Consider the following 144179-nt stretch of genomic DNA (forward strand, 5'->3'; position numbering starts at 1 on the left):
AATGCATATATCCAAATGGGTAAAGAATGAGGTACACTGCAAAAGCAAAAAAATGCAACGTATAATAGAAAATAATAAAATATATAATATCGCATAATAATATAATAAAGAAATATTTTACAAGTATTACGACATCAATTCCTTCAAATTAAATACCAATCCATCCAATAAAATCTGAAAAATGAATCAAATATTCACTTAACCAGTCAACATGAAGCCTGAAGTGTAATCTGAATCAGCGTCTGCATTCGGTTCGGTTGAAAATTACAGTAGGTCCATCGGCTCGAGAGCCACCGCCAATCCGTAAGAGAAAGTGCACCGCAGGGGTGCGTTCGTTCCCACCGGTCGTTGCGGGGCATCTCGGAAGACAGCGTCACGAAATTAATTGGATGAGCGTTAAATCCGACAGTACGCTCGTCCGACTTTCGCACCGTGCCTTCCTTATCTCGCGCTCATTTATACGTTTCAATAAGATGACGACGCTTAAAGCGGGGAAATACATTGGCCGGCGTATAAACGCCGCGTATAACGACGTTTTTCATTGAGGCGTTGTTAGATCCGATTGGCGTCCAATTAATACCGAACAACGGTAGTAACGGAGATGATCTCCTTTAAATTGGCGAGAGGCCACGAGAGACAATCAATTATAAACCGATAGGCTGTTATATTGTAACATGACAGCTCTGAGCGATAAAAAGACGGACAAAAAGAATTATAAAGGAGTCTCACTTTGGGAAAATTTAGATTGTTAAAACGAAATATTTAACGAGCTCGACTTCGTTGATAATTATATTATCAATTAAGTCGGACTCGTTAAATATTCCGGCTTATCAGTCTACCGTGTACCATAAAATTCTCAAGTGTGCAATAGAGAACAGGTACAAAAGGCAAATAGAGGAGGAGAGGAAGCGGTACCAGGTGCCCGTGCGTTTGTTAAGCGTCCGATCGGCCACACAGAGACAGGGGCCCGGGGGCGCAAAAAGATGCGTGTGGCATCCGCGGTGGCTCATTAACCGAGCTGCCTCTAAATTGGCCTCGTGGCAGCTCCGCCGCTACTTCTTAGGCAACCCGGTGGAATATTTATGCTCGCCGCGTGGCGAGGACGAACCGACCGTCCGTCCGTCCGTCCGTCCGTTCGATCCGTCCGGATGGACTCTACTCGAAAGAACGACTCTGAAATCCTTATCGGCAATGATTTACGCAGTCACACCCGCCGAAATTGCCCGCGCCGTATGGCGCGATTTATTCCGCGCGACTGACCCACTTTCGCGCGATATTATCAACTCAGTTGGCTGATTTACGGATACGAAAACGTAATAAATTCTCCCCGAGAGCAAGAGAGAACTTGACCTCGAAATGATGTGATGTTTCTAAGTAATATTTCATTAGTCGTTTTATTAAAATCGAATGGACATGATTTTACACGCCTTTTTCTCATTCTCTGAAGCGTTCATAAATCTTTTCCATATGTAAATATTTTGCATTGCCGCAATTTTTCCTAAATGAACCTCGAAATGCCGAGAGAGAAAGAGAAAGAAGGGGCGTGTACGCAAAAACGTGTGCTTTACTGCGTTTTCGAGTAAATCGTAAAGATCGGCTTTCTCTCTCTCTCTCTCTCTCTCTCTCTCTCTCTCTCTCTCTCTCTCTCTCTCTCTCTCTCTCTCTTTCTCTCTCTCTCTCGCTCTCTCTCGCTATGCGCAGGATCGGATAGGCCGCGACATAAGTTACCACCGCCATCGTCGTAGGTAAACTTATCGGCGAGATGGCGAGTGACTTTTTCCGCCGCGGCTCGTGTTCCTGATTTACAGACCACGAGTTCAACGTGGCGGGTATAAGCAAGAGAATACGTAGGAGAAGCTACGCGTGTACACGTACGAATATACGTATGTAGAGAACGCACGCTTACTTAGATACATAACGTAACGCTTTTACGCGGCTTTTAACGGTATATATACACCGTCACAGCGAGACGGTACGTACGTACGTACGTAATGACGCCCCTCCCGTAAATTGCTTAAGATCGGCCCTTATCTCGATTCGAGTGTAACCAATCTCGATATCGCTCGACAACGACGTTAACGGGCGTCTTCGGGCGGAGGCGAAATTGGAATACCGCGATATAGCGGCAGATAATCGATCGAAAAAATATAGAAATGACAGGTATAGCGCAAATATTCTCATATCGATCGTAATGAAATTCGATAAAACTTAATGAAATGGCGTTTGATAAATGTTACGAGATAAAAGAAAAACCTCAGAAATATGCATGCTAATGCTTAGGATAATAATATCGGGTGTACGAGAGATTTCGAAGGTCTAAAAAACACAAACGTGTAAGGAATATCGTGATTTTTAGAAATCCTTACAACGCGTTAATAAAAACGATCATAATCTTGCTTGCAGTTTGGCAGTTAAAATCGCATGTTACGTCGCCGCACGAAAGTGCCTGCCGAGCAACAGGACACGAAATGTTAATGTAATCGCCGGGAGAAGGGTCTCGCGATCCTGATGTCCTCAATTGATATCGTCGTTTTAACGATCTACTTATACAAGGTGTTGTATTTCGCGGTATTTTCCGCAACTTCTACATCTCATATATCTTAACCACTATGGAGGAAACCGAAAGGTAATTATAATTCCGCGCCGGATTACAATGTCCGCAATGTGTGTACGGAGCGGCGGGACGGGATGTACACACGGGTGGACACACACACACGGGTTTGCGACACGTAATAGTGCGATATAGCAAGCGTGCTGTAAGCAAACGGCATCATTACGATCGTGCCATTGCGAGAGGAAAGGGTTCGAGTGGTGCAGCTGCCAGTTATCACTGCAGCCGAATGCAACCTATAGGCTAGCGGCTCGACGAAATGGGGGTAATAACGACGCAGATGTATATTTAATATCTCACTCTTACGTAGTTTGGAAGAATTTATAATAATACGCGCGTGTAATTCTGTGCGCCGACGCGTGTTTTTGAGAAAGCGTTAAAAATTAAGATGAGAAGCTTAAACAGCTGTAAGGTTTGGACGTAACACAATGCGGAGAGCATATTTCAAGATCGCTTTTCTTCAGACAATTTTTAACGGGAGTTGCGTTTCTGTTTACTTGTTAGCGATCCCGTCCCTGGCGCCAGTTTCCCATCGCGGATATATATTTTCTCCGGGTGTGATTAGTTAAACGTCGTTAGGATGTGACGGCAGTTCCCGTGGAGCAAGCGCCAAAACCTGGAAGCGATTTATAAGGCATACCACCACCACTACGGTGCAGCGTCGAGTCGGAGTTTCTCGAATTGAGTAAGAAGACACCAGCCCCATTTCGGCCGCGTTTCTTTCTCTCGCGTTTCTTCTTCTCCGCCCCCGCTAGCGCGTGACTGAAAATATTTCCCGACGAATCACTCGTCGTTCGTGGCCTAATTGGCCCCGTACAAAACTACGATGTCGAGAAGAAACGTGCCTGCCTTACGTTCGTAATATCTCGTGAACCTTAAAAATCGCATCAAAATTCTGGTTCGCGTGACGTATAAAAATAACAAAAATAGAAATAACAAAAATAGAAATCATATTGATTAAAAAGGGAAACCAGTTTTGTGTCTCCGAACGAGTAGCATTCATAATCCTACGTCGCAGAATACATGATTTTAAATTTTAAATTTTAGTAATCGTCATAATTTATTCGCTGCCACGGGCGTTAATGAGCACTCGCGATAGGAAATATAGACGGGCTAATCAATTCAACCGCGAGTCTTCTCGCGAGAAAGATGCGTACCCCACGGAAGTACCAAATTTCCCGCTACAGAAGACACAGGATGGTGAGTGAACCGACGCCAGCCAGTCGTCGAGGCGTTGCTGCTGATCAATCACGAAAAGTCGTTGATCCGGAGCCTCTTCGGCTTCGTACCCTCGGGCTCCCTACGCGGCAGAAATAAATGACGAGTAGTTGGCGGCGTCGCGCGTGGTCCTTGAGAGGCTGCTTCTCACGTATCTCATGAGAGAGGAGCGATCCGGAGTAACGTAACACCAACAGATCGCGGCCGGGGTGGCTCGACGATTGCGATAGGTGGTCAACGTTTAGCCCCGACAGCGTGTCTCCTTCCAATCGTGATCTCTTTTGTTGCACGCCGATGCGACCCTGTCAACGTCCTCCAGTGGCTTCGGCTCGCTCGTAAACAGCCGACCGGTAAACAGCAACGCGGCTTTGCGGAAACATGCGTGCAGCACGTGTTGCAACGCGTTTTCACATGCCGTCGCGTGACTACTTGAGATTCACCAGATACCAGTCCGCCGATCGAGTTTCTCGAATGCACTTAGTCCACGCGAAATGTGATGGATCTCTTGCTCCTTTGAGCTTCGGACAAGCCGAAGAGGAACTTGATTTAGTTTACGCTTGTAGGAACACGAACGTTTTTTTCTTCACATTTTAATGAGAAAGTAGCATTCCGGTATGCGGAAACACGCTCGTGGACTCGGGGCTGATGAAGCACTCGAGAGAACTCGAGATGTCTCCGTCTCGCTAACCTACTGGAATTCAGGGCGGCGTCGAGTAAACGTTAACAGAGTCGCCAGATTCTAGTCCGGATATAACTGTCACCCGAGACGGCGTTGTACGTTATGCTAATAATTAGGAGACTCACGCCCATACCGTTCTCACTTCCTGAAACTATGTAGTTGCCGAGTGTGAATCTCCCGAGGTTCGGAGATTCTCTTCACAAACTGCGATCAAATGCATTTTAAAGCGTAAAAAGAAAAATATAGACAAAAAGAAAGAATATACCGACTTATATCGAAATAAAGACAGTCTATTTATTTTAATTTCGAATAAAGATAGATGCCTTTCACAAAGCATTACTGAGACGTGCTCCATTTTTTTATATAGAATATTTGATTATAATTTATGGGATATTTCGGATAGTTTATCGCGTTTCGCGGCAAAAGTATCGTCAACGTCAAGCTTTCCCTTTCCTTCCCTCTCTTCTGCGATCGTTGATAGGAACTGCAGTGCTTTCGCTAGGTGTAAATTACGAGGCAGACTCGTGGCTTCATTTAGGGCGACATTTCGAGGAAGGGAGGCGTTACCGTGTCCTGTAGACGGAATCGAGTAACTAATGTAAGAACGAGAAACCCGGGGACGATTCAGGCAACGGAAATGTCTCCAGTAAACTACTAATCACCATAAACCACCGGGCTACACGTGTTACGAATTCTCGGCGCAGAGGAATCACCGCGCCTCTCTGTACCTCCCTCGCGTTTGTCGTCCCCTCGGGGAAACCTCAGACGTTTACCTCCGCGCTTCTCTCGACTTCTTGGCACTGCCCTCTCCTGCTGCTATAATATTCCTCTGGCAAGCCACGCATCCCCTTTACGATGTCTGCGACTGGCGACGGTACATCCTCTGCAGACGCGAGACGATTGCGCGTATACTGATGTCAAACTTTTATGTGACGGTCATTGACACAGAATAGCGCATTAAAAATGTAAATTAAGAACTATGACGTAAGTGAAAGTGATCGCGTGCAGACTTGTTTCTGATTTACGTAGCCTCTTTAATTTATAAATATAAATATCAAAAAAATAAATCTGCTTTGTGATTTATCAACGCGCCTCGCGAAACACCGACGAAATAACGTACTCTTCACCGAGTACGATCTAATACGTCATGCATCGGTGAAATATATATTCCTCTTTCTTGTTGGCGTATGCGATCGCCCGACGATTCGCACGGTGATAATTCTAGCTAATCTATCGCAGCGTGTCGATGGGCAATCGATTCCATGCTGAGGCGCGGAGGGATGCGGGGAGATGGGCGAAGCAGACGAAGCACCGGGTGCAACTGCACAGCCATCCCACTGCGGAGATTTTAGCCGAACAAACACGCCCACGGGGTAAACGCATCCTCCTAAGTCGTCGACATAGCGTACGAAGACACAAGATACTCTCCCCCCCCATCTCTCTCTTTCTCTCTCTCTCTCTCTCTCTCTCTCTCTCTCTCTCTCTCTCTCTCTCTCTCTCTCTCTCTCTCTCTCTCTCTCTCTCTCTTTCGCAGGTGAGAGAACGCGAAGGGGGAAAAGGGAGAGACATTCGTCTCACATTAGCATATACACGACGAACGAGAGAGAGGAGCGACACAAGGAAGACAAAGAAGACGTAGAGAGAAGAGGGAAAGGTTGTCTTAGTTCAAAGGGTGAAGCTCTTATTCGTCTTCTTTCTTTCACCAAGTTGCCACATTAATGAAAATTATTTTTCATTAATGTCAAATTCAGTGTCAAATTAAAGGAACGCCAAATTATTCTATTTCTCGCTTACAATGTAAGCCCATAAAGGATCTAGCTTTTTTACGTCGTAATTCTTCATTAATTTTAATACACAATAAAATGATAATAAAGCTTTGACTATCGTGCGCCAAGATCGTTTAAACAGTGGGTTCAGCAGACATATTTTTTTTCGGTTCGGTTCTTCGGAAAGAAGTGTCGCAGAACACATCCGACAGCGTAAAACAGATATAGTGTAATAAAAGTCGGCGTTTTTTCTCGGAGCATTTACGAGCAAAAAACCTTACGCCATTATGCTTTCGGTGCCACGTGCGACGTAAGTTCAACCAAAGTGTTGGTTCCCCGATTCTTCCCTATTTGTAAGAAACTGTCGGAAAGCTCGACTCGAGAGACTCGACTCATTATCGCGTCAATAATGTTTACATCCGGGGGACAGTCGTTGACGAGATAAACGCTTTAAATGACACGATAAGTTCGGTAATCCCTTTCTTCCCAATTTTTCTCTCTCTCTCTCTCTCTCTTTTTCTTCTTTTTTTTAATTAACATCCTTCGTATGCATTGAGATAAGGTACAGGTAAAGCGGATAAGGTTACATTCCTAAACTTGTGATACGATTCCGAGCAAGTGCTTTACCGCTATTTCGACTCAATAATATGCGAAAACGTAATCGTAAAATACATTTTAAAAGATATAGAGAGAGGCCCTATCGTAATCTCTCTGGGCTGACCGCTATCACCTGCCCCTACTTATACCGCCCATCCCAATGCTCGCGACGCCATTAACTTACGCCGGTCGAATAATCAGGTGTCACGGTCGATATTTATTAATTATATCATATTAATCCTCTCGACCGGAGAGGCGAGCGATTACGGGACGAGCGCGTCTCGATAAAACAAGCTCACCGCGCCCGCGCCTCTCGTCCGAGGATGGTATCCTTCACGACGAGTGGATATGATAAACCATCGGATAAGAATCGGAGGAGAGTGGCTCTCGTAAAGAACAGGGAGATCGAGAGAAGGCGAGACAGAGAAAGAGAGAAAGAGAAAGAGAGAAACGATCGACGGAGGGAAGGAGGAAGAAGGGGGTGAAACGAGAACGTGAAACGAGAACGCCGTAGTCGCCCAAATTAAATCCTCGGACGTCGAAGCTGTAGCGGACCGTTTGCTCTGTGGAAGAGGATCGAGGGCCAAAAAGATCGAGAAAAAATTTTACGAGGGTCTAACGGGTGGGTTGGGTCGCCTCACGATGTATACGAGGAGGTATATCCCGCCGCATCCGGACCCATAGACCGTCCGTCCGACGATGTACAACGTCCGAACGTTCCTGCGGTGTTCACGGGACCCCGGGCCGGAGGTTCTGGCGCCGCGTTAGGCACAAAGTCACCGTGGATCTCGTTCGCCTTATCCGTCCCTCCCGCTCGCATATCGCTAGCGCGTCCCGCGCCAGCGGCTTCCTCTTCTCCCGCGTTCCAACGCGGGCGCGTATAGGGGAGAGTTGTTAAAGTTATATTGCCGGGCGTTAAAGCGACGCGAACGTCGCAAAAACAATATGACTTTATTGCCATCTCCGGCCGAAAAGACGAAAGGGGAAGCCGAAGTGGTCGTAGCACCGGTCTCTCGTAGTATTTAGAGAAGCAAGCGCCTGGTGTCTGTCAAGGAAACTCGCGTGACAGTTTCCTAAACTAGAACCTCGGTCGCGGAAAAGGCAAGTTAAGTTCTATAGAATTAAAAGTGAGCCCTTTCATGTTCCCGATTACTATTATTTTCGCCACGACGAAGGCTAAGAGCTAAAGAGGATTGGATACGAATGCAAATTAAGGATTCTTTCTTACGACTAAACGACAAACGACGGCGGTGCTACGTCGGTGCTGCGAGAGCTGTGTCTTTCCGCTCGTTCCTCGCGCCCACGTGCGCATTCTCCACTGTAGCAGGTTTCGAAATATATGACCCACTAGTCGACGGAACCGTCGAACCGGTACGCGAGCCCGCCGTTTTTGACAACAATTTCCACTTAGTGCCTCCGCGCGAGACATTCGAGACTCGGGGATTCTTGGGGAATCGTAAGCTCTCGAATGTTGTACCGGACGTGATGCGGACAAATCTTGCGTCACTAGGTTCGATGACGAGTCGTTGATTGTTTTTCTCTCTCTAGAGATCTTTGAAAAAATATTCTGACATAACACATGCATTCTAAAACATGCGAGGTTCACATTCGTTTAAAATTAGCGTCGAACTTTCCAAAGTTCTCCTTTTCTCGCTTACAAAACAGACGCTAATTTAATTTTTTCGACAAATCGTTAAACATGAACTCGGTACAGAAAAATTGGAGGAATAGAAAATCAATTCGGTGGTGATCTCTCTGATCTCTGCTCTAGCTTCCTACCTTCCCCTCAATCACATCGTCGCGGTCATTGAGAGTGTGAATAGGAGCCTCCTCGCGACGAATTATGCGAGGAGCGGCTAAGATGTTTATCATCCGAATGAATTCAGGAGCGCAAAGCCAGAGGAAGGTGTGGCGAAGGGAGACACGAGGGGCCAGAACGCTGACGGTTAGGGTGGTGGTGGGAATGTTCGTCCAAGGTGTTGACACAACGGGAGCGCCGCGAGTGGAGGCGTCGCTACAAGCAAGCCTCATTCACACCTCCGCCTCTCTCGTTTCTTCTCCTCATCACGATCCCTTTAACGTCGCCGAAGGCCTAGCGTTGTTCTTTTCGAATGGCGATGCCTGGCTTCCTCTGTTACGCTGTTACGTCAAATCGCGGTTTGTTACAATCCTCCCGAATAAAATGGAATTAAAATTGTACCTTTTACGTAAAGCTAATAATTGTTCGTTAAATAATAATTTTTGCATGTGAGGAATATCAATTCAAAAACTACTACATGTTTGTTTATCAATATGTAATTATAATCGTTCCTTAACTTCTCGTATATTCCATTTTTTTCACGTCGTCAACAAAAAGCGGACGGGATTAAAGCAGCAGGATTAGCAAACAAATGTCCGATTGTTCACATAATGCGCTTACTTTCGTGGGCCACATCCGGTCGGAACCCGAAAAGACGGCCCCTCGATGAGGGCGCTCGTCGGGGAGAAAGAAGGCGGATTACAAAGTTTAAAGAGCGTTTAAAAAAGAGAAATCATATTTGTGTCTCCGCGAGATAATCGAGCAGCTCCGAGACCAGCCTTTGAGACATCGGCCGATTATTGATCGTCAAGATCGTTCGGGGGTCCCGATCGGTGAAATTAGTCGTATTTGTATGCTCGTCCAGGCGGCGAAAGGTGTGGACCGCGCGAGGGGCTGAAGGGTGAGTAGGTGGAGCGGAGCGGGACCACCCAGCCCGTGTCGGGCGGCGCGAATGTTAGCATAACGCGTGGGCGCCATTCTTTCCTTTTTATCCTCTTTCTTTACCCTCCTCTTACACCCTATATTCCAGATCAGCACAAGTCGTGAGCGCAAGTCGTTGCGACATTAAGATCGACCTTTTCGAAAATCGCAATCAATAGAAAACTCGAGATTATCTTCAGCTTGTAAGATTAATATCGTATGTTTCGTCGCATTAAAATTGTACAGCGATATTTCTTGAGCAATTTCTTCATCTTTTCAAGCTGCATAAAACCTAAAAGTCACTGAAAGAATATACGAAATGAATAGTTTTGCTGGCAGATCTAAAAATTTTTATAGCATTATTATTATGTTTATCTTGATAGTGCAACAAAATTATTTCCAGATCAAAATCTGGCCAAATTTTTAGATCCGCCAAAATTCGTAAAAATGTTCTTTCCATGTGCAGAAATCCAAATGACTGTTAATGATGAATTTTCCGGAGGAAACACTAATAAACAGTCAAATCATAATGTTACCGATTCGGGATTGTCTCATTGGATAAATAAATTAAATTCTTTCGTCGAGCAGACGACGGATTTATGAAGACAAAAAATATTTCCGCGTGATGTCATGGTGAACTAGCTCACCGACGACTGCTTTTCATCTACTATTTCTTCCGCCGGGAAGAACAGGTGGTACCTTTCAGAGCGCGAAAGATCTCATGAATAATTCCGTAAGCCGCGAAGAATAATCGATAACTTTCTGAAGAAATGCGTCGCAGCCGGTGTCAAAGAACGTGGCGTTTTCCCGCTACGGAGTTGTCACTCGCCGGCGAGGAAAACTTCGCGATTACATTTCCACAACAAGATGGATAAACGGATAGGTAAACGGATAGCGAGAAAGTTGAATATTCGTGACTTGATTTAATTTAGAAGTTACTAAACGTAAGCGCATCGATTCTTACGCTGTCACAAATGCTCAAGTATTTCCGATCTCGCTTCACAAGTCTCGGTAAAATGTTCTGTCGCAAAATTATTCCGCGCTACTCCAGTGCCGACGTTGACTTCTCACCGTCGTTTGTTGTCGATAAATTACGCGTCCCAATTACGCGGGACACTTTTATAAAATTAATAACACCGTTCAAAGGACTCGTCGGCACGAGTCGATATTAAAATCGCGAGGTTAGAATAATGCGATGGCAGGTGATAAACTCGGCGTAAACTCGTAATGAGAAACTCGTGACGGGCGCGATTTCATACGCGGGTTGTCTCGGTCGGTGAGATTCGTAGGAGGATCATCTTAACGACCATCTAGATAGGTGACGGTGAAATGATCTGTAAGAAAACCGGTGGCGAGTGATATCCTCGGGCGGCCATTAATCAAAGGACAGGAGCGCTAATGAACCTGCTGGAAATCACAGGTCGGAGAACTGTTCGGTTCCAGCTGCGCCCTTCCCCCCGTTCGCACCGCGCGCGTGTCTTCGTCTTTGAATCCGTGAAAACCCCCGGAGGGCGAACAAATCAGCGGCCAAATAAATGAAGGCGAAGTGAGCATCGAAATGATTGAGGAGTTTACGGAAAGTTATATTTGCTCCTGAAGGACGCAGCCGTAATCATATGCTGTCGGCGAGAGAAAGAGAGAGAGAGAGAGAGAGAGAGAGAGAGAGAGAGAGAGAGATCATAGGTGCGAGTGAAAATATTGCGCTTTCCATCAAATTGTCCTGAGAAAATTATAAAAGCTTTTTATAAGCGGATGGATTGAGAGATGGTTAATTTTACATTTGTAGAGGGGCTTTGATTTTTTTATCTTTTTTCTTTTTCTTATTGGATACATTTAATTTGCAATTTGCAAAGGCCGACCAATGTAGTTTTAATAAATAGCAAGCCTTCATTATACGCGGAGGCTAAATATCGCGGTCGATTCAAAATCGCATAGAAGGCCGTTCGTTCGACACGCGCGCCAATTATCCATACGATAGATACGATAAGTCGCGACTGCAATTTGCTTTGTATTATTTGCAGTATTGTTTTCTCCGAAATCCCTTTCTCTCTCTCCCGCCTTCATCCCAATTACTCCATGCCCCCGGGGCAACCGATCTCCACCATTATCGGATGACACGACCCGACGCTTTTATGTTTAATTGATATTTTTCGTAACTCCCCCAAAATCCAATAAAGAGGCGTCCCGGCAAACAGATATAATTCCAAGCTCGACATCGCTCTCGTTAAAATATTTCTGATGGAAAATATCGCGCGCGGATCGATCGATTCAGATTTAAAAACCGTTTGCCCGCCGAGAAACGAAATCCTTCGATTAATTCAACGCGGAAGTTCCATTACAAATATTTTAGCACGGATCATCTCCTGAAGCGTTCCCATTGCAATTAATAAAAATACCTTATTCTCATGCTATATATATATATATATATATATATATGGAAATATATAATACATATTTTTTGCTGTACACATTTTTTCATCGCTAAGAGAAGAAAGAGCTGTTGTAAATTGGACATAATAAACTCTTGTTCTCTACCTTTTATTTCGTTTCCTGATTTGTTCTATATTTCTCTCTTTCGTGCTGTCGTAAAAAAAAAAATTTGGAAACCAGATAACATCTAGAAAAAGCATAAAACCGTAACCCACTTGAAATGAAACCGCTCGTCCCTTTTCTGTTTTCATGCCGAATAATGTTTCCCTCGCGAAAGAAAGCTCGAATGCATTTTTTTCTATTCTCCCCTTCCGCTTCATTCTCGATTTATTGGAACGTGCTGTCCGGGGTTACAACCGAGCCCCACCGCGGCGCCGAAAATGTTCAGCAAAATTAAATGAACAATTCGTTACGGGAAGTAACGACCTCGCGCATCGCAATGGCCTCTCTTTCTCCCTCGTGACCGCAAACGGTAGAATTCGTAACGCAACTGTATTAATTAATCACTATCTATCTATCCCCTGAGATGCATTTTAGCTTTTCTTAAACGTTATTGGCAGATCCATGTGCATGCATGCAAATTATATGAATAATTTATTGCATCAAATATAGAATATAAAGAAAAAGAATGTATGTAAAAGCGGCAAAATAGATCGGATTTCTTTCTAGAAAAATAACAGACAAATTTTTCCTGGAAATAAAAGCTGTCACTTCACAACCGTTGATGTTTTGCGTAAATCGCCACGAATATTTTATGAAATCGAAACCTAAGAGGAGGGGACGGTTAGAAAGGTCCAAAGAAAGATACGATCTCGTCTTAACGATCGTTTAACGACGACCGTGCGGTTCTCGAGTGGCGCCAGGCTTGCGTTTTGCTGCAGCGCAACGAACGCAATCCGAGGACAGGACAGGAAAGGACCGATAAATTTCCCAAAGTCAGTACAGAGCTATATATTCCAAGTGTTTTAACTCTAATGCGTCTGTAAAGCGAAAAAATATTAGCAGTAAATTTCCCGTAGGAACTGTTGCGCGCCGTGCGAAATTTTTTTCGGAGACCTGGCCGCGGCATTTTGAAAATTCTCTCTTATTAACGCCGCCATATATATTTTTATATGTAGCATAATTTAGCAGAAAAAAAGCGGAAGTACTCCACGTGTCTGCCGTGTAATGTATGTGGTTTTGAAATGAAAAGTGTCCCGGGAATTGCCGTACTTTGTTTCAACTACAAATTATTACGTAAATATGGAACGTATTTTTTATTAGAAAATTCGATGAAAAGAAATAGTTTTCTAGAGATCTACGTATTTGTAGAAATAAATTTAAAAAGTCATATTTTATATATTTTATGCGACAAGTCAAAAATTACATTTTAAGTAGTCCATGCGAGAGTATAAATCATAGTCATTTCTAAAAATAATTCGTAATTAGCCTCAAAATAACCTATGTATGCTATGGATATGATAATTCGCTTCTTCTGATACTTCTGGTGAATATTGTGTTGGCGTCACTTACAAATTAACAGCAAACAAGCTTACGCCGCAAGATTTACGACGGCGTCGCCACGTTTTCGACCCTTGAGACATAAATCCGCTCGTAGCAGCGTAAAAAAAAGAGAACGGATTCATTATTCATATCTAGCTGTGCGTATATATCGTGAAATATCGCGCGTTCATACCTGCGTGAACGTTTCCCCATTCGGAAGCCTAAGAAGCGAAAGAGGGCGAGTCGAGTCGGAGCAAAACGGGAGAAATGATTCCGGACAGGCTAGAGCTGTAGCCAGCTCGTTAAGGCAAGACAACCGACCCGATAGCGATCGGCTAATCTTCGCCGAGTTCGCTTAGGTCACATTTTTCTATATTTTCGAGAAAGAGACAAACGTGAGTGAAATATTTGTTTCCGGCCTCTTCTCAAAGTAGCGAATGCGCCAGAGTAATTAAAACTTGACGGAACCTGCTGTGCTGCGTCTAATTATTTCCTATGCGAAATAACATAATACTTTTTTGTGGATCGTATTTCATTCTGTTTTTCATTCTAAATTTTATATATCACGCATTATTATCGTTATTACATAGAATAAAACGATGTATATAATAAAACGGTACTTTGTTTCAGTTATATTATAATTTGAAAAATTATATATAGTTACATATCTCGGTTCTCCGTTCGAAAAATTCGATAGTCAAATGCGAAGATATAAATATAAAAAAGAGCCAAATGGGAAGGATCCTACGCGAGTAATGGCCAAGATAGACCTGTTTACACTCGTGACGTCGATATCAAACGATATATATACGAAATATCGAACGATCAACGCCAATGGCGTCGTTAACGCCAAGTTGAAGAGATAACGCAGGTAGACGAGGAAACAAACGAGAGAGGATTAAGAGGGTGCCGTTTAATTCGAGGGTTCGCTTTCATAACGGCGATCCCGAAGGAAGCGTCCGGTCTGTGTGGGAGGAGTCGCGGAGCTGTCGACTTGGTGCGAATGCGCCCAACACGTGTGCGTATATATACGTATATACGTGAATATAATAGCCGAGGCGACGGACCACGAGCGCGGTCGTTAACGAGCATTCGTAGCCGCATTAAAACGAAACCTGGATCCTTATCTGTGCAGCGTGACACGATACGCGCGGCTCATGCTCTCCCCTCCTGTACATATACGGTGTGTCCCGGGGTACACGCACCTTCCTCACCGATTCTAGATTCTCGCGTGAATTTTTCCTCACTGCCCTCGAGCTAATTTTTCCACACATCCACTTTTCGCAATTTTTATACATAGATTAGATTAATGAAATCTCAAATCATCAAGCTTTCCATTCTCGGCGTTTATCTTAAGATCAAGATAAAAAGTTTCAGAGTGAAATAAAGAGCGCGATGTCTTTATTTATTTGTTTATTCAGGCTAAGTACGCTACAAGTTAATTAATTGTCTAATTTCCTGTTGTTTGTGATCTAAGATTCAGGATTTTTTTGAAAGGATCAATGTGTTTTGTGTTGAGTGATAAAATCCAGTAACGTTTGTACGTGTCTTCAAAGGGAATTGTGCGATACGTGGAACACCCAGTATACGACGGCTACGAAACGACGCGACCGTCGTCGTGTAATTAGAGCCTAAACTCGATTTAGCTTAGCGACGCACCGGCGTACACAGCGTTCCGAAGCTCGCCGCTACAAATGACAAAAACCACCGACCCTGACACTGAAATATCAACGACGTCTCACGAATTCATCAGATCGTGCCGCCACTACTCCTCCACACGCCGACGAAGCACAGACTGCGACTTATCGTCGTGAAAAGGAAAAAAGATGCAATAAAAAAAGAAGGAAAAAAAAAAGTAGCTGAATGCGTAGGTAGAGGTAAGGAAGTTCCACAAGCTCGTGACTCGTACGTTATGAAGGCCGAAGAATTTGCGAAATAGCAGGGTAATATCAAGTGCGAGAGTCTAGGAAAAGTCTAGGAAATTCTGCAAGCGATGGGAAAATACGCTCGTTAGGATCTCGCGAAGAAAGAAATTCCGGATTGACTCTTTGCAATGAGAATGATACGAAACGAACGTAAAGTCAAAAGTGGTGGGCTCGACAGGATGGAGGTCGGAGGTCGACGGATTTCGACAGGGCGCCTCGCATCCCCGATCGGCGTGAACGCCGGTTTGCGGCGCGGCCGGTCAGCTCAGACGGGCGTAGCGTGTATGTACTACAAACAATGGCTTTGTTTCCACGCGCAAAACGTGATACAACTGTAAAGTAACAAATATCTCGGCGTAGATCGACACGCGATCCGTCGGTCGCGTTTAGAGCAGGTTCTCATACAGGGAAGCATATGCGTGCGCGACGTTTGCGCGTATGTGTATGTGTTGTGTGTGTGTGTGTGTGTGTGTGTGTGTGTGTGTGTGTGTACGCGCGCGCGCGGGTATTATATTGCGCGTTTATAGGAACGCCAGAGGCTCCTCTCTTAGCGACTGTCATTATATGCGGGTTGTCTGCCTCTAGCAATTCCGTGGCTCTTTACGAATTCAAAGCGGGCAGAAAAAGAGAAAAAGAGAGCGGAGATCTGAGAGAAAGGGACAACGAGACCTGTATTAAGTATTTAGTTACGCGAGGAATCTCCATAATGAGCTCCGCTTACTAATTGCACGACGTTCGAGTGTGTACTTACGTATGCGTATATGCTGTATGCTCTGTGTGTGTGTGTGTGTGTGTGTGTGTGTGTGTGTGTGTGTGTGTGTGTGTGTGTGTGTGTGTGTGTGTGTGTGTTCGGTATTGCTATGATCTCTTCCATCATGTACAACGCGGTCGAGTCGAAAGTGGCGCGGCGCCATTACAGGGGCCGCCGATTTCATGCAGATTAATTCTAGGCAAGACTCCAAATTCAATGAGGTGCCAGCAGCGACTCCTACGGCTAATGATTCCGCGTTTTGATCACTTATGCATCGGCGATGATGCATGGACTCGTAACGAAATCAAAGTCGGGGCGCGATTTGTATTCTCGCGATGCACCTGTGATGTATGTAGCGATAAAACGCTTACACGTATAAATGCTGTTTAATTATACGTATATACATTCCTTTAAATATACACTACTCATATATAGCACACCATTAATCATACACGCTGCATTAAACCTGTGTCATTACACCATCGTGTATCAGATAGACATTCTTTGTATTGTAATGCAACTATATATATAAAGAGTTTACGTTTATTAGATTACACCTGTTCACAAACCCCATGAAACGATACGTAACAACGAAAGCATGGATAAGCATCTTTACTGTTTTTTTTCTCCTTCGATATCTATGATCTCGAGTTATAAAACCGTTTCTAACATAAGGAAACGATATAAACGCATGAAAATAAAAAAAAAAAAAATTAATCATCCAATCTTACTAAGAAGCTCATAATTCATCTAGATAGAGTTAACGACAGTGGAATAAATGCGTATTCTTGACTAACGAAGATAATAAAACCGAGTGCAAGAAGCGAAGATGTCAACGGCAAATCGTCATCATCACCACCATCCTCGTCGTCGTCGTCGTCGTCACGAATCCGTGGAAGAACTTGAATTCCGAACGGAAAAGGCATACCGGATGTTTGAGCTCGCCACTTTAAGGACATGCGGCTGGACAGATAGTCATCGGTCTTAAAGCTAATTAGCGACGCGCAGCGCGAACAAGCAGGACAGCCGGGTACTCGACGCATCAAGAAGAGAGAGTGTGCGGATATATAAGCACGAAAGAAGAGCGGCGGTGATCCCCCTGCCTGGTGAACGCCCTGCCGCGTCTTTCTCTCCTCTCTCACCTCCTCTCTCTCTCTCACGTCTCCTCTTTCACTCCTTTGGACGCGCCGGGCACCACCGGGCACCAGGCTACGCCGGGCACGATCGACGAGCGCACGTCACGAACGATTTCGCGGGTAGATACCGTCCCGGCCGACGGTTTCGTCGTTCCTCGTTATTACGCGCATAATTTCTCGGAACCTCGCTCAAGGCGCGGTAAAATTATGCGCGAATGCGGATCACAGCCCTGCCGTGCGTGCCGAGGCCCTGCCTGACACGAGTATACGCGTTACAATGTATCGGTACACCTGTACTACGACATTAATCACGTGGTACGGGACATTCCTGTCACGATGTATACCAGACATTATTCGCGCGCGAGCGAGGCGAAACGGAAAGGCGCCGGGATTATTCGAGAAATATTTAAATTAGACTCGCTTATCGCGTGTCGGCTTATATAGCCTCTACCTTGATTCCCGATCCCTCTGCGCCCGTTTGCTAAAGCGTACGAGGAGTCCCGAGGATCCTCCTCGCACGATCGTGCGATCGTGCCCTTATCGGCAGAACGAGCGATATTAATATTGGCATATCGGCTGTATCAATCCGTTAATTCATCAGCCGGAACGAGTCGAGCTTGCGACACTTGTTATCGGGATATCGTGGCGAGCGGCGATGATGAGAGGTGAGTTTTATAATCAGTGACAGGCAAAAACAATTATAGCGACACACCTTAGCGAGTTGTCCTCGTAGATATAAAAAGAGTACGAACAAAGTATTTTATCTTTCGTCAAGAAGATAAATCGACGGTCAAATGTCAACTTCGATGAGTATCGTTAGAAACTTTCAAAGAAACAAAAAGAAAGAAATAGTAACGTTACTATCTTATCAATAATATCGCGATTTACTTTGTAATTTTCATTTTTTTAAGAGGAAGGGGCGGGGAGGGTAAAACCGCGCGGTGTCCAGAAAACCGAGTGTATCGTTGTAAAGCGGCGAACAAACAAAGCGATTGGTCCGTGAACGACGGGGCTAGGAACGAAATGAAACTCTAGAGGGATCCCGTGTGCCGAAAGGAGAGCAGCCGAGAAACGGAGACTCGTAAAAAGGGTACTAACGCCACGCAAGACGATCCCACGTCGAGATGACGACATCCTGGCGCCCTGATCCCCGACACCTCCGAACGCGCCCCATAAAAATCTATTCTCATCTGAAATATTTCCAGACGGGCTGCCGCTCTGACTTTTTTACCTGCGCGAATCGAGAGGAAACTAGTCCCTCCTGCAGTTGTAATATTGCAGGCGATAACATCCCGATGCGATTCCGAGACCATTACAAACGAGATTCAATTATCGAAATCATAAATTCGCTTCGATACATCGCGTATCAAAATGTAACACTAATGCAACCTTACAAAGAGAACATTTCAATATTACGATCTGATAAGTCCGAAGTGTATTCACCAGGAAGGGGAGGGGGAGATCTCGCCGAGGGTAATGTTTCAGTATCGCCTAATGATCCTTAATCATTCTAAAACCATCTTTGACACACGCGAGATAAATTTAATAGTGACCATTAAAGATGCGAACGGGAATATATCTCAGCCGTGTATATTCTACACTTCAAAGCACGCACGATCCATAGAAAGGCGGGACAGGTCGTTTGGTGAGTCGTCGCGAGAATAAATGATCTCCGTAGGTCGAATCCGAGTCGCGGATGAAAGCGCAACCGTTCCCTCTTCTCTCGTCGGACTTGACCGAGCGTTCGTTCGTCGGAGAAATACGTCGAATGGTAAGAATGCAATTACGAAATTAAACGATTTAACTCTGATAAATACGCGTCGGGACAACGGCAAGAATGGCGCCGGGAAAAAGAGCGGAAAGAGGAAGAAAGGAGGAGGGAGAGAGGGAGGGAGAGAGAGAGAGAAAAAAAGATTGCTGCGAAACATGCGGGGCAAAGGGAGGCGGAAGAAGGAACGGTTAATTTGTTGTGCATCAGCAGCACCAGCAGCTACGAAGACAAGCTACAGAGAGAGGTACCGGGGCCATACTAAGAAAATAACTAGAGATAATTACGCGCATAAATCAGAGTGTTAATATTCGGGGGCGTAGGTAGGAGGCGCAGGTAGATATATTCGCCTATAGGTAGGTAGGCAGGACCCGTGGATATATACGGGTGGAAAAGGAGAAAGGGGACGAGAGGTCGGACGAGAGGAGAGACAGCGAGACGGAGAGGGTAAGAGAAGAGAGCGGAATAATGCCAACTTCGGATCGGTAGATCATTCGTGGCCGTTGGATACGCCTCCTTGTTAGTCTGGGTTTACTTAGTCCTTCGACGCTCCTACGACGTGCGTTACGCCCGCTAATAGCCCACCGGTAACGAACTACCGTCGACCTTTTTTGAGGACCTTTTAAGCGAAAACGCGTTTCTCTCCTCTCGCGCTGCCTCTTATCGATCATGGCCGTCATCGCGAGAAAGGATCGCTCGGTGGAGTCGCCTCTGAAAGCGAATTCCTTCCCACGTTTGCCGCGCGTTGCTCCGACCGAAGGGATATACGCCACTTAAGGAGCAGGGCGATATTTGTAATTTATCGGTCGCAAATGGAGGGATTCGCGCGAGTAATTCGTTTGGGAGTAGTCTGTACGCGCGAATTATTTCCAGTCGTCATCGTCGTGATGCCCGTGCTCGTAATCGCTCGACATTCTCGACAGGTTCGTGCGATATCGAAAAATTTTTTTCTCATCGACGAGGGTATACCAACGTATACCAACGGTGGCGAAGCGAAACAAAACGGGGAAGAGAAAAAAAGGAGAAAGGGTGCACAGTGGCGTTGAAACACTCATAACAGGTGGACCGATACTCGGCACGAAGATACATCTTCAAGGTGGGCGGTCCCACACTCCTTAAATCAGCCCGCAGCCACTATAACATTAAGCCCACCTCCTCTCTTACGGCACGTCTCATCTCCCGCCGTTTATTTGTTTGCTTAGAGCGAGTAATTAGAATCCGATACAAATGGTTATTATTTATCGGCACGGAGAGGCGAGCGGAGTCGACGAGAGCCCCTCGTCCCCGATACCGAATGCACGGAACGGACGGACGGGGCATACCTCCTGATTGCCTGGCGTTATTAAACCGGGAGATACCACGAGATAAATACACGGAGGCCAAACTCGCCAAACACCGGCCACTATATAACGTTACCGGCGATCCTTACTAACAGCTTTCATTCGCGAATGGTGCAGAACTCAATTATTATTTACAGCGATGTCCTCGGCGAACGCGCTATTAATAATTCGTAGCGTTTTATAAAACATCTAACATCATTTGATAAAATCAGAATCAGCTCCTCCAACTTTATTCGATGCTCGCCGGCGTATCGTCCTCTGCGGGTATTCAAAATCGATATTTCAAAAACCGTTCGATTCTTTCCGAGGAATGAGAGATGCGAGCGCGAGCGAGATAAAAAGTTTCACAAGCGCAATCGGCGACAGTTGCAGCTGTCGAGCTGCATAGAAGCGGGTTCATGGAAATAAACGTAATGGGGTTCCCGATCGAACACAGGGGCCAGCCGCGCGTCACGTTAGACCGATGCAGCCGTCCTGCATTTCCGAGGAACGCGACTTACAGAGGCGAATCTATCGCGATGCCAGACGCGTCCGTTAATAAAGTATAATGGGCACACAGCGCCCCGATGACGATGACGTACACCTGATCCACGGAATAGCCGTCCACATCGAATCACGTAAGTCACAGTATACAAACAGATCTCTCTTTGTGTAAAAAAAAAAAACAAAAAAAGGAAATGTAGATATTGCGGCTAATAGATTACAGACAGCAATAAAAGATGTTAAAATAAAAATATCCGATATTTCTTGCTTTAATTTTTAAGATTCGCCGACGTTTATGATTTATCAAATTTGCAATTAAATTCGAATTTTTGTTTTCTCTTTGAGATCACAATTATTTGATGCTATTAATTGTTTGTTACACCAACAAAATCCTCGCGGATGATATCATTAATCAAATATCCAATAATCGTCCGATTTATTTATTCCGACGAAGGAACCCACGGGGGATACGCCGGGGGTAACGTTGATTAGCTCCGCTGTTGATTTAATTATCGGGAGAGTAATTGGCATGCCTACTGACGATCCCCTTCCCTCTCCCTCCTGATGCAGACATCCTCTGTCGCTTACTTCACTCGCTCTCCAGCACCCTATCGCCTCACACCCTCACCAGCCCAAACTGTTGCATATTCATCGATGATAGATTATTATATGTCTACGTGTCAAAGACTCGCGCAGCCGGGAACAATCGGTCTTGGACAATATCTACTCGATACACCCGACACATATCTCAAATTAAAATTTATACGATCGACGCAACAAATTGGCGACACTCGCTTTGTGTTCATTGAAATTGGCCATAAGTCTCTTCGAAAAATTGTCGATGCTCGAGTTTGTTTTTTTTTTTTGCCACTCGCTTTCCAAGTATCGTAAATTGGTTCGTTCGCCTGGTTTATCGTACGTGTTTCGTAGAGAATATACGCGAATAAAATAAAATAAAAAAAAAAAAAAGAATAGCCGGAAAAACAAACAACGACAGAGCAGTTCGTTGCCAATTTCCGTGAGTCCGAGACACGTCGCAAAAAGGGCACCGCGAACGGTTAGGTTCGTACGGCAGCGGTTATAGGCGAGCGTATATCGCGGCGATGTTATCCGCAAACACGCGGGTTCGGCCAATTTATCCCAAGGGATGAGGCCGACGTGGCACGGCGATGGTGGGTGTGGGGCAACCTTGTCCAGCGGAATGAATTCAGCACGCAGCCCCTGTGCGGTCGAGCCACCTCTACCCCTTTCGCTCACCATCTCCAACCACCGTGCAACGTCCCCACCTTTTGATCACTTCACCCTCTCGTCCGTCCCTTCCCCGTTTCTCGTTTACCCGATGGCGCGCGTTAAGGTCGCTTCAGAACATCCAGATAGAATAGAAAGGAAAAATATAAAATATTGCGATATGAGAACAATTACTAAATTAAAGCAACAAAATTGAATTCGCAATCGATCGATTGAAAATATCGGTCTGCAAATCTTCTTATTAATTGTATCGCGAGATACATCGTGATTAATTATCATTAATGCAAAACGTATCGGATACTTTCTACCTTAATGTCAGCGGTGCTTCCATCGAAGGGGCAACCGCATGCCGCATTCGTAGTGGTCGAACCATTTGACAGGCGACGATTTATAATCGATACAAGTGGTGTGAATAGCCCTTAACCCGCTACCATCCGCCACTCCTGATCCGCTCCACATATCGCTAGCACGGTATACAACGGCCGCCTGATTGCCACGGGGGCTCTTAGATTTATTGACCTGTCAATGGCGGCGCGCGAAAACGGCGAATTTACAACGCCGCAGGTGTTAAGTTCTGCCGTGCGTGTAATAACGGCCTGATCCCCAGGCCTACGGTAAGCCACACCGTAATTATATTTCCGAACCTCCCGCCCGCTACCTTTGTCATTATCACCCGAGGTGGCGTAGCCGTAATTCAATGAGATCCATCGCGCGACCGCGCGTGTGTACGTGAGGCGATAAAGGCCCGATAAACGGCGCGCGAGTCTAGGAAATTTTAGCATGCGATGTAGCCGCTGCCGTTCCACGAATCGTATATCCCTTACACACAATGTTCCAAGATTGTTGCATTTATTGTGTACGCGTACAAGAATTAAAGGTCTAGGAAATAAGATAAGCGAGCGAATACGTACGAATTCAAAAGGAAAGAGCGAGATAATAATTATTCGTACGCGAAAAAATAAAAGTAAATTCAGTAGAACGTTCACGGGATTGATTTATGATTTAAATCTCGCGCAGGACGGAATAAAATGATATAGTTTATCCTACCTTGAGCCTGGTGAGACGAGGTTCCTCGGCAGCGAGCTTCGCCAGCGCCTGGTAGTCCCCCTGTGCCGCTCTGACCAGCCACTCCCGCGATTTTCCATCCAGTTGCTTCGGGAAAGCATCGATTGTGGCGATTATTAGCGATTAATGGCGCGAGGGATCGCAGGGATCGATCAGCAGTACGCGGAAGATCGAGCGGGCCCGTTCGATCGAGAGCGAGCGAATTTTAATTAAGATCCCCGGCCACGATCACGGCCGTGCATTTATCAGGGGCTGGGGCGATGCCACGTCCGACCGGGGAAGAAAATTACGGCCCGCGTGCTGCTGCGTCGCTCTCGTCAGATTGGCGCGCGCAATAATCGCGATCTGCGGTGGGTGATGAACTTACCGAGGCAACGGAAGCGCTGTCATCCTCGTCGGCGCCCTGCGGAGAAAAGAAGAGAGAGAGGAGTGGAGTTAGAGTTGATCCCTCGAAAAATCAACATTACGCGCCACGTCACGCGGACGCCCCGCTCGCGGGGCATGCGGCCGCAAGTCCGCGGCGAAAACCGGTCCGCTATATATGGCATTGGCGCGTCGGTGCGCTCTTCTCGCAGAGAGAAAGGGAAAGAGAGAGAGAGTGCACTCTCTCTCTCCCTGTACCGCGTGTGCGTGCCACGATGGCGAGCATACGAAGTGCGGCGGGGCAGGCGGACCGCAGGGGAGAGATGAAAATGCGTGAGCGCAGCGGGAGACCGCCGAGAGCGGGACGCGCGCGCTTCGGCCATCAGATTGATATACGGATCCAATAATTGATTCCCCGGCGCAAAGGCCTTGGGAGGCTGGCTGGCTGGGCCGCACGCACTTACGCAACCCCTGGCCGTCGCCCGTCGTCCAAGACGTCCCATTTCGGAAACCGCCATCCCCCGTCCCCCTCACCCCCCCCCCTCTCCCCGGACACACGGGCAAATGTCGACGAACGATCCACGATCGCGATTATCGAAGCGGATGGAGCATAAAAGCACACTTAAGATACTTTCGATAAAACTCTTGTCGCGCACGGTGCTTCGTATCGCTTACAAAATTCTGCTTTTAACAGGGAATTCCCTATATGATTACGTAATTTTATTTGTACGTGTTTTCAAATTCACATATTCCGCGCTGCGATAAATCCTAATCTTAATAATATCCTTAACTAGATCTTGATAATATTCTTAAATCTCACACAAACATATGCACAACATATACACGTGAATAACGCTTTAACGAGAAACTCGCCGTTTAATCGCGCTCGGATACGGCGCCGATCGTTGGTGCAACGTTCCACGTTATACGTTACGTATATATGCACGTGGTACGGTAGGATGACGCGACGAAGGAGGTGGCGGCGAGGGAGGGAGGAGGTTCTCTCCTGATCTCAGGAACGTTAAACGACTACTCATCCCTGTTAAACTGTTTGTATTTTCACTCGTCACGGCCACGTCGGTTGTTCGAGGTGCTCATATCGACACTCGACCCCGAATCAATCGTGACTCTTCATAAATTACTTCCACGGGCCGGCCGGGAGACGCGGGAGATGCGCGTTTGCACTTTGGCCGAGTCATCATTATCCGGCCACGATATATCTTTATCCATCGACAACATCGCGCGTGTCCTTAAGTGAAATCACGATTTGAAGGACGCGCGTCGGTACAAACGCGGGACGAGAGGGTGTCCGATATTCCAATATTAGTCTAATTCCCCTTTGTCAAAAAGGAGAATACGTCACGTCGCGCGCGAGAGCCTTTCGATTTCGGAGATCGGAATCCTCTCTCGGAAATTCCGTCGCCCCCCCCCCCCTCGCCCCGAGATCGGCCGCGGAATGATAGCCACTGACCCCCCGTCGCGTCAGATGGTGCATCGAGGTGCGTTCCCAGCTTTCGTGCGCGCTACGTGTGCTCTCGCAAACACGTCTGTACGCGTGCGAATGCACAGATGCATGCTGATAGCACGGACTTTGTTATATGTATGTATCACAGAGGCCATGCCTCATCAGCGATGCAACAATTGTACTTGTGATAAAAAGACATTATTGCTTGACGGCGGTAAACGGATGCGGATGAATTAATTCTTAATTTAACCTTTTCATAATCGCGACTGTCTTATTATCATTAATAATCGGTACGCGCCTAAGTAAAAAAATATCTTCCTTTCTCCCTTGAGCGAAATACCTAAGAAACACCTGGTAAGAGAATGCATAAGTATCCCTGATTATTAAAAAAGTATATAGGAATATGTAATAATCCGATTTTCTCAAAAAAAAATCCTCCCCCATATATTTCAAGATTAATATGCAAATTGTCGCGAAATTATGCAAGCGACGGAGAACCCGAGACCGCAGCCCAGAGAGAGGACTCGTTGGAATTTTCGGCAGCCGGCAGCCTTCGACAAAAGATTTCGAAGAGAGAAATTCGAAAGCGTTACTCGAGAAAATGTTCTGATCTTGATATTGAGAATCACGAGATGTTCGCGATCGTATAATATTCTACTGTTCGAGACGCGCGCGTTGCTGATTGATTTTTAAACAATCACGCGATACGACTGGATTGATCTTCGATAAGATTCATCGAGGGCAAGGGACACTTGTTCGCTCGTATCTCGGACCTGGAGATATGCAAATATTCTCTCTCTCTCTCTCTCTCTCTCTCTCTCTCTCTCTCTCTCTCTCTCTCTCTCTCTCTCTCTCTCTCTCTCTCTCTCTCTCTCTCTCTCTCTCGTGGCACGAGGTCTCCACGAGAACGATCAGACAAACGGACCAGTCAGCGACAGCGCAGTCACAGTGTGCCATGAGCCATAACGGCGTGGTTATCAGATAAGCTTATAAGACCGGAGTAATCGTAATAGCATCGCAATGGCGGTTTCTCCGGCTCCATCGCGGACGATAAATGGAGGCGGGGAAGCGGCGGGTAAACGACGAGCGAAGATGAGAAGAGAAGCGAGTCGCCGAGCCTCCATTCCCCATCAGCGAGTCATTGTTCCATCCTAATTAATATTTTAATTGAGATCAGCGGGAATTAATTAACGCAACAGTCCTGTTAAAGTCATTCGCCTGAACCGATCAATCGCGATCCTGACGCACTTGTCAGGATCAGGATTCAATCCATTTTCTTTATTCGTAATATCTCTATCAGGCGCGCGGGACGTGAGCCTGATAAGAGATTCGTGAAAAAAGAGAAAAATAATGAGCGAGTAAATTGATTTCTGACGCAGCGGGAAAAAGGTAAAAACCCGTTCGTTTAATTCGTTCGTTACAAATTATTAACAAATCTGTATCCGAGGGCCATACGTTCGGATGATAATCCAGAGTGGCCAAGTATTCTGTCGTATAATAACGGACATATGCAGATGCATGGATGCTTGTATATCGCATTCGTAATCGGATAAAAAGCTAACGACGCGACGCATACAAGCCGCATAATCAGTTAGGACGTGATCCTAGCACGAGCGAGCGCCGAGCTGAGTATCATAGAAATGGATACAAAGGGGCCATCAGCAGCCACGGTAACGAGCCAGCCGACCTGCCCACCCCATCGTATCCCCCCATTGTTATCGCTCTTCGTGGCGCATCAGCGCCGACTCAAAAACACGCTCTCCCAGCAGTTAAGCCGTGCACATTCGCGCGTCTAATTCCGCGAATGTGGCCAGCGGCAGGTACTCAACTACTCAGCAGGCATGCACGTGCTTACTCGTGCCCTCCTGTCTCTCTCTTTCTCTCTCTATCCGTCTCTCTTTGTCTCCCTTTTGGACTTTCCGCGTCTCTCCCACGTCTCGAACAATAAAAGGAATATGCGGTGTAAAGCGGATAGCAAACGCGCGCTCACTCTCTTCAGGGTGGAAACGTTTTAATAAGCAGACGTGCGCTGGCCTCTCCGAGGGGGCGTATAAATATATTCGGTGCTCTAGCGAGAGAGAGAGAGAGAGAGAGAACGAGAGAGCGAGAGAGACTACTCTCACATCGCGAAAGAGTGAGAGGGGAGACTATGGGAGACGGGGTTGTGTACTCACCGGGGGCGGATATATCGGTGAGACGACGAAGGGTAGAGCGGAGGACGGCGGGCGTGGTAGAACGAGAGGCAAAACATGTTGCGGCACGAGCTGCCTCGAGAGCTCCGCGGAATTAGCTTTATTATAACCTGGGGGCCATCCATACATGCCTAACAGCGCACGAACATTCGCCGGCCAATAAGCCAAATGCTAACCAAACATTTTCGCGACTCGGCGCATCCTACAATTCATCCCCTCCTCGCGTTTCCTCCGTAGCGCCGAGAGGTCCAGCAAGTAGGGTCGATCCTGATTAAAGCGAGATATGTATTTAACGTGACGATCAACTGACGATGCAAGCGTGACGACCATTCGTATCATGCTTAATGCCTCGTGATTTATATTTTAGACAAACACAGCATATCTAGATCTGAAATCATAAAAAAAAAAAAAAAAAAAAAAAAAAAACATAATTCCATATTTTTATCGCGGTCACGTGAGATTCAATGAAAACAAAGTACGCGGTTTATTAATCGCGATTCCACTTGAGACACTGTTCCACCGAGCTAATACAAGACGCATCGAATAGTCAGACATATCTTTATTGCAGTTGCAAAGAACTTCTCCTATCCAGCCTCTAACGACTCTCCCTCCTTCCAGGAGGAACTTTTCTGGCCGCGGCAGCGCCGTGAAACGATTAGGCCCGGATTAGTCGAGCGCGCGAGATCGATTATGCGATCCTGCGGATAACATTGGCCTGATTTATTCCCCTAATGGGCGTTCGCGCATTCATTTCGAGACCGTGCGAGGCAATTCCACGGGGCTTCGTCGGATGGCGGTGCCCGTCCTGCCGCTGACAGGAAAACTCTCGCTGGGTGATTCAGCGTTCGGTTCGGCGACGCCTCCCAACGACCACCATAATGCCTACCTACCTCGGGTACCCACCTACCTAACGCGCCATTTCTATCGTCGGGGATCATAATCCAAGATTCAATCGCGAGTCGAGTAAAATCGCATCGAAATACGACAACAAGATGCCAGGGCTAAGCAGCCGCATAGCTCGAAGTACAAACTCTCTCTCTCTCTCTCTCTCTCTTTCTCTAATCGCTCGCCGAACCTGCCGTTTGTTCAGTTTAAATTGACTCAGTCAAGTAAATGGATTTAATAAAAAAAAAGTTAATTATGAGTGTTTGGTAATTAATGGAGAGTACATAGAATATTTTGCCGGAATAACAAAATCTTTCATTCATGCAGAACGCAACGTTCAGACGTGAGACTTATAAAATTGACAAAGCCCGTAATGCGATAGAGTAGATAAATGCATTTTTTCAAAATCAGACTTTATGACTAGTGTAGACTCCGGCTTGGAATCAGCTGCGCTGAATTAATTTTGCGTCGGCGGGATACAAGCGTCGGGCATATACAAGCGAAATTCGACAAGTCGGCGCGGAACAATTACACGATGGCGGGGAAATTAGCGATCGCGGACGATTATTATCTCGCGCGGTGGCAGAGGATGATTCATAACCCGCGTCTCGTATTTTCGCGGACGGCACACGTCGAATTTGGTCCGGATGGGAAACACGGGCAGCATCGACACCGCACGCTCGCTCAACCGACCCTCTTCTCTGCCACCCCTCATCCCTTCGTTGACATTATATTCGTACGTACCCATCGTGTTCCTCGGTGTACCTCGGTCCCGCAATACGCGTCGCACGATCATATTCCCGTCAGCTAATAAATTTAGCGCGGTGCTCGAGTACACGACTGTCGCCACGCGATTGTCGTCGCGCGATTGTTCTGCCGGCAATGCCACAATTTCGAGAGGTTCCAACGACAAAGCGTTCTCCCTTTCCAAACGAAATGGCCTATTAATTCTGAATATATACTTCGACAGATACGATCTTAAAAAAAAAAAAATAAATCTTATATCGTACGTGATACAAAGTATCGATAACATCGCAAGAAACGTGGAATTGAATAAAATGTAATATCGCGAACAAAGTCGAGACGAGTTCGCTGATAAACGAATCTGTGAAAAGGCCTTAGGTCGATTAGGCGCTGACTAAAATACGCTAGGAAACTGCCAGGCGGAAGAAATCTTAATAGCCGATGCGTCGACGCGATAGAGTCTTCGTGAAATTAACTCCTCGAAAAGAGTACCGTTTTCACGAAATGACTGGGCGTAACGAACGCGTGTTAATCTACGTTGGTGTTGTGCAATAGCGCCAAGAACGATTATATCGTAGACATATATTCGATATCGTATGACCGATGAGAAAATTTAAATACGTACATTCATATCGGAATATATCACTTACCAGCATTGTAAACAATAGCTTTAGAAATATTCTAAATATCAACCGAAAATATGAAGAGAGAGAGACCTGTCCAAGACTGTGCTTATTCACCGAGAGCCGAAACTTCGCGACATTCGACCAGTGAAGCGAGGAAGAAGCGGTTAGCCCTTGGAATAGTCCGTGATGTACAACGACGAAGCTTAGCCGCCCGCGCGATTTTCGTCTCCTAACGAGTTTATCGCATCCTCTTTAACATTATTAACACGGGCTAACGAACTGGAAGTGCCGAGTCACCCAGGTCCTATACCGAATCACGTCGGAGCCACGGTGGTTCCGCCAGGTATATATACACACACACACACACACACACACACACACACACACACACCTGTACATGCGTGTCTGATCTTTACGTGGGTGTGAGCGTGCACGGGGACGTGTGTACGTGCGTACGTGTGTATGTACGCGGACTTGTAAGTACAGGGCGAGAGACGGGCGTCCGACGGTGCGAGTTACGTGTATAAGGTGGGATAAAGGTACGTATAGATACACTGCCTGGCCTGTCTGTGCGGCCCTGATACCCGGGTCTCTGGGCTAATTCCGAGGTGTAATCTACGGGTACCATCTCAATGGATTAGCATATAGATAGCGAGGTAGACTGACCGCATATATGCGCACCTAGACCACGCCACGGGGGGAGGACGCGGGCATGTCCGTTTTGGTCCCGTGTCCTACGTACGTAAGGGGGTCAGATGGTGTTTCAACGTGACGTTCTCGCGCGATTGCTAGAAATAAACTCTGGACACATCTCTCCGTGTGTCCGCATTAATAAAGCCAATTAAGGCCCCTGCAATCAATGGATGACAAAAGATAACAAGAGATAACGAAAGATCTCTCGCCAGTCGAGAGTATTTTTTTTTTCCGTTTCAAACATCACACATTGATAGAAAGCAAATATATAAGAAGATCGAAAGCAATACTGTAGATTACAGTACTATATATTAATATTAATCTTAAAAAGTAGCTTATCAAGTTCAAGTTGGATTATTTTCGAGATTTCTTATTCGCGCTATTCGGCCAATCCAATCCTATCTGCCACATCGACGTGGCCACAGAAAGACATGCCATCTTTCTCTGTGGGGACTTCCGTCTCGGAGATCATTGGGGGATAAGAGGCGTCATCGACGCTGATGGCAATGGACGCTGGGTTACCAGAGGGGGCGGACGGGCCGCGGACTCGGGGCATTTCACCCGAGGTGATTCGGTCGCGAGGTAATTTGTGCTCACAGCGGGGCTGAGCAAACACGCGCGGCGGGGGTGCCTCGAAAAATTAAATAACTCGATGACTGGTCACATTCTCGAATGTGCGCGGCACATATAGCTCTCGGGATTGAACGAACGCGCATACGTACATGTGTACGTCGACAGTCCCGAGTTGTCCGCGAAGAAGGGCGGCCTCTCGGCTGAATGACGTGGCCCTCTATTGTCCCTCCTGCCTCTCTTTCTTTTCCTATCTTCCAGCATTGCGAACGGTGCCCTCGGACGTACGTCCCGGGGGAACACCGTGGGGCCTTGTGCAGCCTAGGATGATCCCAGGACTGTGCCCAGGGAGCGAGCGCCGGCCTCCCGCAGACTTATGAATACAAATAGCCGCTCACTGCGCGACTCAGATCCCTGATAAGGTACGGTCCTGGCTTACTGCACCGTCGCATAAAGTACAGGCTTAGGGCCTTGCAGGGCCCGTTCGATGTAGAATCGTTTAAAAGGTAGATTATCCTCGCGCCAAAGAAAGATTCGGATCAATCAGAAAGATTTCGGAATATTGCAAATCGCGTCCGGAGGAATTGAAAAACAAATCATTTACAGAATTTAAATTAAATCAAACGGTCTAAATAAAATGCATAAATCAGAATGTGTGTTTATAGAAATATAATTATAATACGCAATCAATCATCTAGTATGATATAACATAACTAAATACAAATCGATCTCTAAAGAAAATCATCGGACTTTCTTTTTTATTATATCACGATACCATTGGTTCAAGTTATTTAATTTTTGCGGCATTGGAATAAAAAATCATCAGGAACAATAACACAAAAATTTCGGTCCCACGAATTTCGGACCACCAAGAAAGGCCCCACGACCCCGGAAGGGCGGCGCCCTGTCCGCCGCTGTCATGACAGTCACAATCAGTCAGTTTTCGGTACAGTCCTCGGACTGTCACTCCGGGAGACGAGACTCCCGCGGGTGAATACCGGAGTCTGCCATTCACCAGGGGAATGCCAGGGAACGGAGAAGGCAATCAACGAGGCTGATTTAATATACGCGCGCGTCAGGAGAGGGAAAAAGAAATCTTGTTATCCGCCTCGTGATCTTTTTTTCCAGGAGAAGATGCGGCGGTTGATAGATTAGTGTAAGACCAGAAGCCTAAGTTGGTATGGAAACGTGATGGACGATAGGAATTATGAGAAGACAACAAGCGACTCATTGTAAAAACCGCTTACCGCTTTCCCTGCTTATGTACCCTTTCGCGTAGGCATCTCTGTTCTACCTATTACCACATAAAGACCCAAAGAATTCTCGCGGAAACGAAGCGAGGCGCGGCGAGGCGAGGCGAAGCTAAGCGAGGCGTCATCACTGTTTGAGCTAACAAATTTAATGCGCGTGCATAACGACACCAATTTAAATGATAACGCGCGATGTGTGTGCTTTCAAGATTAACTCGTAATAGGCCGGAATAAATGTCGGCGGACCTGTTAGAGGTGTATCTAGTCGCCCGTTACACGGAAACAGTGGGTGCTAACTACTCCTGTAGACAAGCTTGTTTATATTGGTGCGCGTTGCGCGGCACGAAAACTGTGCGTAAATCCTCACGCACGCATCTGGCGGTAGTGCCAAGAAAATTGGGTCGTCGCGGATCACGTCTGCTAGATCTCTCTCAACGTCGTTATTAACGCGACCGCGGTGAGTTATCGTCGGGCGAGCATCGCGCTAGCGTCCGTGGAACCCCGTAATTATCCGACCGGTTATTAAATTTAGCTGCTAATATTTAATTATCGTCCGACGAAGTGTTGCCGCGCGTACTAAGCGCTGTGCCATAATTTACTCGATTACGTGTAGAATGTTCGATAGCCAATAATCATATTCAGCGCTACAAGAGGTACGCGCTACCCATCTTCTTGTGAACGGCACTTGAGCCATTTTCCATTTGTTATACACGCGAACGCGTATTATACGTGATGGGGGAAAAAATTTACAGGGGGGGGGGGAGCAATATCTCGCACATTTATCCATTCATTCATCAATAAATCCCGATGGTAATGAGTGATCTTATCTTGAAAGACCGCTTATCAACTGATCACGTTCCTGCCCGATAGATTTGCCTAATTAAAGAAACAAGATGTAAACGATTTTATTTCCATTACAATTCGCGCTATCTGCGTATCTGTCGACCACTTGGAACAAATAAATGACTTTCTCCGTATCTACATTCTTCCTCTCTTTCCCTCTTCTCAGAAACCGAGCAACACACTTAAACCATCACGAACCAGGTGCACCTGTCAAGTGCTCTATGCTGTTAGTTTGATTAATGATAGAAATATTTCTTGAATAAACAACGGGGCGAGTCTTAAGCTTGGTGAACAGATTGACATTTAGATATACTTAGAAGCGGCAACAATTTAGATTTAAAAGATAACCAATGACTACAGAGAATCGCACGGTAAAAAGATAGTCTCGAGTTAACCTTCGTTGATCTTATGTTAACTTCGTTGATTTTATGTTAACATTTCGAATCTGAACTACTACGAGGAGAAACTTTTATTCTCATGCATTATAAATATATAAAAACGATCTTCTACTCATCTAAATTTTTTAGATGGAACATTACATTAATGTTACAACGAAATACGTTATATTCTATCTAAAATTTAAAAATCTAACTTAAATGTTATATCAACGTTTAAATTAGAAAATCTTACTTTATTTTTAAACTTAAATTTAAATTTGAAAAACAAAAATTAGAAGTATTAAAGTTAATTAGAGGGAATAATCAACCTCGATCAAGAGTCGATGGTCTTCCGAAGTAAGCTGCACGAAGCACGAAGTAAGTTTGCCCGAGGAGGTGTCTTGTCGAGATTGTCGCGGGTAGAATCATGTGCAAGCTGTGCCCTCGCTTCCTCACCTTGCCTCGCCTCGCCACACCGTTGAACCTCTTTGCATATACATTCTGTAAGATTACTTTGTGCGGTTTACACCCAACCTCTTCCCCTCCCCTCCCCACCTCCCCCCCCTCCCAAGCGTGTTCCCTCGGTCGTCCCTCAGCAGCACGCTGCGCTTCACTTCAACCCTCGCCTGCTTTCCGTTGCCGAGAGGCAAACTACCCTCCAAGTTTCACCCAAGGTCCCTAATGTATGCGGAACTATACGGCAGAAATTCCAAGTTCGGCATGGCCGTGTTAGGCGCCTTTACGATGAGTTTCCGCCCCCCGTCGTTCTCTCTTTGCCGCGCTCGCGCGAGGAAAGGGACGAGGCTCGCCCGACAAGACTCGCCCTCCGCATAAGAGGGCGAACACGCGTGATCCTAATTAGAACGCGTCCTCGAGGTGCCGAAGTAAAAGCGAGCTTCTTGTTGGGCTTTCCAACGACGGCGCCGACGACACTCGCGCGCGCATATATGCGATCGTACAAGCGACGTGCACTCCCGAGGTAAGAGGATACCTCCGCTCCTTCTCACTTCGCGAACATTTCGAAACGAACATTGCTAAAATCTTCATTTTGCGCAACAATCGAAACGGTAATTCGGTGAAATCGTTTGACGTGAGAACTGAACTGATGAAACGAGGCGTCGCTGAAAAGATAACGGATTCGAAACTTTACGCACAGGGAGGTATAACAACTCGTTATTATTCTCGGGTCATAGAGAAGCGTTTCACACAAAGTAAAAAGCTGAAGTAGCCGCGAGAATTCTCACAGGAGGGTATGACAGGTAAAGTATCTCGCCACCCGCGCTCGTATTTACATAAAAAAGAAGCTCCGCTGTTGGAAAAGCATAATGCTTACAAATGGCCGCATTAGTCGCGTATTACATTAATGTAATACATTGTGTTTCGATGATTAAACGTGTCTAAGAAAGTTTTTATTTAATACTAGAGATCAAATAAAGCATCTTATTATACGAACAAATATTTAATTAAAATAAAAAAATGCATTTGCAAATAATTAAAAAATCCTAAACATGTAAATGACTCAAATACGAATAAATAAGAATAAAAAACTAATATAACAAACAATAAAAATGTCAATTATCAAGATACATATATATATATATTTATTTATTTATTTAATGTACTTTATTAATATATTTTGGTAACATTTGATTATTGTTCGTTATATTGGCTTCTTTTACGCTTATTTATTTATAAAAAATTCTTATCAATTAAAACATTATTACATTAACACCGAAATTCTCTTGCAAACATTTTCGCAGTTAATTTCCTACGTTTATTTGTCATGAGCTTTCATCGTGACGAACCTGTCGCGCGTTCAGTGACTCGTAATCAGCCGTTCGAAGAAAATAGATTTGATAGAAAACTATGCGAAATGTCATTGACGCGACAATTGGCCGGCGAACAGGCGCGGCACGCGACACCACGCTAGACGAAACAGTCATTAGGGATGCAAAGGGCGGAATCGCGCGGCTACGTTGCATGATAATTACCGTAAAGAAAGGCCGACGAGCTCTATCCACGGGCTTCCCAGGAGATTACAGGATGTCCGGAGGCGAGAGGATTCTCCCCGCATGACCCGAAAACCCTTTCCGCGCTTACAAGCAATAAAAATTAACGGCCGGCTCAGTCAAATCGTATATGAAAGGCGGCCCGCCAGGGCCGGATTGTGGCATCTAAGTAATACATAATTATCACGGACCATTCAACTTATACACGCGGCAATAAACAGTTCCCTTTGTAACGAAACCGTCATATAGGGAAGAATGTGTCAAAATCTTTCAGCAGCTGTTAACATTTTATCCAAATTTCCGAAAAGAAAATCTAGCTTGACTAAAACCCAACGATTACAGATAATTTAATTAATTTCTAATAAAATAATAAGAAAGAGTTTTAAAGAGTTGTAAGTCCAAAATCATAATTGACAAACGATGAGATCATAGCGGATAATTAATTATTATTTTAAGCTTCTCTTTTGTAAATCGATGGAATGAGTATGAGATTTTTCAGTTCTTTTCTAAAAAGGCCAAACAAATTACGCCACGCGCGAGGGGCGAGCCAAGAGCACGATCCGGTCATAATCGGTCGAAGGAAGCGTGAAACGACCGCTTCCTTCCTCCTTTGCGGAGCATTTTAACCGGTCGGCGCCTTTAATCGTGAGATCCGATAAGTATATTAAAATTATGATGGAAGATCGGCCGCATACAAGCAATACATCCTGCGATGCTTCGTCTAACTTTGTTGGTCGCGACAGAAAGGAGCTTACCCCCTGCTCTCCTCCCGATACCTCGAGACTCCGTCTCCTCCACTTTTAATTTTCAGACGCAGCTAATTATGATTTACGGCAACATCGGCGCAACATCCTGATCGCTACGCGAGATACTGCCCGCAGGATATTCAAATGCAATGAATATCGTTCGTCGCGATAAACGCGGCGCACGAACGATGAGATAAACGAAGAGAAGTTTCGCGAGAAAGAGAAGGAGAAAATGCAAGAAGGGGAGAACCGTCGCGCGAGCGCGTGTAAAGGATACGGAGAAAGGATTCCTAGTAGCCTACTCGGTATGCAGGATGAGCAGTCAGCCTTGTACACACCGCATCCTTCCTCTCGCCCTTTAAAGGATGTATAAATATTCGCGCGCGTGGATTGTTCCATACCGAATCGCATTCGCCCGTAATATTTAAAGCCGCGCCAAGATAATTCAATATAAACTCTGAACATTTTGTGTCCTCGCCATACGTTCAAAGAAAGATAAGCTGCCCGATGATGTCACAACAAAGTGAGCGTCGTGATTTAACTCTTATTAAAAAGTGTCGAGATGTGACAAATGCCTTTACCCAAGAGATAGCATATGATAGACTTCAAAAATAACCACTCAAGTACAATAAGTTCTGATCTTTTTCATAAGAGATTTTTGCGTTCTTTTCTCATAACTTTATATTATTATTACAAATTATAGTTATTCATATCAAGAAATTTTCAAAATGTTTTTTACTTTTCTCCAAAATTTACTCTGTTTGCAACTTTTTTGACATTTACAGCATTCTTCAATTGTAAAATTTAAAAATATCCTAAAGTATACAACTCACTTTGTCTGTCCGTTTTCTAGCAGGTACAGTTGTATCGTTAGGTCGTGCATGAAGATCGGTTTCACTAGCCATCCGATTGAAACGTTGCATTCGTTCGCGAAAGCTGAGTTGCTCCGCCGAAGAAGGATTTGTAGTCGTTGGTCCCTCATCTTCCTGTAATCGAACAATTTCGATTTCCGAATTTAACATAGTACAAGCGCGATCAATGACAGATGACGAATCAATCAAGTCCGAAATAACAAATTAAAATCAAAGCTTTTTAAGAGATATAAATGAACGATAAACAGAATGATTGTGACATTGTTATAATCTTGATAATCTTGATAATTATAACATCTGTAGATATACTAATAATAAAGTACAAGAAGCCGTCTGTAAAATCTTAAAAAATATATACGACGTAATAATTAATATGGATAATTATACATATATTATGCAAAGAGAAGAGAAAGTTTTTCTTATTTAAAATCTAATAGTTTATCAATTACAAATAATTATTGTATAAAAATCATGATTTTTATAATATTCAATTATTCACATATTTCATTAAAAGATTATCACAATGATACGATATCATATACGATTTCACAGAAAAAATAATCATGCCTCGTCCCACATGATACGTCACTTCCGAGTTGCGCGATAAGTCGCGCAAATATGACGACATCGCGATAACAGCAACAGGCACACTTTCAAGAGAATATAAGATGCGTATACATAAGACAAGGAAGAACCTACCTTTATGACGGCTTCTGAGGAGCTGTTCCTGTTTCTGTCGACGTTTTCCTTGTTCTCCACTTTGAGCTTGTCCTGACTTTTGCGACGCGGTGGAACAGGCGGTGACGACACCGACGCGATCGATTCCGGATCGTCATTTTTTTCACGCACGGAGATTGACGTCGCACCATCTTCGAGACTCGCATGAAAATTACTTGAAGATGGACTGAGGGGTGCAGGAGGAGGTGGCCGATAAGGCGGAGGTTCTCGCAGAGGAGAAACTGGAGTAACTAAATCGGGAGTGGCGAGAGGAGATGCCACTTGCTTAGGAGACGAAAGGTCTAAGAAGGGTTGCCGGTATTTCTTCTTGAGTACCAAGTACTTTTCACCCTGTTAAGGAACGTTCACTTTAAGAGTATTCCGCATGGGTGATTCGACAAGAGTGACACACTTTCACTCGTGTATTATTAACTTCATTTCGTAATTAATTATCAAAAAAATGATTACGATATTCAAATTTCCAAAAATAAATAAATATTTTCCAATTTTTATTACACATTTCCTTATATTTTTCTCACGGAAAAAGCAAGTAAAAATTGTTTTCAATATAATTAATATCTCGAAAAATATCTTGAAAAATAACAGCTTATCTCTTTTGTTAATTAAATTCTGTCAATACATTTCAATTCGATTCTAAATAAATCTACTTTAAATATACAAAATTTAATTTAAATTTAATCGTTTCTTCGATTCATGAGCGAAATTGAGTCTGTCCTTTTACTATTTTTCTTTCCTCATTACTCTAAATAATCAATTTTTATTTCGAAAATATATAAACTGCAGTAGCACATATTTTCGTACGCTCTGTACAGCTACAACATTAATACTCCATTCGAAAATGCGATCGAGAAAAAAAAATATCTTTTAAAGGACACGATGCCCGGCATAGAATTTTTCAGCTGATCGAGTGCCTTCAGCTGATCGCTGGGGCACCGGCAACGTCGCGTCAGGCGCGCAACAAGTCGTTCCTGTCAGAGAGGGAAGGGAATCGCGGAAGAGAGAAAGAGAGAGAGAAAGACAGACAGAGAGGATCCGTATTAACCTACCTCCTCGTTCTTTATGGTGGCCAGAGTATTGACGTACTCCTTGAAACGGTTCCTCGCTTCGACTATAACACAAAAATCGCACGTTGCATCACGCTGAGCTCCGATAGCGACTCCGATCGTTCGCTATCTACATGTTTACATCGCGTACGCGAACGCGGGGTCACGCCTCACGAGGAGACAGCCGCGAACGCGGCCACGGCGACGCGGATGCAACCCACCTCGCGTCTCCGGGTCCGTCAGGAACCGCTTGAAATGCTTCACCAGGTCGTGATTGCGCGCCGTGCCCCCGTTTTCCAGCAGGTAGTTGCGAATCTCTTCGAGGGACAGCTCACTGGGGGTCGCCATCTTGGACAAACTGACATCGCAGCTGCGAACGGCCGTCTCCACGACGCGAACTCGCTCTGTTGATAACAATGGTCGCGGCAGTTATCACCGAGGAACAGACGCGCGAGCGGACTTCGATTATCTGAATCTTTTTATCTCGATTCTCTTTTTATAGAAGCGTGTGAATATATAACTTGGATGTTGTGAAACAACCTCCAAGTAGTTATAATTACAATTAAGTAATGAATTATAAATATAAATGCATCTCCAATGAATTTAGATTTTATGTATATATTTGTTTATACATATATAACTTCTATTTTAATTTTAAAATACTCTGCATTCGATAAACGACGGTTCAGCTGATCTAAAAATTTGATCAAATGTATATCGATCTGAAAATGATTTTATTGGATCATTAAAATAAGTATAAGACGTTGAAGCACGATAATAATGCTAAAACAACTTTTGATATTACGGCAGTCGAATTAAATATGTAACATAATTATTTTAATGATCCAATAAAATTTTTAGATCTGTATTTAACCAAATTTTTAGATACTTCAGTAAAACTGTTCTTTTCATATATTCTCTAAAATTGCTAAATATACAGAACGTTATATAAATTTAATAGCCGCGAAAGTATCTATCCGTGTTAACGCATTCGTTCGCGATATATTATTCACCTACGTCCAAATAGACGATTCTCAAAAGCCTTTTAGTGGAACGTTATTTCGCGGAATTCGAACGGCGATCCTCCACCCTCCCACCGGCCCTGTCGACCGGATTAAATACCGTATTTTAAACGCTCCGGCACATATTAATGGAGGCGGTGCATTCGTCAGAGTGCATTTAACGTTTTCCCGCTATAAGCTCTTTACGATCGGATAGAATCAAAACGCGCGACACGCGCGCCTCATGCGAAATCTTTTTTTACGCAGACGTTCAGGCGAAATCGTAATCTGTCCCTGCCAACGTTGGCGCGGGGCACCGTCCGGAACACGCGCCTCTATATTTATTCAACGACCAATTAGTAACCGACGCGATAAATTCTACCTTAATTTATGATCGACCATAATTTTCCATGTACTTTTAAAACTGCCCCATAAGAGAGGAAATAAGAGACCCGCCGTATCTCTCGTGACAGAAACGTTCGCTTCCCTCCAAGGTTCTCGTTTGAGCGCATACTTGATCGCTCGTCGTTGAATACTGAATAAAAGAATGAAGTGAGGAACGCGAGCATGTGAAATATTTAATCTTCATTTGTATATCGCAACTTTTTCTCTTTTCGTGAAATTTTAATATATGCTTTACGTTACGCAAACACATTGTTATGTGTCGTTATTGTATTATGCGCATATATTACGCGCGTGATGTGTATGGATGGTATAAAATTAAGGAATATGTATTCACTTCCTGTTCCCCCATCTCTCTCACTCTCTCTCTCCCCCCCCCTCTCTCTCTCTCCAAAGGGGTTAAAAACTACTACGGCGCATCGTGTGTACACCACGGGCTCTCGTTAGCTGTACAATCACGCGCCCGTAATAGCGGCGATTCTTATTAACAGTGCCTCGTAATTAAGAAAACGACCTTACTAATCACCTTCGATGTGTAGAAATACACCAAGAGAGAGAGAGAGAGAGAGAGAGAGGGGGCCAAGAGTGCCAGAGGGACGGCTATACATGCGTGCGACACGCAGGGCCCTGCACGCGTATATGTATCCGAACGGAAGCGAGGCGGTACCTTTGTAATTAAACTCCCTTTATCGGCGATATTCTAATGAAATGACGAGTAATGATCGAGCGTGGTCGAACGAACGTCGCACGAACGTTCTTCCTTCTGACTTTGGCATAAACGTCGTTGTTTCAGCTTAATTTAATCATCCCGCGTAAATCAATAATTCGCGGACTAATTGTAATTGCGACTAAATTCTAAATTATATTATATTTTTTTATCTCTCGCAAGATATTAAAAAAAAATAGAAAATTATAGAAGAAACATATGTAAACGCAGTAATGCGCGAATATCAAAGATAAAAACATTAAGATAAAAAAGTCTTTAATAATCATCTGATATTTTATGTTACGGTTACCATTAAAAATTATTATTATTAACATATTATGTATTTTCCTTGTTTGTTTTCTAACTTATTAGCTTCTTATTCAAGAATATGGATATAAATTTAACCACTAATTTCTGAAAAAAGAGTAAGTAAAAACAGAAAAAAAAATATAAAACCGAATAAGCAAAGTGAAATGAGCTTCTTTTCTTCGCTGCTAGGGTATAAAAATCATCCCAATAACTATCCTCTGGTAAAATAATAAACAGACATTGCGATTGAAAATCGCCGCAGAGGCGGTATTTCTTTTCTCAACAAACACGCACGTGCGTAACCTTTTGTCGCGAACCCACGTGTGTACCTTGGCCTCGCCAACGACGCGGTAGCTCGCGCATCGGGTCAGCACTCGGTACAATTTTACGGACTCGGTGGCATTGATGCACGAGATTGGGAACAGGTAGGATAGGGTATTTCTGCAAAACGCGCGCCATCGAGATCGAGGGCCTCAGGGGGGCGAGATGACCGGACCGCGACCGGAGGGAAACAAGCGGCCCGAGAACGAGGACAAAGGATGGCGTCGATACCCCGCCAGCCCCCCTCCCCCCCGTAGGTGCATCTACGATATCATCTACCCGTGTTTCTTCTCCGCGTTATGCTTATGTCCGTGCATACGTAAGAGCCGGGCTTTATCCGCGCGTCCGGCGCGCAAACTGCGCGAGCCGGAGACCGCTGCGTGATCTACCGTCCCGAGATTCCAAGGAAAGAACCGCGACAATCCACTTACCAGCTTAACCCGGCGTTGATTATCTGCCCGCCGTCGCCGTCGCCGTCGTGTTTGCGTTTTACGCGAGGACTAACGGGAGTACGGGACGCATTCCGTAGGGCCGGAGATCGAGGTCGCTAGGAATCCGCGCGACGCGTCCTGCTGGACACGCGAGAGAGATATTTGCATATTTAAGAGATAATATAAGAGATATTTACATTCGTGCGACGCGATGATCGATACGCGAGGTATGCGTTTCCGTACATGCACTTTGTAATCCGTCGAAATTAGTCGTGCCTTGATTACAGGTATATCTGCATAAAAAGGCCAGTTTTGCTGTAGGATATCTAAAAATTTCGCCAGATACAAATTCAAAAAATGATTTCATCGAATCATTTTTAAATTTGTAAAATAAAAATTTCTTACAATTTTTGTACAGTTTTCTTTAAATAATTATATAGGACTCATTTAAATAACACTGTAAAAACTTTGATATTTTAACGATCAATTTGAACATTCATTCTACATGATTATTTTGATGACCTAATAAAATTATTTTCAAATTTAATCAAATTTTTAAATATTACCAAACAGTCAAACATAGTTTGTTTAACAAAAAAATATTCGAACGCATGGCATCACATGAAAAGGAATATTGTTTCACGATTACATACGGAATATGGATATTTATTTTTTGCTCCGTGTCTCTCCTAAACAAACGTAAACAGAATTTTTTTTTGCACGAAACGTCAAGTTCTTGCCTGACAACTCGGTCCGTAAATGCCGATTATAACTACATAATATGACTTACAAATATATATGCGCACATGATATAATACGATTTACAAATATATATAAACATTATAGAAATAATTCAATTAATGCGAAAACATACACTGTCTTAAATATAAACTAGATTTTCAATCAAGAAAATTTCACATTTTCTCGATCAGTGATGATTTCTTAAAATTGGACTGGAGAGAAAATGCGCATTGTCGTTTCATTCAGTGCGGACAGTGAGAGTAACGTTAGCGTTAACACAAACAATGTATCCATGCTGGAATCCAATGCCGAAGATAGCGCCTTCTTTTGCCATATAAAGCTACGATAGGGTCGCAAGGGCAATATATACGTCCGGCAGAAGGGACGTATATATTCGCCCGTAATTGGAGCGCGTCGCTCGGCGAATCGGCCACGATATAAAACGAACCGTATAAAGACCGTACTTTGGTCAGTTTTTGCACGCGGTTTTTAGCCGTCGTACCTATGGTGGTCTCGTTAGACCGGACGATGGGAGGTCCGGAAGAGATCCGCAGCCTCCGCGGCTGTATTATCGCATCTGTATTTACTCCACATATCGGAACGCATAAAATTCCTAGAGCGAGCTTTCATCGTGGAAATGCCGTGTAAAAGTATCGGTAAACGGATGTTTTACAACTGTGAGCTATATTTAGATCTTCATTTGCACTTCGATTCGACATATATGTGTCAATACTTTCCTGCTTGAAGATAGTTATTTCTGTCACACATATAATCACACACATAATCACATCAAAAGACCGTATTCATATTTTGTTCTTATTTTAATACCGCCTTAAGTAATATCTTACGATGCTAATTTTAAGTATGTATCTTAATTATGAGAATGGGGATTATGAAATGTTAATCTAAGCATTCGTACAAAAAACAATTTTAAAATAACTAAACATAATATTTATTTTGAAAGCTTTTTGCTTTTATTATGAATTTTTAGATTTATCAAATACTTTTTTCTAATGACCTAAAATTTTACAATATGACTAATAAAATATATTGTCGGACTTAATAGTCGTGATGTGCGAATACTTATATGGAAAGGACAGTTTTGCTGTAATATTTAAAAATTTAGCCACATATAGATTTGAAAATAATTTAGTTGAAACATCAAAATTAATATGTAGGACGTTTAATAATAATAATATTATAAAAGATTTTTATATTTATAGCAATTAGTTTGAATGTCCTATATAAATATTTTGGTGGTTCGATAAAATTATTTTCAGATTTGTATCTGGCTAATAAATTTTTAGACACTTTAGCAAAAATATTTGTTTCCGTGTAAATGCGATGCATTTGCCTTAGAAATAATTAGATGTTCAAAAGATTAGATATTCAAAACGACGTATTCAACGAAGCAACAACAAGTCAACAAGGCTATCATTATCATTAACAAAGTTTATTGGGACCATTACCGTATTTTTCTTACACATTCGAGTGCCGCCTTTATTCTAATATCATATATTCACATCTCGACAAATATATTTTCAATTTTGCTCTTTATATTTTGATGCACGATACAGGATGTCGCCGGGTGGAGTACCCAGAAGCCCATTAATTATGTTAAACAAGAGGGGACCCGCACATGGGACACAGCTGAAGACGCAAATAATATCGGAAACGTAAAATATTTTATCGGGCAAAGTTATAAGTTACGCCTAATGAATCGAAGGAGTCTAAAAAACGCGGAGTCTCTCGCTCGTTGTGGTGAAGGAAGCGAGCGCGGAAGCTATCAGACCCCACGATCTAGCCTACCGTTTACCAGCCAGGGTATTAGAAGTTGTCACAGGTGCTCGCCCGTATACCACGCACGCACGCACGCACGCACGCACGCACGCACGCACGCACGCACGCACGCACGCACGCACGCACGCTAAGAAAACGGGTGAAGACTCTGTCAAAGGGAGCCCGTGTGTATGTTTGGCTTTCCCACAGTTTTGCGCGCGACTTTTGCTATCCCGCGGCCGGCCTCGCGCCGGCGTTTGCCGACGGGCAGACGGAAGCCATCGCGAACTTCAAAGATTCGCGATCGGGATGCCTCGAGTGGTATAGGCAATGCATATTATCACGGTGCCCACCTATAGCCAACATGTCCTCATCCGTGCCGGCGTTCTCGGCAGCGCGTGCACACAAAGTCGAGGACTCGGCCAACACTCCAACGGCAGCGCGTTTACCGTCCAAGACCGACGGTCCGGACAAAGTGCACCTTGCCGATGTGGCTAATGGCAATCTTGTTTTATGCCTGGCGGTTCGGCGCGCGACAAAAATCACATTTGCACGTGAGCCAGATTACTTATTACCCGGAGACGTGTGTCAACTTTGGCCGGACCGGCGACGTTCGAGGCCTCCGATTTCCTCGTCGTGCCGTCGTTCGGAAAACTCCGAACTCCGCCATAAAGTGACTTATGTCCACGATGCATTGTGTGTTTTGAATAATTCGGCCAATTGACTAATGCGATTGGTCAATTCTCCTTCCGTCTGAGATCTCGGATCTATTTCAAGCATCGTGGACACAAGGTCGTTAAGAGCCAAAGAGTGATAATTTTCGCACGCTTCGCAGCTATCGATCTTTTTTGGAAAACCACTTCGCATTCATGCGAGGGACTCGGACTCGTTGGAATTAATTCCCAGCACGAGTCCACGATGACATTTATTGACTGACGTTTATTAAAAGCAAATTTCGACAATGCGGCGCATTACAGGTAGCGCTTCTCGTTCCGCGGTAATCCCGTGATATATCCAATAATTGCCGCGCAGCGGTCGTTTAAGATTCAATCGCCGAGTAAAGTATCGATACGCGAGAGCGTTCAAACCGGATTGGTAAATTACAAACGTTTATATACGACTCCATCAATCATCGGCTCCGACGCGGGCAAGCCGTGCGTTGCATGGAACTGCGCCACGCGATGATAACGACTGACAAGTGTCGAGAATTAGTAACGTTTTAAGCGTGCGTCAGTCATCGTTGGAGTAACGAGGAATTAAAATGCGAGCGAGAAGTAAAAAAAAAAAAAAAAGAAAAAAGCGCGGTAGTCGAACAATCGTCGAGTTCAAAACTCGATGGAAGGGCTCGGGCGATGCAAGAGAGGGATCCGAAGTACGATCGAACGAATCGTGTCGCTGTCAGTAACGATGCATTAACGTTCATATCGCATTCCAACCCTTCGTCCGCTCGATTACATCGCGCTCATACCGTCCTGTACGCGTACACACGTATGTTGTCCTCTTCCCTGTAAACGTAAATCGATACACTTTTTCTTCGTTACTCACGTCGCTTCGAGACTTCCGTGTAAACCGTATAAAAATATTTCGCGGTCGAAACAGACACGATCGGAGCAGCGTACCGGTCATTATATCATGAAAAGGTACTTTCTTTCTAAATTGATGCAACGTTACCCTTTTATTACACCCGCATTTCGCTGATTAAACTTCATTCTACTTCGCGGTCCGCTCCAATTATTGTCGATCGATATATCGCAAGTTGAATTCAATTCTTCAGACAACATTCCTGTAATTGTAAAAGAAGTGAATCGCGCATATTCCCGTACTTCGAGAAGAGCTATCAAGGAAGATAACTTCGCCGTGATTCCAATATCCTCCTCAACCTCGGACTTCGGCATCTCGTCGAATTCCCGCGGTCGGCTCGGCTAGCACGAAGGGATTCGAGGAGGAGGGAACGCGAGGTTAAGCGGGTCGGGATAAGTGAAATCGCAATAATTACCGGCGGCACGGATCACAAATCCCGCAATACGGTAGTTGGTAGGCGGGATGGTCTACCAACAGGCGCATACAGGTATTATACGCAAGCTCTTTGTCGGGGGGAGCTCCGGAGGAGGGGTACGGTTTATATTGGCGCCACCTCCTGCACGGTTAAGCGAGCGACTAGGGCAGACTTACGCCTTACACCTCTCTCTCTCTCTTCATCTCTCTCTCTTTCCCTCCCTTTCTCCGTCTCTCTTTTCGTCCCCCCCCCCTCTCTCTCTCTCTCTCTCTCTCTCTCTCTCTCTCTCTCTCTCTCTCTCTCTCTCTCTCTCTCTCTCTCTCTCTCTCTCTCTCTCTCTCTCTCTCTCTCTCTCTCTCTCTCTCTCTCTCTCTCTCCGCACCCCACCCGCCGACGTTTTCACCCTCTCGTTCCTCTCTCTCTCTCGCTTTCTCTTTCTCTATCTCCCGCTCCCTCTACTCTCCTCTCCCCCCTCTCACTCACCGGCAACGACCCTCTCTCGTCTCTCTCGCCGCGCGCGCTCTGATGCTGCACAACTCCCGCTCGCTGGCTAACCCAACCTAACCCGCGGGCGAACTTCATTCCACGCCGACTGACCACCACCGACGGCCGTCGTCGTGTCCTCGACGCCGCCGCCGTCGTCGTCGCCGCCGTCGTTGTCGTTGTCGTCAGAGAACGCGGTCACGCGACACGTCGACTCCGTCGTCGGCGAATCGTTAGTGTATTACGTAGTACGTACATACGTGAATCTCTTCTTCTTCTCTTTTCTCTTCCCGGCGGTGGTGCACCGGCCGTCCGGTGTGTCACGCCGATATCATCATTGTGACTGGAATACGTGACTGGATTTTTTTGAAAGTGACTGTGTCTAATAGTAATCTTCCCTCTCGATAGATCGTACCTCGCACGTACGCGGTTGTGTATCGAGAAAAATTCAGAGGACGTGTTATAAAAAGAGGGGGACACAGGAAGTTTGGCTCACCCCGTTCTGCGCGGGGGAGGACCTGTGCGCAAAGCGAAGGGACGGAGGAAGGACTGATCATGGACATGCCTGAGGACTGTTGGGAGCACGTGGGACTACTCCAAGAGGTCTCCGCTGCGGATCCACCCCCGCCACCGTCCGCCCCCGACTTCTTAATGCACCATCAAGAGGTAAGTTTTTTTTTTCTCTTTTCATCAATCAATTGTAATTTTAATGCATCTTATAATGTGCAAGACGCGGGCTCAAGAGGATCCGTCGAACGGATTTGCAAGATCGAAAAGCGCGGGAAGAGCAAAGAAATATAATATCTACTCCATAAAACTACTGCAATTTGATACACGACGTTACGTGTCAGACTGGAAATAAGACTGCGTGGTTGACAAAACGTCAAAAAAAATTTTTCATTTAAGCGAAATCGAAATAGCATTCGTCGTATGCGAAAATCGATGACGCTTCATCATAAATGAACATTCGTTCTGATTTTTTATTTTAGCGATACGCGGTTAATTAATTCGCATAATATAAGCGTACATTGAGTTAAACCGAAGAGAGTTTGGGCCAAATTCTCTGTTCCATATGAACAGGGTACATAATCGTACCCTCTTTTACTTAAGCACACGAGCCTCTACAATTTCGATATTTGTACAGTCTGTTATTTTACGCGCGAACTTGTTTTATTGGCGCAAACGTCCTAAAGAACCCATTTACCCGGCATGGCCAGAGGGCTGCGCGCATTTACGCCGCTAGCTCTTTTTAATAAAACGTGCGGCAACGTCGTGGGGGATTCCGGTGTGGAAATCATTATCATAATGATACGGCGAGGCGCGCTGATTTCATTCCGTGAAAACGATCGCAGCACGTACGTCACATACAAGGATCGAGGAACGTATATTTAATTACGCCGCTCATGGCGATCGTCCCCGCAATTTAACTTACTTAACACGTCAGTTGTAATACATCATTATTATCGGGCGCCATTTTGATTTACTTCAATGAAGGATCTTTAGGATTCCGACTATCATCGTCACGATCGTATGGCTTAATGATTTAATAGCAGACAAATGACTATAAATTTGTATTTTTTCCAATATTTTCATCATTCAAATGTAAAAGTAAATGTAATATACATATATGAGAAGAATAGTTTTGCTGGTAAATCTAAATCTTTGGCCAGATATAAATCTGAAAATAATTTTGTTGAGTTTTCATAATTATTGTGTTTCAAATTGCAGACGATCAAAAATTTTTGCAGTATTATTATCATATTTAAATATCATAATAATTTTGATGGCCCAACAAAATTATTTTCAGATCTATATCAGATCAAATTTTTAGGTTTTTATAGCAAAATTGTTTTCTTCATGTAATTCAAGAATAGACAAGAATCGGAGATGGTTTTTGAAGTTTTCTTCTTTTGCAATCACGCTTAGCATTTTGTCATTCCGTTAGACGAGTGTGAAGACGAGTGTGTGATACACTCTTAAATTTGCGAACTGTATTTCGAACATCCTATATATCGAAACCGTAATTAAGAACACTGAATTGAATCTGTCACGAAGATCCGAAACGGTCGAACCGCATTACAATCGGCAGCAATACAATATACAGGCTGAAATATAGAGAGCACCTGGATAGTCGTGGCAATTTCTCTGTTTGCTTAAGTCTACAAAAAATTAGTAATAATCACGCAAGACCACCTGTCATCGGTCCGATTGGGATCCGGGGGAGCAGGGGGAGGAAGGGATTTATATGTCATTACGTATATATGTTACCTGTGCGAAAGGTTCTGGTGCGGGGAGAGAACCGTCCTCAAACGATCGACGAACCGAGGGATCCAGGCTCGTTCCGTTTCAATTTCGTCGGGCCCCCTTGCATAACGAGCTCTTTCCCTTTCTCTCTTTCTCGATGAGGCAGCATGAGTCCACGGGGCGTTGGTTACGGTGCCCTGTAATCATATCCAAAATTATAGGCATTTAGTTGGGCATGAATGAGCGGATAGGAAAGTTTAAGAAGAAGATATCGGTGGCATCGGCGCGTCAGAGGCGCGTGCAGGGCCCCGGTCTTTGCTTCCTTTACGCATCTCCCTCCCCTCGTCCCTACCGTTTGTTCGTCGTCGGTTTCTAGAGGCACCTGCACCTGCGCTGCCCCGATCGGGGAGCTCAGATTCACCTCCGATACAGGTCGCCCTTCCTGGCATCCTTCCTTCCGCCGCCACGCATGTGTGCGTGCGTGTGTGCGAGCGTGAATTCCGAGACACGACGATATCGACTATAATCCGTCATGCGCAATAACAATAATAACTGTCATAAGGTGTATATCGCACATTGTAGCGCTTACAGCCAGTATTTCATGAAAGTCTCGTTGCTCGAAATCTTCGAAATGCATTACAAAAATATAATTTTCGAATTTGATACCGATATATATCTTAATTAATTTACACTCTCTTCTCTTTCTCTTTTCTAATGGCATTTTAATAAAATGGCATTTTAATAAAAACATCAAGTCCTTTTGTTTTCTAAATTAAAATTGATTCCATTGCCGATGGAAATGCCTTTTCATTTTTAGATCTAAAAGAAACTACAAGCACTTGGCTTTTCGTTATGATGATATAACTCTATCATGTCAACAAAATTAGATAGCAATAAGAAATTAATGGTTGTTATTTCAAAATACTATTAAATATGGACGGTGGAGAACATGAAACGCGTCGCGCTAATCTCATAATCAAGAGTGCTTTCCGCCTGGCAGTACTTCTGGCTGCGACACGATCGCGCACGGTCGGCGACTCTGACCGGTGTCTCGTTAAAACGGGACACGAAAACGCGATGGCGTCTTCGCGCCAAAAAGGATTAAAGTAAACGATCGGTCCAATTAAAATACGGCGGGGGACCATCCCTCGCATCGTGTCCAACACGTGACAAATGCGCGCACGGCGCGTCCCAGCTGCGGCGCTGAAAAATATCGGCGCGCCGAAATATAGGCTGCTAATCGAATCGCACCTGCGTCGCGAAAGCTTCAGAGCTTTCATCTCGAAAGCTCTGGTTTCGCGATGCGGATATCACGAATCACGTATGAGTTTCCCACGACGGGCGGCCAGGCCCAGCTTGTGGCCCGTGTAGAAATATCTGGTCTTATTACGTAGTGGTCTTATTACATAGGGAACGGGCATTCGAGTGTTGATCGACCATCGACTTTCGTATTCCTTCGACGTATACGTTCACTGCCACCTATCTTCCTCTCTTTCTTTCTCTCTCTCTCTCTCTCTCTCGCTTTTTCCTATCCTCTTCCACGAGCCTTCCATGACAGTCGTAGATTGGCATAGCCAAGCTAAGCTCGGGCCCCGGTGGCTCCCGCGCACGCGACATTCCATCGGTGTTCGGTAGCGCCCGAACACTCGAGGTCCCGTTCACACCGAAAATCGTGAATTCCAAGGTGAAGCGATCAAGCGAGTGGGCTCCCGTCGAGACGAGCACGTACGTGAGAGAACTCGGCCGATTCGATGCCGATAACAGCGTTGCGCGTCCCGCTTCCGAATTGCCCCGTTCTACGGCAGTCGCGAGGAAAGATGCGGACCTCGGGGCGAAGGAATCAAAGCGATAGATTCATGCGGCGTGCCCAGCACGTTCGTGTCGGACGAGCGGAACGTCGATGGCGAGGCGCGGTAGACGCGCGGCCATGAACGATTTGCGAAGCATCGTATTCGAGAGACTTTGAAGGAATTTCAATTCGCGTGGGCAGGGAGTTAGATGGCATAAGTCTTCCTCCCATTCCTCCTCTCCTTCTCGTGTAATTGATGTAAGTCGCGTGTTACGACTAAATTCCAATGCCTGAATGCGCTCGATGCATGGCGACGATTGTTCGGACACCCTTTTTATGTTCCTGACTACTCGTGCGATCGCTCGAGGACTGCCAATTATGAGCGTGGGAAATTATATTTGGCAACTGATATGCGGCGCTAAAAACGTTATTTGCATATAACGAGATGAGATAATTATATTGTTCCGCTATTATCTTATTTTCTTACGATGTGCGTTAATTTGATATTAATGAACGTAATTCACGCGCTCATTAATTATATTATATTATATTTCAAACGCATGTATAATAAACGCTCTATATATAAATATGCTTATGTTAATTTTATTCTGATGACGTGATAATTTTCTGCAAGTACGGAATATATTATTAAAATCTAACACACTCATCATAAAAAAATGTAACATCTGTTCATTACTATAACGTCATTATATGACGTTAAGAAAATTATATTTTTCTCTATCTTCTTTCGCGTGTTTTCTAATATTAATTAGTTTACAATCGCGTTTCATATTCAATTTAGCGATATTCTAAGCGATGCAAGATGATGTACTATATTGTAATTTGCTATATTATATGCTGTTTTTCTACGATAATATTCAAGTGACGAAGAAAGAAATTCTTTATGCTATTCTAAGGGGGAAAAGTGTGTCATCCGTTTTAGCCCTCTCTCGTGCATCCCGTTCGACATCGCCTTTTCCGAAGCGACCCGTTGCAAGGTTCACACGGCCATGCATTCCGTCCACTTTTATCGCACTTTATCGAACGCGGGATACGCACTTGTCGTGTAAGCACTTGTCGCCACCCTTCCTACTTTCATCCAGGGCGATGTTCTTCCGACGTCATTCCCCTCCGTCGCCGTCGTCGTCGTTTGATCCCGGTCGCTCACAAGCGCGCTGAATGGAGCTTCCTCGGGCACACGTGACACGTGCGTCCCGCATCGACTGGACACGTGCAGGGCGCAATGTCGCTGTCGAGCGCGACGAACTCACGGTATCCTAATGGTTATGGTTACAGACCACGTCGGCGCCCGTATTTTCTCTCCGTCCCGTCGCTCATCTCGAATACATCACCGCAACAGCGATACATTAGGCAGGGGTGTGAATAATGATTGTGTTCGAAGTTCAAAGTTAATACTTCCGAAAGGGGCTCCGTTTGACGATTGCCGAGTTAAACGAATAGCTTTATATATATATTGTTCCACGAAATGTGTAAACTGGACAAATTACAAGGAAGCAAGATATCCGTGAAATTAAAAATCGAAAACTTAAATCTCGGCCTGTTATCCTGATTCGTTATCAATTACAAGTTGTCCTAATCTCGGCACTATTCTCCACGCCAGAGTGCCGAGAGCGAGACCTCGAGTCCTTCGACAACCTTCTGGGAATTCGAAAACGTCCGAGTCGACGGAGGCCCCCGAGTGCACGAGGCAGCAAAGGAAACAATCGACCACTTGTTGCTGAAAAGATTGTATCAAGCATTCGCGAGAGAGTTTCGTATAGGCGAGATTAAAAAACGGTATACTTATAGACATGCCTTTTTTCTCGCGAGCAACCGCCATGCTCCGTCAAGTCTCGACGGTATATTGGCGGGGATCCGCCGCGGCCGATGAAACGGCCCGATACGTTTAAAGGCGCTCGCCGTTTCGTAACGGAAGTAATCACGCGGTCAAGAACAAGGATTGCTGGATTATAGACGTAGCGCACGAGAGAAGCTTTTCTTTTGTGTCACCAGTAGACCGCGGCGGCTCCCTCTCACGCGAGAATAAATTCGGCGGACCGTAAAAGCCGCTCTCGAATCACGTCACAAGAGAACGAGAGAGAGAGAGAGAGAGAGGGAGGGGGGAGGGGTTGCCGCCGGCGCCACTCGCAATAAAAATATTTTTCACACCCTCACCGTGACTTCATCAGTGGTACTTAGTTACTTTGTTCCTTTGGCTGAAATATTTATATGGAGAAAATGTCATAAAATTGTAACTAAAATTTATACTAACAATTCACATTTATTAACTGTATTAACTAAAATTATTATTATTAACAATTTCTGTAATCATTTCAGACAGACAGTGTATTATTCAATTAAGGATATTAATCATCAAAACAAAAATGATTAAATCAATGATTAAGATTATGTTCTTGGCAATCAAAAGCACTTTGTGATCTTTTTCAACCATGTATATTTTTTTGACCTCAAGAGGCGCAGAGGGATGGAAATCGAACGGCCTCATTTTCGAAGCGCGCACCCTTGGAGGTGATGTTTCTTGCCGAAAGTTTTCGTTCTTGATATAAACGGCAAGTTGGCTTTCGCTTGGGAGGAGGTTTCGTCCTAATTGAATGACCCTCGGTCGGCCGACACGCTTCGCTATAAGGGTGGATTTATCTCGACGCACGTTAACGCGAGTGAGTAGTGTGCGAACGCGTAAGCACTACCCTGCCGCTTTTATCCAAGGACAATATGTAATATATATATATATATATATATATATATATATATATATATGTATACATATATACGCATCGTCGTGGATTCTTCTCTCTTTCGTCATCTCGGGGAGATTACTTTATTAGCCGAGGGGTATCGCACGCATTTCGACGCAACAGTTAGCGGTTCAACCTCTCCACCACTTTGGGGTGCTGCACCATTGTCAAGCGAAGTATCTTCCGGCAGTAACTAATTTTCCTGGAGAAGTTTTCGCAAGATATCGTACGACCTTGTACGAGTCCCCCGTGTGAGATTAGAGAAACGAGCGATGACAACGTTTGCGCGCATATACCTCTCTAAATTGAAACATGTAAAGTGTCTTACAATAATTCTCGTTATATTAAAAATACAAAGGCACGCGATCAAAATTCGAAGTAACGTCTCCTCGACGTTTGAATAATTCCAAAGTTAGCTTCCCAATTTGTGGAAGAACAAATTTCCGAAAGTTCGTTCCAAATTCCGTGTGATGGAGCGAGAAGAAATAGAGGTGAAAAAGAGGTTAAAGTGCCTTTGCGATGCTCGAAGAGAAATAGGGAAGAAGAGCGGCGCGTTCGACACGAGGGAAGAGGTGTACCAATGAGTCGGATGGAAAACGACCCCTCGCTACACTCGGGGGTTAGCCGCTCTTCCCGATTTCCTTCCACCCGGCGCAGCCACTTTCTCGCTTATTCAGCAATGATTCAATTCGGATGTGCTTTTTACGCCCGCTACGGTGGCAGCGGCGGCGACGGCGATAGAGAAACGTCGTCGATGGGAGGTTACCGAGCCGTGCTCCGTAACCCCGCAATGGGGAATGAAAAAGGGGGATGAAAGGTAGATAGGCCGGAGAGCGACCAGGGGAAGAGAAACGGAGAAGGGCTAGAAGGGAGTTATCCCGCGCTGAAAACAGATTGCTCGGCATTCAGCCGCCAGCGAGCGCGCTCCCTCCGTCTCTTGCTTTTTCTCTCCTTCTCTCCTCGCTCCTCTCCGCGTTCTCACGGAGGGAGAAAAACTATGGAGCCGGAGAGTCAACTAACCGACAAGTCGTTCTTTTAATTCAGTTCACCGCGCTTCTTTTCCGCCCGCTTCCCTCGGTGTGCCCGGCCGCCGCCACCTGGCCGGATCTATCGGTCGGCCCCGATAAGGAAGTCGTGACGCGGCATCTTTGCGGTGTCGTACACAAGCGAGGTCTTTACTTAACGACGGATTTTCCGTATACGAAGGAAACGTAATTTCCCTAACGTGATTCAACGACGTGCGTCTGGAACAAATTGCGCGGGGGATCTCCGGAAAATTTGACCACGTAATTAACCGCGCGTCGCGAAATAACGCGACGTAAACTAAAGAACGAACGTTCTTTTCTTTTTTTTTAAAAGATGTGTCGTTTCACGTTTATCTCGATATTATATTTTCGATGCGAAGACCTCGGAGAAATGTGCACGGGGGTATAGCGAGCTATCGTAATATCAAGGTACAAATACCGAGGCATTTCGCTTCGAACGAGGGTCTGATGTTGCCGCGGGACTCGACGGGGCCCGCTTCTCGCCGGCGGCTTCTGCCAGTGCATGAAAATGAAAAAGCACTCATTCTTGAGGAACTCTAATGACGGGAGAGAGGGAACACCGGGCCCGCGCTCTCGCACGCTTAATACACCTCTTTTCTCAACTACAAAGTATATCGGGAGCCTCACGATCGGCGTAAATCAACATATACTCGCCGGCGGGGCTCTCACGTGACCCATCGCTCACATGCACGTGAGCACGAGCTAAAGAAACCGAAAAGAAGCGGTTCGGAAACCTTCCACGATGATAGTTTAATATTAGTGCGGTAGACGGTAACATGTCAGTCAAAACCTCCCGACGTTCCATGCGCCGTCGCCGCTTGCCGCTTTTCAAAATCCTCGCGTGTAAGACCGATATTCATGAAGTAACGACTCTCGACATAAAATAAATAAAATCATTTAATTCCTCGTTCCTTCATCGTGCGGAGGAGCGCCTCACGCTACTCGTGCATAAGTCGATTAAAAATAATCATCCGAAAGGGGGAACGCGGTAAATTATATCAGTTTAGACGTATGATACGGTATTCATGCGACCGTCGTCCATCTCTTTTATTTTTTTTTTTTTTTTTTTTTTATCGTGTAGAACGTACAGGCGTGCGTAATGTAAACTGTAATTTAACAATTCAGCGATGCGGTAGATTGACGCGTAGCGCAGGGCGCACGGGAAAAGGCGAAAGGACGCGATCGGGCCCTACGATCGGTCGCGGCTGTGCACGGCTGACGTGACGTAATACGCCTGGCCCAGCGGTTTACTCTAACAGCAAAAGCATCGGTCCCACTCGGTCAGTCGCATATTAATACCTGGGACCATGTAGCCAGAAGCGGGCAGCTGCCGGCTCGTTTGCAGCACGCGATACTCGCGCTCTCACCTGTAACGTATATCTCAAACCTCTCTCTCTCTCTCTCTCTCTCTCTCTCTCTCTCTCTCTCTCTCTTTCTCTCTCGCCTCTCCTCCCGTTTTCTCTTATTCTTTCTCTTTTCGGTTCATCGCCTCTGTCTTCGTTTAAACGTTTCGGGGTCTATATGCCCGTCTTCGTGTTCCTATCTATCTCCGAGAGGAGCACTCGAAATTATTATTCCCGCTCGAGTCGACTAAAGACCTTCGTATATATCGGCCGGTTAATGTGTGTACACAGGGTGTTTCGATATTCGAACACAACGAGTTAGTCCCCGATCTCTCGTCGGGAATGTGCGAGTACACCGACATCGGCCCGACGCGGGCACACGCGTCCCTGCGCGCGGATACCCCGATGAAAAATGAACGATCGTTAATGACATGCACTTATGGCTGGTTATGTCGCGCATTAATCAGGTGTATCCGCATATCGTTTCCGGAGCACGTATTCTTAGAAATCGTTAAGTATTCGGTTGGGGCACGCGAGCGCTCACGAGCGAGACGGCATGACTTACTTTCGATCGAAGTGAAGGCTTCGAGATTTGGATGTGTTAAATGCAATTCGCAATGTAAAGATTATTCGGAGATTTGATAGAAAATTAAATTTATAAAATAACATTTCAACATCTCAGTTCTTATAAGTAAACGATCTATTTTATCTTCTTTTTTTCACTACTGGAGTTTTGGTGAAATTTGATGAAATTTGAATTTTATAGAGTTTCTATGGTTTTGGAGTGAAACTTTTCCATCGTCAGAAAACTCAGACGTGACGCGGTATTAGAAATTTTCACGGCCTCATAATTTCTTTCAGGAGATCGCATCGCTTTTAGAGAGACGCATAATTATCCTCTCCCCCTCTTCCCCCCCCCCCATATTATCGACCATGCGATCCACGGCCTGAGTCTCGGTATTCGCACGTTCGAGTCGTCGTGATTTCGATCACGCGCGAGACGCGCCTCGTCGGTGACGGATGATCATTGCGAAGGTATACTCTCTGGGAACATTTCAGGATATCTCATTGACAAACAATATCCGCGCGCGTTGCGAAATCGTGAATGCCGGTCCATTCGCGCTCGTCGGCAATCGAGACACGATCGCGCTTAAACGACTGATAAAAGCGTCTACGGCCATCCATCATGCCGCGCTTCTCCCGTCGACCGAAAAGGCCTATTTCAACGCGACAATTTCCAACTGTCATCCCCTACCGAGAGGGCGGATTGCGTTCTCCGCTATTCTCGCATATGTTATACCAACGCAATATTAGTTTTGCAGCTTTAGCGTATTCGTAAAAAATTATTCTATATCCAAGAGCTCGTTTTAGAAGTATTATTTCAGTCGCACAGTTATACTCTTGTAATCCAGCATACTACTGTAATCCAGTCTATCTACGAGAACATGTAATTTCCATTTCCCGCGAAGAAGAAAAAGAAGTAAAGCGTCATTTTACATGTCATTTTATAAACATCGTATACGATACGATTGCGACGACAAGTTGAAGACTTAATAAGCTTTTAGATACAGAGTATACTTATCTCTGTGCTTCCGTTTCTACGCTAAGAGAATTCGCTCACATTAAACGTCCGTTTTTATGGAAAATTTTTCTTGTTGAGCCGCGTTCCTTTTTGATTATCTGTAATGACCTGATATCGCACACATGTGTATTTCAGAGGAAACACATAATATCTGAGTATCAGCACAATAAATTATCGTAAATACAACACTGTCCTTGGATACTTGTTAACAGATTAGAGTAGGCGTATACGCTTTTCGTTTACTTTTTGTTACACATATGTTTTGTAACGCGAGTAAATAAACCACGAGATTCGACTGCCGCAGAGACTTTTTTTCGCAATCGTGTTTAAACACAAGAGCATTGTACGATTGCGAAAAAAAAATCTCTGCGGCGGAATGTGTATTATTTACGAGCGCGATTCGCGATTACGGCGTCGCGATAAATTGTTGCGTTTTCTTTATTGATAAAGAGAAAAAGAGATAGAAAAAGAGAGATTTGTTAAGTAAAAATCTCTCGTTCTTGCCAATCGACCGTTGACAACACTAGCAAGTTATTCGACGACAGCCGCAGTCAGTCACTCTTTAGAAGCTTACATGTAATTGAATCTCGATGTAAATTACATGGAGCGTAACCACAAACGAAAGAACATTACTTTAGTATCGGAGGGGAAATTTAGTTCCTACTAAAAAATTCCAATAAATGATACATGCTTTCGAAAGTTTTTTTTTTTCTTAACTTCTTTGAGAGGATACTTATAAGTGATAGTGGCGGATTAGGACGATTCATTAAATTTCTTTGCAAACCTCTTCCGGTTACTATAATCGCTGTTAAATCTTGGGAAATCGCCGCGGTGCTTGTTAAGCAATCGTCGGTTTTACCGTTGACATTGCGATTTCCTTGCTCTCACCGGTCATTTTAACGCATTCTGAGGTAATGGTCATTCCTTGTAAAGAAGTTAATTGGTTTCTGTGACAAGCCACTATGCATACGTAAGACGCTGGCGACGTTCCTGCTTCTACCGTTCAAATTAACGTTTCCTACGTACCGACTGGAATATAATGAGACTATTCTTAATTAGACCGTAATCGAGTATGCTAATTTTATACGTAACGTATAAACAAATCGTAAACGTAATTCATCCGGTGTGCGCACATCGCACTTTATAAGTCGCGGTAAAATAATTAATTTTATGGCTTTCCGCGTGTGATTAAAAGCATTTTTATGTACATCGTTCTAACTTTAAATTTTTTTTTAAATAATATGTTTCTAATACAGATGCTGCATGGAAAGAAATATTTTGCTGAAAGATCTAAAAATTCGAGCAAATACAAATATAAAAATAATTTTGTTGGACCATCAAAATAATTATGTAGGATAATTAAAATTGGTTGCTAGAATATAAAAAAATGTGATATTTAAAAATTTGTGATATTTTCGTAAGAATTCTACATAATAATTTTGATGACCCCAAAAAATTATTTTCAGATTTATATCTGGTCAAATTTTTAGATATTTCAGCCAAAGATATTTCACCATTCTTTCCATGTGGTTTCGGACAATTTCAATTGTCCAAATATATTTGAACGTGACTTACAACTGTCATTATATCGCATCTTTGTGAAGCGCATAATAGAATTATCAAAAAATCAAAGAAGAAAACTATGCAAACCGAAAAATAATTTATATAAAAATAGAAATTCTCACGCACGTATCTGACTCGCAGAGCTATTAAACTTCCTTCGTTCGCGGTGGAGATTTCTATGTCTACCCTGGGCAATAAACGAAGACACCTCGAGAAATAATCATCATCGCCATCGACCATCGCCCACGCTCCAGCGACGTGCATAGTTGCATACGTTGAGCAGAGCCGAGCCGAGTCGATCCGAGGCCGAGCCGCGAGCACACTCCGCACACCAATAGTCTCGCCTCCTTCCCGGCCACCGGTCGGTCGAGTCGGCTAGGTGGTACTTCTCCGGTAATTTTAGCCGGATCTGCATATTTTAGCACGAACACTTCCGTCGATCATTATCCCCATTCGCCGCAACTCGGCCGACCCGGCGCGTCCGATGCAACGTCGCCGCCGCCGCCGCCGTCGTTGCGACTGCTTCGCTGCTTTGCTGCATACAATCGCAGGATAGAAGAGAACCATACACATACATGGTATAGGCTACCGCACCACGCGAGGCTCCCGGAATCTCGTGCAATCTGTTTTATGGAAAATCGTTGCACTCTGACCTGCACTCCCGCGAGAAGAGCGACCGAAGTGCGGGAGGCGGACCTTTCGAGAATGTATTACGCTTCGCGCCACAAAGTGTGATATGTAAACGTAATGTATCGTATGTAATCCGAAGCGTTTCCTTTTCAGTAATCTTCAGAAAAACGTTTAGAATCCTACACATTTTTGTATACACCTTTGAACGCGGCTATCGAGATTATGTACATGCAAAGTGGCATCTTTATGATATATGAGAGCTCTTGAGATTGAAAACAAGCTGATTTTAATTGTGGGGACTATAATTAACACCTAGCAATCGATAAAAGGATAAATTATCCTAGGACAGCAGCCTATTACTCGGCAATGATCGTTTGAGCGTACGGCCGCATTACCGGAAAGCACGGGAGAAATCCCATCCGCAATTCGCCGTTCGTAATTCCGCGCGATGCTACGCTCACGTTTTCTCCTTTTGCATCCGTTACAGCTCCTTGAAATTATTACGTTTTAAATCAGTTACCGCGCCGTGCGCACATGGCGGTCAGTCGAGGTGTAATCTTTCCTGGCAGCGGCGCCGAGAGATATTGTTACGGCGAGATACTGTTTTCGTACGAGAATTTCTTGATCGCTCTCTAATTTTAATCGTAACGCGCAATAAAGTGCAATTACAGAACGCGTGTGTTCGCGCGCATCTATACGCGTCCGGGTTTCCTCGCACAGTTCACCGGCGCATCGTGCCTTGAATAACACAAGCTAGAGAGACGCCAGGGAAAGGAGAAGCGAAGAGAGAAAAGACGGCCGCGAATAAATTTCAACGAGCGCGATGTGATTTGAGACTATTTCCCTTTTCTTTCTTTTCTTCGCGGAGGAACCGCGAAATTTGGCACGTCCGTGAGCGCGCAAGCACAAGCTGGAGAGATGCTGGGGAAAGGAAAAGCGAAGGGAGGAAAGATGGCCGCGAATTTCAATGAGCGCGAGATATGTGATTTGAGCTATTTCCTTTCTCTCTCTCTCTCTCTCTCTCTCTCTCTCTCTCCTTCTTTCCTTCGCAGAGGAACCGCGAATTTTCTTTCCAGCTGCTTTCGCGCTCCGCCTTCTGAGAAGCAGGTCGCGCGAATCGTGCGTTCAATCGGAGATACGGCCTTGTCCCTCTGCATTATGGATGCATTATAATTACCTACTCATTTTCCATGGGCACGTAACATTGCGGCAAGCTGCTCATGCGATACCTCGTGCTTTGCACCTGATTGCGGACGCCGAAGGAAGAGCGCAGTCTGCAACGAGGGAGGGCTCGAGGGGAGGGAGCGAGAACTATCGTGCAACATACGCGCCGTGAGGCCGACTGCGTGTTGTCGGAGTTGTTGATACACCATAGGCGTAGGTTAGCCTGAGAAGCATGTCCCTTGGCGTTTTCTCCCGTACGAGATTCGCGTGAATTCATGCGATGTTCATAAGGAAAGATATTAACCTTAGCACTTGCATACTTCCTGATGTAGCCATTGAGAGAGTGCAGACTACGCTCTGGCGAAGACCAGCGCGTCTCCTGTTATCTTCAGTTTTTGCCATCTTATTTTTACTTTCCCTCACATAAGGAAAATGTAATAAGGTATTTCAGTGAGAAATAATATAACGTGAGAAATAGAACGTTAAAAAAACGTTAAAAACTTTAGACGATATTGCATCTTTTATTTGAGCATTTTATCGTCGGATTAATCTTCCGACTCGTTCAACACTCTAGGCAGCCTATCTCAAAATCAAACTGCTGATGTTACAAGAAATCCAGAATGCAGGAATCGCGATGCTTGTAGCCGGCGTGTGATATATTTCTGTATTCATAAACAATGGATAATAGCCGTATAATGGCATCACAATTGCGATACCGCGATAGCGACTAAATGCATGCTTTGTAGTATTCTCGTGCAATATTGCCAGCCGCCCTTTCCCGACGGTTTTCCCTTTTTCTCTTTCTGCACACGCCATAATCGCACCGCTATTGACGCTCTCCGCGACTATTCGACGCGTTGGCCAGCGCGCACGTAGCAACGCTCGAAAACGTGCGGCCAGAGACAATAAACAGCGCGATTGCATGGGGAAGCAAGAATGGAAGGACGATGCACACGCGCATACATCCGTGCCAAGAGCTGCGCTTTTAACGAAACCGCTCCACAATTAGGCTCGACGAAGCCTAACAATGTCTCTACGGTACTCTGCGTCCAACTGAATTCGGCCGACCGTTCCGTTCCGTGTCGCACCGTGTCGCGATAACCTCGCTTTTTCCGCGCCCTCTTTGACAATAAAATATACGCTATTATATATCGCTCACTTGTTGAAATTTTCACGGATGTTAACCGCAGGATATTAAAAAGATTACTTGTTATTATATCATCAATTTTGTGCCACGCTTGGACTAATTGTATTTTTTGCCATTAAAAACTTTGTGAAAGAAACTGCTTTGTTGAAATATTTACAAAACAAATTTAAACAGATATAAATTTGAAAATGATTTGAGACATTAAAATTATTATGTAAAATGCTTAAGGATGTATTATACCTATAATTTTATAAATTTTATATCTACAATAAAAATATTATGAAAAACTTAAAAATTATTTCAAATCGTGTTTAAAAATAATATAAAAAAAATTTAGCGGCGATTTAGAATCTGGATCAAAAGTTATTTAAATAAATAAGTAGAAGCGTGCTATAATGGAAATATAATTAAAAAATAATGATAGAAATTTCAATTTTTTTTTTATATAAGCACTTTAAGTATTCAAAATTATTTATGTAAAATTTTATTGCGATGCAAAGATTGGTTGTTCTGTAAATAAAAATTTAATTTTATTTATACCATCAGTCGTTCCGTTTATTCTTAATAAAAATTTAATTTTTATTTACAAAACAGCTAATCTCTGCAATGCAAACTTTATTTTCATTATTTCTTAATTGCATTTCTATTCATTAAAATACATTTCTATTTTATATTTAAATAATTTTTGTTCCAGATTCTGAATCGCTGCAAAATTTTTGGTATTATTTTTTGTATTTTTTGTACTATTTTTTGTATTACTAAATGCGATCTAAAATAATCTATAATTTTTTGTATATTGTATAATGGTAAATGACAATAAGTGTAATATATCCTTAAGATTATAATACTATAATATTATAATAAAAATCTTTTTATATTCTAGCACTAAGGCGGTCTATATCATACATTTTGGTGACTGGACACAATTATTTTCAGATTTGTAATCCAAATTTTTACATATTTCAGCAAAAGTGTTCTTTCTGTGTTGTATTATATCTATTATTTTAGCAATAGTTTAAAAATCGATTGTTCTACATATATAACTTTGTTGATATTATGTGTCTTACATGCAATTTTATCGGTGATATTTAGAAAAAAAATAGCATAGGCATTTTCGTAGATGTTTCCGCGTTATGTATGGGGTGGACGTGTCCCTCTTTCGTTTGCGGGATAAAATGGAAATGCCTGGCAACGGACGGTATGGGGGAAACCCCGCGGATTCGACTGTTTCGAGGCGAGAGTGCGAGAACGAAAGCGAACAAGGGAGCCATCCGGATTTGCCCCTTTGTACCGCCCGCACTGAAAGCAATGTTTCCTACTCTTATGCGAAAAAAGCCCCGATTTATTTCTCCTAGCGATCACGCATTGTAACGATATATATCGGCACCGATAAAATCCAACGGTGACTGATGAAATCTTCTTTTTTTTCGACTACACGACGTTTTCCATTGATTCGAACGAGATACACGTTACGCGAGATGCAGTGCACGTCCATTAGTTGTTATTCCATCATTCGTGAAAAATCAGACGAGTCTTGTTTACTTCGTCGTACGTCACATTTATCACATTTAAATATCTTCATCAAGCGACTATGCATTTACGTTGCGTGACATTAGAACGTAATGGAAGCTAAAAGCTTCATCTGGTTTAATTTACCACGGTTTGCGGTCTTTTACAACGGGTCGATCAGGAATTTTAAAACTGAGATTCAGGATTTTTCTTAGGACTACATCGAAGGCTGTAGAATTTGTCCGCGCGAACAAAAGAAGAGGAGGGCGAGACGAACGAGCGAGAGGGAGAGAGATGGAGGAGCGCCGTTGAGCGGTGCAGTTTATTTCGGTCGGGTTAATTAGTGTTGCCTCGCGAGGTTTACGGTTGACATTTCTTTGGTCGTTCGTTCGTCGTTCTATGTGGAGAGAGCGGGAACGGAGAAGGACGGACAAGGGGGCTGCGGAAGGGGACCGGCCTTTTTTACGGCAACATACTGGTCGGCCATACCGTGTGCCGAAGAGGAAGACGAAGTCGGCGTAGAAGTAGCATAGAGGAGAAAAACGGACGGAGGAACAAGGACGTTCCGACCAATAAAACTGCGGTGCCCCTCGGAGGTACCCCGAAGGCGCCGGGGCAGTCTGGACCTCCCCTTATTAGCTTCCTTCTTCCTACCTTTGGCGTGCTCGCCTCGGGGATCTACGTAACAATCTTTTGTTTTATTCCGCGGTGTGAATCGCGCTATTCTACGGCACTCGAATTAGACCCGCTTTTATGATTCCGCCGCGATAGAGAACTAATCATTTGCTTTTGGAGAGCGGTAGAATTTGTGACGAGAAAATCTCGTAAAGTAGTCATAAAAGCTAACCAAGGTATTACAATAGTATAATGAAATAAGCTCCGTGAATGGAGCTCGAAAAAATAAAACGTGAATTTGTAAGAGAAAAAGTTAAAACGTAACAATAGATTTTTTTTCTTTCTCCTTCGTAAAATAATAATAAAATAATAATAAAATAATAAACTTTTACAGAATTTGTTCTTAAAAATTAATGAGACTATAGAAAGGACTTGAGAAAAAAGTATAGCTTGCCTAACTGGGTCGATGTTGAGATAAAGGTCGGACGTTTCTTTTAGAAACGAGGGTGAGGAAGTAGGAAGGAAGATAGAGGTTTTGGTGCCTTATTAAGTATCCTTATCGCCGGAGACGGACCGAGCGGACACGGCCGTTTAACTTTTACTCGACCTGCGAACAAGTAATGGAACACACTGGCCGGCGAGATAGGACCCGACAGTTCCTTCTTCTGGTAGAAACCTTCATTCCTTATCAGACTCGAAAAACTTGACGGCTGTAAACAGCAAACGACCCGGCGCAGCTTGACCACGAATATTCCAGCCGAGATTTACAACTGTCGTTCTCCAGTTAGGAGGGTGACTTGTAAACACAAAAATCTGATATCCCTTTGTGTGCATATCGATGTTAAATTCGCTAAGACTTTCTTTTTCCTCTAGTCTAGAATTAATCGAGACGATAAAAATAGCACCGTGACAAAAGCGCATTTCCATTCAAAACGTGATGATTAAACTAATAAAATAATCGAATACGATGTAAAATTTTACGACAGATAGTTTTTCGTACCGTGATATTATGTTATTACTTTTACCATGAGACGCGCTTGACGGTACAACGGGATGAGTATAACAATAAAAACTGACGAACCGCGAGCACTGTTTTACTCTAGTAATCATAAATGTTATGTTTAACGAAAATGTTATGTTTAACACAAATGGACATTCAACAATCCGAGTGATATTTTCACATCGCGCGCCAGCTGCCGCGCCACATTTCATTTTGTCACCACCGCGTCCATCGCGTAATTCTTCTCGTTTAATTATTCGATGTCCGTCACGGGGAACGGGCGACGTCATAGACAATATTATTACACAAAATTCGAAAACTTTTGTTGCCTGAAAAAATATCTCGTTATATGAAGATAAAATAAAATAAAAAAAATATCTCGTCATGAAGATTTGACGACACGGATATAAGTTTTTAACTTTGATATAGAAAAAAAACTGCTTTAGAACATTAATTATTAATTTAAATTATAATTAGGTCATTTTTCATATATTCTAACCATATATTCTAATTATATCATATAATTTTCATGTATCTAAATTACAACATTGTTACATCGATATCATGTATCTAAATTACAACATGGTTACATCGATATCATTGCTCAGTCATAAATGTTTATCTAAATTTGATCTTTACATGGATATATGTTAACATGTTAACATGAGACGAGATTCGAAAAACTGTATTTAGTGATTAAATATGTGATGAAAATGTGGTGTTTTGTAAATCTCTCTTGTTTGGTGTGCCAGCGATAATCTCCAGAGAACAAGAAGGATTAAGCGAATTATATTACGTGGCACGATGTTGACTTTGAAGGAAGTAGCATTGTGTTTCCAATGTCTGACAATCATAGCAGTTTTCGAACATGGTCTTCTCAAATATTCTCGCATTATGGCATCGACCATTGATTTGTTACAAGGGCGTGATCGGCAGGTCACCAGGTTTACGCAGAACTATAAATCATCCGAAGGGTCTCATGACCGTTCTCCCCAAAGAATCTCGGAATACAGGTACAAGGTTCTCGAAAGGATGTTTATCTCCAGAGAACCTCGTCAACCTGTCGTTAATCCTATTAGCGGCAGTAGACCTTGTTGCCTTGCAACTACTATTTTCTCGTTGTCCCCGACGGCTCTCATCGACTAATCTTTTTCTCCAGGTACTTCGTACTTTTAAGGAGCGAAACTTACCTCAACTTTGTTTGCTAAAAACACGCTTTAATATGAACGAATAATTTTGCTGAAAAATCTACTTAAAAATGTAATCAAATGCAGATTTAAAAATAATTTTAATGGACCATGAAAATAATTATGTAGGACCTAGGAAAACCAAGTAAAATAGGTTACCAAAATATTAAAAGTCTTTGCAGATATTAAAAGTTTTTATTATTATCTATTATTATTACTCGAGCATCTTATATGAATATCTTGATTGCCTAACGATATTATTTATAAATCTGTATTTTAACCAAATTTTTATATACTTTAACAAAATAATTTTTCCGTGTACATATTGATATTTCAAAATTTTTCCAGTATTGATCATGTTCTGTTACTAATATGTGTGCCGCGCGCATGTATGCTCAAAATAAATAAATAACAATAATTTTTATATCGATAGTAAATATTTGTAAAAGAATACTTATCAAGTTAAATATTTTTATGTAAATTAACATTTCTTAGTGCCATTTAATAATTCAATAATTTATATAGAGTTGAAACATTAGACAAAATGTTTATTAGATTTTGTTTTTTTATGGTGAAAATTTTTGCGCATTCAGGCAAAAAAAAAATTCTTTCCTACAATTTAGCGAATAAATATCTTGTCCGTATTTAATGACCCATTGATATCTAATAATCCATGAAATAGATTCTAAATAGCACAGTATGAGGTAAATCCTATGAATAATGATTGGAATTTTTGCGAAATTTTCAATGACACAACAATAGAGAAGAAACCAGAACAAATGTCCGGCTTACGAGTTGTGGCGCCAGAAATGTACATATTTTATAGAAGGTCTCTCAGTAATTTCTCAATAATCGTGTTTTGTATATTATAATATTCTATTATATGAAAAATTTTAATTGGGAAAATTTTTATAATGAAATATATCATTTATAATACGAAATTAACTTTTTAAAAATTATAACATATATTTAATTAAAAATTAATTACATTAAATACGAGTTATTTCATTATATGAGTAAACTTGTCTACTAACTAAAGACTAAAGACTAAAGAAAAAAATGGCTTAACTTAAGACAATTCCCTGCAATTTGAAATTAAAATGAGTTTAGTCACATTGTCATTTCGCAAAGAACCACACGATCTTCTCGTACTTGCGATCTTTCGGACCAGACAATAGGCGCGAAAGTAGTTCGCCTCCCTTTGCAAGGGCGACGCATGAGCGGTGCGGAGACAGGGAGGGGGGATAGAGGAACGCGGATTTATTTAAGTCCCTCGCCGTCGGGTTGACAAGAGTAGAGTCGCGTAAACATACTCGTTTCTCCTTGTTCAGTTGTGGCCGTGCAACGTCCCGTGGCGAAGCAAGGCGTCGCGACGCAGCTTGCTGGATCGTTCGTTCGCCGGTGATCCCTCGGTAGTGAATAGAGGGGACGAAAGGCGTCGCGACGTCAGTGGGCACGTTCAAAAAACACCACCGCCCGCGCGCGAAACGCTCGGCACCAATTGCAGGCAAGCGGACGGACCGTTGGTCCCGCCTCTGGGCCAGCGAGGGCTCTCGCGATTGCTTCGTTTCGCTCGAGTCGTCGCCCACCGCGCTCGGATGGGGATAGCGTTGCTTTCGGTTTTCCTCGCCAGAGGGGGAGCCGTGACAGAGCTGAGCGGAGAAGCCCGTTGAAGTGGTGTGAGTGGTGCCGAGTCAGTCGCAGACTGGAGTGCCCTGTGAGAGCAGGGGACGGACCGAACGAACGAACGAACTAACTAACTAACTAACTGTGTAAACTCCCCGTACCTATAACCGGTCGTGACGCTTCGCTGGCCTCTGTCCGAATGTCCGTCCCGTTTCCTCGGCGCCGTCATCCCGATACTGCTATCACGTTCCGGTGCTGCGTCCCGTGTCAACTGTTTTCATGACGCGCCGCGTCGCGAGCCGCGAGCCGTTCCGTATCTTAGCCAGGAGAGGAGCCGTTCTCGGTGTCGCGCGTCTACGCTGACCTTGTCCTCGTTCCGTGGACCTCTCCCTCGGGAAGCAAGGAACTCTGGATTGTGAAGTGCGTGTGACAAAGCGGCGCGATGACACTCCGTTGACGAGCAGTGGGGCTAGGGAAGAAAACGTGCGTCATGAGGCCGACCACGGCCGATCAGGACTTCGGGATAGCCTGATGGCACTTCACGTCGGCGAACATTCGTCGCCCCGTTTCTTTTCCCATATGTCGCTACGATATTGTCACGCATAGAGACTCAGTGAGAGAAAGAGAGAGAGAGAGAGAGAGGGAGAGGAAGAGGAAGAGAGAGAAAGAGAGAGAGAGTGCAGTGCGTGCAGGTGCCTGGTTTGTGCCCTCTTCATCCTCTTTGATTCCGCGTACATTCGAGAGAAAAAGAGGAAGAGCTGCACGTAGACTCAACACTCGTAGACACTCTAAGTCATGTCAGCGTACGCACAGTTCGGATACTCGTATCCATCGGCGTCCCAGGTAAGTCACTAAAAATACTACAGGTATAATACATTTCGACTAGCATCGAAGACCCCGGTGCAGGAATTAAATATTATCGCATCGAGGCATCGGTTAGGGAAATTTATATCGCTCTAGTTTACCTGCTGAAGATTCAAGTTTATTCTGTAACTAGAAAATACAGTTTTCCATTTTTTTTTTTTTTTTGGTAAGATCTTCCGCGCGACACAATTTCATATCCTTCATTTATGACACGTAACGACTCGCGTAATCGCGCATTTTACGTAAGTAACTTGCCTCACGCCGGGATCTTGGAACGGGAACCGATCCGGGCGGGTTCGAAGAAGCGGAATTCCACGACCGGTCGTTGCCAATAATAGCGCACAATTAACATTCGCGCGACTTCGCTCGAAGAAAGCGAGATTGCCCAGAGGCACCTGCCTTCTTTGTAAGTAGCAGACTTAGAGCGTGAAGCTTATTGAACGAGCCTGAAACTCAGCGACGGCCGTCGCTCGAGAGCGTGAAGCGTGAGGAAAAAGGGTCGCATTTTAATACCTATATTTCGCGATAAATTCTGCCTAATTCTGCCTGATATGCTCGATTTCTTTGCGATGATCAATCCCAATGCATGGAAAAACTCCAAGAATTACATTGATAGAAATTATCAAAACAATGAAATGACGAGAAGTTTTATCTAGCGTTAATTATATCGTAAAGATATAAATTAAACTCTGCTGATATGGGTTCCAGTATATTATTTATTTACAGTGTTATGTGCTCCTCATTAAATGGAAAATATATGGACTATGATTAATCGAGCTAATCGAGCTGTTCAATAAGTTCGATAAATTTGCATGAAAAAAACAAAGAATAAAAATTAGTAGAAAAAGTGTAGACAACATTATTTTAAGAGACCGCATATTAGTCGATCCTTAAATTGATTAATTATTTATCCAACAGAAATGATTAATTATCTCCAATATTTTTATGAGAGAAGAAGAGTCTGCGCAAAAGCTTAACTTAGATCTGTTACTCATATATAATAAATCCAATTTCTCTTTCAACATCGATATTTCCAATTTAATAAGAACGTGGCCTCCGAGAGTTCTTCTTACGCGAATGACCGAGGCGCAGTTGTTGATTTTCTGAACGGAATAGTAATTAAAGAGTTACACGTCTGCATCGCTGTGTCGCTTACTGCTTACTTAATCAGCGCATTACTTAACGCGCGCTTTCTTTCTTCGCGACGCTTAAAAAGAAGTTGGAGGTCATATGAATGATATAAAATAGAAATTCCATTTTGAATGAGTAATTTTAAACTGATCGGTGTATTAATATATGCAACGGTAGATTAATACGCACATCTTGGACAAGAAAGAAATGTTTTGCATTTCCGCGATTACACGCAATCGTTGATAGAAATAAACTGATAGAAATAAAAAAAAGCATTACCAGACAAAAAAGTAATTAAAAAGTAGAAGTAAATACTTGTTTCCTCATAGATTGTAAAAATTAATTTCTTGTTCTCGGTATTAAGTAATATCTTCTATTCCGTTAGTCTATTTTTTTTTTTTAATAAAAAATAAGTACAGTAAATATAATAATTTTAATACGCAAATTATATCGTTGGAGATAAGCGTGCATAAGCGTACATAACTATCGTAACTATCTGTAATTATCTTTGCCGTTAATTGTTTTTGTATGAAACTATATCGCTGTAAGAGAATTCGTAATATGTATAGCCTATTGCGTATTCATTGTTGTACTCGTGTGATCGATGATACGATGGAAAAAGATTGTCAACTAACAAGCCTCTCGCTATGAATAACTGTTTAAGAATAAGCCAAGAAAACAACGCATGTTTCGAAAAGTTGAATGAAAAAAATACGGCAAGATAATACAGTATCACAACGCTTGCATAAATCTATGTTTGCAGCAATCGCTTGGAGACACAATATTAAAATACACCGTTGAATATGCGGGATAACGTTAATGTTAACAAAACGTTGGACGATATGGCATTATAAAGATGTATTATGTGTCAGTTGTCGAGTTAAATTAGATAGGCGGTAATTAAGATTCTAGTGGGCGATCCCGCAATGAATATTCAGCCATGTGTTTTGTTCCATTTCGAGTTTTTCCTCTGCTTCATGCACATCCAAATTTAACCGAAGAATTTATCAGAAATCGCTCGAACGGTTTTGCTGATGATTGCCATTTAATATTACGTGGAATTAAATAGGAGACGAAAATAAATTTCATTTGCGAGCTGTATGTCGCGAAGAAAAATTAATAACGATATTACATTTGTTGAATCGTTTATTTCAAAATAATCGAAAGATTGAATCTCCTCTCTTTACGCGATAAAGAAACGTTTAAGAATAAAGGAAAAAAATTGCGATAAAAAAAATGGAGGGATTTTCACGAGTGAATACATTTTCAACTGATAAACCGGTGTCGAGAGTAAAGCGCTCCTAGGAGGTCCTATTACGGATTATAATCTTGCTTCTCGTAAACGACAGGACGACACACGCTCGATAGTTAGAAAAATGCTACGCCGCGCGGGTTTACATCCTCCAAGTTCTCCGAGAGAAGGAGGAGGAGGAGGAGGGAAATAAATAATGCTCGATAAAAGCGGCGCGCGCGGAAAGCGCAGCGTGGATCGCGCAGGTGCAGGACCCGACTCTTGGCAATAATACGGGTAGGTCTGCCCGCATCGGCCCGCGCCGCAGCCGTGGAAGATGCGCGTTGCAACGCGGAGAGTTTGCAAATTGCATTGCTCCGCAACGACGTTGCAACGTCGTTGATACGCAAACCGAGACCCCCACGTATTCCGAGTGCGCGGTGCAGCATGCCTAGAAGAGGGGGGAGGAGGAGAGGAAAAAAAATATCGCACCGAGGCATCCTATCCGTCGTAACGAGCCGGGAATTTGCATAATCGCGCTTGATGAGCAGCGATGCCTTCACTTCATAAATACCGCGTTCCTGATTGATTCATTGAGACGTGAAGTAATTTGCGGAGAAACTTCACTCGCCACATGGTATTTCGATGTCGGCTCGCACCGCGCGTTATTGCGGCGCATCATGCACTTTCGATATCCCGTAAGATTACCAAAGTCATGACTTTGTTAGGGTTGCGTTACCGAATGGTAAAACTTAAGCAACACCTGTCGCTTCGATTTCCTAAGATAATTTTACGGGGTAATCACATGCTGCTCGTTAGCTCGTTAATCTTTTTTAATTCTGCGCCAAATACTCCTCCGATACGTGCGGCGTGTATATACGTTAGAAATATCGGGATGAGCTTCCGACTCTCGTATTAACTTTTCAATATGAGATTAAATGTGGGCCAGAACGTCACGGCGATGAGCCGTCCATTTAATCGCAATCTACATCACGCAAATGAAGTAAGAGATCCGGTTGCAGTGATTGTAACCATTGGAAACTTCAACGAATGATTAACATGTATATATGAGTAGTAATTATGTATAATTATCTAAATTATCTAAATGGCGTTACGAAATTTGTCATGGTTTGCGAACGCGCGTTGCAAGTCCGCGCCACGAGATAATAACTACTTTATGCCAATGATTTCTAAGCATATGCGATAATTGATGTTTATACTCTACTTATAACATGACCTGCCTGTAGATAGAACAGGACGAGTCGTAAAATCTACAATTGTAATTTTAATTCGAGAATTAATTCTACAGATTTGATTAATTAATATTCGCTAGTGATATTATGTCCTCTCATAGATCATGATCGCATATATATATATATATATATATATATACATATATAATAGATCGCGCAATGTTAAAATCGCATGAACGACTCTATATTAATATCGTTCACTTCATAAATGTCAAATCGTTATAGAATTATCATAATTGGCCGGTAAGGATAATGAAAATAAAAATCGTGAAAATCACTATTCAGCTCCACGTGTTTCTTTTCCCGCTGGGACCAGAGTCCGCGTGTCTCGATTCTTTGAATGATCGCGCGTATCAAAAGGGTTAAGCCTTCGAGCATCGGTCGCAGCCGCGTCCCGTCATTCAACGCCATCGCTCTATCTACGCTCGAGCATCGTGCTCCCCGTTCACTAACAATAAGTTACACTACCGTGATGGCAATAATGGGAATCGTGCAACGCGGTATATCGTGCTCCGCGGCATATAATTACGAGCGTCGACACGGAAGCACCTCGGTATCCGCGATATCGATTTTCAGGATCGTGGCCTGTACATTCTCTCCCCCTCCCCCGTCATCCCTCTCTCTCTCTCTCTCTCTTTCTCTCTTTCTCTCTCTCTCGCTCTCTCTTCCCCTTGCTTTCATTTACGCCGCCCACTTTTTGCGCTGTTCGCGGCCATTGTTATCGCGAGGGAATCGACGCAAACCCTTGGCAGAGGAGTGACGCGAGAGATCGACGAGCTGGCTCAACTACGAATGCGAGAGCTTCGCTAGTTCTCGCCACTCCTTTCGCCTTCATGAACCGGTAATTAGACGATATCCGAGTATCGAGAAGTCGTTACGCCGCGGTGATGAGTAAGTGTGATGAGATGGTTACCACGCGGAGCAAAAGGGTGAAATTAGGAAACAATGGAAACAGTTTAAAGGATGTATATTGCGTTACGCATTTGGCCTCTCTCGGCTTCCCCTTTGCGGCGCACGGAGAAATTTCTTTCTCAATCATTATTTATTTTATATTTATTTAGTTAATTATAATTTATTAAGAGTACACTGTTGATTCGTGCGGAAACCTTTATTCCCCAATAGCGCGTACCTTTAATGATATACAAATTGCCGCGCCCGTGTAATTACAGAGTAAAACTACAACTTTGTTGGCCGGCACCGCATCGGTTACAATAATGCCCGGCGAGATATTAGCCTTTCATTTTATGCTCTTCTCACGATCGCATGTCTGAAAAGAGAATTTCGAGAGGCCCCGCTCACTTCGTTAAATCGCATTATTATGCCGTCGTTATCCGGTTATACTTTGTTATTACGCGCTGTTTATCTCGTATCACGCGGGATTTGGCAGCGGCATGAAAACACCGTCGCCCAATGATTGACGGAATCGGCAATTACGCCACAAATTCTCGCACGTACTTGCCGAACGGTCTCGGATGTGTGTCTCGCCTTTACACGCACGTCGCGCGGAAACCGGTTGCCGGTTTAAAGGTGCACGTGTCTCATCCGCATAGGAACGGCCTCGTTTCGCGCGCGCGCGAATTCATCACTCTCCTTTTTTCGCGAGTTTCGGCAGGGTCGACAGGACGGAAATCGTCGATCGAACCGGGAAAGGAGTGCGGCCTCTCGCCGCAGAAACGCAAAAGTAAAGAGAAAATTGCTTGCTCTTACATTACATCGTATCGAGAATAATTTTGTTTGAGGTAGATACGGTACAGGTAGATACTAAATAATTAAATAATTATTTAGAGTCATTAGGAAAGAGAGAGAGAGAGAGAGAGAGAGAGAGAGAGAGAGAGAAGGAGAGGAGAGAATCTGGTTCGTCGTAATTTGCGAAACGCGCCGACGACGTTTGACGTTCCCTCGACCGATTTAATTCCAGCGGACTGGAGCGGCTCGTAAGAATTTCCTCCGGCGTCGATAAACGCTTCAACGAGCCGCGTAAAAATACCCCGAGTCTCGTCCACGGTACTCGACGTTCGCGCCTTCTTAACGTCGAGTTACCGCCGCTTTAACAGAGTCTTTAACGCTTCAAATAGATCTCGCCCGCCCTCCGACAGGCGTCCTCCTCCGCGCGCGGTGACGTTTTTAAAGCCACCGCTCGCGGAACTCTCCTCTTTTTCCCCTTCTCCCCCCCGCAGTCTGTCGCGTTTCTCTCGGAGACGGACGTAATTAACGTGAAACTGCCGCGTCCGCGTTCGCGTTTGTTTAATCCCCACGACTTTCGTGACGAGAGTCGCTCTCCGCACAGCACATCGAGTTTACTAACAATTTATCCAAATTTGTAAAACTCTTTTTCATTATCCGTTGCCGTTACATTAAGTATCGCGCTGCATACAGCTATAGATAGTTTTCTAGACACACACACACACACACACACACACACACACACACACACACTTCTCTACTTTACGAGTAACTTGATACAATTTAATTATTGTTATTGAACGGAGTTAGGAAAGGAGTAATTAATTACATTATGTCCCTCTTGTTTCAAGTTTTTTTTTTTCTACAACGTTGTTTTTTTGCAACTTTGTAGATTTGTTGACGAGAAGAACAGTCGGAATGATTAAATTTTAATTGAAGATCTTTTCTGTTCGCACGTTATAAAAGTCACCGTGAAGGGTAATTTGTCGAGAGAGGAAGGGACCAGTAATGCCGTTGTCGTACATGAGGTTCAAGGTAGAGAGGACGAAGAAAGAATCAAGATTCTTGCCTGCTTTCGTGATGGTGTGATTCCGGTAAAGAGAAAAAGATACATAGTGCGACATGAGAGAGAAAGAGAGGAAGGAGGATGGAAGGTTGAGGAAGAGAGAAACTGCGATGTAAGGAAAGAGTCGTCTCTGAAGAAAAGAAGAGTCAATCTTCCCTGTCGCCATCTTTTCAGCATAAACTGTCCACGTAATTGATGGCTGCAAGTCCTTTGTAATAAATTTACGGAAATTACGTTCGTCTTTTAAAAAAACGCAAGAGAAAATATGATTCGTGTTAACGTTGTTCAGCGGAACATTGGTTTCAGAGATACGGCAAATCGCCAATAAATTTTATTTCAAATGGAGGAGAAAATAGAATTTTCTTTATCGTAACGTAATAAATTCGTTAATGTATTAGACACAAAGACGTAATTGATATTATATATCAATTATTTTCTCGCTACGAGGCTGATGATTTACCCTAAGTATTATACAGTTTCGTTCGGACAGCTGTAATCCTATTTATACAGGCTGAATGTAATGAATACACGTACAAGATCTTGGAGGATTTCGGCTTCTTCGGATTCTTTCACCTCTCTTTACTCGATGTGTAAATGTGTATTTACACATAAAGTACACGGTTTTGTATATATATATATATATATATATATATATATATATATATAGTAAACGAGTGCACCGAACAGATTTTTATATATCGAGATTATAGAAAGAGATTAAATGTCCACGGAGAAAATATGTTCAGAAAATTATGTAATACAAATCCGTGTTCGAGTTAATAAGGAAAGCATTCTCGTGTAATATTTTATCGTAAAAATATTTCTTTATATCCTCACGAGTGTTAAAATAAAAATAATTGAAATCACCGATTGTATGTCACTTTGTCATTACAAAGATCACTACTTAAGTTATACATGGTGAAAGTTGGAAGCGAGAATGCTTTCTATCCTGACAAAGTGACGAATCTTGTCAATTTCGCAAGGTAGATTATTGGTAGACTATCTCTCGATTAATCACCATGATAGGCGACACTGACTTATTATTCTCAGAAGATGCCGCTCGTTTCACGTATTTTTTTCTCTTTTGCGATAATGAACATTATCGATCATTCGACGATAACAATTCAGCGTCCGTTTTTATGGCCGATTTAATGATTTAAATTAAGAGATATTCAAACTGAGAAGGAAGATATTTTATACTTCGTAAAGTTAAAAATGTAAAGTTAACATTGTTAATATAAATCTCCTTTCTAAATATATATTTAATATATATAATAGAATTTCTTTCGCGCGTTGAATCATCTGACGTTAAAGTTTGAAAAGAATTGAATGTATCAATAATTATTCGCTATTAGCTATCATTTATAAACTCCAGGAAACTTCGGGGGGGGGGGGAGGGCGACATAACTTTCCACATGTGAAATTAATGTTAGATCGCGGCTAAGCGGGACGGTGTGATACGTACCGTTCAAGAAATCATGCCGATAATACCCGCCATTTTCCGGACGACGACGTCGAATAACCGAGCTTTCGCCACTCATATCTTTTTCCATGAGGAGTAGAAATCTACTTGCGAGCCACGATACTATTATCTAAACCACAAATATTGAGTAGCAAAGGAATCTGAACATTCTTGCTGTTCAAGCGTTTTCACAGACGTCATTATGTAAACCACAAATATCAAAGCAGTAAAAAAATCTAAGCATTTTTCTAGACGTCGGTACTCACGCGTTCGTAAGATTTTTTACGAATTCGGAATTATTTAATGTCTCTCGTCGCCCGAGCAAATGTGTTCGAAGAAAAAAGAAAAAGTCAGGATACGTCAGACGTACGCTGACCCGAAGAGAAAATTCTTACGACGCTCGAGTTAGGATTCGCTCAGAGTCCGATATGTTCGGTTATTCGAGGGGTTGCTTCACCAACGAGCGCGTCGCGAGAACGATCGGCGACAAGGTGGAGCACGAGAGGCGATGGCGGAGGGGGATAGGACCCATATCACGGCGACTCTTCCCTGCACCACGAGATCCGAACGGGGTTTTCGCGCCGGCGGCTGCGGCGGGGGGGGGGGGTGGAAGTGGGCTCTTAAAAGGTTCCGGTGGGAAACCCAGCAGGGCGTGAATGGCTCCAGACACGCTGGAGGTGCCCGGAACGTTTCGTTAGAGACGAGGAGAAAAAGAGCGCGGGATAGAGTGGCGGGTCGAGAGGATCGGGGGGAGGGTGACGGGGGCGGGAGGAAGGGAGGCCACGGGCGCATACGTATACGCGCACACACGTGTTCGCGTGTTGTTGTGCGTGAACGGGGACACACGTGCACGCACGCGCGCGCGTAGCACACGTCGTCCTCGAGGTCCGCCACCACACGCCACACAACCATCGTTACGCTATAACCACTACGACGAGAGTGCGCGGGGTTCTTTGTTCACGAAAGTTGGGTTTACCTCGTTCTTTCGATGCGGATCCCGCGACGCGACGAGACGAGACGCGCCACGTCCCTTCGTCCATCTATTTTTGCAACCGCGCGAGTTCCCGTGATATTTCTTGTGAAAATACGCGCGCGTATTGACGCACGCTCGCGGAAAATCGATAAGCACGAGATTGTAAACAGCGCGAGCCAGAAATGGCTCGATGTTACGCGGAAGCGACTCCACGAATTTTCTCACGGAGATTGTTATGCAGATGGTACATTGTAGATCGAGATAATTATGCAAATCATTGAAACCACGTAATTCGAGGCAAAAAACAGTCGGGGCAAAGGTAGTTGGATATGTGTTATATTTTTCCACGTCTTTGAAAATTCTTCGTATATTCGTATATAAGAAAAAAATAAAAAAGAAAAAAAAAAAGAGAAAGAGGACAAGTCCGTACAACTGCCCAACCATATTGTAAAAGCGAAAAAGCGTATTAATAATCAAATCTTCGAGTAAACAGGAAATCGAAGTGAATCGTCCTTGCGGTAATTGCCTTAACGACCGAGAGACAGCTTCGTGCTTTGTCGTGCGAGAAACGACGGAGGCTCTCAGCGGCACACGTATAGAAACTTCGCCGCGGCGAGTCGCCGTATTTTTGTAAACAGGCTGACGTTGAGATTGATAAGCGGCGCCGCGCGGGCTTTTCATAATTCACGACAGAGGCGAAACGCTAAAACGCGAAGGAGAATCGTTTGCGGGAATAAAGTTCTCGTCGATCCTATTCGTCACGCGCGCGCCACAACGCTCCGTGGGCGTTTTCGTGGATTTTGACACGGTCTACGAATAGAAAGGAATATACGTATGAGGGAGAGGGAGAAAGAGAGAGAGAGAGAGAGAATCGTTTTCCGGGCTCTTTCTCTCTTCCGTGAGTGTAACGGAATGCGGGAGTCGGAGAGAAGGCTTTATCAACGCAGATATACAACCCGACTCGTCGCGGCTCTCGAAGCCTGCCATCCTCTCGAAATAACTCCGCGCCCTTACCATATTAATTACCGGGGATTCATTCCGTCCTCATTTACAATGGGCTAATTTAGCGTGAGGCAACCACGGCGCGATTCCCCCGCGCGCGAGCACGCACGTGAGAGTGACGTCCTTCTGTTTATACGAGCTTTACGGAGCTATTAATCATGGGACGAATAATCGCTCTCCGTTATGCGCTGAGATTGCTTCGATAAAACTGAATACGCGTCATAAAGTCTATATCTTACATATCTTTTTTTGCGTAATATATTTTTGTATCTTCTGGCAAAGATAAGAATGATTATCGTCAAACTGATTCTTATAGAATTCCCGCAAAAGAAGGAAGAAGTCGTAGGAGCTTAGGCAAAAGTTTTTTCTCGTCATCTACTTTGTCAAAAGAAGAGTACCATTACCGATGTTTGTTTGAATATTGGATTTTGTGAAATCGACGCGATGTAAGCTGGCTAAAAAAGCATCGGGACGCACTAGAAAAAAATAAATCTTTTCCATTTCTAGTCGTATGTACACATGTAGTACATATGTATGTTCTTATCACGACACGTCATGCATATGTGCTTACAAGCGGCTATTTTACGCGTTATTTATATGTATCTATACTGAAAATGAATAGAATATTAAATGAATCTGGGTGGAAGGGAAAGCTTCTACGACTACGGAAATATCAAAGTCAGCTCGAAGCAAATTAGAAAAACTAATTTCTAATTTTACAAGGAAATGTATGGAGCCTCCTCGCATCGCGTATGCGTGCAATTATACTATGCTAATGACGCGCTTTCCTTTTCTTTTTTGTTTTTCAGCTCCTCGTGAGTGGCGGTCAGCCGACGACGGCGACGTCGCCGGCGATGTCGGGGGGTGCGCTGAGCCCAGGTGCCCTGTCGCCTTCGTCGACGGCGACAACGACGACGGGGGTCGGGCCCGCGGGCACCGGCGGGGCCACCACCCCTGTGGGTGGTGCCGCCACTGGGCCCGGTTGTTGCGAGAATGGCAGACCCATGATGACGGATCCTGTAACGGGGCAAACGGTATGCAGCTGCCAGTACGACAACGCCGCGAGATTCGCGTTGGGCGCTTATCCTAGGCTACCCACCGCGACTTCCTATTCCTCCTACCCCACGCCGACACCCTCGACCACTGACCAGGGACCTTACCCCAGCATCGGCATGGATAGCTCAGCGTTCTATTCGCCACTGGTGAGTCCTCTGTTATTTCTAACTTAGCAGTTACCTTAAAATACGTTGAACTGAAATTTTTTATAAATGAATATATATGTTGGCTGATACGGTCAACTGAAAATAAATCATTAGACGTTATCACGATCGGATAGGATTTTAAGGACTTATTGACTTTTTAATTTTTAAATTGATTATGGTAAATAAGACAAAGAGGAAGAATGAGAGTAAGCGAAAATTTGTCGAAACGTGGAATAATCCAAAATGAATTCATCTTTGCTCTCACTATTATTGCGATATTAATACATGTCGTAGTGGTTGACTCAATTGAAATAAGAAATTGGTTTAATATTATAAAATTAATAAAATTATTATCTTTAAATTCATTATATTCTCAGGAGTTTGTCAACTTATTTTAGCTACGACGTTAAGTACATATTACACAAATTTCTTGTCAGACCTGAACGAAATACCTAGCGCTGTGTAACGCGGCCGCCGTTGCCGGATGCAGATTGATCGATTCGTCGTACTAGGCGTGCCGGGCGATTATTGCTCCTCCAGTATTAACTTAAGACGGATTAGCACGTGGTGTTGCCGCGAATTAGTTTGGAATCCCGTCGACGAAATCTTCTCTCGGACGTCGGGATCCTCGTGCGGGATCCCCTCGATCGCTTAGGAATCCGTGCGTCTTCGCAGGCTTGGGTACCGGCTGCGTCAAATTATTCACGCGTCCCTTTCTCGAGAAACGGCCGATAATCTCGTTTAAAGTTTCAATTCGCGGAAGTCGAAGTTGCTCATTATGCTTTCAAGGGACTGCCGGTGACGAATTCGTGCGCATATGTCACCGGGGAATTCTGTCGGCCGACTGTGCATTGCTCCAATACCTGAGCCCCAGAAAAGCCAGGAATTTTATAAAAACACGTTTCGTAAACCAGTTTCGAGCTAAATCTCCTCACGACAGAATTTTGTTTCCAATTTTTTTCTGATATAATATCCGAAAAATCCAAATTTTGTCTATAAGATTAACTCTGAAGTAAAATAGTGACACTTTTACTGAGATTTGGTTCTGGAACATCGGTTAAAAAAAACTGGAAGAAGAACACAGGAGAAATCTATGTTTTATTAATCAACATACATAACAAACAAATATTAATCAACATACATAACAAATGAAGCACTTGAAATCGAAAATGAGACAAATATAACGTTTTGTTTTATTTTTTTTTACACGTGGTCTCACAGACCAACCTCTTATTTAAGGGTTAATGGGGTATTTAAGGGTTAATGAGTCGAAGGAAAATCGTATTTTATATATACATAGAACGAATTTACAACAAGATAAATTACAGCAATATAATCTGACTTATTTTTTTCTTGTTATTTAAATCTTGCAACTAAAAAAACTGGATGCGTTCGAGGATGCGTTCATTAACCTACACGTTAGGCATATTTGAGATCATCCCGGGTTCAAAGAGAAAAAAAAGTATAGTTAGCCAATTAAATTTGAATTTATCGGGCGATATATTAATTGGTTGCTTTTAGACGGCGTTGTCGATTAATGTATTCCTCACAACGGTCCGAGATCAAAATAGAGTATGGAGAAGAAAATCCAGGAAAAAGAAGTCGTTACAATAGTTAATAATGTAGACGGAAATTGCTCCGTTTCACGCTGCGATTCGATGGCGCGAGGATTTATACCCGCTGCGATTCATCGCGTGTAATTTGTAGACGAGGCTTATCTCCGAGTGAAATTCAGCGAATACATTTACCATCCACGAAACGTGTCTCATTCTTTATATGCAATTAGCGACGTAAATTTGCTGACGCGATTTAACTAAATTGCATGTAAGTGGCGATCTTTCATCGGTGTGTACAAGTCGGTCGGACTAACTTATCGCATTATTACAAGCTGCAGATGGAATCGTCATAATTTGATAAAAGGAGAAAAAAATGAATCTGTCAGGGGAACGTTACTTTCACATGGAAGAGCAATTATCGTTAAAATCGGCTTTTAATAACGGTATTATGCGCGGCACAATCAATCTGTAACGGCAATTTCCGTAATGACGCGGGACGGCTTGCCATTGACGTGTGCCGCAAATATGTCATTACCTCGTATAATCAGATAGTAGTGCGCGGCTATCTCTCTACAGCGCATTTTCATTTTCACGGATCGCGATATTTGTACGACTGAAAAACCCATCGGCTTTTTGATGTTGCCGCGTAATCAGTGCACGTTCTGCTTTCAGATAAACACCGATACGACACACACACACACACACACACACACACACACACACACACACACACACACACACACACACACACACACACACACACAGAGAGAGAGAGAGAGAGAGAGAGAGAGAGAGAGAGAGAGAGAGAGAGAGAGAGAGAGAGAGAGAGAGAGAGAGAGAGAGAGAGAGAGAGAGAGAGAGAGAGAGAGAGAGAGAGAGAGAGAGAGAGAGAGAGAGAGAGAGAGAGAGAGAGAGAGAGAGAGAGAGAGCCTTTTTCTGTACGGTGGCGCGCACGTAAATCACCACGATACGTCCTGCAATTTTGTATCGAATTCTTGTGCCGTATCGAATGTCGACTCGATACTTATTTTACAAATTAAGTTAAATTACGGCGGTATCGCGGCAATGTGTGTCCATAATCTAAGACGATTAACGAGGATGTCATGGATTTAGTACTCCATAAAATTTGTCGTGTCATTTCACAGTCGGTTTCACGTGATAATAATATCACGTGGCTAATGTATTTAATTAAACACGCTTGGCAGATCGCGCTAACCCGATACTCCGCAGATCTATCATTAGATCTGAACGTCGCGGGAGCGCGGCGCAAAAAACTGAGAGACTGTCGATCCTAATAATCCCGATTCGTCGTAACGGTGATATAGTAACATATATATCCATTATGTAGTTATGTCAGAAAATATTATTTAATTGAAATGTGAAAATAGCAAATGTATGATTAACACACATCTCTGTTTTGCGCAATACATCCCTTTTAATTATACATCTCTTTTGCTCGTGCCGGTACATTTAATTAATATATTAAAATATCGAGATGCTCTTTCCGGAGTAAAAGATCATCTTTTTCTTTCTTTTTCTATTCTATAGTAAATAAAATCCCCGCACACACAGAAATGTATTCCGTATACGGCGCATTTGCGAATCTCTCTCCCTTATCGTGCGGATGGGCTAAGCGAGATCGTCCCCGTCAAACGAATCGGCGATGAAGGAAGGGAAGAGGCGGATACCGGAGAAGGAGGGAGTGGAGTGTTTCTCATCGCTCTCTCGCGAACGAGTTTATAGAATCAATACGCGGGACGCCGTGAAACAGGGAGTGGAGCCATGGGGGATACCGCGGCGACGGGAGTGCGCGAAAACGTGGAGGGACGGGAGGAGGACGTAACTGCACGAGATAGGGGAGCAACGATAGAGGTAGAAACCTCTTCTCATCAGCCGACGGATTTCGTCTTATTTCGCGTGGCGACGGTACCCGTAACGGATTCCGGGATTCGCTCCGGCGATGTTTTCCTCGGGAATGCCGCCGCACACGGCGCTTCGCGCTTTGTACCGTCTCCGGACGTTTTCCGTTTCATTCGCATCGCTCGCGACACGAGGCACGATTGTACCTCGGACTCATTTTAACATGCGACGAGATCTTTTTCCGTTAATCCTTTGATCTCGCGCCAAGATGGTGCTTTGTAGAGTAGAATAACTTGGCAAATGATTTTCTCTCTTCGTGAGATTGTTGTTTATTGTCGATAACTCGTAATATCAGTAATATGAAAATCAGAGGAGCAAATCGAACATTTGCCGTCTTCTCTTGGTACTCCGTAACGGATTTTGACGTCAAGATGTCAAGCGACCTAATAATGAAAATGCTCGCTATTCTGCGGTAACGCGACAATCGCTGAGCGACAGCGTCGCAATGCCACGTGTCTAAGACTTGGATGTTCATTCGATAGTATCAGTGTCAATAATATTCCGCGGTTGCGGAGGAGAAGCACGCGTGTCTGCCGCAATATGAAAGTCGTAACGTTCGCGATACCGTGCATTATTTTACGGCCCATTGAAAAGCGTAATACGCGTAGCTTTCTTAATCGTAGATTGTTATGCTTTTATAATTGGTACTTAAACGCGGCCGGCGTGCAATATCGCCACGTGCAGCGTGCGTTTAGTTACGCGCGTGTACATCCGTGAGTAATGCATCGCGAGAAAAAGAAAAAAATCATTGCACGATATCGTATCTATAAACTTACCAATTCACACGAGTACATTTTCGACTGACGATGTCTTCGGCAGCTCGTAATTTTCAATAACAAAATTCCTTCGCTAATTACCTTTACTGATACATGTAAAAGATTTTGAAAAATTTTTGGCAAAATTGAAGAAGTATCGAATATGAAATACTTGTATATTCAAATATATAGATAATAATTTTAATCAAGCGTTGTTTTTACCGATCTGCCCGATATGGACATAATTAAGACTGATGAGTCAAAGAACGCCGAGATCCCTTCTCATGCGTATTGGTTTAATTCTAGCCATGCGAAACCCCAGGAATGCCATTTGTCGCGCGAGACGACGAGACGCGCGGACGTCATAGTTTTGCATCTTTATCGGCATAAATTGCAGTCCGACCGGTCAATCGTTCGTGGAATTTCAACGCCGTGGCGTAATTTGGCGCACGCGACTGCCAGCAGTCGAATGACTGACGATACGACAGAGTGTAGCCCGGAATGCCATAAGCGTCTGATTACCGAGAATTTTGAGTATTTTGGGGTGCGTCTTTTCAACAGCTTCATTCATATCAGGCTGATACCATTTTTCATATCAGGAAAAGCAAAAGAGAAATTTCGAGAAAAAAGGTTTACTTTGTTGAAAAAAATCACTGTCACTTTGCAAGTGTACTATTCAAGTAATAAAATAGATATTTGGAGAAAATATTTTTTCAACGATTAATTATACAATTTTTTAGAGAATTTGTTGCATTATATGTATAATATAATTCAAGCTTATTTATTCTTGTAACAGTCACAGAAATATAATATTATTAAATTAGCAATAAAATAAAAATTAAAATTATTGAGATTAACACTTATTCCGGGGCATTGTTTATAATTTTAAATATTATACACATAAAAATATATTTTTTGCATATATTTTGTATTTATTTTAATAATACAAGTTTCTATTTTGTAAAAAAGTGCACATGAAATATTTTTTACATTATGTAAATGTAGGTTGTATTTTATTTTCTAATATTTTAATATTTTTTGTTATGCTCATAACTGTTTGGTTCCCTTTTTCTTTGTTTCTCTCTCTCTCTCTCTCTCTCTCTCTCTCTATCATTGATTTTTTTCATCGGGTAGTTAAGCAGGAAGTGCTCTTGACGATTTAAATCGACAGATCGATTCGATGAGTATTATAATATAATAAGAATCAGATTAGCATTGAATGAAGTGGGTGGCGCAATGGATTGTTGAAAATAGCTTATGAGAACCCTATGAGACTTTCACCCCATAAGAACGTGCAAAGTAATCTTAACTGAAATAACTGAAATAAAAAAAGTAAGAAATATAGGAAATATTTCATTAATAAATATATGAATAAATATAATACTTAAAAATTTCAAGCAATGTTTTTTTCTAGTTAAATTTGAGAACGATTAATATTGTTGAATCAATTATTATTCATATAGTGATTGAAACACGAAAACAATACATATTTTAAACAAATTACATACATTTTTATGTTGAATAAAATAGCACATGGATAAAAAGTTGAAAAATTTTGTCGTAAAATATATATACTTTTTGAGCAGCCTGTATAGAAGATAATTATAGACGCTATTGCATTAGCTTGATAGACTGCGTCGAGCTCAGGGTGTCAAGTTAGAGCCACCTCGCTGTCGCGCTCCCTAATGCGTCGCATACGTCGCAAGATTTGGGGCGCAACACAACGATTATTGCTACCTTAATACAGGCGTGCTCGTATAATCGGTTATATCGGTGACCCTGTGTGACTCTGCACAGTCGTAACAATAGTCCGAAGCGTCGACGTCGGACCACCCGCAGTTCGCCATTAAAGCCGCTTCTGAAAAGAAGAGAAATAAAGACGAAGATACACACACATACACGTGTACGTATGTTGTGTACCGGTCTCCACGGAGGGAGACCCACAGCAAGGTGGGACCAAGGGCCGAGAGTAAAGCGAAAGGAAGGCGGGAGGGACATCCAAGGACACCCGTTACAGCCTTCGAAAATCGAAACGAAGGGGCGAGCAGGGAATTAAAAATCAGGGTACGTGAACGCCAACAGCGATGAAGACGCGGTACGGCGGCGACGACGCTACGACGACGACGACGACGACGACGACGACGACGACGACGACGACGACGACGACGACTAGATGTAACACGAAACTCCGTGGCGCCAAAGATCACTCCTAAGCCGCTGCACTAATAATATCCCCCATTGTGCTACCATTAGCCATATAACGTGCCGCCATGTCCCTTCTCTTTTTCCACCTGCGCTCCTCTTTCTTTCCCTTTGTCTTTCTCTCTCTCAGTTTTTTTTTTTCATTCTTTTTTTCTCATATTTTTCTCACCTGCTTCTTCCCATCTTTTCGCTCATCTTTTACAGTGTGCCTTTACAACGCGCCTTATGACAACATTATATACCGACTAGCAGACATCTGTCCGCGATAATGTCTTAGGGATACCTGATTAATCCACAGTCCTCTTTCATTCGCCTCCTAATCCGTCGCGGAATGATTAAGATGGAAATAAAAGATGATTGAAAGATTTCTTTCAGGGGACATTTATCGCGCTCGTATAATCTTTTTAAGGCTACAAACCGCTCACTGTATGTTCAGGTCAAATATTATATTTATACAACCGCTACGACTCCTTGTAGCTTTCCAGTCTATCAGCGAAAATTGAGATGGATTGGATTGAATCTCCAAAGGGTTTCCAGACAGGCTCGCGATAATCTCTCTCAGCATGCAGAACATAATCTGTAGCATTAACTATAATGGATCTGTATAGTTTCCTGAATCGCCTGTGTCACGCGAGGATCGATATCGATCGATATCGCCGTTTCTTTTTTAAAAGTTTTAATGTCACGATGGAAAGATAGCACGTAGATAGCATATGTTTACATTGTACTGGAATTTATATACGCGTGATGTAGCGACGTATTAAATAAATTAGCGCTTATCATGCACTCTGCTCTTGCAGGGTAATCCGTACGGACTGAAGGACGCGACGGGGATGGGCATGACGGCGGACATGGGTGCTGCCTGGGGCACGGCCGCCCTTCAACCTGCCGCCACGGGTTACTACCCTTACGATCCAACCCTGGCTGCCTACGGGTAAGTTTATCGCCAGGTTTCATGGTCTCTCGACTCCATTAGATTAAACCACCACCGAAAGAGAGAAGAAAGACAGAGAGAGAGAGAGAGAGAGAGAGAGAGAGAGAGAGAGAGAGAGCGCTGAGCCATCTCCCCTTTAACCCTCCAGTTCCTCGCCTCCACTTGCCTCCGCCATTAAAACAAGAGTCACGATTTCGTCGTACGTACACTCGTTGGAATCGTTTCCGCGCGACGACAGTTATCGTTATCGCGAATCCGTAATATCTCCCCCTTGCTCGTGCACCTGGAGAAGCACGCCGTTTGTGGCGTATGGACCGTTAAAATTGCGCCGACCGTATCGACGAGATGATGCCGCAGCGCTGTTCGTCGTCGATAGAGACCGTAGCCAGTGTAGACCTCGAGACAATGTACGACATATCATATATTCATCCGGCTTAAACGTTCATTTAATTTCGTTTCGAGGCTAAACGAATGTAAGATTCGCTTACGTAAGTTGATCGCATGGAACTACATTGATGCGGTAGCATCTGATAATCGTCATCGGTTGATTCGACATCAGTTGCTGCCGGTCGAAATAGTTGCTGCCGATTTCCGAATTCCGTCAAACTCGAAGGGGTTGAAGGTACCGGCGCTTGAGTTAGGCCAAACAACGGACGGCTACAAAATGGCTGTAGGCAGCCGAGTGGGCGTATATAATGGAGGCTTCCAGGTTGGACATGTGTGTGTGTGTGTGTGTGTATATATATATATATATGTATATATATATATATACACACACGCACGCGCGCGCACACACTGACGTATACACGCACATATATACACGTACACAGTTACACAGCGTATCGCCACATCGCGAGTGTAGGGATAGCAGTAGGTCTCTCTCCGTAGGAGAGCGAGTGAGTGAGTGAGTTTATTGATTGGCTTCCTCCCCGGGGTTGGCTCGCCCGTTCGCCAGGCCTCTCTCTGCTCTACTCACCACTACTGCTCTACTCTCAGTGTGCTATCTCTCTCTATCCCCCATCTCTATCTCTTTCCTTCCCCGGCTCTAAATCCCTCTCTATCTCGCCCTCCTTTCCCCGACCGCGTCACCCGATTCCTCCCGCACTCCGTCGCGAATGTCTACTCCCTTTCGACTACTTCCCCGGCCACCTTCGTATCCTCCGAACGAGTCTGCTCCCACAGGTGCTTTACTTGCTTCGCTTAGCAACCCTCGTGTCCGCCTGGCGAACACACGCACATACACACATGTTTATGCTCGACGTTCAGGAATAGGCAGGCGCGCTGTGACTCACGCAACGGGAGGCCTTTCCCTCTCTCTTCAGAGCCACCCCCTTCGGTGTGGTTGTATAGTCTGCATGTGCTCGGCGGCAGTGGCGGCGGTGGCGCCTACCAGAGAAACTCCGACGGTAGGCATTGTTTATCGTGGAATTCAGCGCCCTTACTGCTTCGCTCTCTCACCACCTCTCCTGGACAAGCCTCTATTAATTTACTTGCTTAATAATACGACGGCCATTCTCTCGTTCGCTTCTCCCTCATCTCCGCCCGGGTCGCTCTCTTCCCTTAACTACGTGCCCCGTCACTTTCGACGCCGTCGGGCCGCTATTATTTTACTGACGGCGTTGAAAGTTGCGAACTGCGTTGTATGACGACACAAGGAGGGGATGCACCGCGCGAGAGCCGAGGGTGTAAATTGAAGCGGCTCGATTGGGACGCTCCGACGCGAACGCTCTGATTACAGGAAATGAGAAATACGTCGTTACTGGCCTCACGAAAGGGTTCCTTTGGGCACACTTCGAACGGGCAGAAGTGTCTTTTTTTTTCTGTTGTCTTCGCGTAAATTGATTGATTTCTCTGTTTTCCTTCGTTCGCGGCGCTGCATAGTCTCACAAACCTGACTGCTCTGTTATTTATTACTGGGTGATAGATGTCTGCTTGTTTTTTGTACAATAAGATAGTATAATAAATATTTAAATCATCAATCGAAATTTAAATATTAGATAATTGTCGTGTAATTTTCAATAATAGAATATTAATGTATTATAGTGCTATATCATGTAAAAAACAAATATATAAAATAGAATTTTTTCTTTCATATAGATGAATAATTGTATAATCAAATTGGCTATTTAACGAAACTATAATTGAGTGCTGCCGCTCTTTAAAAGCTAGGATGACCATGTCAACGAATGCAGTGATACTATCTTAATTTTCACCTAATCGGGAGGTACCACTTTTTGTTATCAACGATAGCTTACGGACATTGACTATATTAGGATTATAGAAATGTGCCGGTCTTTTCCTCTGTGATGATTGCCTTCGAGTTCTCGTAACCGGTTACTTATTTTCTATGTATCGTCCAGAAATGTCTGAACCGGCATCTAAGAAAAATCACTAGAAAAATTACCTGCCATATCGAGATATAAAATACATGTAAGATGCATTTTACAAAGCGACAAAGTAGTAGAAAGACTTTCTACTGAAAGTTTCTTCATGCCGGCTTATCGCTCGTTCAAAATCGAGGCGTCCCATATTCGGACGTCCCATAATTTCATTGATTATGAAAGCAGTTGCTCCATGACGGGCCTATTCCCGTTTTGAAATAATGTATAAGAGGAAGGCTGCAAAGTTGATGATTAGATGCAGACAGCATCTATCGGTCCATCGTAGAAACGCGCAGCAATCGCGAGTGCAGGGGGCGGATCTTGTCGACGGCTCTGCCGAGCAGACGCACCCGTAAGCTATACACGATTGCACGAGAGAGAGCGAGAGTGAGAGCGAGTGGGAGAGCGAGAGCGAGTGAGCGAGCAAGAGAGACGCAGATTGGCTGGTTGGTCGGTAGGAAACGTTTACACATCCGAACCCGGGCGTAACTATTGAAGCTACCTATATATATATATACATGGCTATACCAGGCTGGAGGACGTAATTACGCGCGTTCTGCCAATATTGGTTAACCTTTCGAGGTTGACGCCACCATATGCAAAGCCTTTAATGAGTCGCTCGAGTGCTGCCAGTGTCTAGCATTACGCGCTCCTCTATGCACCCTTTCGCATCGTTATTACTACCCTTAGTGGAGGTATTGGACGATCCTACCGGTTCGACCTCTTTTCCTCTCCCTATCTGAGTCTACCGACAATTTCATTTCGTGTATACGAGATACATTCCCTCCCCCTTCTCTCTCTCTCTCTCTCTCTCTCTCTCTCTCTCTCTCTCTTTCTCCACTACTCCCACAAGCGGTATCTAAATTGACGTTCTTCAATCCGCAAAAATACTCATGGCGATGCGATAACTACTTAATTCGTTATTGTGCGAAATTTATTTGAGAAATCCGATATCGCAATGCACATCTCGACATCAAGATTTGATTATCGACCTTTCGACCGACGATTGACTGACAATAAGAAAGACATTTCTATTCGCTTATCGTTAGTTTCGGATTAAAGTGGAAAATATTTTTAAATAAGTCACTCAAAAGTGCTAGCTCGGATTGGACGTTACGTAGCGAGATACGTGATTTGATATTTTATACGAGTATCGGCAAATCGTATTAAAAATCCGTATACGTTGATCTCCTCAAGGACGCTCGTCACACGATTTCGCTTCAGCATCGACAAAGAGACGATAAAAGCGTGTTGGAGATTTTTATGATGGTAGATACCGCCATTCACTCGTAATCTACTAGTCCGTGAGTTCTCGCACTACGAGCATGGCGCTCATATCTTTATGTATCCGGTTTCGTTTACAATCCCTTGGAATATATAACTCGTATTTATAAAAGTTCAAGACCGTTTATTACACATATATATATATATATACTTGCCATTTCAATTTAAAGCATTGCAAAGTCCGAGCGTCATATCCGTGAAGAACGCCCTAACGTCTTTTCCTCCTCTTGAACATCTGCTTGCGCATCTTTAATTCAGAATAAAAGTTGACGTCTCCGTATCTCTTCGAGAGCATCTTCGCGATTCGGGTAGGAATAACGGGGGAGATTTTTCGCGAGCCAACCGCGTATCGAGATACGCTACGGAAAAAGAAGGGAGAAGGGAGAGATTGGACTGCTCGTTGCGCATTCGCCAAGTTTTTATTTCGCTCCCATTCGTCGTCGCATCTGCCTCGTCGTCGCTTGTACGAGACGCGATCGCATTCGAGCGATTCTCTCCCGGCACGCAACGGTACACACTTAGTATGTAAATGCCGATGCGGACTCGTTGTGTATGTAGATAATTGCGCGGCGCGTGTGGGAGGCAGTCGAAATTGCGCATATTAACAAAGGGGGCGAACTTTGATTGTATCTGCATGCTTGTCCGTCGTCGTCCGCCGTCGATTCCTGACGGACCTTCGATTCGAAACGCAGTTATTACCTTCCTCCGTTTTAAATTCGTTAATTTTCCCATTTTTAACATTATTTTTATTTTAACATTATTTCTTTTAACATTATTTCTTTTAACATTATTCAATCGCATTGGCATGGATACGAAAGCATCATGTTATAACACCTTTTGTCCATCCGTGAAAATATTAGAAAATCTTTTCTGTACTTGGAAATATGTTTGCAATAAAATTAATAGTTTTCCGGTGCATTTTATTGTTTCGTCTTTCGCAAATACCGTCATATGGTCGGAACCGCTTTGACGTGGAAGCTTATCGAAATCGATAGGACTCCTTCGAAGACATGGCCGCTTCTTGCGGTAGCAACGGAAGAGGAGGAATGTGACCGATGGTGAGCAAAGAAAGAAGGAAAAAAAGAAGAAACATGGAAGTCGAGGAGAGGCTCGTTTTACCGACGACGTATCCCGGCGGCCGCCTTTCCCTTGTACAAGGGGGTTTAATAGAGGGTGAAACGTCCTCCACCTTCTTCGAGTCAGCCTCCTGCGGATTGTCGTTTCCATCCCCATCGACGCGGTCATCTCGGCAATCTCGGATCGCAGTGGTAATCGGAGGGTGGTACAGGGGAGGGGGTTGCGCAGCCTTGTGCTCGTTGAGTGAAAGCGGGAACCTAATAATTCGCCGTTCGTTCGATTTACCTCGATTTCCGCTTTTCTCTTTCACGTTCTTTGGCCTCCCCCTCCGCGTGTGCCGAACGATTTCTCCGGTGATTCGACCGCAGCCCGACAGCCACACTCGTCTAATTCAATTACATAAAATGGAAATGGAGACCTGACAACGAGTTTATTTTCAACAGCGTTCTCAATCACCACAACGAAAATAAAGAACTCACATTGGATGATTATTTTCGTATGTAACGGTCATGGGAAACTGCCACGTTGTAAATCGAGTAACATGGATTGATCGATGTCGCCGCAGCGGTTCGACAAGAGCATTCACTTAAATTATTCAAACACAATTTTAACTTAGTCATTAATTATTTTCCACGAAATAAAATTCTCATAAGTTGTGATAAGTATTGACATTTCGAAAATTTATCGATTACCCGTATCGGTCTTTCGATCGAGGTTCGCCATTCGATGTCGATATTATGAAATTTTCACTTATCTCTAGCCACCGACGAGCAACAGCGGTAGATATCTCGTCAGGAGGATGCGTTCCGCTCGAGGCAAAACATCGTTGCTAACCACCACCACCGCTACTATCACGAACCACTGTACCTCTTCCATCGTTTCACAGCCGATGGATCGTCGATAGGTATTTTAGCCTGTAGTATATAACAGTATCCACCTATAACATACTCGCACACCGGGTTCTTCGTCAGGGAGAACGGAGAGGAATGGAAGAGAGACGCGACCGAGCGAGCGAGCGAACAAGCGAGAGGGGGTGGACGAGGGGATCGATCGAATCGCCATTACGGCGAGTGAGTGCCGGGGGTGCACGATGGAATCACGCCGCCGCTAGGGGTTTATTCCCCGTATATATTTGCCGGAGTATCACCCTCGACCCAGTAGGATGCCGCCGCCTCCCTATCCCAGAGGGGTTTGATGTTCAGCAAGGTGGAGAGAAAGAGAAAAGGAGGGAGAATTAGGGGGAGAGTGCGTGCGGGGGAGAGAGAGGAAGAAAGAGAAAAAGAGAGAGAGAGAGACGAAAGCACGGATCTAGGAAAGCCGAGGGCTCGTGCAGAGCACTTCGGACTTGCCAAAATCTGCGGGGAATTCGCACCCTCGACACGATACCACTTCTCGAATGGAGTGGCCCGTTTCGACAAATATGGAACAATAGTTACCTTCTGGCAGGCAGGCGACGAACGTTACTTAACGGCGATTATTCAATCGTTAATAATGCATTTGACGTTTATTACCGAGATGCGATTGGGTAATCTCGATTTATAATTCCTGACTATTCTTGATAAGAATAAAATGAATATGTGCTAATTAATCAACTCCATATATGTGTACGTCGGATTAATTAGTGGCCAACTGGTAATGGGAAATAAGAGACGCGCGTGCAAATATTATCTACGGTTTACTGAGCTCTTTGCAGCTCAGGTTTTCCTCACATTGTGCTTCCTGTTTACAAGTCGCCGCTTACTCGAGCATAACGAAATCTTTAAAGAATTTCAGGGGACGTCTCATTGTAAGCTGCCTTTTTCGTTGTCTTTTTCCAGGTACGGCGCTGGATACGACCTAGCCGCGCGGCGGAAGAATGCCACGAGGGAGTCGACGGCAACCTTGAAGGCTTGGCTGAACGAACACAAGAAGAACCCGTATCCGACGAAAGGTGAGAAGATTATGCTGGCTATCATCACGAAGATGACGCTGACCCAAGTCTCCACTTGGTTCGCGAACGCGCGGAGACGTCTCAAAAAGGAAAACAAGATGACCTGGGAACCGAAGAACAAGACGGACGACGATGACGACGCGGTGCTCACCGATTCCGAGGATAATAAGGAAAAGGACGATCTCGCGACGGACAACAGGGGCGACCGAGTCGGCGAGGAGGCGAGGCGGGGCCTCGACGATACCGGTAAGCTTTTTTTCCTTTCCACGCATGGTATCCGTTGCCCGACAGCGAGTCAGAATTCATTATTCAGTAAGACGCTGCCTCCAGACACGAGCCGTCACGTTTTCACATCGTTATCTGCGAGAGCGATTTAGAAAATTCTCCGTAGTCGCGGGGCGTGCTGACGTTAACACGCGAAATCTTGGTTTGCGCCGTTAACAGGACTACAAACTATAAAACGAAACGAAACGAGGGGCGTGCCCGCTTACGTCGCTGCGGAAAAAATTCCGAGCGCGAAGTGAGTAATAATAATATTCGAAACGGCTAGCTGGCAGCGTCTGTTGTGCGAGAGATAGTCTGAGAGAGAGAGACAGAGAGAGAGAGAGAGAGAGAGAGAGAGAGAGAGAAAAATTGTAGCGGCATAATGTGATATTACTTACGTGATAACTCATCATTCGCGCTATCGGGAAATTTCTATCGTTAGAAATATCCGATTATCAATATTGCGAAAAGTAGCGTCGAGACCAGAGGTAGAATTGTTTTTCGAAGGTAAACTCGGCGCGAACGAGGCGAGCCGATCTCTTTGACTTCGGAATGTCCATGGCGTGTTTATCTCGCGTGACTAGTTTTCCCGATATCGAATACCCATCAGCTGGCGTTTCTCGTATTGCGCAAGTATGTGTTGCAACAATGAGTCGAACTTACAACTTCACTTCGAATGACTAGCAATTGTCTCGAAAAGATTTTCTGAATCTTTATGAAAGATTTCATATACACCGTTCCCGCGATTGCATCTTGCAAATGTACCTCCGTGTTTCGATCGAAAGATCAATGATAGGAGCCTTTTAGCCTTGTAACCGCATACCTCTGTCGCTCCTCGAAAGCTTCTGTGTGTCGCCTATCAATCGTGAATTTTACGGCCGACGATTCCGAAATACGCGGCTGGAAATTTCGATTCGTTTCAGCGCCCGATTCCGCCGATTCAAGCACGTCGCACACGCTCATTAGAGCGACCTGAATGCCGCGATTCGTTTTTCAAATAGCGGCTTGGCTGTGTCGAATACATTCGCGAGGGCGGCTCGTCCAAGGCGCATTTCTTCGCGCGGCGGCCGGAAATGGCGAATTAGGAATTCTCCGCAGCGGAGCGGAGCGCGCAGTGCGGACCCGAGCGGATTCTACATCGCGGGGGCGGACATAATGGTTCACATGTGGGTAAACACAGTGACGGGTTGCGGGTTGCCGCGCGAAGAGATTAATGGCCTTCAGTTTGGTCCCCCGGTGGACCGGGCCGACGCCGTTGGTATTGGTATTGGGCACCCCGGGCTGGACCGGGCTGCTTGCCCGTGAGCTTGCCGCGGGCGTGTAGGTGTATGCACGTTGAGCGAGGAGCACGAATCTGTGAGAGGAACACGTAATTGTATGCGTGCGCGCGTGCGAGAGGGAGAGGCTGTATATATGTATGTATGTATGTATGTATGTATGTATGTATGTATGTATATATATATATATGTATATATACATACACACATATACATATATACATGTATATACATTGTGAATGTATATAGATACACATGAGAGAACGCTGGTTCGAGATACGGTGATGTATCGGCGCCCGCGGCGAGACGAATGGTACGGACCCTCCTATGGCCACCATTACCCCACCGCACATTGGCCAATGTCGGATATCTTTCTCTCACATACACACGCACACAATACACACACTCTCTCTCTCTCTCTCTCTCTCTATCTATCTATCTATCTATCTATCTATCTATCTATCTATCATCTATCTATCTATCTATCTATCTATCTATCTATCTATCTATCTATCTATCTATTTATATCTCCTTCTCCTTCTCCTTCGTCGCGATCTCTCTTCCAGGACACCTAGATCCTGTCATGCTACGTCACGCGCTCTGCAATAGCTCGTAATTTCAAAAGACCGAGACTCGAGCGGAGAAGAGTAGTCCGATGATGCGGCTGGAAAAAATTTGACGAGAATCGATGGAAGATTGATTTGCCACGCCAGTTCTTCTGCATGAAATTACGCGAAAGCATAGACGCTGGCGCCTCGTACATCTAAAATTTTTATAATTCTCTTCTTCCTATATAAATAGTGGGAACGTGTATCGACACTTCGGCAAATATACTTGTACACGCCTTCACTCGCACACGCATGCCGGTGACCTTTAGAAATTCAAAGGGGAGCTTTTGGCGCGCTCATGAATTTCTACACCAAGTCGTTGAGGAAGATAGGTCACACGAACTGTCAGCCGCCTATGCAGCGAGGGTTGAAATATTCGTATTCAAGTAGAATATATATTCAAACTCTTGGGCTTTTGGAACCCGGCTATTGTTACGTAAAGTTAGACACAGGCAAGTTCAGTCTGTCTTGTAAATCACCGAGAAATGTAACATCGAAATAGAAATAGAAAAATTATTATTTGCTTATAACTTGTACACGAATAATAGTCCGGGTAAGGCCAAGTGCAATATAATTTAGTTATTCAATTTAAACACAGAATCCGCCTGCGCGGCGCGAAGATTACGAGATTAACGTCTGATAAAAGAGGGTCAAAAGTTAAAGAGCCACTTGTGGACTCGACGGTGGTATCTATTTAGTTGGCCCATAAGGTTCCTTTTATAAGGGGATGCTTGCGCCCTAAACCGAAATTTTCTTCCCTCTCTCTCTCTCTCTCTCTCTCTCTCTCTCTCTCGTCTCTTTCGCAATCTTTCTACGTCTCTCTTACACAAGAGTACAGCAGCATGCCCTTCGAGCTTGGGAATTATCGCTTGACGACCCATCAAGTAAACCCTCTGCCGACACATTCGAACCTCTTAATGAAATTCTCACCCCTGACTGACTGCCTGGCTTGGCTCGGTGGCTGCCTGGCTGGCTGGCAGACGGTCGGGACGATCCGTGGAGTGCCCCGAGAGACGACGGGACAGGGAGATCGGAGAAAAAGGAGATGGATACGGTTCACTCTCTCTCTTTCTATCTCTCGTTTATCCACTCGCTCACGCATCCTCCCCGCTCATTGCCCCAAAGGGAAACTGAAATCTCTCGCGCCCCAAAGTGGTTGAAGGCTTCGCTCCCTTTTTTCACAGCATCCCTTACAGCTTAACTATATAGAGGCGTAAGGGAAATATCCGCATTCTCCCGTCGCTCAACGACCCTCCACGACAGTGGAATCCCGTTACGATGACTCGCGCGTTTTACGTTTCACTGTTGCGCATCAAATATTATAAACTATTAATGCTATATTTTCTTCCTGTTCTCTTTCACGAATGATGATTCGGCATAACGAACGAGAGGCAATTTTAGGCAGAATATTTTTTGTTTGTTGAATATTTTGACACTTTTCAATCTTTTTATCAATAAATTTATACCTAATTTCTGTTGTTTCTAGAACCAATGAGACATGTGAAAGCGGAACTCTTGCAGCATGAGAAAGATCTTGACGATGAAGATGAATTAGATCTCGAGGACGACCGCCGACGGAGCGAGCATTCCTTTCATCATACGATGCAACATCATCATCATCACCATCAAGGCTATGGTGACGATCATCTGAAAGAAGAGGGTATCAAGCCGGACTGTAGCGGGAGTGGTGTACCGATTCCCGCGACAAAACCCAAAATCTGGTCCCTAGCGGACACGGCAGCATGTAAAACGCCACCGCCACCCTCGCATCCCCACCATCAGCAATATCATCATCTGCATCACCAGCAACACTACCCCCAGCAACAGCAGCATCATGTGCCGAACCAAGGACACCATCATCACTCGCAACAACCATGGCTCGGTCCAGGAGGCGTAGGAGGTGGCGCCGGCGGCGGTGGTGGCGCCGGCGGAGGTGGAGGAAACTTGGGAAGTTCGTTCGCTCTGCCCTCATCGGCGGGAATGAGCCCGTCGGCGGCGGCGACGGCGCCCTACTCGGGTGCTGCCGCGAGATACGGTGGTTTCCTCTCGTCCTCGTCCGGCGGGCAGCTCCATTACAACCCCAACTCGTCGTCGGGTTCAAGCTCGAGCGCATCCTCCTCGGCGGCAGCGGCGGCGGGGTTTCCAGAGGTTGGCACGGACACTCCACCCCAGACACCGCCCAATATGAAGGTGGCCACGCCGAATGGAGTGATCCAAGCGGCGCCGGGCGGTTACTGTCCTGGTGGCAACGCTAGTGCCGCAACTAATGGCAATCCTAATATCCCTTACGGGGCGAATCATCCCGGTAGCGGTGGTTATTTATCGACAAGTTCGGGTTCAGCCAGTAGCGCCTCGTCGTTCAACTCTCGGTTACAGAGCTCACCGCATAAGGATTTTTCACCAGTCGGCCAGAATTCTATTCTCCACCAGCATCAAACGACTGCCAGCTTGCCGCCCACGGAAGCTACCACCGCATTCAAACCGTTTTACAAAGGGTGAGTGAGACCCGATATTATTTAATTCTGTTTAACATTGACTGGCGCTGCTAAATCGCACTTTAAATAATAAATATTTATTCGGCGCACAGAAAAATGTTTTGTTAAAAAATTGTGAAAAAGGAGTAAGAAGAATGTATGTTTTTTTTTTTTTTGCAGCTCGCAATCGATGAGTAGTGGCTTCGTATCACCGGTCTAAGTACCAGTACCAACATCTAGAACGATAGTCGTTTTTTCCAAAGTAAGTGACAATATTACGTTAATTTGTTTCTTTCGTTCGTCCTCTCTTTTCGCAATGCTCCGTTTTATAATCGCGATCGACACGCGTATACGACGAAAAATTTCTACTACAGAAAAAAATCGACTTAAAATTCTGCGTCGGTCTGTACGGCCGCGTTAATATTACGGCGATCGATGTTTTGTTTCGGCTGTAAAAGAAAGAAGAAGCCTCGACGTGATAGGCAGCGGGGAAGGGACGGGTGAGAGGGGGCAGAAAAGGTAAGTTGTCCGAAGCAACGGTACATGACCGGCTTATCGGCACGAAAATCGATACAACGATTCTCGCTTGCGCGAACGGCGCGAAAGGCGCGCCGGTCGAACTGGTGTTGCGCCAAACTCGCGCACGGCCGAGACACTACGGGAACAATCGATAAGAAATTAATATCCGGCGTGTCGATTGGTCGTTAAGCCGAGCGACCCGAGTTGAAATAATAATGGTATCGGACACACATTGAGAAGCGTGTGGGTAGTCCACGATGGTAGAGGCAATGACTGAGAAAGAGGCAAGAGGGAGAGGGAGGCAGAGGGAGAGAGAGAGAGAGAGAGAGGGAGAGAGGGAGACAGATAGAGAAATAGGGAGAAAGAGGCTATCGCCACCTCCTTGACAGTGACAAATGGACGGAGATTTCAATCAGTGAATGGAATCACCACTGGCTAACCGCGTCTTTCTCTTACCACACCAGTCGGGCCGTAGGTTTTTATTTACATGTGTACGCGCGTATGTCTGTGTACACCATGCGCGCCCGCATGTATTGGAACACTATACTCGGACACACCTCAACCTGTCGCGTTGGTGACCGAACGGACGACTCCGGTCCAGTCTCGCGTTTGGATCTCACGAGCGAGATCTCCTTACTAGCAGGTTTCACCCTAAGATGAATACCTCAAAACGAATCGAAAGGAGCCAACGTTGGCTGTAATAACGTTATCGTAAATTTTTTTTTTTTTTTTTTTTTTTTTTTTTTCGAAAAATTACGTGTGTCAGGTTAAATAAATGATTCATAGAAATTGTATACAAATCATTGCATTCATCGTTCTAGAAACTTGTGAATAAAAAAACGGCATCGATGTTCCTCGGATGTTCTATCAAATTTCAATTCGAGTCGAGCATTGTATAAGCGATCGTAGAACGGACACATACGATCGCGATTGCGAGCGAGACGATAAGTCGGAAAAGAGATAGAAAAGCGGTTGTCCGCGATAGTCGGCAGGCGATCGTTAAAGCGTCTCGGGGAAAGCCTCGTAGCCTTCGTCTTCTCATTCGCGGCATTCGTGGATAAAAGGAGGGGAAGTCGGAACGGCTGTTCTCTCGTTTTCTTACAAACGATACGCGGGATTCATCTCCAGGGCTTACCCTCGCCTCGTTCTCTTCCTCCATTTCTTCCCGGCGAATCCTCCCGCGGTATCCGTAACGTCGCGGTGCGAGCACGAGTCTTTGAACGTTATCTGATTCGACGGAATCGTAAAGGAGTCGGATCGCGAAAATACATTTCCCGTTTTCCCTCTCCGCGATTCGAAAGCAGTTTCAGTAAAGCGGCCCTCTCTGGAGTCTCTCTCTCTCTGCCACCCGATGGCGATGGGAATCTGCTCGACGGAATCGATATTATTGCGTGGAAAGTGCGCGTCAACTACCACTAACTGTGAACAGCGTATAGTCGAGAAATGTAAAATGTTTTGGATCTTTTTATTTAACTTTAATATAATACGTGTATCTAAGGCCAGATTGTGCCAACGTTATTTTGATCTTAAGCGAGACTTAAATATGTATTTGTCTCATTTTATTTAGAAAGAAAGATAAAGACAGGTACGTGTTAAGTTTCGTTGAAAACCGAAATAATGTTGGTGCAATCTAAATATAATAACATTATTATTATGTGCCAATACATGTAGAACTCATTATGTCTGCGTATAATGAGTAAAAGTAAAGCGAGACGCGGAGTTTTTGGGACGTTCGGTAAAACGAGACGGGAGGCAAGAAAAATTATCTCGGTGTATCATTCGTCGTCTCGTTGCGAAACGAGGCGATGAAGACTCGAGAGAATCGCCAGCCAGGGCGACGCTGCCACGTATCGGCTGTGGAGAACGTCCGTCGTCGTTGTCTTTGTAGGATGCCACGACGTGGATGTGAGAAAGGTGAACGGTGGACGGCGAACGGGGATGGATAAAGGAGAGAGAGAGAGAGAGAGGGTCGTCTTTTCGGAGGGAACCGGGTGTTAGCCGGTGCTTTCTTATCTCGCGGCGATCTGATCCTAATTTATAGCCGCGTTCCAAATAAACTAGTTTTCGCTGTCGTCACCTCGCCCCCCTCCCCTTTCCCCGCCACCGTGTGTATATATATATATATATATATATGCCGAACGCGCCGGTGCGTTCGCAGTTCGGACGCGCTTATAATGCTACCCTATCCTCTCTTTCGGTCCTCCTGGAGTCCGGCATCCGCTCCAGTCCGGACCATCCTCGATCCCTGCCTCCTCCCTCTTCGCCTTTCCTGTCGCGTATAAGCAGACAGGTATATGAGAAAGGTAGAGAAAGAGAGAAAGAGAGAGAACTGTGTGTTGCCAGTCGCTCGGATCGCGCGAGGCACAGCGCCTTTTGTAGCACCTACACCACCAGGCAGAACCGATCTCTTCTCTTTCATTCTCTTCCCGATCGTACCCGAGAAGAGGCGATCGGAGAATGAAGTAGAAATTACGGGGGGGGGGAGAGAGAGAGAGAGAGAGAGAGAGAGAGAGAGAGAGAGAGAGAGAGACGACCTTCTTGCAGAAATAAGGCGATGCCTATGCCCTATAATTGCCAATTAGCGCGGGGATGTTTAATCGCCATTAGGGCGATGGTAACCGGCCGGATCGAGGATCGGCCTGGGCCTTTCCTCCTTGGGTGGACCCGCTTCTAACTATCGTCGTCTTTTAGCCTAGCGATATTTACACGATCTCACGGCATCTGCATAAAATTCGCGACCACCGTGCACCCGTGGGTCCGCCTCGCAGGCGCGAGAGGATAGGCGATTTTTTTTAACGACTTCGAGATTCCGAACGGGGGGGGGGGAGGAGATTCAGGTGTCTCCTTAATAAATCCTCGAACATGTCGTCGCGGTTTCCCGCGCGTTCCCCTTGTCTCGCTCTCTTCCTCTTTCTCTCTATCTCTCTTCTCCTCTCGAAGGTAGGCCTACCGTTGCCGGTGTCTCTTTGAGAAACACGCGCGTTTCTGGAATTCCCGTACGGCCTTCGGTCGTTTCATCAGGCGAGACACGCTCTCGTCGTGGTATACCACGTCCTTCTTTGTCCTCGACCTCCATTTTGCAAAACGCGACACTCCTTTCGGGCGTTTATCGCGCGTACAGTCTTCTCTAGCAGGATCTTCGTGAGATCTTCGAGATCGAGACGAGGAGACGGTAGCGAGAACGCGGATTTACGTTTCCAGATACGCGCCGGACGGCTCCGTTGCTACCTGGATAATCGGGGAGAGATCGCCGGTCGCGGCGAGCACCTCCACATTTTGACCCTGACGTGGCGAGGCGTCGCTATCATTTTACGTGATTTCGTGACTCGACCGAGGGCTGGGTCGGTCGACGCGGATGCAAATGTTATTGATTGAGAATAAAAACGCGGGGCCGCCTCCTCCTACGTGACTCCTCTTCACCCCTCTGAATATAAATCGTTAATTCTAAAACCGGACAGATATATATATATATAGAGAGAGAGAGAGAGAGAGAGAGAGAGAGATCCTATCTCGGCTTATTAAAAAAAATGACGCTCAACATTACCACTCGCTCCGATACGATGATCGTACTTGTTTGCGCGTAAGAGATCCGCGAACGAGACGGCTCGTTATCCTTACGCCCTTACGCATTACCGCGTAAACACTCCGTTCTCCGTGTAGGTGCACCAACGGGATTATTAATAAAGTTATAAAATAAACAGACTCTCCCGCTTATCTCGGATACGTTATAATTAAATCATTATAGAGGCGCATACACGCCGTTGAATTTCCAAGGGAATAATTCGTGTCGATATATACGCGAGCGCGGTATATTAACTCTTTACCATAAAAATGCGTAACGTAAGGCGAGCTATCAGTGTGAGTTATTATTAAAATTCCCTGTAACCGGTGCTTTCATTGAATTAATGATTGTTTGATGTTTATAATTTCATACGCCGGGCTGTCTTCTGCATTATGCAAGCTACCGGCGACCGGCCACACGAGACCAGCGCAATAATTACACGATGGCGCATTGCTATTAGCCGGGACATTCGCTGTCCCCCGCGATATATCCGGTAGCGGAGAATTCGAGCAATGAAATTCGCGTTATCGCGCGTTCGCCCGTGTGACGTTCAATTTCGCTCGCGTCGTTCCCTCCTCGGGGCCTCGTTCCGGGCGCGTAATATCGCGGGTGTCGATCGACACGAGATTTCCGCGCTATCTTCCCCGCGACGACGGTTAAATTACGACGTCACGTTGAACGATCCTTCCGAGAGATCCTTCTCCGTAGTCGGCGATCCTAAGCCGCGATTGTAAGTAAATTATTATATCATCGCCGGAATGCGAGTTTGCACGCGAAAGGAAATTTTCGCTGCCGTGAGATCCTTATCTGTTGTATCAATAATCGTTCAAACGCAAATTTATCGCGGAGATCACGTAAAGATATTATTTGATGAAACAACACAATGACAGCTGGCTCGCATTTTTATAGATCACAGAGGGACAGCTGGAAATGTATATATTTAGTATTCCTATTATCCTAATATTTGAGTACTCGACGGTGCTGTGAAACATTATTTCACAACTTTTGGCCAATCGGAGATAATGAGGAATGGATAAACAGGTTCTCTATAGAACGTCAGTCATCAACGTGAAATCACCGGGTATAAGCGGCTTTGCGTTTAATAAAAAAAAGAAAAAGATAGTTCGATTGCGGCACTGATTTATTTCAAATTAATGACATATGAATGGAATTTTACTATCTTTCTTACGCCTGAGATTCGACTCGCGCGAGAAAAGACGGTCGTCTTAATTCGTCAATTCGACACACCGAGGCAAAATAATCTCTTCGATGCGGTTCGCTCATCGATCGCGGACACTAAATTTCGTATATGCAATCACAATTTCTCTCTCCTTCCGCTTTATCAAATTAAAATCGGCAAGGTCACGCCTGACATCGATAACGATAAACTTCCCGAGACGCGTTTCTTTTATCGCCCACGCGGATCGCCCCGAGCGTTTCGTAACACAATAAAAACGGAAACGGAGACGCGCGGGGCGCGCATAAATGATAATCGCGAAATGTTTATTACCCAACGGAGAGCGGCGGGCGGCGATGTCTCATCGCTGGTAACCGGCATGCATGTAATATCCAATGTCATTGCGGAAACTTTCGAAACTCGACTTGCCGCATAATCGCGCGACATTTGTCATCCGGACCGACGCGCGTGTCATTCCGCTCGCGGCCCGGCGCGGCGAACGGAGCAGACGAGGCGGACGAGCGATGCGGCGCGACAGGAGCGGGTGACGAGAAACGAAAATGGGGAAAGGGGGGTCACGACAGACGGCTCGTATATAGCCGTTTTGAAATATTCGCCATGGTGGTTTTCGCCGGGGCGTCAGTCCCGAAACGTCTGCCGAAATGGATATTGGCGTCCCGTTTATAATCCCGCACGTCCCACGGAATCTCCCCGGCGGCGCTTCACCGCGCGTGTCGTCGTGTCCGCATAATTGTTGAGCGAAACACGATTAATTCGTACGTGTCGCGGTATCGCATCGCCGTGAGCACCGATCAACGTCGCTCGAAAACGTGACCCTCTTTCGCAGCCGAATCGATTACGGGAGTTGTATGATATTTTCACTTCTGCCTTCGTTGAAACTTGTTTTAATTTAAAAATTTACAGATTGGATAAAAGAGAAATGTACATTTGTACGTACAGTTTGTGTTGCCTTCAATATTTGTATCCATAAATCCTAATTTGTAGTTTTCGAAAAATAGGAACTCATCCCCATTGTTACGGGGAAAACCTTTGAAATATTCAAGGAAAGTGGAAATGTAAATGCCATTTTTTCGAGAAATCTTTCAAGGTCGTGTACTAAAAAGGACGATTAGTTTCAATAAAGTTTCCATTGTTGTACAGTTCGTATGTATTGATCGTTTGTGAAATCGTGACTAATATTTATGTATCTCGTACAGTTCTTACATAGCAACACAACAATGTACAATAAAAGCCGCATCGGTCATACCGATTGTATTGGCATGTATGTATATTGGACTTGTCTACCAGGATAGAGATATAATAATCAAATATCGATATCGCTCGTACAATATAAACGTTGATCCATCAGTGCGTCTATGTATAAAGCTCCATTAACGCCCGATTACGATCCCTATGAATAAGTCCCGATCACGCTATTTTTATCAGTTTGAAAAATAAAAATTGCCGGTCTGCGACTTTTAGCGTGATCCCGCATAAATCGTCATGATTAAGTAAAAGTTTCATGCTCAGAAATTACATTCTAATCTCGAGAGTTAGGAATTTACGGAGTACTGTTGCTTTTAAAGAGCTCGTTACATAAAACACATACACACACACACACACACACACACACACACACACACACACACACACACACACACACACACACACACACCACACCACACCACACCAGTCGCGTGTCGTCTCAAATACGTCACGCGAAAATAGTCAACAATTGCGGGCAAGCAGTTACAGGTATAAACATTATCCCTTTAATTGCCGAACGATGGTGAGCGGGCATGCTTTGCATAACGATCGCATTTTATCTCTCGCGATACGTGTGCTTTATCGTTTATTAACACTGACAATCGTTGTCAGTATCGTTGTATCGGTATCGCGGGACGAACGATTATCCGTTAGAGTCGCCGGAGCGCGATACATAATGAGCAGGTTTTCGAGGGGCGAGCAAAACGGCGGAATCTATATCTCCCGCGTGCCGATGGAGCCGTCCCCCGCCCCCTCCCCCCCCCCCGACATGAGATACGATAATCGGGTATCGATAGGCGCAAACGAGCCCGTGACGCAACGTTTTCGATTCCACCGGCACGGAGTGTAAGCGCTCTAGTAATAGTCCGTTTACAAAGGCAATCGACATTTTCACGGGTACCGCGGCTATTTAAACCGGTTGCTCGCTCGTCGAACGGGTTTCAATCGTGACGGCGAGTCACGATTGTCGCGCGGCTTTATCAACGACTGTACAGGACTCGATGAAACCCTTCTTCCCAGAAGAGTGCCGCGAAGTTGCGCGCTTGATAATTCATAATGCTGCCTGCTGCTTCTCGCGCAATTGCGACGTGTGACGTTTTGACATCGTTCAGAAATATACCGGTTCGAAGGTGGCATTTTTTCTAGAGATAAAGCTAACTTATTCTTTACGCTAGCGGTATATATTGGGTAATCCCTCTTTCCGCTTTCGAGGAAAAGAAAAGAACACACGGTGGCACCGATCTAAGAACATTTTCATTCTCTGTTGCAGAATAAAGCGGCACTGTTGGGGAAGAGGTCCTGCGAGGAAGTCCTGCGGCCGGACTGTAAATACGCGCTTCTGAGTGGTCTCGGGATTTATTAGTGTTATCTCGACCTCGCGTCAGAGGCGGAGAGAAAGGAAAGAAGTGCGAAGCGTAAGAAACGAGTAGAGGCAGTCAAGCAGGCAGGAAGGGAAGAAGAAGGAAGGAAGGAAGGAAGGGCAGAAGGGAGGAAGATGGTCGACTCTTCGAGATACATAAATCGTTCCCCGACCTCTGGAAGGCGCGACTTGGAAAAGACGTATGAGGAAGTGGAAGAGCGACTGTGCGCGAAGCGAGAGAGAAGGATGAGAAGGATGAGAAGGAGGAGGAGGAGGAGGAGGAGGAGGAGGAGGAGAAGGCAGCTTAGAGGAGATTTAGGAATTAGGAGAATTACGTCAAAGTGCCTGCTTACGCACGGCTACGTACGGCGAAGCGACACCGGGGACCGGGTAAGAAGAAAGTATGGGGGCCGAGCGCGCGCGGAATTTATGTCCGACGTGTTCTCCTTGGCGCGTTGCAAGAGCGGGCTGCCATATTTTCAATCGGTACCACCGACCGCTGACGAAAAGAAGATGGGATTAAGGAGCTCACACGGGGCGAGACGTGTTGCGTCACTCCCGTTACCGAATACGCTCGAATGAGAGAAGGTTTTTAAGTTACCGAGGTTGAGTGGCCGAACACGAAATTTTCCGCGATCGTCTTCGGCGTCCGAACGTACCGCCGGTGTATATCGTCCTCACACGTACACTCATACACGCATCCCACACACGTAATCGTGAGTTCTTCTGTTCTTTTTTTTTTGTTTTTTTTTTTTTTGTTTAGTCGACGTTTCATTTTATCGATCGTTCTCGGTGACGTCTCGGGATTTCCGGAGTGGCACTGCGTGAAGGGTCGTCGGTTTTGTACATAAGAAGGACGAGTAGACGCCAATCGCTTCGGGAATGCCCGCGTTGACGGTTTCGTACCGAAGATTTTGTGTGTATGTACGTGTATGTACATACGTAATAATTTCCGTGGAAGGGCGAACCCTCGTTTGAACATGGTGAACATTCCGCGAATTGGCGGACGGACGACGCGCCTCTCCCGAGATCGCGAAGATACCAATTGCGAATCACACACGGGCAACGTGCAAAGGTAGCACTACTTCTTCGTTACAAAGTAACGGGGCTTTTCTTAACGGTCGTCGCTCGAAATCAGTCGTTTAACTCTGCGGAGCAAAGGAGAGGAGTTTTGACGGGACGGAGCGAATATAATATCTCGACCAAGTCGCGCGCGGCACCACGTGAGAAAGAGAGAGAGAGAGAGAAAAAAAGAAAGAGATACTTGATCTACCTGTTGTGTAGGTTTAAAGCGAAAATAGGGGAAAGACAGATCGCGTAGTGCATTACAAAGCTACTATATTGTTAAACTTACCACTAACTCCTTTAATTATCCGAATGAAATATTAACGTATAACCCGAATACCCGCATATAGAGATGAAATGATAAATAGTACACCTACGCATTACACATGAACACACACACGGTGACACGCAAGTAACTCTAGGCCGTAGATCTTAAGGCTGTACCTACTACATCACGAAATTTTATCGGGGTGACGCGTCTTAAGGATCCTGCAGAGAAAAAGTGTGAAAGATCCTCGCCGCAGAGTATACATTGCTAGATTACATATATAAGTATAAAATAAATATATGTGAATGCAGTTGGCGCAAAACACGCTTGCGCGCCTAACAACAACGCTAACAGCGAGTCGGGAAATTGAATAATAATCGTTAAGGATCAAATTCGTCCCTTTTCGCGTGACAACCGTGCACTCACGTATCTCAAATCAACATCCGGAACATCCGGAGACGCAAATTCGTACAGCGTCATTCTTCCTAATGTTACATTTAATTGTTGCTTGATGACGTATTTTGTTGTGTTTCCTGCAATTATCAATTTTTTTTCTTACGAACAATTTTAAGTTTGTTGATAGTCAGCGTGTAAGTTAACGTTTCGCTTTTAAACGGATGCGTAGCATAAAAATGTGGAAATACGGTGTGCACGGTACTCGAAAAAAATTGTTGATATTTTTTTATATTATATGTATATCGCGCGGGTCGTCCCTCTTTTCGTGAAGTCGGTCATATTGATGACGAGAATCGAGGCGCACGATGTGTAGGTATCCTGCGCAAATCGCGTACGATTTTCGGGCTATGTTTTAAAGGAAAAGAAAAAAAAACGAAAAAAAGAGGGAAGTCGACTATTATTTTGTACTTTGGCGTAAAAATGTAAACGAGAGGTGCGCGCGAGTCATCGTTAGCATTTTGGAGGAGAATGTGTCGAATGGTACTTGTACATTGTTTTGTAAAGAATACATTTATTTATATCTGTGATAACGAGGAAGTTCAACAGGGGAAGAAAAAAAAAAGAGAGGAAACGATAACACAACGCGTTCGCGGTATCGGTATACTCTGACGAAGACGGTCGGTGCTCGTGCATTCGTTGACACGTATATCATAGTATAATTATATAGATATGATAATGTTTTTTTTTTTTTTTTTTTTTTTTTTGTAAATAATCGGAGAAGTATAGAGGAAGAGAAAGAAAGAGAGGACGGAAAACGAGTGGATAGAGAGTGTACCGCTTTGCGGGCGGTTTTAATTAATGAAAGCTAGAAAAAGAGAGGGGTAAATAAAAATTATATAAATATATAAATATAACGCACGTTTTGTGTACATTGTCGCACCCTCGTGAGAGAGTCTATTTGTTGTGAATAGTACACGTAATAATACAGATATATGCTACGACTACTAGGTTTTATTCGCTTGTTCGTACGAATTCGACTGTAAAATAATTAAACTGTACATAATCCTGAATGTGAATATAAACAGAATATATAAATATATATATATATATATATACATATGTATGTATACATATATGTATATATATTATTGCTATTATGATTAGTTATTATTATTTACATCGACATATTATTGTTACTATTATTTTAATATTAACATTATTCTGCTCTATAATATTATGAATTCATATTATATTGTAAAATAATAATAATAATAATAATATGTCGATACTCATAATAATAATTAATGATAATAGTAAAATACATATATATATATATATATATACGTATACATCTATATATGTATTACTGCAATTATTATTAATTATTATTATTAACATCGACATATTATTACTATTATTATTTTATTATTAATATTATTGTCTATTCTACCATTATGAATTCATATTATATTAAAAGGAAGACTATATTACGTTGTACATGCACGCTTCATATTTTCTTTCTCCGTCTACCTCAATACCGCATTATGAAACATTATTCAGCGTTACTTTCCTCCGGTATCGGCGTTATTTGCAACGGCGACGAGGATTTATGAATAAAAGACCACTTTAACGTCGTAGCACGTTCATTGTCGTTCAAAGAAACCCAAGTTTCACCATCCTTGACTCGATAATCGTCCTCACTCAAGATTCTGCAGATCGACGGATATCCCACGTTATGGCGATCGATATTTGGGCCGCCGTGGCCCGGCCGTATCGATCGAAGGCTGCACGCACACCTGTTTGCAAATCCCCTTTCCCTCCCCCTCTCATCCTCCCCCACGGCCTTATTTTCGGCGCGTTCCGCAGATTTTAAAAAAGTCACGGACGAGTTGTAAGTCGCAGCACGCGCGCGCGCCGCAACACAGGAACCACATTGTGCCCATTCTAACGTACCACAATGGACGTCTCCGTTTTGAATATTCGAACAATGGTACTTTCGCGGTGGGTGGAGTTTCAATGAAAATACATGGCTCGCGCGGAGGATGAGAGAGGGAGAGAAAGAAGGAACGAGAGAAGGACAATGGAATCGCGCGCTTCATCCCCCTCGCCCTTCGCGGAGCGGAGAAAATAAACTCTCTATTCGGTAGAGTTTGCGAGCTTGCGGCCGGTTAAAGTTTTGGAAATACGGCGCGGACGATAAATATTGGGATAAGTTGCGATATAGGGTATGCCCCATTATGAAACCCGTCTGTTCTCCGTTCTCCTCCGGCGAACATTTTTAACGACAGACTCGCCGTGTCGGCGCATCGCGCCGGTACACAACTCGCTCGTATTCCGATTATCGAATATCTAATATCAAATCATCAGAAATACCAATCGGAAATAAGAAACGTTCGGAAACCTCCCGTTATTAATAAAAAAACTCGCTATTAATGAGAATCTCTCAGAACGAGAGACCACCCTGACGGCTCGCCAAGGGGGACGGACGCTCACCTGATCCGCGTTCTTCCGGTCTGTTGGCAACAAACACGCACTCGCGGCACGCACGACCGTCGAAGATTAAAACTCGAGCAACGAGAACGAAGCGAAATTCCACCGGCACGAGATTGCTCTCCGTTGCTTTCCCTTCGTGGATCTACCATACATACTTACGAGTGTGAAAAGTGTTTAATACGCTCGTACTTAGGAAAATTGATGCCGCAGCTTTTGGATCGCGGCCCAAGGGGCACTCGAGCGTGAGAGAATGACCAGTTTACGTTGCCGGAGCGCACAGATATTATGGTAAGTTAATTTCCATGCATGGATAATCACGCCGGCCTATTATTCATCACGTTTGCGTGTCGTCTCTCGCGAAGCACACATAGCAGAGTGCGCCGATCGCACCTCGCTCGCCGTGCGCGCGTGACTATATATTGCCGTGTGTTAAAATCCTAACAACCATAAATTGTGCAACAAAAATTCGCAGGCGGCCGCTAGCAGTCAGCTAAGACAAAGGATTAGGACCTGCAATTCCGCAGCAGGATATAACGCTATAAAGTCATAACGTGTCGTGACTTTTTTATTCGCGCGCACACCGTCTCCTTCTCTCTTCCCGTCCCTCCATCACTTCTCCCGTCCCTTCCCCTCATCCGCCTCCTCCTCCTCCTCCTCCTCCTCCTCCTCCTCCTCCTCCTCTTCCTCCTCCTTCCATCGCTTTCCTCTCTCGCGCGAGGTACTATCGGTTATTCCACTTGAGTCGTATTGCCACGACCGGGCAGATGCGGCCCGAGTGAAATTTACACGACTCGACTATATAACAACGGTCCTATATCATTTGACAAGAAATATGGGATCTCGTATGGCCAGCTGTGTACGTACGTACGATACATTTAACGCGGCGTACGTGGAGTACGCCGCGAGCAAATCATCCGCGTTAACGTCGCCGAATCCGTCCTTCGTTCCGGGATGATATCACGCAATAACGAGTATATCGATACAAATATTTTGAGAGAATGCATCATTCGCAAGCGATAATTCGGACGTCGCACTCCCGGCCTCCATAAATCTCGCCGACACACATACATAATTGTATCGCGCGATACTTGTTTTCGTCGTCGTCTCGCGCGCGCGCGCGGTACACGTGTCTCAAATAAATGCCACCCATAAGTACGGATCGCGACACACATAATTTGTATAATCACCCCTGCCGAGAATACTTTGCTGATAGATTAATGATCGTAGCGCTACGAATACTCCCGCGAATTAATATTCATGAAAAAAAATCTCCGCTCCGTTCCCTCCCTCTTCCCGCTTCCTCCTCTCAAAACGCTTGTCCGCAAAATATCGCGCTCGATCGCGATTCGCGAGTCTCCGACGACTGTAACAGAGAATAACAATAACAGGAGTGATATTAATAACGGCGGCAACAACGAGCAAGAAAGATGAGATCGATAACCCTGCGCTGAGCGACCGAGTATTACCATAAATTTGAATGTCCTCGCGCGCTTTCTGCCCCCCTTCCTCTCTCCTCTCCGCCCCTTTCCGTTTGCGGTCCCCTCACGATTCTTCTCTCATGGCCTCCCCCGCCTCCCGCGCGCGCGAGCGAGCGTTTCCCCATGACCGCCACCCTTTTTACGGCTTACTTTATGGCAAAGACTCAATTTGGCCACGGCGGTTGGTGCGCGTTCTCCGGTGACTAATATGCCGGGATGCGCCGCGTGGGGTGCAGCGGTGATGCATCGTCCGCGATGCCTCCACGTATGCCTCCTTCTCCCTCGGAGAGATGGGGGGGGCCTCTACGGGACACCTTCGTTTCCAACGCGCGCGTACGCGTTTTTACGGATGGCTCCTTACGAGCGGAGCTCGTCCCACTCTTAACGCTACTCCACAAGATCGTTCAATATCCCTGACTCCCTTAAGAGCGCAAGAGCGATATGATGTACGCTTTAACGCTGTGCGGCATATTATCATTATTTTCAAATATTAATTGTAATACATTAAAAAAAATTGTACATTATAATTATATATATATATATATATATATATATATATATATATATATATTTTGTTCTCCAGCTAGAAAGTATTTATATATTTAGTTGCGAAGTGTAATAAGGGGCATAAGTTATTTACAACAAATTTATATATATATATATATATATATATATATATATATATATGGAGAACGAATTATCTTAAGGAAAAATATTCGCTGTGCAAGATATTGCTCTCTTTGCGATCATATTGTCACATACTCCCACTCTTTCATTATCTTTTCCGTATCGTAGGAACGCACGCTCGATTCGTAACCCCCCCGGTGCTGTTCGCAAGCGTCGTAAGACGCACTTACGAATGGGCCCTTTCACGAGTACACGCATTCACGGGCACCACGTTGGGCCTCGTCTTCCTCACCGTGGGGCATCGGGCCCGTGCTAACTTACGCCGGATTACGGACACTATTTCATTTCGGAACGCCGGGCCGACCTCTCGGTGGTGCCGGCCACAATACGGCCTCACCTTCTTCGACCACTCGAGCCGATATCGCCATATTCAAAACCGCGTCGTTTTCTATGGTATACAACGATATATGTGGAAAGCAGCAGTATCGTTTATCGATAAAATTTATTTGTGAATCGATATTATAAATTGCCTTACTCCGGGCCGCGATAAGTCACGCGATTTTAAATTTCTGACGGAAAGTAACGTAACGTCGAGATAATTCTTTTTAATTAATCAATAATCCACATCCAGTTTGCTACCTAAAGATTTCGCATTATCGTAATTATAGTTAATGTATCGTGTTTAATCGATTATATGTATATACCTGTTTTATATCTTTCTGTATAATCTTTGACACGAGAATCTTACTTTATTTTAATAGCCGCGTGTAAATCATAAACATAGAGTTCCTGCGAAAGATAGTATCGACGAATTAAGTACAAACACACTGGGGCTGCATCCATGTAGCCTTAACTTGCTGCATTAGCGTAATTATGATAGCTTCCGGCTGTTGCCGCCGGTTCGCCGCAAACCACGAAGAAATCTGCGGCTGAACAGAGAGCGCGGAGTTAATGACAAACTACCGCGCGTTGGAAACCGGTTGGACGAACTCTCGGCGAAAATGTCCATCATCAGGGTGGAGCCGAATGGGAGCCGTTGAGGAAAACGAGAATCGACGTGACCGTCGCACCATTGTCTAGGAATCCTTCTGCTCTCTCTCTCTCTCACGGAAGAGAAGAGGAGTGATAAAGCTACCTGCGGATAGCGCGCGCAAGTACGAGTCGAGCGTAAGCTTCCAGCTGCGCTGGAATGTCGAATTCCCTTTAGGTGCCGTCCCTCCGCTGGCGACACTGTCGCCAATGCCCGCTCAACGGGAAGCTACGATCGTGTAGCTCTTAATGTCTCGAGGATGGCACGGTTTCCTTTACGAACTTAATTACAACGCGACGGAGCCCTCGATACGTCTTTAAACAAGTTCGAAGAGAAAACAAATCTATTTGTCGTCGCAATTTTTCCGGCAGAAAATATTCGGCGTAAATTAATCTACGATCGTTCAATTTCTCCTTTCTTCTTTGAAATAATTATTGAAACAATTGAGATATAAATTAAAATCAAATTTCGTGGCGTTACGTTACGATTTCTTTCTCGGCGCGAAATCAATATAAACAAGATAAAAACGGCCGACGCGTCATATGCATGTCAATGAAACCATTTTACAATAATACGCTCATTATCATGACTAATCGCAATCGTCAATGGGTTGAATTGTATACGTATATAGAATTCGATATCTGTACTGTACGACGTTACACGAACGGCAGCAGATTCGTGTCGTCCCAACGATCATCGGGGCCGCAATCGAGTCAACCGTTGGCCGTCGTCCGGCAAAAGTAATAATCCAATGAGCGAAATAATCGGAATACAAAATAGTAGGGCGATAAGCGAGAGAAGGAGAGACAGGCTGCGTAGCCTGGAACGGCTGTGCAACGGCCACAAACATGCCTCGGAACGCGCTCACGCACTTATCTGGCACTAAAGATGTTTACAGCGCGCTCTGCACCGCCGCTATCACTATCATCCCGAAAGAACGGGGCGCTCTAATTGATTTGTGGCTCCGGCGCTATCGACGCTCGTAACTTAAATTAAATTACACGAGCAATCGCCCGACGACTCGTCGAAAAGTTATGCCTGCCGAGACCTGACGCGACTCGACACTCGCCCTCTCCGATTTCACCTTCGACGATAATTACTTTTATCGAAGACAATGCTCACCTCACGTTATATAGCCCGAATATACTCGGATATTCATATATCATCCGGCTACCGAAACACAAACAACAATGTTCAAGCCGAAGGTCTAACGTCTCCGTGCTCTCGAGTTGTGAGAGTATTGAAACGTGCTCGAAAATAAAGTTTATTTGAAGGGAAAGCTCGGACAAGCTTAACTTAACTTGGAGAAACTTGCGTAAAAACTCGTTCGAATGTGGAAGTGGTCATAACTACGAGGTGACAATGTCAGGGATAACGATATCTAAACGATTTCAATGTAGTACGATAAGACAAAACTGACAGAAGATTGATCTTCCATTTTTCTTTAGATTCGAAGATACATGAAAGTATATTCCGTATATACAAATGTGTCAATATAATGGAAAGTGACAAAAAATTATTGGAAAATTATCGTAACGCGCGAAGTGGAATTTCTACGGGGATGGCAATTGCAAGTAAATTGATGTTGCTTCTCTTCTAACAATAATCGATGCGTCTGCAATATATCGACTGTTTAATTCACTTTCCAACAAATTTACTCCTTTCAACAGCCAATCAATGTCACTCTTATGAAAGTTTGTATCAGTCCAATGTACGACGTTCCTGCATCTCTGCGAATCGACATTGTTAATCGATCGCAATTCTAATGATATTCACCATATTGGTTAAACTAACCGCTAATTTCCAATTAGCCGCGGATGCTTCGATTTGACGACGGAATCGATTAATCGAAAAGGCACAGTTAATAAACAAAGTTACGGCGAGACGAGTTGAAAAAATGTAAGATCATTAGCAACCGCAGAATTTCATCACTTACACTTACATTTTATCTGCGATTTCGGGACTTTGATGAAAGGCCTGAACATCGTCAAGTATCACTTGAGCTTCCGCAAACGAGATACGACGAATTACGACGGCTTGTAGCCGATTTCGACCAGTTTAGTCCAATGAGGACCACCCTGGACTTCGAGAATTTGCTCTTTCCCTTTCTATCTCTGTCTCTCACGCGAGGTATGTAGTGCGAGTAGGTACAAAACTGTCAGATACGGCCCCAAAGTAGGCCCCGGATATTCCTTGTTCCCGCGGACCCTATCTTATCGCGTTCGCCAAGCAAGAGAGCAACCCTCGTGAGTTCTCGGGACATACGACACGTTCCGGCTGTCTCTCTTGCGCCCTCCTCCTCGCACGCCGTCTCTGGAAACTTCGGTGATTTAAGGTCAATGGGCTGCAAAGATGCAAATAGAAAGGCAGGGATACTGTCGCGGGGACTCTGTCGCCACACCCGACAGCCGATCTGTCTGCGGTCTGTCGAGGCATTTATTTTGAAAATGAAACCCCGGCAGAAACGAGGGTAAAACAAAGGATCATTTCTATCGAGGTTTTCGAGCGCCAATCATGATAGTTTACTCGGTGATCGACAGATTGGGCTTAAGAAATCTTTTTCTTCCTAAACTCGATCCTCGTTCTTTCGACGTCTCCTCGTTAACTGAAATTATGTGACAGGTCCATCGTCCTCAACGGCAAATGTCAAAGCTCGTTAATTCCGCAGCTTAACGAAGCAATTATCCACTATCCGTCGCTTCGATAAGCTATCTCGAGAGACATCGATAACTTTAACAATAATGCGGAGCAATAAAAAATTTTTAATTGACGCTATAAAGATTTTTACTATCTGAAGAAATTTTGTTTTTACTTTTTTCATCCTTATTCGAAATTAAATCAATTTTTCGCGAAGAATTTCGTGAGTGAAGGACTAATTGATTTTAAAATTGATTATCGATTTATTATTAAGAAGAAGAAAAATCTAGGTATAGCTTGGAGCGAGCTATGTTGTAAGTTCGATAATTATAACGATACGTGCTTCATATTTTCGATATAAACATTTACGTTAAATTTATATATATATATATATTAATTCGAAAAATGAAGAAAAATTCAATACTAAGATCTTATCTGCCAATTAATCATCTATAATCTTATTAGTTTAAATCAGTTTTTTTTATGTTTATATGGAAAATATCATGAAAACATTTTTCATAAATACTCCTCTCTCTCTCACACACACACACACACACACACACACACACACACACACACACACACACACACACACACATCACACACACGCGCGCGCGCGCATTATTTTTAATTCTTTTACGATTCGACCGTGAGAGTGGTATTCCTGATTCGATTAGGCGTCTACACGTTGCCGCCATCGTTCATTCACGCTCCTTTCCATTGATGCTGCTGCTACGTGAGCCCAAGCGAAGAAGCGCGGCTCTTCCAAAGGAGAAACTATGCGATCCGGATAGCGTAACGAGGGAGGGCCGCGCATAAATACTCATGCTACGGTGACTCCCGTGAGACAGCGCCTTCTTGAAAAACGATCTCAGGAGTGTGTGAAAGTGGTAGATAAAAAGAAAAGGATCGACTGCCAAGCAGCTAGGACATTTCCGGAGATTTCGCAGTCACACCTGGCGACAGAACACATCTCGCGTTCCTTTCTTTCAAGTTCAAGCGTTCACGAGCGAGAATCGCGTGTTTATTTAGGTTCGCTTATTGGCACTTAGATCGCTTTTGGCGATATTGGTGATTAATAGTTTAATTTCATTTGTTAATCGAGAAAATACACGCTTATATAAATCTCCAAAGTTGAGAGAGGTGTTTTCGAAAGAGTCACGAGAGATTAGTCTCGCGATCGCCTCGGACGATAGAAAATGGGCGGCAGTCATCCGAAATATTTCGAGGACGCGTCGCGGTGGTCGCAGGACGTTCCAAGGATGTCGTCGCGACACCTGGGGACCTTCCTTTTGTCTCTGTCGTTGCATCCGGCGACGACGCGAGATGCGTTACGTCACTAGCCACTGGCACTACGATACGTGGCGTACGATTTATCACCGTCGCCACGTTAGCTGCTCGATTCATCCGTTCGCTAGCCATCCGCCGCCGTTAGAAAGCCATCATTATTTTAGAATAATCTAAAACCGATGGTGATTAGTGGAGGAGATCGCCGCGCCGGCGGCGTCACCTGCGCGATCAGCCTCTCGTTTATATCGAGATTGCCAACGGCATGGCTAAACTCCCCTCCCACCCCTTTTCCTCCCTGTCCCCCATATATACGCCATCCAGCGGGATTCCGAGGCATGGACAGACGCGGTCGATTTTAACTATCCATCATCGCTCGTCTCGTACTAAATGACTCCTCGCCTAATATCGTCGGATGCTGACTTCTGTTTCGACATCCCGCGGCCGTTAATCCCGCCGTCAAATCAGATATAATAGAACCGCAAAGGTGAATTTGCATTTAATACACGAAGTTGCGTGCGAAAATTTATTGCTAAATCTTTACCGTCATTAATTAATGTAAATGCTTATTATTCGGATTTACGCAACAAAAGGAGAGACAATAAGAACAAGATCATATTTGTAAATCTATTTGAAGACATTGTGCCTTATTTTCTCTTTTATTGTGAGAGAATAAACTTTCCTTTATCCTTTCTATATTGTTATAAAATAAAGTACAACAATAAAATGAAAAGAATAAAATTGCTGGAAATATGAATTCTTAACGTACAATTCTTCTTCAGTTTTTATGAAGGAATACGTATGTAATTTCGAAGAAATGATTTAAAAATGTCCGAAAATGTTAAATAATATATAATTTCTTACTTCATATTTTAACTTCTTTTATGAGTCTTCAAGAAATAGCCAGGTAAAATCCTAAGAAAAGCTTCAATTCCATCCATCATTGTGCATTGGTGAAGGGTCTCCAATTATCCTTTCTCTTCATCACTTTGTAAAATACGTTATCTTTCTTTTTAAAGTCATAAATTTTCTGCTTTAATACAATAACACATTTTTTTGAAAAGTTTTTTTTAAGTAATATTACAGCACTTTAAACTATGTTCCAACTGTTGCATATTACAGCGTGTCTAATTTTGAAAAATTGCAATGTGAATAAAATATATGTTTATTACACTTTAAATTATTTTAGTGTTAGACTTTTTCTTCAATTTTTCTTTCACGATATATTCCTTTTCTCTCAAACTTTACGGTCTATGTTCTTTTTAGAAAAATATTTCCAATTTCACACTTATGTCAAAGAGATTGAATACTTGCCAAAAATAATTAGCATGATATGTAAACAAATAAGAAATATATTTTCTTTATTTAAGTTTTTCCATATATCGCGAATGTCTGGTACAGTTAATCTCATCGATCGGCGATTCAAGAGGTGGCACCATTTCCGTTCGAAGCACGCGCGGAGATGCCTTTTTCGGAGGAAACTCCATATGACAAAAGTGGCGGTTTCTCGATTCTGCCGCGCAAAACAGCGAGCAACGGCGACATGGTGGTCCGGGGAACCGCGCGATTTCGTCGAACAATTTATTAGCCATTATCTCAAACAATGCGGCTACCTGGGCGTCAAAGGACGCGTATACAGTTTAAAGTGTGCGACTTCGTTGCCGCACGAGGGAGAGGGGCAGGCCGTGCGAGAGGGGATGCGCGGGTTTGACCGCTGGTGCGAGAAGAAGCTAACCGAGGATGCCATAGGTGGACCACGCATATATACGTTGTACGCACCTTCTTCGCTCCTCTTCTTCGACGTGACCGAAAGGAGGCGAGTAAAGCGGACGCGAAGAGAGAGGGCGAGAGAGAGAGAGAGAGAGAGAGAGAGAAAGAAAAAGAGAGAAAGAGCGAACGGAGGTGAAGGAGGCGAAGGAGAAGTGGAAGAAAAAGTCGCCTAATTGATGCTTCGTCTTTGTTTTGGTTAATTCCAACATGGTTCGGCCATTAAAACGTCCCGCTGTATCGGCGGGCCCGATCTCCGGTGCGAGATAAATGATGACACCCGCTGCAGGGGTACCATACTTACCACCACCACCAGCACAATCACCCACTACTACCATCATCGTCGCCATATCCCCATCACCACTACCATTCCTCGGATCAACGGTGGTACACGGCGCGTTTCCTACGGTCACCATAAACGTGCTCTCCGGATCCAAGCGAGCCTCTCCCTCCCCTCCTCTCCTTTTCATCAGGCCCGCCGTCTCCCGCGGGAACCCCCGAGAATTGAGAAGATCGACTCTCGGTTCCGAGCTCTCGGAAATCGCGCTTGACTTCACTCTTCTTGGACTTGACGAAAGCGCCCACTTAAGGAAAGGAAAGCGTGAGCATCGGCAAAACGCGATGTTGAGAACGTTGAAATGTTTACCGGACGTATCTTGAAACTGATAATGCGCGCCCTCGAAGCGCGCTTAATATCGGAGAAAGCGATGACGTGCACGAAAAATCGGTACACGAAGTAGTATCGAGATGACTTCGCCGGATTGAATCGTAAAGAAGTCGAGGAGTCACACTCGACAGATCAGAAACATGAATCCGATGGGGCCTCGGAAGTGCGTGGCGCGACGCCGTAAGGCCCGTCGCCGATCGTCGAGGTCGTCGGCACGACGATCGGTAACTGGCGGCCGAAGTGGCGGGAATAAGGTCAAACGACTCGGCACGACTTCGAACGTAGATATCATATCGGAAGGAGGACGCTCGGCGCTGAAAGTGTATAAATTTGTAAAGCCGGGAGCCGGGCCACTCAACGCGGAGTGGCATTAACGGCCGGGCAATCGCCACTAAAACACTAAAGTATTAATGTAAAACACATTCTGATAGAGATACCTTTCGCCCTGCTTGTTCGCAGCGCGTCCGAGAGCCCCGCGCCGGCCGCCGATCGGCGACGATTTCTGCGACTTTCTATCTCGTATCGCGACACTGGGCGCGTTACTGCCATTTCGGATCTCGATTTCGGCAAAGAGGAACCCGTGTAGGCACTTTGTTCCGATTGTCACGCGCTTGAAACCGTGCGCTTTCACATTGCGCCGAGTGAAAAAGAAATCTCCACCTAGAATAGCGATAAGCTTAATGGACATTTGCGCAACGTTGATTTTAAGCGGAGTTTTCTATCATCGTCCCACCTGAGGTAGTGAGTCCATAGTGCCCATTTAGATAGTTTTCCCTTCTCATCTCTTTTCACTTTTGTGTACTTCACTAACGGTGAATACAAGACAAGCAAATTTTTCATGTGTCGCAAATTCTCAGTGCGAATGCTCGTCTCGAATCACGAGTCTTATCTTCGTGAGTATAAATCGTTATATCAAAGCCATATCTTTGAGTCATTATCTTGCCAGATTGTACGGAACGAAAGACCTTTGTAAGTAATAAACTAACTAGCTGTTTGCGAAATACTAATGAGCTAGGGAAACGATTTAAGATAGTAATGCATCGATCTTGAATTTGCATCGCTATTCAAGAAACTTGGATGAAATAAATACTAGAATCCATTTTAAAATTTTAAAACATTAAAAAAGAACAGAATCGAGAATGAAGAAGCCAATTACTCGGCGATCTTAAGAGTCTGATAATTTTTCTTTTATTAAATTTATATATATATATATATATATATATATATATATATATAACTTTGAATTAATTGCTTATATCGCGAATCACGTATAATTATTTTTAACGGACTTAGCAGCAGCTCAAAGCTATTTTAATAAATCGATAATTAAATTTGAAATCGATTACCCTTCTCTCTTTCTCCTGTAGAAAAACATTCTTATCGTGAAAAATATCACCTCAATCAGGAATCGAATTTAAAAGAGTAAAGATTATTAAAAAAGAGAACGAAAAATGATTTTATTATGTTGTTTGTGCTAATAAATTCTGCGCGTTTCCTCGCCGCGGAGAACGAATTGTAGATTGAATACATCACGATCATTAATTATCGTCACGAGCGTTATCTGCTGTCGAGGACGGGGCTGTCAGCGGAGGACAATGGCGACAGGAAGAGGAGGGTGCATTAAATAGAAGAAATCGCGCGGCCACGGACGACGAGCGTCGGTGCGGCAGTTTAATTAAATTAACGCTTAGCGCGAGATTAACAAAGGTGTGAGGAGAGATTCGAGATGCATAATGAATAGCCGAAGAGTGACCTCTCGTCGGGGCCTATTCGAGATTCTTTGGGTGGTCCGTCGCCTCTCCGTCGCTCCGAGGTTTGGGTCTTGTTACTGAACCTGGCGACACATTTTATTGCTAGTTTTCGTCCGGATGATTATTTAGCGTTTTACGAGAGCCATAGACGGCCGCGATCTCGGTCGACTCCTCGAGAGCACCGAGGCATCCGATCGTACGAATTCTCAATCCCTTCGTCGACAATCGTAACGCGCTGACAAACTTGAAAATCAAGATGTTTATCGAGCCAAATTACGGCACGATTAATCCCGCATTGCATTCCAACGTTCGTCCAAAACTGGCGAGTCTTTGAGGATCGCGACTCCTTAACGAAAGCGGTATTCACGTAGTGTCGTGTTCATCATGTTTGGCACGGATCTTTTGCAATCGCTTTATTATTTCGACGGCGTTCACTTATTACAAATTTAATAAGTCCCGGGGGGTAGCTGAATGGTGGACTCCCAGAGAAGAGGAACGCGCAGCGTGTCCGATGATAAAGGGACTAGATCCTCCAAAAGATAACAGACGCGTAATTAAATTCAACTTGATTTTATTGCCTCGGACAGGACCTCGTTTATGTGGCTTTTATACCTTACGAGCAAATTCTGAAACTACGTTTTGATAGCGCCCCGAGAGATGAGCATTATACGTCAGTCACACAGCGTTCTTCGACACTTTATCGCCGTAATTTCGACGTGCGGCAACAAATCCCTAAGTCAAAAAGGTACCAGCAACTATTCGCGTCAACGGCGATGAATCCTCTCCGCGGGTAACGATTATCGTTTCTCGGTTGACATGGCACATCCTAAATAATTACGTCGATGCTAACCGAGTTTTTATTGATTTCTTTATGCGATACCATTTATACAATATAAAATATTTATTAAAATGTTTTTTCACCATATCGCCGTATATCGTGCACGAAATATGATTGGATTCCGCCTAATTTGAAGTGGATTAAGTCACGTCAGTCATACAATATTTAAATGAAACTCTCCATTTGTCGAATAAAGGTACCTTGTGATATGTTCAATCGATATATCAATATTCAAGAGAGAGTCGTGGCTCGATGTTCAAAGTTTTCTTTTTTTGAATTCGTGATAGCGATCACGATCATTAGTAATATTTAGAGGTAAGAGCTCGATGAATTTAGACTTTAAGTATGCTGATTGTACTCGGCACGTGACGGAATAACAATGTGCCACACGCATGTGCCATTATTCCTATTGCTAAGGGCTTTTCCAATACAATCGCTCGATATAGAATATTCAAGACCACATGCGTGGACACACAGGAAACTGCCGAAACTGAATGACAGCATGTACGCGATATGTATTGTTTCCATAGTGTTTGGATGGTTGAATCTTGTTCAATTTGATATTCAGTTCGATTCGCATTATGGTGACTCACGATATCTAGAGACGAGAATTCTTCAGTCTAAAGTCTCGCCTCTCATTTGAAGTAATCACGGAGTTCACGTGCAAAATGTCACGTGAATCAATAATAGAAAAGAATAACTTATATACAACAAGAATAACTTATATAGAAAATACACGTGATTTATGACAAATTAAAAAATCTCAAATTCGCGAAAGAAAAAATAAAGTTTTACATGGTTATTCATTTTGAAAATAGAGTTATAAAAATTTCACAATGCTTCCGCATGAAATAAAATTTCAGAGAAATTTACAGAGAAAAAGAAAAAGGAGAAAGGAAAATTAGTTTTTTGCTCGAGGATTTCTATGGGCTGCATATGGTTTTATAGTTACGCCATTGGTTTCAACCTGAACGACGTTCGCAATGGGCACGTGGCTGCTCATCCTGTCACGTATAGAAGGGTACATGGTCGGTTTATTTTTTATCCTTCACCTTTTTCTTTGTATCGGGAGACTATTGTCGCTCGAAGTTGTATTCCGGCTAAATCGCTACACTGTCGGCATTGTTATTGCCGCGCGTGTCTGACACGCTGATTTTTCCGTGTATGATAATCGAAAATGATTCATTCGGATCGCGATGAATAACAGCCGATCGCTTCTCGCGTACCTCCATCGATCTCCATCATGTTAACTTCGATTATCCGACTCGAGTGATCGGACCTCTTTCAAGGATAATTTTTGTCTGGTCGGAGAGAAACTCCAAAGCCAAAAATGACGCCGAGGAAGAATCCGACTTCCGGCTGTGAAATCGTATCTCCGCAGTCACATCATACAAGTCAAAAGCGACATTCCTCGCATCCGCAGATCTAATCGTATGTCGAGGATGGCGACATCTCGGCGACATCTAGCCACAAAACACAAGACAGATCGTACTCACGGAAAGGACATGCGTATAAAATAAGAAACGGAAAAGAAGTCAGGAGTATGGAGTCGCACGCGCGGTTGTCCTTGATTCATTCAGACCCTTTTTATCTCGAGAATTCGTCCCGGAAAGGACGCCCGATTTCTCGGAAGACGAGGGGAAAAGGGGAACTTTCTCTCCGCCGGACATTCAGGAAGATATTTAGACCGGACCTGATAGCGAGGAGAAGACGCTCTCGAACGGGCGCGGACGCATCAATGGGCTCCATTCAGTTTCGTTTCTGATGCTATCGTCGGAGTGGTTTTCGGGACCGGGACATCGATCTTGGTCCCCCTAATTATTTCCAAGATGGAGATTCGTGCGGTCTAGGTCCCGGTTCGTACAGGGCTATTTTCGACGCTAAAGGCCGTACCTGCTGCTTCGCAAGAACGTCTCATCCGGTAGAAAGATAACTGTCATCACGCTTTACAATAGGTTTCAAAATATTTTCACGCAGACTAAAATGATCGAAATGTATGACGTAGTATAATCAGGTTTAGCGACGCTAATAAAATGTCAAATTTTGTTACCGATTAATCTTTACCTCTTCAAAAAAATATGAATTTGTATAATCGTATATGTAAACCTAAATATTACACGTGTAAACACATAAGGGGAATGTTAGAAGGCAAGCAGCTAAACACGTCATCTCAAAATTAAGAGATTATTGAGAAAAGTGCCGCGCAAAAAGTCTGCAATGACGAGAGAGAGTGAAAGAGAGATAAGACGCTCAGCGGATACCGCCTGAGGAAGGGGGTAAAAAGAGGGGGCGGAGGAAGACGCCGTGAAACGACGAGGGTACCCCACGATGATGGAACGTGGCGGAGAACGCGGCGGTGGAACGCGGTGCCGTAGGTATGCCGGCCGTAGTTTCGAGGGGGGGCCCTTGGCGGGGGGTGGTGACAGCGGAGCCCACGGACCGCGGGGGGCCTCCTTGGAAGAACCAGGAATTTAACCACGAATGGCCACGCAACCAGCGGAGAGCCGTCACTTCCAGCGAGCCCGGGCATCCATTACCTCCTGGTGCCCTGCCAACCACCGCACCGCCACTCGTATCTTATATTAATATATTATTTACCTCGCTCCGTGCCGCTATAACTCGTTGCGCCTCGTTGTACTATCTCGGCGGAAGGAGGAAGGGAGAAGGAACGAGGGAACAAGGAAGAGAGAAGTCCGAATAAGAATGGCCGCGGTGTCACGTGCCTCGCATTGTTCTCATTACTCGACGACGAACGCGAAGCGGGAGATCGACGATGATCTAGAACCTAGTAGAGTATTCTGTTCCGAGCTCTTCGCCGAAGGCGAAGTCGGACCGGATTCTAGAACGTGAGTCGCGCGAGCGGCCCACGTCGAGCCAAGCGGATCTTTCGCGCGTTATGACGCTTCTATAAAGCCCCCTTCCTCGCTTGCACTCTCGTTGTACGAGAAATATTATATATATTTAGAAATATTATATATATTTATATATAATTTAGAAGCTAGAAACCGTGCTACAACTCTAGACATTGTCTACCCCCTCCCCCCCCCCCTCTTGAATCATAATTCCGTTCGAATCATAGACAGTTTATATACAATCTATATACATCGTTATAATTTATCGCGAGACATGTCAAAAATTGTAACGGTTTCAGCCGCCGCTTTGTTGTTTCCCCTACGTCCGTCAGCGTCACGCGCTTTCTCGACAGAGAGCACCAAAGCCGACCTTCGGGGCTCGACCGTGGTGATCGAAGTGTCATGAAAGTCATGACTCCGCGTTAAATTCAGATTAATGTCCCACGTTGCACTTTGCCCGCGCGACGGCAATGGCAGCGCGCGTGCGATTCGCGTGACCGAATCCGTGCGTATCGCGCGGGACACAACGCGCGTGTACGTGTCGGTGGTCATACGCGCGCCGTTACGGTGATACGGCGGGCTTTATGGTATCGCGTACACAGAGAGGCAGGTATGGGAGACTACGCGAGCATGGCGTGGCGTATTCATTTCCATACCGGCCTCGTAAAGCCGACTTAATTTAATGTACCGTTCCACCTTCCTCTCGCTCTCTCGCTCTCTGCCCTTCCGTGCCGTTCTTCTCCCTTCCCATCCACCCCGCATCTCCCCGCCTCTCACCCCCCTCTCTCTCTCTTTCGGTTAGTAATAAAATCATAACGTTTTGCGGATTATCTGTAAATGCGACAGCGGCGACTTCCTTTTCCTCTCGTTTGGTACGATTGTGATTGGGCGAGCATTTTAGAGAAACGAATCACGAGGAAAGATAGCCCTTATTATGAATTATGAAACAAACGCGCGATTAATATCGCGCGTACGCGAACGAGGATGTGAGTTATTTCAATCGGGGGCAACTCGTGTTTCTCGAGCACTCGCGGATTAATAGCGTAGTATCTCCTTATTATCGCTATCTCCCGTGCTATATCACCGAGAGCGGGTTCGCAATAATTTATTAAAACGTGTTCGTAATAGCATCGCGGTAAATCACATATTCCACACCGCTATACCGTTCCCCTCCCTCCCTCCCTCCCTCCTCGTTTTTTCTTTAGACAAAGTCGCCGGACTAACGTAGTACGTTAGGGCATCGAGTTGTCACTGCGGATGAAAACGCAGCAGGTAGAAGCGCCGTCGGGACTATCGGTATCAATAATCCCCTTCCACCCGACCACGTGCGCGGCCAAACCGCGGCATTTTGTTTCCGTGTGCCACACGGAGCCCCCTATACTTAGGTACACGTATACGTCGTATGCAGATACGCGTGCCAACTCGCGAACGTCGTATAGCAGCGGGGACCGCGGGGACGGAGTCCCGCAGGGAGAGTAGAGGTATCCTTTTTCCTGACTCCTACGCGCCCGCGGGACTGTCCCTAATGTCTAATGAATGGCCCCCAATAAATTCATAAGAGCCGGCCGAAACATGCTCGCAGAGATGCAGGATTACAGGCCGCCGATCCGCTCGCGCCGTTTGCCCGCTCTTTCGAACATTATCGCATTAAAGTCGACTCTGAAAGTGCCTTTTATACGCGGTCCGAATTCAGTAATATACAACTGAAACTGGAAGCTGCGGTGTGCGCGGGTATGAACTTGAGACGCAACGGCTTGTGAGTTGTGTAAGGCCAACTTGATTCTCTTTTGCGGTAACATCGCGAAACAATCTAAAAACATATCCAAGAAGGATATCAAGTTATAAATAAAAAAAAAAAGCTAATATGAAAAAATTAGATTGAATTAATTGGACAGATTCCTCCGTGTCTCTTATTTTATATTGTTAAAAATATGATTAATTATACATTCACGCAAAGTATTATTTTTTTTTTTTTTATAAGAAAATTACATTTCTAATTCAATTCTGATCTTTAATGTCTCCTCACATGGTAAAAAATTTATTGTACAATGTGACATCAAATGATATCAAATTTTATGCGACATTACGCGACCGTCATATCAAGATCATGTTCAAATGACGAGTGCGGAATTTCAGCTGTGAGTGCGCGGGAAAGCATCGCGAGCTCGTTACTCCAGCTTCTTCGCCGTCGCTCTTTTACGGTAAAACTTTTGCACTCTCAGCGCATTAAGACAACGCGTCGCAGGGGAAGACTCGGGCGTGCTCGGATATATAAGTAATACACGTCCCTTGACGCGCCCTCGTTGTTGAAATTTTCGGCCAAACAGCGTAAGCAAGATTATTTGAGACGGTTTCTCTACTTAGACGGAAGTATTATTACTCCAAGTTTTCGTCACGGACTAATTTTCATCTGAAATATTTATCAACGCGAGCGAAACAGAAGGGAGAAACGAAAACGCGGGAATGGCAGTATCGTCGCGGATTTTCGTCGGAGCGAAATTCGCAAAAATCGTAACCGCGTTATCTCGCTCGGTAATTTAATCTAGAAACATATCGCCGCGCGAGGGGATATTTTAATCATCGCCGCGGAAAAGTTAACGCTTGTCAGAGCGTTTACATAGCCTTTTTAGGTGTCGCGGACCGTGAAAAAAAAAGTCAGTACTCATTTGACAGCGCGTTATCGAGATGTGTCTCCGATGAATCTCGCGTGTTCGCGACGAGCGAGATGTATCGTCGCAAAACTTCAAGTACTCGTACAAACTGTACAATACGTTTCGACAGCTAGCGCGTACACGTATATACGTATTGTACATGCAGATATGTCGTAACGTAGCAAAACTTGCCTGAACTTTGCTCGAGGGAAAAGAGGCGAGGCTGTGCTGGTGCCGCTGCGCGGATATACGCGCCGGAAACTCCACTTCGACGGAAACATAACGTCACTCGCGAGCACGGAAACGGGGCGCAAGGCAGTTGGTAAGAAGAAATCGTAGTGTCGCGAGAGGGGTGGATTGGCGGTGAAGTGTCGAGTTGGCGCTCAAGTTCGGTGTTCGGAATTTCCATACATGAAAAAAAGTTGGTCTATAGTTCCAGTGTTTTTCGACTTTCTCTTGGATAACAGAATGTTTTTTTCAATAGAAAAATTCACGGATCATCTATAAACCAGAACTCATCGATTACGTTAGAGTAATTGCTGATTATTAACAATATAAAGTTTAACATTTTTTTTTTATTAAAAAGAATTCTTTTATTAAAAAGAATAAAAATAATTGACATCTATTTTTTTATAAAGAGACTAATATTACAGTGACATCAAAATATTGAATCAGAATTTATTAAAACGTTTAAAATTGTAATAATTTATAAACCATCGTAATTCAATGATAATAATCAGATTTTTGCGTATGTGCGAGAATTAGTCGAATCTATCCTCATTTTTTATAAAGAAATTAACATTATATTAGTATCGCGATATTTAATCAGATTTTATTAAAACTTTCAAAATTGTAGTAATTTATAAAACATTGTAAATCAATGATAATAATCAGACTTTTGCTTATGTCGAGAATAAATCAAATCTCTTAACTCATCCTCATTTTTTTAATAAAGAAACTAACATTACAGTATCAAAATATTTAATCAGAATTTATTGGAACTTTCAAAATTGTAATAATTTATAAAACATTGTAATTCAATGATAATAATCAAATTTTTGCATACGAATCTAAGAATCAATCGAATCTCTTGATCTACTATATATTCACTTTTCTTGGAGAGATCAACAATTACAATATCAAAATATTTAATTAGAATTTATTAAAACTTTCAAAATTGTAATGATTTATAATACATTGTAATTCGATGATAATAATCAGATTTTTGCGCGTGTTCGAGAACCGATCGAACCTCTTGATCTATCCTCACATTTCGACGCTAATACTCGCGTCGCGGTGCTTGAACATTAACGCTCGAGTTACCTGCGCCTATCTACATCGGAATAATTATTGCGGTACAGAGAGCACGAGTGCCTTGCCGATGGTGATCTACGAGGTGGTCTATCGTTGTCGGAGACGGAGGGAAGATATACCTGGAGTCCGTCGGGATCTATATCGGATTTGCAATCGTCGTAGATACGGACACCGAATGCGACTGACACGAATGATCCCGCTATAATAACGCACGGTCAATGTTACACGAGTCGCATCGCCGATTCCTCTCGTACCGTTTGCCATACTCGTACAAATCGAGATAAGTACTGAGTTACGACACTTACGACTGCCCGCGAAGCTCGGCTCGCGATGTTCTACCGAGTTGCGCGCACAAGATTTATCTTAAAGCGAGCGTAATGCATTACAATTTTTTTTTTCTCAACTAAATGGGCGAAATGGACGTAAAAAGCTTATAATTTTCAGAAAATGCAGACGGTGATACCGAAATGCGCCGATCGACTTCCTCGCGAAAAAAATGTCACAATTGGCACGGTGCACACAGGTGATGAAAAAAGATTTGACGATTTCGTGTCTTAAGCGCTCTTGACACGAACGCCCATAATCGCAATCGCAAATGACCGCTTTTAGACCTGCCACAAACCTGTCGAGATCGCATCGCGGCATTGCGCCGTAATGACCTAATGACACTTTGCACCTTTCGGCGGCTCCTCCGTCCGCTATAATTATTTACGAGAGCATGGTAATTTCCTGCACGTAATGTTGCAATTTGTCGGCCAATATTACCGCACCCGCAATCTGAGTCGCGGAATATCACCATAGACATTTATATCAATAAATTCTCAAATTAATTTCCGATTCCGCGTCGGTCTCTCTTTCTCTATCTTTCTCTTAAGATATCGGCGATAAAAATGATGTCCCGCGTGCGCGAATTATAATCGCGAATTAAAATGCCCGATGAATACCTTTGTCGTCGATGACAAATGGGAAACGAGCTAGAAGTGTCGCGCTTTGTCGTATCCCCCGCGGTACGTAATTGCGCGCGTGCGCAACTATCAACTACAGAACCGTGGAATTCCGACGTTAATTCGTCGGGATTATTTAAATATCGTTTAATGCGCGCGATCACGCTCCACCTTTCACCTTTTCTCCCGTGTTATCCGCGCGACACAATGTACTATACGTGGGAAGCGAGCGCGTGTGTCGGCGCGGCCCAGAGTCATTGCTCATTAACATGGCGATATCGTCGGATCTCAGTTGCGGTAATCTCAACTGCGTACTCATAGTAATTTATTGCTGATAAGGCGTCGGGAAAGGTGGTCATTTATCGCTAAAAGCATAATGGCCGCTTTGGCATTTATTATCAGTGAAATGGCAACCCACGGCGAGTTTGATTTATGATTGAATTCTATGATATATTTTTATATATATATATATATATACACGTACGTATAACGAGCGTTCAACACTTGGCTTGTCAACACTGGGCGCGAAATTATTTCGCCGAGTGCTCGCGAATAATCGTTCTCTGCCGAGTTACCAATTAAACTTGACGAAATTATACGAAAAGGATAGGCGGAAAATTTATAAACCGAATCTTTCTGCCTTAACATTTATCGCCCAGCATGACGTATCACGCAGATAAGCGGAATATGCGATCTTGGAACAAGCTATTTAAATCGTGTTCTTGTCCGTGGTTATTTATTGTAATTATGTTGTTCGCTTGATTCATCAAAGATCGTCGCAACTCGCACCGCTTATTAGAGCTTACGCGAAATTTCTACACGAATTCTCATATTCGTTTAATAATGTCGAGTGTATAGCATCGATTTATGATTGATCAGCACCGTCGCTACAAAACGTATAATTGGTAAAGTGAAACTACGACCTGATATACGTAAATTCGATACAACCAACGCTTTTATCGCAACACGCTCGTACCGCCGGCATTCATATTCCCGGAGTTCCTGGTTGCAATCGCAACCGTCATAAAGTTGCAATCACCACTCGGTGCAAGTGTTGCATCGTATAAAAACGCATAGTTCCCGTAAGTAGTAGATGGCAGCACCGCACTGCATCCGTATGGAATTAAAAAGAGGGACTGAGAGAGGGAGGGAGGCTGCGAGACGGATGGAAGAGAGAAGAATCGCGGATGGGCGAAGGGATTGGGAGGACGGAAGGAGGAGGGTGCGAGAGAGGAGAGCGGAGAGGAGGTGACACTAGGGCAGAAAGGGATAGAGAGAGACCAAGCGAATGAGAGTATAAAAGAAAGAAAGGGAGAGAAGGAATAGAAAGAGAGAGAGAAAGAGAGAGGAGAGGAATCGCGAGAATCTGGTAGGGGAAATCAGTGGATCGAAAAAAGGTCGACGCTGAGGATGGAATAAACAAACGAGAAAGGAGCAGAATAAGGACGGAGAATGTTAATGCGTGCGTGCGCTATGGTAGTATGCGTTTAATCTCCTCCGCGACACGGAGGTGGGCCGATGGGAGTCCAGTCCGCGCCTCTTAGGAGGGAGATGACTCGACTGCCTTAATGATTCCGGGGGAAAATAATGAAACATGACCAGGTATCAGAAAGGGGCGTTACTTCGGCGCACAGGACGATGGAGGAAGAGGAGAAGGAGGTGGATGAGGAGAAAGAAGAGGAGGGAGGGAAAGAGCTTCTCTCCCTTTTCTTACGCGTCGTTGATATAAGGACCAGAATACGGCGTCTCGTCGAGTAGGGAAGGTAGGAGGCACTAATGAGGTACGCGCAAGGGTGCACGAGGGAGAGGAAGACATGGAGAATCTCATCTAAAAAGAAAGAGAGAGAGAGAGAGAGAGAGAGAGAGAGAGAGAGAGAGAGAGAGAGAGAGAGAGAGAGAGAGAGAGAGAGAGAGAGAGAGAGAGAGAGAGAGAGAGAAGGAGACACAAAGGAGAATCGGGATGGGAATAGGCGAGAAGAACAGAGGAGGAGAGCGAGATACAGAGAAGGCTGTGGCTCTGGACCACTGATCATCAGCGGGGATTGGCCTATGGGCCCGACCACCGCCGCGACCTGGTTGGACGAACGGACCCCTCGGTGCACCAGGTGAGAAAAACTCACCTGGAAGAAACCATGCCTCCGCGCCGGCTGGGAGTGGTGAAGCTATCATGGGGTAGCGCGATCATGGGGGTATCAATGGTTCACCGCTGGATACGAGCACTTTCGTTCTTATATGCTTTTGCCGTATCACGACTTTCTCGTAAACGTGATCGTGCAAATCCTGACGCGCTTATAATCGTTGATTTATTCAAACATTATATTTTACAACACGTGAGAAATAGTAAATTATATTTTTTTATTACAGAAAAAGAGTAGGAAAAAAAAGATTAAATTTCTTAAGAGATGTATATTTTTTTAATAAAATTCAAAGTTTAATGCGCCAAAGTTGTTAGAAAATATGCAACGTAGGTGCTGAAATCTATTAGCGTAAAAGAGGTAAGATTAGAGTAGCGGCACTTCGTAATTACAGGGTGAACGTGCAATATCGCGCCCATTTAATTAACGATGAGCATATTAGGCGATACCAGGAAAACAGTATTGCGACGGTGGAGGATTCAAAATCCGCTTCATAAATATGTATATCCATTTAAAGCGCAGGAGATTACCGCGATTTCGAGATATATCGCGCGCCTCGAACTTTGTTATAAAATCTTTCTCAAGATCACGGTCGATAGAATCGGCCTTTCAACATCGTCAGGTATGAATATAAAGTAAGTCTTTCGCCGCTTCTAACTCGCCCGCGACTCCGGTTTACAACAGGAAACGATAGTTGCTTTGTTATCAGACGGATGCAAACTCGCGCAATTATCTATAATTACCCTTTAATAGCGGGAACGATAGAAGTACCCCCTCGCCTGTCAGAACCTGTATGCATCGACCTGATGCATCGATAAACCGCACAATGAACGCATTTAATTGCTTCGGATATTTGGTAAGATAGCCAAGATACCGCCGGCATGTTGTGGAAGTAGTTTCACCGCGTATTCATCACCTTCCGTGAAGTATACTTTGCATACTATGCAAATCGCGCTTTAATCACGTCCATTCAAAAGACGAGTGATTCCTTTTTTGTCCTAATATAATAAAAGAAGAAAACATAAAACATTTTCATTCTTTATATTACATTAAATAATACATATAATATTATCAGAAAAAAAATGAGACGCGTAATGTTTCACTTCAAAACTTGTTTAAGAAGTTGTTAAAGTATTATTTAGGAATTGCGCGTTACTTCACGGAGATGAAAAAAAAAAATGGAAGGAAGAACCTTGAACACCGCAAGTCCATTTTAGCGCGCGTTTAACATATTTAGAACGTAAAAAGTTAGAAAAGTTACTTTCATTCGTTTTAATCGTAATACAAATTCACGCGGCATTTACTACATTAAGAACAATGTCTTTCTGGTTAAGGCAACATTTGTGAGAACATTGCAATTTTGTCAATGACAACATTATGAACAGTGAACAAAACGAACTTACGCTCAGGAATGTTAATTCCCCTACATGACAATATACATGTTCCTAGATAAGAGTTTATGTCCAATAATTAGTGTATACATAACCCGTGTTGAAAGAGGCTTATCACTCCCCTTAACCACTTGACTGTGGTCGACTCGCCGATTATACAACCTTCCTACAACACGCTCAAAGACATGCTGCGCATTTTCGTACAAGAAGCTCTCAAGTAGCACAAAATGTTTAAACTTATCGTAAATGTAATACTCGGTCAATGTGTTTAATAAGCTTATATTTAATAATTTATAAGATATTTTTTGTAGCAAACAGGTTAACTGGATATGCAGAACAGTACAATTGATAACGCGACGATCATTAACTCATGACTCGCTTCGCTCGATAATACATATGAAACGATCACGATTGTGATTGACGTGCTCGCGTAACTTCGTTGATCGGTCTTTCAATCACAATCCATCAGCTGCGTAGATCGAACAAATTCGAAAGAAAATCGTATCTGTCCATGACAAATGATGAATTGTCATTTCGATCCTGTCGCGCGTATTTCCCGCATTTTGCGCTCATTTTGAAGAAACTCTCTGCGTCAATATCGTAGTAAAATTTCATCTATTACAATATAAATTTATATATATTTATATATATTTCAAAAATTATTTAAAATACTCGAATCACAGAGGTAAATGTATGAGAAAAATAATATAAAACTTTAATCAAATATTTTACTTTAAACAAATTAACGCAAGTGTCTGTGACAGCATTATCTTTTTCCGTTTCGCATCTTTTTATTTCTCCATTAGTTTCTCGAATGAAAGACGAGAGTCGACACTTTGACGGCTTTACGAATCGGTTGATCGATTTTCTAATAGATGATCATTCGAGTGACTCCTTCAGGCCATCCGCAGGATTGACCGGCTGGCACAAAGACAAGCTGGGCAACGAAGGGATCGTCGAGAGAGGGTTGGAAATCTCGCGCTTCGTTTAATTAATGAATGGCGGCAGCGTTCTTCCCTTCTTTTTGTAAGAGAACCGCCGCTCTCATCTAATCGTAGTTCTCTTTAGGATACTCACACAGTTACAAAGGACACGTCACGTATTCATCACACGGTTCTAACTATGGTGTTTTTTATGGGTCTCTCACAACACACATACGAACATATACGGCTGAATACGAGCACATGGATGGCTCTAACTATCAACATCTATCGCGGCAAATCTTTCATGTTGCCGCGCGACAAGGTGCATCCAGAATCCTTCTCGAAGAGATCGGCCATGATGGCGCCGGTCATGGTTATCTTGGAACATTAACCATTAATGTCGAAGATTTCTCGGTTGCTAGCCTCTCACTTTGCAACTTTTTGATCGGTATGGACCTGGAATACAGATATTTGTATATTAAAAGTTAAAGTCGCTGGAATAATTAGAGAAAAAAATTTGCAGATTGACATTCATGTATGAATTAAATTATAAGTAAATTTAATCACTGTGATAAATTTTTTATCAATTTTCTGTATTCACATTTAAAATCGGTCGATCGTCTCGTCGCGTTTTCGATCCCCGTATGTATTTATCCGATATATTAAGTAATGTAATTAGTGGTTCTCAGTATTTTGGGATGTTTCTCCAACATGTTTGCCCGTGCCAGATTTCACGATTATCGCAGATACGTTGACAAAGTGTCGGCCAAAATTCTTTGAAGATATCGCGTATCTGTCTACTCGATGTTTGATCTGCTGCGAAACATGGACGAGCACTCCGTTCGCTAGTGATAACGACCGACGATACTTCGGGCGATTATAATGCCTGTCATTCGTCCGGGGTAGATTGATCTTATCGAAGGTTACACACATATGCACACGCGTGAAATAAATATCGATGATGATAATACCTATCTACTATTATTTTTCGTACAAGTACAATATATTCTTATACAATAATTTCGTATAATAAATCAAGATATATTATTTTATATAATAATATTTCATTACACATTGTGTCATAACATACGTTTGACCGAAATGAGCGACTGATTAAGATACAAGGAAACCGAAGCTTAACGCGGACACCGAGTATTGTTCGTAATACACACTTATATACGTATAATACAATAGAGCTCGGAAATATCGGTGGTTCACCCTGTCGCGATGGCTTACGCGTGAGTGGCGTATTAATTATACCGCGGGGCTCCTTATAATGTAATTTATGGGGGGGTGCGAGAGAGAGAGAGTAAGGGGAGCGTTATCAATTCCGCGAGATTAATCACTTAAGTTTATACTGGCCTCTCCTATCCACTTTACTCTGTAAGTAGTACTCCTCGCCTTGCTTCCACGGCTTCTCCCGTGTCTCAACACCATCAGCACCGCTCTTGATTTATGAGGTGGAGCGCGTGCTGGGTCTGCTCTCAGTGTGCTATTACACTAGACGAGCGGTCTTAATAAAAGTTTATCCGGAGAGTCATTGTCGGGACCGGGAAAACCTTGTGTTAACCACCGTTTCATTACAACGAAACAGTCTCGTGTCATGAAAAGCAACATTAATCTTTGCTCGAGTTAAGCAGAGCTCCGTACGTATACTATTATTTATATAAAAATATTTCTAAAAAATAAACTTGTGTAGAATATAAATTGACGTAATTTTCTCAATGAAATTGGCGTTAGTATCTAGTCTCTAAGTAGCGCTCGTCCTCTGCTATCCTCTGCTTCTCGAAAAACAGACAATCAGACTAGCGCTCGGAATATACAATGAGTTTATTAATTCCACAATGTAACACAATGTAACTATCTTGCCTAAGAACGAATATGATCGTACAGTGAAATTCAACAAGAGAGGAACGTTTCAGAGCATAGTGTTTAAATCTCTCTGGCTTGAAAGTTCTCATTCTTTTTTTCTTTTTTTTTTTTTTTTTTTTATCAGAAAGAGTTAACGTAAAAATATAACGCTCGCGCACTCTGCCGAGAACAGAACGAACTCGTCCATGATTCTTTCCTCGTTGCACCGGGGACTCTAGCATTAGAATCGTCTCGCTCGTAGGATCCGTCGAAGTGCGGGTAATTCAACACGGTGACAACCGTTGCTGCACACATCGTTGAAGATGTGTCGCCGTCCTCTGTCGGCCCCCCTCGCTCGCCCCTGGGAGGACGGAGGGGTGGCCGTCGAATAGCCACGGCGGAAGGGGCACCCCCCCTTCTACCGGATCCCCTGGTAACACTAGCTCCCCACTTTTCTTGCGCCCGCCACGGTGCCAACGAGGAGGGTCTATAACCGTCCTTTGTCGAGTCGTGCTGCCACCTGCCCGACAGCTTCGACGACCTTGCCCGTGACTGGTCATCGAGCACTCCAGGCTGTCGTCCCTGTCTGGTATCGGATCGTGGAATGATGTCTATATGAGAAAATATCGAGCGATCCTTGTCGAAACCACAACTGTCTGATCGAACTTGGCGATTTGTTAAATGGATGAACCTCGTCTGTTTCAGGAATTTTGTACGAAGCAGGAAATTATGTGTGAGAATGTGAAAGAGACTTTATTATTAAAGGTACTTATTCACTATCCAGACTGTAAGATCTGCTGTAAAAAAGGCTACGTATGTACAAGTATCAAATAAAGATAGATAAAGATAAGTATATATAGATAAAAGCGGAATATCTTATATCTTCCTATTTTATAAAATTTGATATAATGACTTTATACGTCGGACGTACATAGTAACTGCATTGAATTGTTGGCGATTAGTTTCTCTTTATTTTAAATTTTGCAGTCCTCAGTTACTATCATCAGCGGGATTAAAGGGAAAGGCTCGGGATAAAGGGAATCGATACGATACGATACATGTAAATTCATTGCGTGTACTAAAATTGTACGAGGCACCTGTTCTCCTTCTGGGGTAGAATCGCTCTCGCGATGTCGACTAGGCATTAATATACACGTGATGTGTTCCGTGCGAATAATTGCCGAGTTGTTGGTGAACATGCGACATGATGAGCCGCAGTTTACCTGCACGATGTCGAACGGTGAGTCCCTTTCGCTTTGTGGTATTACGTGCACTTTACTTATCGCGTATGATCTATAATTGCGGGTTACCGTCAAGATACTGACAGCTTCCATATAGATCTTGGCGGATCAATTCATGTGCGAGGGGTCGTGTGTCTACTTTACACGTGTGTATCGTCGTGTCATCTCGTACAACGTGTCCGCGATGTGTTTTACACATTTGCGTGCATCGCTGATATGCATCGCTGATCCACATCGCGTCTAACATTCTGTATGTCTACTCTGTCAAATTGTCAAACGTACCACTTAACGTCTACATCGCTTCTGTGCTGATTATATATTCACGAGCGTTCGCGCTGTTGTTTAAGAGTCCTTTATTAAGTGCGACTTGACGGTTATTGTTCCTGTTGTTAAGAGTCTGCATTTATTACTTGTGTACTTTGTGTAACTTTAAAGAAAGTAAAAAAACTTTATCGGAATCCTGAAAAACCAATTCGTATTGAATTTTCTTTTTTTTTTATTTTTTTTTACTAATTTCTCATTACGTCGAAATCTCATTGAAGATTTAAGATATATGTGAATCACAGGCTACGCTAGGAAATATTCATCCGCATAAAGTTCTACAATGCATTTAAACAATGTATATTACAACAGACAACTTTCAAATTAAACTAATTCGATTATCGATGACATTATATTGCGACATTCTAGAATGTAACACATATAAAAAATATAAAGGGATCTAAATATGATTCTTTTCCAAGTGAAGGAAATCCAACAATAACACAAGCAGCTAACAGCCAATACATATTTCCGGATAAAAGCAAAATGAATTTATATTTATTAGAAACAGTTAGACATTGTGACGGTGATATTTTTTAATCGATATTTGTTGACGAGAAATGCTGGAAAAAATCTCGCGTATGAAATTTTCATCGTAAACCACTCAGTGAAAAAATTTTGTAATCTATCACAAAACGAGCAATATGATGCACATGGATGGAGTGTTCCGCTTCGTTCTTCATTGTCAGGAATGATGATTCTCACGATGTTTGTATTATTATCGTCGATACTTTAATGACGATCTATAAATAAAAAATCACCTTTTGCAGTTTCCCGTCATCACAACAAATCGTCTTAAGAGACGAAACCGAAATGGATTCTCAAACACACGCACACACAGGAAATCCAATATCGATGTGTAACATCGGTCAGCAGCTTAGCTTTTGGAGTTGCAGTTTAAAGCAGTGATGTTCTCTGAAGCAGTGATACGTTGATGTTCTCTGCGCGCGTCGACAAATTCGGCATTCGCGGAAAGTCGACACCGAAGGGGTAAGCAGACGGGGAATAAGATGGTGGTAAGATGGTGGAGTTAAAGCTGCGAAAGAAGGAACGAGGAGAGTGGAGAGCAGTACAGCTTGAAAGGGACGATGCGACTTGGGAAAAGAGAAAGAGAGAGAGAGAGAGAGAGAGAGAGAGAGAGAGAGAGAGAGAGAGAGAGAGAGAGAAAGAGATACTTCCTACGTGCCAGCATTTCGCGACGAACTCACGAAGAAGGAAGGCGCTCACACGCGCTGGTCCTTGCCAGTACGTACCGGCAGCAACGCCCTCTTAAAGAAAGCGAACGGCGACGAGGGGACGATGGAGCCGGATGAGGAGAGGGAGAGTTTGCGCGCGATTGTGTGTAGACCGCGGTGTTAACAAACGGTACACTAATGTTTCACATCTCGGTGTGTATCCCCCTCCCTTCCGCTGGCCAGTTCTCTTCTTCGTCCCGCTTCCGTCGACGATCTCGCTCCCTCGACGAGCTCCTCCGTCGCTCCGACGGCGGGCAAGAGCGCGAAGCGGTAGCTCCGGCGTGCCGTGCACGTCGGTCGCGGGGTGACGGCGAGAGAGAGGTGACGGTATCACGAGTTTCAGCGGTAGAGTCACTCTCGTCGTCGCGCTCACAACACCATCCGTGAAGGGTGGAGGGGGCGAGAACGAAGGAGACGAAGGCGGGGCGAGGTTAGTCCGCGCCCACGGAGGGGAAAAAAGCCGAGCTCCGCACCCACTGTGGCACGTTAGAGGGGAGGCGAAAGAAGTATGGAAGGGGGACGATTTATCCGGCATCTCTCTCTCTCTCTCTCTCTCTCTCTCTCTCTCTCTTCCCTTGCGTTTCTCTCCCCTGCGTCCACCACCGGCACGAATACACGTGGAGTGCACTCTCTGGCATTTGTGTGTGTGTGTGTGTGTGTGTGTGTGTGTGTGTGTGTATGTGTGTGTATATACGCGCCCTCCGCAAAAATATTGCCGCCGGCAGGTACGCGCGTGTGCGCGCGTCGTCGATCAGTCGTCGAAAAATACCGACGAGTCTTTTTTTTCCCCTCCCCGCGCGCGAGAAATCCCCACCAATGTGGTCGGCAGGGTATATTTTTGCGCCAGCGACCCACCACCTTCAAGCGCTCCTATCCGCCCCTTTCGTTAGCGGTTGCACTGGGGGAGCGAACAAGTACAAGTGCGAGAAGGCGAGTTTCCTTGAAAGAACTGCGCAAAGCATCTTCACGATGCTCTCTCGCCAGGGTCTTTCTCATCATCGTTGTTGCGACTATCTCATTGGTGTCTGCTCATCGCAGGAATACGCGCTGCTTTAACCGTATGATTGAAATCAGATTGCAGAGATTATTGGTAGAAAAACTGCTCATCTATTCGCTTGTTCGATTAATCCAAGTTTTACCGGAATCGAGTGAAAATCGTTATAAACGGAACGAAACTCTGCAGAAAATCTCGGTGCAACGATCTGCGAGAGATTGACGGTCGGGCCACACGATGGGACGTTCGTGCGACATCGTCGCGTTAAACTGTCGGGAACATAGTACTCCACGTAAACGCGTCCGTGTAATACGTTCATCGGAGTGACGATTGTGCATTTCGCTATGTAAACGAGCAACGAAGACGGACGATGTCGCAGGTAGGAGCGGGGATATCATGAACGAGATACGAGTAGGAGCGAGAGGGACGGATCTGAGGCGTGAAGGACAAGAAGAAACGGAGAGAAAGCGAGAGAAAGAGAATAGAATACAGAGACAGAAAAGAGAGAGAGAGAGAGAGAGAGAGAGAGAGAGAGAGAGAGAGAGAGAGAGAGAGACGGAAGTTTATGTAGTCAAGTGTCGCGTAGTGCGTGGAATAAGGAGGAGTGGCAGGTAGCGCGGCATCCGCGAGCTAACGCTGGGCACACAGGAAGGGGTACGAAGTAGTCGGCGATCTTGTCCTCACGCGCGGAGGAAGAGGACGCGAGAGAAAGAGAAAGAAAGAAGACGCGAGACGGTGGGGTTCCGATGGTGGGAGACACAGGTCGGAGTGTGCGGTCGTGTCCGAGGAGGAGGAAGGGGAGGAGAAGCAGCCGACAGCAACGGGAGAGAGGGCAACGAACAAACTACCGGGAAGAAGTCAGCGGCAAGTAAAGCAGCGCCGCCGAGGCTAAACTTCGGGATCTATCGAACTAAAATTGTCGTGTAGTTTCTGCCTCCGCGTGCCCCCCCAACCCAACTCTGTCGTCCGCCAACCTTCCGTTCACCCCCTCCGCAAACGCTACCGACCGCTCATACTCTTCTCGCCCCACCATACAGAAGCGCGGCAGCATCTCGGCCGGTCGCGTCCCTCTCCGTCTCATTCAACCCATCCCCTCCACGGGAACGAAAGCCGAGAACGAAGAGGGAAGAAAGCGCCTACGCGGTGGGGCATCAGGAAGAACGAGGGAGCGAGAGCAAACTATTGGGCCGTCGCGCGAAAGAGCGAGAGGCAAAAAACGGAAAGAGGAAAGGAGGGAAAAGGATGAGAGAATGAGAATCCCCCCCCTCTCGATACGGGAAGGGAGGGAAACGCGCAGGGAGCTGCGTTAGCCGAGCCCCACGGGCGACTCACCATATTTTATTGTCGCGTTTGCCGACGCTAACCGCCGGCTCCGTGCCCGATCGACGAGGTAGGATGCCGACGATCTGTGCGAGAAGAGAAGAGAGCCACGCACGACACCCGGCGTGCTAATACGAGAGCTACCCGCGGTACGAATTCGCGCGCGCGGGTACGAGGTGGCGGCGAGAGCGTGGCATCAGCGGCAGAGGTGGTGCCCGTACCCCCACCACACCGCGCGCCGCACCGACCTGGACCCTCCCACCCGTCTCGCCGAGGGCAAACCATCTCGCAAAAATCGTCCCCCTTTCCGTAGAAGGAAAAGAACCACGGCGACGACTCTGCCACTGCCACCACCACCACCACCACCATCACCATCACCACCACTAGACTCAACGGCGAGTCTCGAGCGTTTCTCTCGTCATCGGGCCACCACCACTAGCGTGATACTATCGTTACCGCCAGCGCCACCGGCACTGTGTACCCGTCGCCTCCTCCTACGATCACCGCGATCAACGGTCATCTCGCGGAACGTGGGGTACGACGACGACGACTTACCTCGACGGGCCGCGCTTGTTTCTCCGCGAGCGAGAAGGACACGCGCGAGAAGTACGGGGTGTCGCGCCGATAGCTACCACTCGATGGTGTCGGCCAGTGCTTATCGCGCCCGGTGAACGTGAAGCGAACTCATTTCCTGGTGATAGTCGCGTGAAAGTGAACATCAACATAGTAAAATAAACGTACAGTTGGATTCTCGCATGGATATCGCATGAAAAAAAGAGGGGCCTCGCGGAGAGAGAGTGAAGGGGAAAGAGAGAGAAAGAAAAAGAGAAAGAGAGAAAGAGAAATAGGGAAACGGGAGGGGACAATAAGACGGAGCAAGAACAACAACACGGTGTCTGGTCCCTGTCGCAGTTTGGGTCAGCAGACAAGCGGACGTGCACGCGGCGGGAACACGCGTTGCTCTCGTCAGTTTGTACTTGGCGCTTTCGCGAAGCGCGTGCGATCGGTAGCGCCACGATCGGAGGAGAGGCGATCGGCACACGAGCGAGAGGAAGAGGAGGAACAAGAAGACATACGTGGTCTCTCTTTCGCGAGTTCGAAGCGCGTGATTGCGCAGGCTGTCAGGCGACCGGCTGCGTGGAAGGACCGCGGAGGATAAAAAGAGACGACCGGTGTGCGCGATTCACATCGTCCTCATCGTTCTCCCTCACTCATTCATCTCTCTCTTTCTCTTTCCCTCTCTCTCTCTCTCTCTCTCTCTCTCTCTCTTTCTCTCCCTCTGTCCTCCGTCATTCCTCTCCTTTTTCAGCGGTGTCCCTCCGACACCCTCGCTCAACCTCCACTCTACCTCTCTTTCTCGCATTCTCTCTCTCTCTCTCTCTTTCCCTCTCAGCCCCTCATTCCCCGCTTAGCCTGCCGTCCCGTCCCTCTGATACGCGCTCGCTCCTTCTCGCTCTCTCCTCCCTCTATCCAGTCTACCCTTCTCGTTCTCCCCTCACCGTGGTCGTCTCGCTCGCGCTCGCAAGCCGTATACCTCCGCCTTCCTATCCGCCAAGCGGAGGACTGGATTCCGTCGAAAAGAAACGACGATTCGGAGGATAGTCGCGACCGATCATAGCTGGCGCGCCGATCGGATCAACGGAGTGAACTAGCCGTCCGCGACTAACCGCATCGCGCGTTACCACGACAAGTGCCACGCATTGCATCGCGCGCGCTCTGTGCCCTTCGATCTTTTTTTTTTTCCGCGACTCGTGACAGTCCGGTGTACCACTACGGCTCACGCTCCTTCTCCTTCGGGAGGACCTTCGTCCTGTTCGCTTCTGTTTCCCCTTCGATCAGCGATCGAGAGTGATCGGAGTGATAGTCGCGAAACAATCGTGTCACCGACCGTCGTCCGCGGCACTCTTCTTCGCGGTCTGCTTCGCGAGTGCTCTCGCAACGACGACGACGACGACGACGCATAGTAGTTCCAACGGCAGGACCGCTTCGGTGGATCACTCGGTCATCCCCGCGTTGCGACTTGTTCCCGCGTGTGACAGTGCGAGTGCATATGCCGGCAACAGACCGCCACCGATTTCGACCGGTTCGAGTGTCGTCGGGCGGCCAGTCGCGGCGACCGGGCGCACGGGAGTGCTGCCGCCGATGCGAGTAGCACCCTGCCGGGTCCGTCCCGCCTGGACACGCGACAAAGAGAGTTCTCGCGCGCCTCCGCGTGAGCGTTCGCCCCGAGCGCGCTGGTGAAAAAAAAAGAGGAAGAGGAAAAAGGCAGGAAGAAAAAAAAAAGCG

General features: G+C 44.5%; 3 protein-coding genes and 1 long non-coding RNA gene across 6 annotated transcripts in view; 2 read left to right on the forward strand and 2 right to left on the reverse strand.

The window, feature by feature from the left end:
* sowah (ankyrin repeat domain family member sosondowah) overlaps positions 1-39017 on the reverse strand; it is a 66003-nt gene extending 26986 nt beyond the window's left edge. For both annotated transcript variants that reach the window (XM_089076886.1, XM_089076887.1), the window contains exons 1-6: positions 38856-39017; positions 38638-38699; positions 37553-37921; positions 36815-36967; positions 23586-23621; positions 23201-23305 (exon numbers count right to left, since the gene is read on the reverse strand). In XM_089076886.1, coding sequence (XP_088933012.1) covers positions 23201-23305; positions 23586-23621; positions 36815-36967; positions 37553-37921; positions 38638-38699; positions 38856-38982 — 852 coding nt within the window. In that variant the 5' untranslated portion in view covers positions 38983-39017. The remainder of the gene's footprint in view (positions 1-23200; positions 23306-23585; positions 23622-36814; positions 36968-37552; positions 37922-38637; positions 38700-38855) is intronic.
* Positions 39018-46906: 7889 nt separating this feature from the next.
* Positions 46907-109786, forward strand: LOC105431962 (homeobox protein caupolican). Of its 2 annotated transcripts, XM_089076180.1 has the most exons (8): positions 46907-47051; positions 47212-47469; positions 79479-79871; positions 87105-87238; positions 93798-94156; positions 97546-98554; positions 98714-98795; positions 106328-109786. In XM_089076180.1, exons 2-7 carry the CDS (start codon positions 47359-47361, stop codon positions 98751-98753), a joined length of 2046 nt encoding a protein of 681 aa, XP_088932306.1. In that variant the 5' UTR covers positions 46907-47051; positions 47212-47358; the 3' UTR covers positions 98754-98795; positions 106328-109786. The 2 variants fall into 2 exon arrangements, with proteins under 2 accessions (XP_088932306.1, XP_088932307.1); XM_089076181.1 differs by lacking the exons at positions 46907-47051; positions 47212-47469 and adding an exon at positions 68029-68847.
* A 19577-nt stretch (positions 109787-129363) lies between these two features.
* On the reverse strand, positions 129364-141040 carry LOC148936720 (uncharacterized). Its single transcript, XR_016139048.1, has 2 exons — positions 139180-141040; positions 129364-139087 (listed from the first exon to the last, which is right to left on the reverse strand). It is a non-coding gene; the product is annotated as an uncharacterized LOC148936720 (long non-coding RNA).
* A 789-nt stretch (positions 141041-141829) lies between these two features.
* mirr (iroquois-class homeodomain protein mirror) overlaps positions 141830-144179 on the forward strand; it is a 30360-nt gene continuing 28010 nt past the window's right edge. Inside the window, exon 1 of the mRNA XM_011646498.2 lies at positions 141830-144179. This exon is cut by the window's right edge and continues 167 nt beyond it. The gene's annotated coding sequence lies outside the window, so the exon portion shown is untranslated.

The sequence above is a fragment of the Pogonomyrmex barbatus genome, unplaced genomic scaffold (genome assembly GCF_055798465.1).
Source record: "Pogonomyrmex barbatus isolate J1 unplaced genomic scaffold, ASM5579846v1 scaffold2, whole genome shotgun sequence".
Classification (NCBI taxonomy): Eukaryota; Metazoa; Arthropoda; class Insecta; order Hymenoptera; family Formicidae; genus Pogonomyrmex; species Pogonomyrmex barbatus.

Coding starts and splice junctions, on each gene's coding strand:
- LOC105431962 (XM_089076180.1), top strand. CDS start 47,359: ATGGACATGCCTGAGGACTGTTGGGAGCACGTGGGACTACTCCAAGAG. Junction 79,872..87,104: donor CAGCGTTCTATTCGCCACTG/GTGAGTCCTCTG, acceptor CTGCTCTTGCAG/GGTAATCCGTACGGACTGAA. Junction 87,239..93,797: donor CCAACCCTGGCTGCCTACGG/GTAAGTTTATCG, acceptor GTCTTTTTCCAG/GTACGGCGCTGGATACGACC.